This window comes from Falco cherrug, chromosome 1 (assembly GCF_023634085.1).
Source record: "Falco cherrug isolate bFalChe1 chromosome 1, bFalChe1.pri, whole genome shotgun sequence".
Lineage (NCBI taxonomy): Eukaryota > Metazoa > Chordata > Aves > Falconiformes > Falconidae > Falco > Falco cherrug.
Genome location: NC_073697.1, coordinates 109,229,417 through 109,364,598, shown reverse-complemented (window position 1 = coordinate 109,364,598; position 135,182 = coordinate 109,229,417). Strand labels below are relative to the sequence as shown.

At 43.5% G+C, this 135,182-nt stretch overlaps 5 protein-coding genes across 19 annotated transcripts; 2 read left to right on the top strand and 3 right to left on the bottom strand.

The window, feature by feature from the left end:
* Nucleotides 1-6,819: 6,819 nt before the first annotated feature.
* LOC102047179 (transient receptor potential cation channel subfamily V member 2) lies at nucleotides 6,820-55,819 on the bottom strand. 14 transcript variants are annotated; one of them, XR_008733546.1, is made up of 34 exons: nucleotides 55,716-55,818; nucleotides 55,094-55,179; nucleotides 54,663-54,728; nucleotides 53,083-53,310; nucleotides 52,142-52,403; nucleotides 51,752-51,913; nucleotides 51,366-51,483; nucleotides 50,136-50,431; nucleotides 49,337-49,470; nucleotides 48,855-49,007; nucleotides 48,036-48,176; nucleotides 47,284-47,582; nucleotides 46,670-46,846; nucleotides 46,086-46,244; nucleotides 45,863-45,958; nucleotides 45,318-45,388; nucleotides 44,537-44,702; nucleotides 43,717-43,783; nucleotides 43,330-43,637; nucleotides 42,811-42,929; nucleotides 41,913-42,007; nucleotides 41,001-41,134; nucleotides 37,216-40,620; nucleotides 36,231-36,460; nucleotides 28,439-28,694; nucleotides 27,748-27,898; nucleotides 26,943-27,091; nucleotides 25,683-26,460; nucleotides 25,037-25,177; nucleotides 23,368-23,498; nucleotides 19,785-19,920; nucleotides 18,000-18,077; nucleotides 17,290-17,397; nucleotides 6,820-8,034 (listed from the first exon to the last, which is right to left on the bottom strand). XR_008733546.1 is itself a non-coding variant. In XM_055718539.1 (23 exons), the coding sequence occupies exons 8-22, from the start codon at nucleotides 50,381-50,383 to the stop codon at nucleotides 41,004-41,006; spliced, it is 2,364 nt and encodes a 787-aa protein (XP_055574514.1). In that variant the 5' UTR covers nucleotides 50,384-50,431; nucleotides 51,366-51,483; nucleotides 51,752-51,913; nucleotides 52,142-52,403; nucleotides 53,083-53,310; nucleotides 54,663-54,728; nucleotides 55,094-55,179; nucleotides 55,716-55,818; the 3' UTR covers nucleotides 36,779-37,328; nucleotides 41,001-41,003. The 14 variants fall into 14 exon arrangements, 12 of the variants coding, with proteins under 12 accessions (XP_055574514.1, XP_055574522.1, XP_055574489.1 ...); XR_008733549.1 differs by having other exon boundaries at nucleotides 37,216-37,328; XM_055718539.1 differs by lacking the exons at nucleotides 6,820-8,034; nucleotides 17,290-17,397; nucleotides 18,000-18,077; ... (6 more) ...; nucleotides 28,439-28,694; nucleotides 36,231-36,460 and having other exon boundaries at nucleotides 36,779-37,328.
* Nucleotides 13,016-16,993, top strand: HASPIN (histone H3 associated protein kinase). Its single transcript, XM_027806322.2, has one exon. The coding sequence runs from the start codon at nucleotides 14,170-14,172 to the stop codon at nucleotides 16,657-16,659; it is 2,490 nt and encodes an 829-aa protein (XP_027662123.2). The 5' UTR covers nucleotides 13,016-14,169; the 3' UTR covers nucleotides 16,660-16,993.
* Nucleotides 55,820-59,082: 3,263 nt separating the features above from the next.
* Nucleotides 59,083-61,272, bottom strand: UBB (ubiquitin B). Its single transcript, XM_014280374.3, has 2 exons — nucleotides 61,146-61,272; nucleotides 59,083-60,544 (listed from the first exon to the last, which is right to left on the bottom strand). The coding sequence occupies exon 2, from the start codon at nucleotides 60,536-60,538 to the stop codon at nucleotides 59,393-59,395; it is 1,146 nt and encodes a 381-aa protein (XP_014135849.2). The 5' UTR covers nucleotides 60,539-60,544; nucleotides 61,146-61,272; the 3' UTR covers nucleotides 59,083-59,392.
* Nucleotides 61,273-68,280: 7,008 nt separating this feature from the next.
* CENPV (centromere protein V) lies at nucleotides 68,281-71,682 on the top strand. The gene is made up of 5 exons (XM_055718427.1): nucleotides 68,281-68,578; nucleotides 69,606-69,704; nucleotides 70,485-70,554; nucleotides 70,950-71,064; nucleotides 71,424-71,682. Exons 1-5 carry the CDS (start codon nucleotides 68,328-68,330, stop codon nucleotides 71,546-71,548), a joined length of 660 nt encoding a protein of 219 aa, XP_055574402.1. The 5' UTR covers nucleotides 68,281-68,327; the 3' UTR covers nucleotides 71,549-71,682.
* Nucleotides 71,683-72,831: 1,149 nt separating this feature from the next.
* PIGL (phosphatidylinositol glycan anchor biosynthesis class L) lies at nucleotides 72,832-134,856 on the bottom strand. Of its 2 annotated transcripts, none has more exons than XM_055718407.1 (7): nucleotides 134,515-134,837; nucleotides 129,924-130,023; nucleotides 94,749-94,839; nucleotides 88,225-88,292; nucleotides 80,120-80,151; nucleotides 74,543-74,676; nucleotides 72,832-73,417 (listed from the first exon to the last, which is right to left on the bottom strand). In XM_055718407.1, the coding sequence occupies exons 1-7, from the start codon at nucleotides 134,795-134,797 to the stop codon at nucleotides 73,319-73,321; spliced, it is 807 nt and encodes a 268-aa protein (XP_055574382.1). In that variant the 5' UTR covers nucleotides 134,798-134,837; the 3' UTR covers nucleotides 72,832-73,318. The 2 variants fall into 2 exon arrangements, with proteins under 2 accessions (XP_055574382.1, XP_055574389.1); XM_055718414.1 differs by lacking the exon at nucleotides 72,832-73,417 and adding an exon at nucleotides 80,866-80,959 and having other exon boundaries at nucleotides 134,515-134,856.
* Between the last annotated feature and the right edge of the window lie 326 nt (nucleotides 134,857-135,182).

Sequence of the window (135,182 nt, the reverse complement as noted above, 5' to 3'; positions counted from 1 at the left end):
TGTCTTCAGATTACATGGACTGCAGCTGTGATACAGGCTCAAACACAGGTCAAGAGAGTGGGTCACGCTATGGAGGCAGTGCAGAGGTGGTCCAGCACACGCACCTCTGCCCACGCAACTCTCTCGCCAGGGAGAATCATTCTCAAGACCTCGGGTTTTATGAAAATTGCTCCTTCATCCTCCTTAAATTCTGTTTTATGGATGTTTAAATGGATGGATCAGATCTAATGTGACAAGGTTGCTCAAAATCACAAGAGAATCACAAACAGTGTATTAACAAATGAAACACTATCCTCAAAATACCTCCTTTTGTCCCTCATCCCACAACCATCCCCAGAGTTTCCTTCTGCAAAGTGGAAAAAAACCCCATTTCTCCAGCAACTGCAAAAGTAGAACAGAAATCTGCCTGTGGCCTCCTTTTAACCCAGCAGCTGCTGCAGTGCCCAGCTCCAGCCCCACGGCTGGTGGCCGTTTCTGCACGTGGTTCTTCCACGCGGGGCCCCTGGTGTGACGGGCAGGCTGCTGAGCGAGCCCTCACCTCCCGTGCACCCCCCGTCTGCTCCACCGCTTGGACCCAAGATGTGGGAGCCCCTGGGGCTCAGGGTTAGCCCCAATCCTGCTCCCAAACTGTGCAGCCTGCCTTCAGCCTTAGCACAAGCCAAGGGCTGGTCTAGCTCACCTCTCCCACTGCCCTCAACCCTCCCTTACCCTATTTGTGTACCCAACGTGGGCAGCCCCTCTTTATCTCCCAAAACATGTTGGCTGCTCCCCAAGCCTGTCCTGGAGCCCTCCTTCTCACTCAAGCATCTGTTACTGATCCATTACTCCTTAAACGTATTTGTCCATTGTCCCCCACCACTGCCTCATCAGATGCCTACAGACCAGACAGTGGCTAATCCCAGTCTCGAAGATCCTCTGTGTGGAAGCCTGAAGCACAAATAAAAAGCTTTAAAACATATAATAACCAAAGCAGACAAAACCCTCCAGGAAAACATGCTGCTGCAGGGAGGAAGGAGACCATGGGGTCCATGAAACCAGAAACAAGTAAGGAAGAAGGTAGGCTCTGCCCATCTTCCCTTGCCACTGCCCAGACCCCAAAGCCAAGTGGTTTAGCGCTGGGGCTGGGCACGGGGAGACTGACCCAGCTCCAGGAACCAGAGCTCTATGGAGACAGGAGCATCCTAAAGGAGCCACCACCTGATCTTGTGCCCAAATTGCTCCTAGGTGAGACACTTTGCTAGGGTAAGCAGCTGGGTGACAGCTAAGCACCACTTCTGATGGTGGGTCTGGTCCCACCAGAACACCACCTGCATGCCCCAGCCCTGCTGGAACTGCGCCAGGGACAGGACCCAGCAGCGGGTATATCCCACATCCCAGGACTGCCTCCACCATTGCTCCCACCACACGAAGGACACCCAAGCTCACAAAGTATCAGCAGAGACAAATCAGCCCTTGGTGTCTGGAGACACCCCCACCTTCCTCATCTTTCTGGGTGACTGCACAGCCTAAAATCAGACCAAGACACTTGCCAGCAGTTAAACAGAATGTTACCTCCTGGCCTGGTTTTACCTGGTGGCACAGACACAGGGCTGCTGTGAGTTTTTGTAATTATTTTCCAGGTCAATTAATGTGAGAAAGGATTGACACAAGCTAGAAAAAAAACCCCGTTCCTTAAGAGTGAGAAATGTTCCTGCTATAGGTGTGACCTGAAGATGTCAGCCAGGTTTGATCACTTAAAAAAAAAAAAGATGTAAAACGTACTTTCCTTAGGGGTTTTTTGAGCCATCAAGTAGAATCACAGTTGCAATACTTGTTTTTGAATAAGAAGTTTCAATTTGTATCAAATGTACCTCAGAATATCCTGACTACTGCTCAGCACAGGCTAGATTTGTGCTGACAACACTGTTTCTGGCATGCCTTTACTGATATTGTTGTTACCACCTTCTGGTCCTCACCCCTTTATTTTTTTTCTTGCTGGAACTTGAGATTACTGGTGTGTTCCTGAGTGTCTGTGGGTTGTCCAAACATAAGCAGTTACATTCACGGGGATGGGGGTAAGTGGCTAACAAAATCTAATCATAATCAGTTAAAGACAAAAAACCAGTAGTTTCTCTTAGTCCTTCTCAAGGGACTGAGGCTGCATCTCTTCTGCAAGGTATCTTGAATTTCCCATGGGAAAAACAAATTCTGCTCCTTTCCCATGAGGGTTATTTGCTCAATCTGGAAATTCTCACAGGAAGGATTTCTCCTCCAGTACTGAAACTCTCCCTTTCTCTTCTTCTTATTCCTGGCATGTTACACCTACACTCAATTCCTCATGCCGTTTCCCATAATTGCCTTCTCATTATTCACACGTAGTCACAGAACACAGTCCCTGTCTGCCCAGACTGCTCTTCATCTACATTTCCATCCACCCGTCAGTAGCTCTTTGCTGTTAAGCTGCCCCACAGCTGAACTCAGCCCAGTCACGAGCCTCTAAATGCCACGCAAAGGGACTGTGGAAAAAAACCTTAGTCCCCTGCCCTGGCACAGTGGCATCTGAAACACAGCGAGGTCACATCTGTCTCTCTGCGGTATTGTAACACAGAAACATTTCAAGATCAGCCCAATACTATCTTTCAATTGCACCCAAAAGAGACCACGTGTTTTCCAAGCAATGACAGGCAGTTCTGGCCAGCACAGACGTGAACTCACAAGTGACTGCCCAAGGTGCCCGTTGTAGGCACTTGCCTTGTTTGCTTCCGGTTCCAAACAATCACCCCCGGGCATTAATTCTCCCAGTGATCCCCACCCCACCCTTTACTGAGCTACCCAGTGCGACAGAAGACATCCACTCCCTGAGACACGAGGGCTGACTCAACATGCTGAGGTATTTCTGAAGCACTGGAAATGCTCCTGCAGCAAATGCTTGAGTGATGCAGATGCATCATCTTATAGAAATAGGCACCAGACCAGCTACAGAAATAGAAAGGAGACAAGGAGCAGAGGATGTAAATAGGAGATAAACTATTTTGGCAAGGAAACGAACAGTGGAAATGGCAGAGGTCAGCTCTCCCTATCACTGTTTTTTCCTCACAATATTATACTTGTAGGTCAACATCTAAAAAAGAAAAAACAAGGTGAAGGAGCTGAACAGGTTAAGAGAGGAAGTTGCTTTTAAACCACATCTCATGCACAGAGAAACTCACGATGGATTTGGATGCAAGAACAAAGAAATAGGTGTGCAGCCTGCAGTGAGAAATGCTTTGTTCAGCTTCTTTTCTAATCTTCACTGTGACTTTGCGGTGTAAATAAGAAGTGGGTTGCCACTTGCCAATGAAAAACTGACAAAAATCAGCCTCAGTATTTGTCCTCCTAACTAATACCACTGCATACCCAGCCACAATGGAAATCTTCCTTGCAGAAGCTATTAGAAAAACATTCAGCCATTTTTGCCTAGAAAGGGAATCTGCAGAAAGAGTCTTTCTGTCATTATCCACAGGAGCATCCAAATCTGTCTGCAGAAGTGAGAAATGGAAGCGTGCTGAAGTTCCACCAGAATATATTCTCTCTTTGATTCAGCTCGTCATTTCCAAGAGTCATTTTCAGCTTTTGAATGCATTCCACGTTGCCCCCCCAAGTCTTGAATCTTCTATACAGTGTGCTGGAGGTCTCGTTATCATTAGCCAGAGTGTTTATCCACTTCTCTCCCCCAACCCAAGAAGGTAAAGTCCTTGAGGAAGACGACCAGAGAAGAAAGAAAAATACTGCACATCTAATGAAACAAATCCATCGTGCCCTTTCTGTGAGGGAGCTGGCACTGAATCAGATAACAGAAATTAAATAAAAATGCACATAAAACATTGCTAAGAGATCGAGTGCAATGATAGCTGGAACAGCAGCATTGCACAGTGCTGTACTGCAATGTTTTCACCTTCTAAAGCCAGCCGATAAAAGCATCATCGAGGATTAAGAGGAGAATGTTAAATCAAAGCCTGAAAGCTGAACGGTTTTAATAAAATGTGTATTCATATTAACCACTGACTCAAAGGTGAAACCCTGCTCTTGAATATACCTGACAAATCAGTCTTTTACTTCTTTACGAACATATGTCATTCCTGACCTGGAAAGGCATGAAACTGGTCCTGCCTTGATAGCTCTATCAGAGCTCACCTTGCTGCAAGTGCTAAGGAGGCACCTTCATTCCTTTTCTTCACCTTTGTCACACAAACAGTTAGAAAGTCCAGACTGAGACCTCCCCCCCTTCCTCCCTGGCATTGCCAGCTGGGAACTCTTTCCAGCCATAGGAAAAGATACATGCTGCTCAGGCTTGATCCCCAGAGGAAAAGGTTTCCTGAGCAGCACCCTCAGCCTGGACCTGACCTTGCCTCAGCTTTGCAGGCTGGTGATGCTCTAAGCCAATACGCGTTACCGCTGGCAAGAGGCTGATGTCTCCCAGCTGTGCTGCACATACTGGAGCTGGTTTAGCCAAGCTGGCAGAGAGTCGAAGCAACCTGCTTGCAGCAGTGCAGCTCCATTCCAGCTCATTTACCCTGTTACAAGAGACAGGAAATTTCTCTTTTGAGCAGCAATTCAATTAGCCTCCAAATAAAGCTTCCCCAACAGGCTCTCAAGCCCAGCAAAGCACTCCATGGCTCCTATCTGATGCTCTTATGTCAGCACCCTGCACTTAATAATGAAGAACTACTTAATGCCCTTTTCCTGATAAGCTTGCTCGAGCGTTGGACTTCCACTTCACTTTCTCCTGCTAACCACCAGGCCACTGCACTCCCACAGTTCGACGCATGAACTATCAGCTTCTGAACACGCAGAGGGAATTATAACTCAAGGCTTGTGAATTTTCCTGGCATGAGAGAATGATATAAGCAGCTGGTATCACCCCTGATTAAAATAGCATTGCAAAATGCATCCTGTCCTCCCCTTCAAGGACACAATTAAAAAGCGATCTCAGATACATCAGCCCTTGTCAGTCACTGCCTACCTTCACGCCTCCTACTCCTTGGTCATATCACTGCAAAAATAGCCAGGATCTAACAGGCCAAACTCACCTGCCAGAAGCTAATATCCAAACGTGGACTGATGGAGCCAAGCCTGACCCAGAGCTAAGACAGTTGATGGGGACAGATGATAAGCACCAGTCAATGGGTAGAGAACAACCCTGGGCTAGCAGCAGCATTGAGAGTCGTCCCTCCCCAGCAGAGCAAGACAAAGGTAGAATAACAAGTCCCTCCAGCCTAACAAGCGGTGTTGGGAGAACAGACCCGAATGGACAAGAGTTTAGGACATAATCCATACTGGTCTGTATTTCCTAGTGAAGAGCAGAGACACCCTGTCTCCCCCAGGAAGCTGTGGGTCTGCAGACACTCTGCCACCTTTGGTGATGCGTAAAGACCACGAATGACTCTTACAGCTCAGAGGCCTCTAGGACACCTGCAGCAGCTACTCTGTCTATGACACCTGGACACCAAAGAGCCTGCCAACACATTAGCCTGGCTGGGGTCAGGTGCTAAATGACTCGTTCAGAGTCATTAGACGAGTCTTTTGTCGTTCAGGGGGATGACATAGCTGTGCCGCTGCCAGAGTGCACAGAAGTCAGAGCCACACAGCAAGACCACAAATGTTGACAAGGCTTGTGCACAGGGGATTTTATTAAAAAATGCAGACTGCAAATAAATTTAGAAGCAGACACAGCAAGGCTGCCATGGAAACAGCACAAAACCCCAGCTGTGGTTGGATGACTGAGTCTTGGCAGTCTTGGCTAATCCCTTAAGTGCCATCCAATTACTGCAAATGTGTTTGGCACCTACTATAGGAATTGCAAAGAATTAAATGGTCGGATGGCACTCATCGGAAATTACAAGTCACAGAACCCTGTAATGCATTTAAGAAAAAAACATCTAAAAAGGAAAACAGCATTACCCACTTCAAGAGCTGACCTCCTTGAGAGTCACAGGGGACAAGAAAAGGGATCCAAGTAATGAGGAAACTTAATTCAGAGAAAAAAACAGAAAAAAAGGAGAGAAAGAGGGAGAATACTAAGACTGGCTGAAGGAGCTGAGTTTGTTTAGCCTTGAGAAAACTCTCATTGCAACTCCTTATTCTTAGCACGGCTTCCACAATTAACACTTCTTCCCTTAGGAAAGTAATGAAAAGACCACAAACAGCTTTTGTGTGCCCAGACTTACCAAGTATGATCTGACTGTAGAGACCTCCAGCTGCTTCAGAACAGGCAGGACTTCAGTGTGAGACAGAGAAGGTCTGGGAGGGAGGACGGGCAGAAAGACCACAACTGCTGGTATATTCCAGTCCCTTTACTGACAGTTGTCCACCCATGGTCGCTCAGTGCGAGACCTGTCTAGAGCACTGGAAAAAGCAGACAACACATTTCCTGCCCCTAAAAAGATCCAGCAGGCCCTAAAACTTAAAAATAAATTAGTGAATGAAAAAGGAACCTTTGAAAAAGCTATTCCTCATGATGCCACCACCTCAGTCACTACCCTGCACAGCTGCTCCTCTGGAGCAGCTTTTTTTCTTTCTTGCCTGAAGCTCTTCAAAGGGATGCTCTTCATCAGCCCAGCATATTCTGCTTCCCCTGTACTTCATTTCTTCCACACAGCGACAGGCTAAGAAGAACAACTTTGTAACAGCTCTGCCAAAATCCAGACTGAGCAACTGGGAACAGCCCCAGTGACCTGCTATGCTACCTGGGGAAGGGTACAGCAAAATGCCTAAAACTGCCTTCAGCCAGCAAGTGCAATACAGTCAGGCTTCTCTTGCAAAAATGTATTTTTGAAGAAGATGCAATTAAAAACGTTTAAAAAAAAAAAGAGGATTTACACAAAGGGGGGTGACAGTAAAGTGATTCAGATCAGAAAAAGCACATTTTTTTCCCAACCAAATAGTACAGAGTTGTCATGACAAAAGACCTGGTTCAGGCAGGAATACCCTTTCTGAGCTCTCATCTGCAAAGTCTCATTTCCTCAACCCCTGGCACTTGTAAGCAGATTTGGAGTGACTTGCTCTCTGTAGCTCCAAGGAATCCTACAACCAGTTGAGAACGGAGAAAGAAATTCGAGCCAGAATGGCTGCAGCTACTGACAACTGGATGCCAGTGTGGGATCTCTGCATCTCTCTCTCTCACACTGCTGACAGTCACACAAGGGCCCTATATTACTCAAAACAATGTCGCACCGTAGCACCTCTTACTTTTGCCCTAGGCAGGCTGCCCAGTGTGCCTAGCACCTTTAACTTCTGGCTGTCCGGCAGCCAAATTTAGAGCTAGGACACACCCAGGCTTGCACAGCCTGCAGGGTGCCCAGCCCAGCAGGAGGTGATCTCTGTAACAGCCCTGAAAAGATGCATTACCGCTACCTGGGTACCAGGCAGAAATTTTACAAGGAAACTTCCATAAAGGCCACGGTTTGTCTGTTAACTTTAGTTTTCCATCAGGCAATACTGGTTAAGCCAAAGGAGACAGGAACTGCTTTGTCTTCTTAAGGTCTGACTGAAAAATATCTTTGTTTTACCTACTGCTGTGTGTAAAGATGTATTTGATTTGTGGAGTTTATGGTTAACCAAACAGAGCAGAAATAAAAAATCTACACAATTAGGGATAGAGAAAGCCAAAGAGAGGATTAGTACCAACTCTCTGTACTTCTCCTTTGGAAACAGCAGACACCTGGGGGGGGCCTGAGACCATTTCATTGCTCAGGAAAGAAAACACCTGGTACTGGCTAAAGCCAGCCACAGGCTCTGGCTAGGCACCTTCTTTCCCCTGATCCTGTAAATTGTAGTTCCTGATAATCTGCAGCTGATAAACTGAGATTGTTCACAACTCACCCTACTTTGTGGTACACATCGAGCAGGGAGGATGGCAGCACTGTAGCTCGCTGTTCTGCTCTGCCCTTGCTCCAGGTGTGGTGAACCATGCTTGCTTGGGCAAGCATCTCCTGATAAAGGAGGAGTCTGTCTGAGTAGGCAATGAGGTCTGTGAGACAAGTTTTCATTTGTGACCAAATCAGGATTTGAAAGCAACTGAAAATGAGAAATTAGAAATAAGATTGTGAGGTACAAAAGCTAATCTTTTTCATAATGTTCAAATGTTCTGCAAAGCACTTCAAAACAAGACTTGAGAGGTTACACCACAATGCTGAGAATAGCTCAAAATGTAAGACTGAAGTTTTACAACAGTAAGTGGAAGATTTCCTTCAGTGTGCATTTGAAAATACCACTTTCATATTAAAAGAAATCTTAAAAAATCATAAAAACATCTACCAAAAAGATTTCTGTTTTATTATGTGTGCATTAATGATACCCATTTTCCCAAGGAGCAGAATAATGAAGTCCACCAACACAGCTTCCTACAACAGGCAAAGCATCAAACACTTAATCTTGCAGGAAGACAAGAGTAAACTGGAACAGAATCAAAGCCAACTTTGCATATGCTAAAGCCCAGCTATTTCTTCTTGTTTAGCTTTTAGCTGAGAAAACGATCTAGCTTGAGCTAGCGTTCAACCTTTGAACTACGTTAGACGCACCACCAACCTATCTGTGCAGGTACTTTCAAATACGGTACAAATTTTTTTTTTTCATTGCATGCCCAGTCAAAGGAGTTATAAATTTAATGAGTCTTCTTTACAAGTTTACAGTGATTGCAGTAATCATCAGTGACTATCTTTCAGGCTAAGGAAAAGCATGTTTTCACTAGGGAAAGAGAAGGAATATTCTGAGAGGACAGGAAGCCTCTGTGTTAGCCTCAAGTGCCAGATACACAGTTCAATACAGAACTCTAAAAACTCTTCTGATATGCAGTAGCAAATATCCTCCCTTGGTTTTTACCCTCTAGACAAAAACCTGGCTTCACTAAATTCAATAGCAGAACAGATAGTTGCTTCAAAAGGTCCAGAATTTAACTCTGGGAACTTGACTGGTTCTCTAGATTCAGCAAAACCTTCTGGATTTCTCCCTTGTTCCTGCCCCAAGTGAAGGACCAAGCTGCTCACACAATGCTCTGGTACCTCAGCGTTGGATTCTCTTCTTTCAGGGCCAGGCACAGTTCCTTGGTGAAGGCGATTTTTCCAGTTGTTGGAGGAAAATGGCAGATCAGTGCTACTGTAGGCTGTACACCTCAGCTTTGTCCCCTGTATAGCCCCAGACCAGGACTGCAAGTGCGATCAGTAAATAGATGCTGGACAATGAAAGTTTAATATTAGTAAGACTGTACCTGACAGTTCAAAGAAGTTTCTAAGAACAGAAGACCCTAACCTCTAGGAGGCTGAGACGGTGGAGATTGTCTATTGTGATTACTCAGAACTGACATATGCAGAACCTGAAGCGATCATCCTTGAAAGAAAAAGTAAAATGGCAAAGTGGTCAAGATATAGAACAACTTGTGAAAACGACTGTCAAGATAATGACTAATAAAAGACTTGTTTGAAACCAATAGATTAGGTAATGCTTTGTAGAGACTATAAATGTAGAGCTAAAAATCCTGTAACCTTGTCACTCTCTGCGGAGGTGACCCAACGCTGCTGTACCGATTAAAACTGCAAACCTAGAGTAACCCACAAGAGTTTGAGTCTCTTCTTTTACAGTTTTGGCACCCCAGATGGGACTCTAGGTCATGATGGGGAAGGAAGGATTGCGAGGATCCTTGCTTAACATCCTACAAAAGACGCCAGCAACAGAGTTGGTGAGTTCGAGTCTCCCCACCAACAGAATTAGTGAGTTCAAGTCTCCCCGGCAACAGAATTGATGAGTTCAAGTCTCCCTTTTCTTGTATTTTGTACGGTATTAAGGCAATTAGATACCTCAGAGTACCCATCATGATTAAACTTGCAACATGGGAGGTTATCCATCAATTCCAAAAGGATCTCCTCTGGCAGAATTATTATGTAATTGGAACAAACTATCTGGTACAGCAGGGTTGACGAAATCAAAGGTTATTACCTTGTGTCAAGATGATTGGCTGTTTTTGATGAGAGTAAAAGGGGCTGGACCCCAAGAAGTGTGGCCACCTGAAGGAACTTTTGATGAAGTCAGAATAAGGTGTTTGAGATTATATTAGAGGACAGGAATCCTCAACAAATGAATTATTTGCTTTTATGGTTAGAATGGGCTGATTTAAGAAAAAGGCTGGCCTTTAGGAAACCTATGAAAAGGGAGGAATTATTAGCATTTTTAGAGAAAAACCAGAAGTATGGTGAGAGTTTAAGTCTCTTAGAGAAAAACCAGATTTTTGGATATGCTATGCATATGATAAAGAGTTCGAGTCTCTTGAAGCTGGACAATTTCCTATGGTAGTCGAGTTTCACTCCAATCCAAGGGCAGGTCCCAATTCTGGTCCAGACGTATCACCTGTTGTTGCAGTCTCTATTCACCACCAACCCTGGAAACCAGGTGATCTAATGTTGTGGCAAGAGAAAATGCCATGCTTGAGAAATAATGCTGAAAAATGTGCAAAATTTTTATCTGGCATAATCCGAGATTATAAACCTAATTGGGAAGACATGCAAACCTTGTTGCAGGAACTTTTCACTAATGAAGAGCGAGAGCGAATTATGCAAAAGGATAGAGAAATGAGTCAAAACACCCCAGGTAGGCCGATATGGCCTCTGAATGATCCAAATTGGCAGATACATACTCAAGATGGATTGCAGGCTTGGCGAACCGCAACTACTTTATAATAGAAGCGATACGCCAATGTGAGGAAAGAATTACTAATTGGGCTAGGTGGTATACTGTGTTAGATCTAACAGGAGCATTCTTTTCCATTCTCATTGACCCAGAAAGTCAAAACTTGTTTGCATTTACTTGGGAAGGTCGCCAGTACACCTGGACTCGCCTTCCACAGGGATTTACCGCTTCACCAACTTTGTTTTCTCAGATCCTTAAGCAGAATCTTAAGAAGAACCTTAAGAAGACTTGGAACTACCAGCCAAATCAATATTGATTTAGTATGTTGATGATTTACTTATCGTTAGCCTGACTTATGAAGATTGTGTAAAGGACACTGAATATGTTTGTAACAAACTTTTTGAAAAAGGACATAAAACATCCCTTTCTAAATTGCAGTTTTGTGAGCCTGAAGTTAAATATTTAGGGTTTATCTTAGCAGGGGGAACTAGGAAGTTAGATCCAAGTAGAGTACAAGCAATACAAGAAATAGCAAGACCACTCACCAAGAAACAAATGAGAGCCTTTTTAGGTCAAGCAGTGTTTTGTAGACCTTGGATTTTGGGATTTTCTGAAATTACCAAACCATTAGTGGAGACCACCAAGGATGCGCACCCGGAACCGGTACCCTGGACTGAAGAACTAGAAACGGCATTCATGAATGTTAAAACTGCATTGGTAAATGCACCAGCTTTAGGACTTCCAGATTAGGAAAAACCATTTAAACTTTATGTTACAGAAGCCAAAGGAATAGCTAAAGGAGTACTGGTACAAAACCAAGGACCTTATGAGAGACCAATAGCTTATTATTCACTCACTTTAGACCCTGTTATCAGAGGATCTCCGCACTGTCTGCAGTCTGTAGCCACAGCCGCTGAACTAGTAGAAAAATCGAAAAACATCGTCTTAGGTCACCGTCTTACTGTTGCTGTCCCACATGAGGTGGAGATGCTGTTAACAAGATATGCAGAAAAAGCACTCTCTGCACAAAGGACACATCGATACGAGATCATCTTGTTATTAACAGAAAATGTCAAACTTGAAAGATCAAAGACTTTGAATCCTGCCACCTTATTACCTGTGAGTGAACCAGAAAGAGCACATGATTGTATTGCAGTGATCAAAACTGTAAGTAAAACCAGAGAGGACTTAAAAGATACACCTTTAACTGCACCTGATGTAAACCTCTTTACTGATGGCTCATCTTATTATCTAGATGGAAAAAGGTTCACAGGTTTTGTGGTAGCAACTGAAAACCTTGTGCTGTTTGCCGAACCATTGTCTCCAACTTTAGGGGCACAGGCAGCAGAATTAATTGCTTTGACTCGAGCAGCCCTATATGCTAAAGGACGACGAGTTAATATTTATACGGATTCAAAATATGCCTTTGGAATCTGTCACGCTGTGGGAGCCCTGTGGAAAGAAAGAGGATTTTTAACATCTGCAGGTAAAACAATTGCTCATGGTCATCTAATTAATGATTTGCTTTTAGCTATACAGGAACCCGAAGAAATTGCAGTTGTTTATATACCTGCACACACTAGACGAACCAATCAACTTGCTGCAGGAAATGCACTTGCTGATGCCACAGCCCGAGCGGCCGCAATCAAAAATCAACTGACCCCTGACATGGTGGTTGCTAATTTCTTTTCTATTCCAAATCCTGTTACCCTATATAATGATTTTAAAGACTGTGGTAAAAACTCTGTTAAAAGAAATTGTTCCTCGATATGGAATCCCTGAAGTAATTGATTCACACAGAGGACCTCACTTTACAGCTGCGATCTTGCTTCAGGTTTATGTAACTTTAGATATTAAAGGTCAGTTTCATACTCCTTATCATCCTCCATCCTCTGGACAAGTAGAAAGGATGAATCAAACCATTAAGGAATGTCTAGCAGAAGTTTGTGCTAGCACTGGTCTTAAGTGGCCAGAGGCTTTAAACCTAGTTTTATGAGATTTGAGAACAATTCCAAAACAACCACATGGACTGAGTCCTGCAGAGATTTTATTTGGACGAATTTTAGCAGCACCAGGTTTATCTATTTCAGCAAAAACTGCATTATTAGATGGGGATGAGAATGTCATTCAGTATTTGTTATATTTGTAAGATTTTTTGATCCAATTCAGAAATACATTTATTGATATCAAGGGGTTAGTCTTGAAGTATAATTTCATAATTATAAAGTAGGAGATGAAGTGTTTGTGAAATCGTTTAAACGTGAAAACAAAATGGTGCCAAAATGGGAACAATGTTGTATGTCTTGTGTGTCTCATATACCGACATATCCCTACTGTATTTGTTAATATAGTATCTAAAAAGAAAACGGGGGACTGTTGGAGGAAAATGGCAGATCAGTGCTACTGTAGGCTGTACACCTCAGCTTTGTCCCCTGTATAGCCCCAGACCAGGACTGCAAGTGCGATCAGTAAATAGATGCTGGACAATGAAAGTTTAATATTAGTAAGACTGTACCTGACAGTTCAAAGAAGTTTCTAAGAACAGAAGACCCTAACCTCTAGGAGGCTGAGACGGTGGAGATTGTCTATTGTGATTACTCAGAACTGACATATGCAGAACCTGAAGCGATCATCCTTGAAAGAAAAAGTAAAATGGCAAAGTGGTCAAGATATAGAACAACTTGTGAAAACGACTGTCAAGATAATGACTAATAAAAGACTTGTTTGAAACCAATAGATGAGGTAATGCTTTGTAGAGACTATAAATGTAGAGCTAAAAATCCTGTAACCTTGTCACTCTCTGCGGAGGTGACCCAACGCTGCTGTACCGATTAAAACTGCAAACCTAGAGTAACCCACAAGAGTTTGAGTCTCTTCTTTCACACCAGTGACCAGCAGAGCAGTTCTACTTTTTAAGAACTATGGTAAAAGAAACACAAGGAACGCAATATCCATTGCTTTTCAGGGAAAAAAAAGGGCTGCAACAGTGTCTTGTGTGTACGACCTTACAGGTTAACTATTGCTGATAAGAAGACGGATGCTGGCAGCGCTCCAAGTATCAGGTCAGTTTCTGGAGGGAGGAAGAGGATGGGGCTCCCGTGAGCGGCTCTGCCCTGGGGGTCAGCAAACGGCCCCGCGGGTAGGAAAGCGGCATCTGGGCTACGCTGCCGGGGACACCGCCAGAGCCGGCAGCGGCTTGGAGCGAACGAAGGCAGCGCAGCGCCGCCCTCCGCGCACACGCGGTGCGAGCGGCTCGAAGGCGGCCCCGCTGCCACGGCGGCGGTACCACGGCGGCGGTGCCCGCCAGCTCGGCCGGAGCCGCCACGAGCGCCCCGCAAGGCAACGGGGCACGGGTGCCCGGCCAGCACACGGGTCCGCGGGTTTACGCCGGCACCGGCGGTAGACCACTCGGGGCCGGGGCCGGGGCGGGGCCGCGCCCTCCTCTCGTGCCGCCCCGCCCGGCTCTCGCGAGACGTCGTTTGAAAAGGCGGCGGGCAGCCGTTACCAGCCTGGCCCGATCCAGCCGCCGCCGCGATGCCGCTCCAGCCGCGCCTGCTGCGCACCTACTCGCGGCGCGGGCGCCTCCGCCTGCTGCCGCTGCCCGAGCGGTGGCTCTCGCCGCTTCAGGACCGCAAAGCCATCTTCGGCTCCATCTCGGCCGACTCCAGCGCCGCCTCGGCCGACTCCGGCGCCGTCTCCAGCGCCGTCTCCAGCGCCGTCTCCGCCCACTCGGACGACCCCGACTTCTTGTCGCCCGGCAAATGCTCCCGACAGCCGCGGGGTAAGCGTCCCGCCCGGCGCTGGCGCCTGCGGACGCGCGGCGGCGGCGCGGCGGCGGCGGAGGAGGAGGAGAAGAAGGAGAACCGGCTGGGGGGGCCGCCCGCGCCCGCCCGCTCGCCGTCCTCCTCCCCGTCCCCGTCCCGCTCCCCCTGCGGCGCCGCCCGCCGCCGCCAGGGGCCGCCCTGCGGGGCGCGGCGCCCCCTGCTGTGCAGCACCCCGCAGTGGCCGCGCTGCCGCGCCCGGCCCCGCTCCCCCAGCCCGCTGGGCACCACCCCGCGGGGCGGCCCGGGGCTCTGCTCCCCACCGCCCTGGCAGCGGCCCGCCTCGCCCGAGTCATCCCGGGAAGAGTGGGAGCAGCTCCCGGCCGTGCCCAGCGCGGGCGGCCTGGGGCGGGGCGGGGAGCCGCTCCCGCCGCTGGGGTCCGGCGAGGCCCTAAGGGTGCTGGCACAGGGGCCCTGCCCGGGGCCGAACCCCCCGAAACCCGCCGCCAGCCAGCCGCGGGGCGCTGCGCCGGGGGCCGGGGGCTCTGGCCCGCCGCCCTGCCCTCACCTGAGGGGGGTCTCGGGGGAAGGGAGCCCGTGCTGCCACGGAAAAAACCCTGTGCGGACCCCGCTGACACCAGTGGTGGTCTTGGACCCTCAAGAAGTGTTGGTGTGGCTGGCAAACGTGAAACATGCCGGAGAGGCAGACGCCCAACCTGCCTGCCAGCAGCCGGGGTCCCCTTTGGGCTGCCAAGGGGTCTTGGCGAACAAATGTAAAAGCACCAAAGCTGTTCCTGGGGAGAGCAGTTCCTGCAAGAGAGCCTGCATCAGTGGCTTCAGTACCAGCCGCTGGGGGAAGCTCATGAGGCCCCAGCCAAAAAGGCACAAAACCAAGAGGCAGCCACCACCGAACTACTTTTTCAGACCACAGATGAGGCAAAAAGGAATGAAGAAGGGTGCCCTGGAGCTGTCCGCAGATGTAAGAGACTATGACTGTTCGCTCCTCAGTAGCTCCCATTCCTGGGGTAGAGTGCAAGCATCTCTGTCCTTCCACAAGAAGAAGAAAGTTACCACAAACGAGAGTTCCTGCTACAGCATCCTTTGTACCCCTCCTGTGAAATCCCAGGTTTCCAGCCACCAAGCAGTCCTATCTGCTGGCATGCCTCAGTGCTGCACTTGGTCTTCCATGAGCCTCCTAGCTCCCAGGTATTCCTGTTCTGTCCTGGAGCCAATGCTTACGGATGCAGAGAAGGTGTTCAGGGAATGCCACCAGGAGGGGCCTATTGCTTTTGAGGAATGCATTTTTTTAGATAAGATGAAAGGCTGCAAGAAAATTGGAGAAGGTGTGTTTGGAGAGGTCTTCCAGATTGACAGTGAGAGGGGACCTGTGGCCTTAAAAATAATTCCCATTGAGGGGACTGGAAAAGTAAATGGCGAAGCTCAAAAGAGCTTTGGAGAGATTCTGCCCGAGATAATAATTTCAAAAGAACTCAGTCTTTTGTCTGAGGAGTCTGCGAATAGGACTGTGGGGTTCATCAGCTTGTACTCTGTGCACTGCATTCAAGGGGCCTATCCTAAGTATCTCCTGGAAGCCTGGGACAAATACCACCAAGTAACGGGCTCAGAAAATGATCGGCCAGACATTTTTGGGGATAAGCAGCTCTTCATGGTTCTGGAGTTCGAATTTGGAGGCAGTGACTTGGAGAATATGAGAAACCACTTCAGTTCAGTGGCATCGGCAAAAAGCATTTTGCACCAGGTCACTGCTTCCCTGGCTGTGGCAGAACAAGAACTGCACTTTGAGCACAGAGACTTGCACTGGGGGAATGTGTTGGTGAAGAAAACGGACGTAAAAGAGGTTACTTATGTGTTGAATGGGACAACGCACACGATCCCCACAGCAAGGATTCATGTCAACATCATAGATTACACCTTGTCTCGGCTGGAGAAGGATGGCTTAACTGTGTTTTGTGACCTTTCCACTGATGAAGCATTGTTTCAAGGCACAGGGGACTACCAGTTTGATATCTATAGGCAAATGAAAGCGGAGAACTCTGGCTGCTGGACTGACTATCATCCACACAGCAACGTCCTCTGGTTGCACTACTTGTCAGTTAAACTTTTGAATGACATGAGATACAAGAAAAAGGAATCAACTCCTGCCATGAGGAAAATAAAGCAGCAGCTTGTTAAGTTCCACAAAGAAGTACTGACCTTCGCGTCTGCCAGTGAAGTTTTACAGAACAGCAGCCTCTTCCAGTGACCGAGGCAGTGCAATGTTTCCAAGAACTAAGTACTGATACTGTTTTTAGCGTATGATCTTTTTAAATGTTGGTATGATGAAGTGGTGTTATGATTGGTTAGCACTGTGTATAACATGATACCAAAAATGTCTAAAAAAAAAAAACAACCCCAAAAAACAAAACAAACCCCAGAAAAGTCATCTGCTTTTTTTCAGGGGGTGATGGGGGGCAGGGGGAGAAAACAGAGTTGAATGTTTGAGAAGGGGGAAAAAAGATTTCTTCAAGCTCAATTAAATGTTTTGAATTCCACAGATATTTTATTAACTTAAATTATTAAATGTTCTTTTTTTACTATATTGTTTTTCTTGAAGTACTTTTTTAAAAGAAAAAAGCCCCACGATTCTGGACAGTAAGGACAAAGGTAAATATTGTTAACCCAGCTGGGGACAGAGAGGGGGGGAAAACCCACCTTTTGACTTAGTTTTAAAACTGAATTTTTGTTTGGCAAAATTTGTTCCTGGAATGAAGCTACAAAATAGAAATGGGAAAAGTTTCTGCTGTTAAACACTAATCTGCAATGTTATGGTTTTTTGTCTCTTAAGGACCAGTGAAGAGTTATTTGATTATGCAAAAAATATAAGAAAAAGTACCTGTGTTCCTGATGCATTTTTGACTGTTCTCATGTTGTGACCTTGGATACTGATAGGAATCCAAATCTGTAACTTGATGGTAGCATTAAAGCAATTTTCTTCATGCATCTGCAGAAGAAAATGCACAAGATAATAAGTGTTCTTTAGTCCTGATTGTAGACGGGTCAGGTGACCTAAATTTGAAGCTATACTTATATTAAACCTGAATTCTTTGTTTTCAGGAAGTCCTTTGCTATCATTCACATACGTTAAAAGAAACTGGTCTAAAGAGAACAATAAATCAAACTAAGTGAAAAGTGAATTAGATAATTCAAAATTACTACATCCAGTGACCTAGATGCATTAAGTAATTAAGAGGTAGCATCATCAGATTTGTTTTAACTGGAATGCTGTCTATGCAGTCTGTCTATATATGTGTGTATATATGCAGTCTTAGCAATTAGATGCATCTTTAAACTATCTTGAAGTCTACTTTTTACAAGCTAAGCAGTTAGAGACCCTAGGTACCCCTCTGCCTACTATATGATTTTATTGTTCCATCTTCTAGAGTCTTTACTTGTGCTGCCTAGTAGCACAGAAAGTGACTTGACAATCAGCAGTGCTTGAAATTATTTAGATGGAAATTGAGAAGATGCTTGGTAAGATTCCAATATAATCTTTTTCCCTCTAATGGACTCAAGTAATGCAATATTATTTAATATTCTTAAAACTTGGTAAGGACTGCAGTGAATGCATCTCTGACATCAAGGATGTGTTCTTCAGTCAGAATGGCGGTATTTTTATTTATGCTTTAAAAAAAAATATGGATGAAACCACATCATTATCTGCCTGCCTTGGTCCTCTATTTCTATGGTTTGAGAACTAATATTGGCTGTACAAGAGGGGTGGAAACAGAGTGGTGGTAATTAATGAAAGGAGAGGTGCCAGCCCACTCGGTGACATGGTACACTGGTGTTGGAGTAGCCCTTTATTACTACGGGCCTTGAAAGCTGCCATTGCCTTGAAAAGTTTCCCCACAAACCAATGCTAATTTGTGAATATGCAGTATTGCTTTCATTAATCAAAACTCAAAGCTTCTACCCCCCACAAAAGTGGACATTAAATTCATATAGAAACCTTTGATTAAACTGTGCTTGCAAGGAAGTGTAGCTGCCAGAGATGAGTTCTCATCTCTTTTTTTAAGATGCTCTCTGTTCAAAAAAAAAAATGCTGTGTACCAATCAGTCCCATGAATTCTAATGGGAGGAAGGTGACAAGAAAAGAATCTGAATGGTAACTTCCTCCCATTAGAAAGCCCCTAATCAAGAAAAATGCCCCGAACATGTTGTCATTCCCATCATTTCAAGTGAAAGCTTTACTCGGAAGAGAACTGGATTATATATTTTAATCATCTGTTCTCTCTGCTAAGGAAGGATGCCAGAACCCAGTTTGCCATTTCAGAAAACACAAGCTTTTAAATAGGTACTACACTTAAATTAGGACCTTACAGGATGCTCCATCTTTTACTGAAATAATGAAGTATTAGCAAAGCTAAAATTATCGTAAGGGAAGGAAAGATTTTTTCACATGGATCCAAATGCTTTAGAAGGTTGAGAAGAACAAGTATAGTTTTATGTAACCAGTGACTGATAAATAGTATGGACACAAAGTAGGAATTCTGATATTTTCTTTCTAGTTCATAGTGCGTTTTGTGGTGATAACAGCAGTATTCACTTGGTGATACTAACGGTGATTACAAACTTATTTTGGAATATGCTTTCATCTAATTGCCAAATCACTGAAAATTTTGCCTGTTTTGAGGGAAGAGAAAGACATAGTAAAGTATCGATTACCCTGTAAATACTCTTTAACAAACCAGGGTACTGTTAAAACATGATGGGTAATGTATTTTCTGCTCATTGTTCCTTTCTGGAGAAATTGGACATTAAGTGCTGGAATATGAAAATTATCTCTTGCCTCGGGGAAAATGCATGCCAGCCATTAAGCTGAATTAGAAAGAATAGCGACTCTGCCCTGATTGTAGATAGAGGATGCAAAGTATACTACTCAAAGTATCATTTAGAGATTGGGAAAAAGTGAAAATAAGGACCCCTTCCTTACAGTTGTCTTTTTGAATACTGGATGCTGAATTCTGCAGTTGCAGGGTAAGTGCAGAAATTAATGGTATTGGTTGGCCACAGTGAATAGCAGGAGAGGATAGCTGCCAACAGAACAGGAATGCTCTTTAATGTTGAGTAAAAACAGACTGGGAAATTCAACTCTGTCTGTCTCTGCTCCCATAAAATGAATTAGGTACAAATAGCCCAATAAAAGCCTGGGAGTCTTAAATCAGATAAATCCAGTATTCGGGCTCTAGTTTTAACAACTGAAATGCTCCTTTCCTTCCCTGGCCCTTACTTCCAAGATTTATTTAGGTAGTAAATTAATAGGAGCCTGCACTGGGTTTTCTTTCAGCAGTCAGCTGCTAGCTGTGAAAAGCTGTTCTACAATCTTACCTCACTGGTCACCTTCTTAAAATGTAGGGCTTTAGGATAGTTCAAGACCATAGTTGTCACGTATGTGTCATCTCCACTGTTCATCAGTGAAACACTCATGGTCACTTCTTCAGTGTGGCCCACCACCAGTTCCTTTCTAGAACCAGACAGAAAAATGAGAAGGGTGAGATGTTACTTCTGAGGGCTGTTATTTACTGAGAGGCCCGAAGCGTTCTGGTAATCATTCCCTCCAAATGCTTTCACACACAGGATAATGCAATAGCCCAATTAATTATTCAATATTCTTCAGGGTGTGTAGGAAAATGCTGCTTAATATCAAAGGCAGTCATCTCCAAACTTTATGTAACATTTTATCATTTCTGTTTTACATCAAGATAGACTTTAAACATTGTTCTGTTTGATTAGCTTTTCAGTGACTCTCCAGGGTAAATTTTTACAATGAAGTGATGCCTACAGTTTTATCGAAGGCTATGCAAACTGAGCAAGCCTTTGCTGTAGTGCTGTGCTGTGCATCAGCCTAAAACAAAATCACACTGTCACAATTAAATGCAGAATTATGATTTTAGGATTATTATAGTTGTTTAGACCTTGGTCTTTCCTCTGAGGCTTCCTAGAATAGCCCAGCAATGCCCACGGAGGCATACGGTTACAGCTTGTGTGAATGTTAAGTTATGGAAAGTAATGCAAACAAAAGGATAGCGAATCTCGCCTGAGAATTTGAAGAAAACTTCTTATACACAAAGATGACATTTCATATGAATGTTAAATCCAAAATCTGGATAATGCAACTACTATGACTCACTGAATCTGACTTGTCAAAGTTAAATGAGCAGTACAGACAGTCCTGTTGTTGCAGTCCTTCTTGTAAGGCAACTGAAAGCAAACACTAATCAAGTCAGATTTTAACAGTCTTAATTTTTTTAAGGCAGCAGATTCAGAATATCTTTACATATATACGTACATTCTCTGAAAACCAACAGTCCTATGACCTCAGTTAAGGAGAAGTTGGAAATAAAAGACCCTCTAGGGCTAAGTCAGTCCTAATTGATTATGATTTTCAATTCAACTCCCAGGAGAAGGTCTATTAGTAATAACATGAAAAGTCTTCACTGGGGACAAGGTCTTGTTAAAGAAATGCCAGTTGTTTACCCCTGGATTGCCACAGGACCATAATATTCATTTCTTTTCCAGAGATGTTATGTTTTTCTTGAATAAATATGTTCATATACTGTGCCAGCTTATAGGCACACATTTTGTAGAGACAAAGTTACTCCCTTTAGCAATAGTTTTATTCACAAATAAAAATCTACTGTCTGTGCTCAAGTTTCTGGAGAAGTTCAATGATGATTAATAATTAGATGTTGGGTGGGTGCATAAGTACTAGGCAATGCTGACCAGTGCTCAAGAATCTCATGAATTATTCTTAGGAAATGAATGTACTATCAACATCATCATCCCTGAGAGTACTGCGTCTATGGTAATTGGTGTTCATTATTACTCCGTGCTAAATGTTGTCCTAACTTCTCTGTCCTATGCTTTATGGACAGCTAATTAAATATTGAATTGTGGCAAAGACTCCTATTAAGCAGCAAAAAGCTGCCTTTTTACAGAGCTTTATGGAATTCTTTCAGAAGCTGATTTGGATTTCAGACTAACTGTGAAAAAGATCTGGATTAGCTTGTAGGAATCTTGTTACTAAACTGCAAGAGACAGGAGATTGAACTTAACCTTTGAGCTTATTAGAAGTTTGCAGCCTCCCAAATATTGCTTTGAAACACACAACTACAACTAAAAAATATATACATTGTTTTAATTATTTTTAAAATTACTTTTTTAGAAAGCTGTATAGTTGTTACTATCAAACACACCATTCAAATAAGTCTTAATATAAGCTCCAGTGGAACGCTCAATATCTGAAAAACACTTCACAAAACACACAAACCATCTGCCTTCTTCACAGGTAGCATCATAAATCTAAGGCTGGACCTTAGAGATGAGGTTCTCTTAATAAGGGTTGAGTATCTGTTTGGGGAAGACCTGGGCCTAAAGTCTTCCTAGAATATAGCACTGGTCACTAGAAAGGGAGCAGAGGGCAGATGATGACATGCAAAGGGTAAGGAAACCACATCCACATTCTTTATTTTTAGGTTTTACGAGTAAAAGTGTTGCATCCTGGAAAAAAAAAGAAAGCTCTTTGCTAGTGTTTTGTTTTGTTACCAGAAAACGTGTTTGATGGCTGGTATCGATCCAGCACAGGAACAGCAAATGCCATGTTACCATTTTTCTTATAAAGCGCATGTTTAACTCTCAGAAAAACAGTCAAAGTCACATGGCTACAAGCAAAGAGGAACGAGAAGTTGAGAAAATATCTGGGCATTAAAATGTCTTCACACTTGTCATTTCTGTTCCAGCTTCTGTCACCTGGCATATTTAGGAACCTTCTGGTTCAAATGTTTTCTTTGGGCAGCTGTGTTTAACAGCCATCAGTGGACCATAAGCTTGTCAAATGGTTTTTTTGGATCATTTTATATATTTGGCTCCCACGACATCCCCTGGATAATGTGTTCAGTGATTCAGTCACGCATTGTGAAAAACAGTTTCCTTATGTTCGCAAGTTTCTGAGGACAGCATAGGGCTATAGATTTCAAGCTGATCACAATTCCCATTTATTATTTTGTTGAGACACTAGTAAAGCTGAGATTTTATCGCAACATAATTATGCTGTAACAATGCTGTTATTTTGGGAAATTGGGATTCTCCCTGGGTTGTATCTTGTGCTGGTGAGAGAGTGGACAACTGGTCTTGAGCTAGTCAGTGAAGAACAGATAAGGAGCAGAATCAAATATAAAAAAATTCTTAACTGAAACATTACAGGAAAAATGTTTTAAGAAAGCCTGGCAGTAAGGATAAGAACTGCTCAGTATTTCCATGGTATTTCACCTGTACCAGGCTGGCCTATTTACAGAAGTTCCAGTTTCTGCTGGGAACGTTCAGAACACACAAAATCCCAAGAGTCTGAAGGAACAGACAGCCAAAATACACCAATATGGTTAGAGTTTCAGAATTAAACATGGTGTTTATGTTTCCATTAGATAAACACATTATCTAGAAGTTCAAATTCTCTCTTTATCTACAGTTTGTTTTCAAATACAAAATGCAGGAATGAAATCAAATCTGTCTGCCATGTCTTAGCCTTTTTGAACTGCATGGGGCACTCAGCTACCAGATGACTGACTGAAAATGAGGTATGAGATGTAAAAAAATCATTTTTTTTGTCTGAATGACCTACATTATCGGTGCTGAATTGGAGACATCAAGGTTGCCTTAGACCTAGATCTATGTTAATTAGTTCATGTTCACTATCTCATACTTGTTCAAAGCCTTGGCCACACAAAGGCAAAAGCCTTTGCAAATTGAATGAAAGGCTTTACCTTTTATATAATTTCTAGTATTCAGAAAAGGTTTTTTATGTCCCTTTAATGCTGAATTAAAAATAGAATCATTACACAGATTGGAACACAGATTATATATTTGTCTTTGAAGCATTTCCCCAGCTCACTAAAAAATAGCATTTATTACCTACCAGAGCATGATCATGTTCTCCAGTGATCTTACTGTAATATCTTGGAGACGATCGTTAGTCAAATCAAAGCCATCATCAATGGATTGTCCAAAATACTGGTGTCCTGAAGAAATTTCAGAGGCTTTTACTCTCTAAAAAAGGGGGGAACATTAACAAATGTAAGTCAGGATCTCTCTCCTGTCCTTGGGAGAATACACTTCTTTTCATGAGGTTGCTGTGAGGATAATTTTGTAACACTCCTGAGATGCCAAATACTGACTTAATTTCCTGCAATGGCCAGGCAGGCTTGAAAAAGGCTACGCTGTTCTACAGGCAGCACCCGAATCCAGCTCCTTTGCCTAAGCAGACAGGTGAACGGTTACAGTTAGAAGCAGCCCTGCTGCAGAAACCCATGGAGTCACATAAACCATCTGACATCTGCAAATTTCTCACCCATCAACGTAAATGAAATGTGGAAGTCCTCCCTCCCAGCCTCTTGCTATAAAAATACAAGCTTTTCCCTCTCAAGGTGTACTGGAGCCAATTCCCAACAAGACACGTACTTGAGAAAAAGAGCTCTTGATCTGGTCTTTATCACCATTAAAGATGTAAATGTTGCCAAAAAAGGAACTGTTTGAAAACTGATCTTTGAGGGGGTCTCCTACTGCAATATCCTCATATCCATCCCTATTGATGTCTCCAATACTGGCCACAGTAAACCCAATCCTTGCAAAAGGAGAGGTCACCTGCACATTTAAGTGTCCTTTCAAGGTGAACGAACCAGTCGGAAAAACAACCAAGAAGGAAATCCATTTACAGCAAATGTAGCATGAGCAGCTCTTACATTAACGGGGAAAAAATAATCTCAGTGCACACTTATAATGCTTAAAGGTGAACAAAAAAGCCCTAAACAATAAGAAGTTCAAGATACCAGCTGACTCTTGGAACAAAAGCTTAATCCTTTTGCACTGAGAGCATGCAAATTCTCACCCAGAAGCAGCGTCTCTGGACAGCCCTGTGCAAGCGGACACATTGAAGCACTGTCTTTTCTTAAATCTAGCAGATGGAGTCGATCCCCAGCTTGTTTCTCCACAGAAGCCATCCCATCTCCCCCACCCTATCACAGAAGTAAGCCACAAGAGGGTGCACATTATTTGAATTCTAACAGGCGCGCGGACTGTTGTTTTCTGCTTTCACCATCCTGTACGTGCCCTGAGCAAATTTTAGCAGTGCACCGGAGAGGGGCTTCTCCTGATGCAATTAACTTATACCCTGTATATTGTGTAGCAGATCCTGTAGCTTGGCCCACAAAACATTTTGTTTTCTACAAGTCCCGAGAAGCAAAGTTTTAGCAGCTACCCACGTACATGTTTATCGCAAGCACTGTAAAGAACACTGCTTGGCAGGGCAAGGTCTGCACCAACAAATTGCCTATGTACAGGTAAAAGTCATGATTTTATCCCACTGGGATAAGAGTATACCTTAGGCAGACAATGCTTGTATTTCTTCAGTTACTTCTCTTTTATATTCTAATGAATAAGACAGGGCTGCTGGCTTCAGCCTGCGGTCCTCTGCCATACAGGGAGAGCACATACAGTGAGAGCACGAAGGAGGAATGTTTTATTTGTCATTGCTTAGGCATGGTTGGAAAATCCCCAACATGGAGTGTTTACGCTACCAGTGTTTTTACTTCTGTCTCCAGGCGATAGACGTAAACCCTTCCTTCTTCCCCTCAAATGTGATAAAATGGAGCTCTGGCAAGGAGCAGATCTGTTACCCCATCATGGTTCACATCAAATGGGCAGAGCTCAGATCCATAATAAGATCCAACCTGCGCTCCAGAAAAAGACAAGCACTCTTTCACTGGAATTCTCTATATATAGCTTTGTAGAATTAATGGCCTTTGCAGCAGTAAGGCAATTTTTAGAACAAAACATCACATATCTACTTATATGTGGATCGTTTCCTATTATTTATTTTATTACAGCCATCCTCAGGGACAGATCCTGTAACCAGTTTAGCAGTAACAAAATCATTATTCAACAATTTGACAGAGGAAAAAGAGTACCACAGTTGATGACCTCTTTCCCCATGAACCATGAGAACGGAACATAAATATAGTACACCCTGTTTAGCTAATGTTTTTTTCATCTTTTTCCAAAGTTAATGATTCCTCTGATGTTCCCAAAGCATTATGGAGTGAACAAAGACTGTGTAATCCACATCTGGCTAAATCCAAGAGTGTCTGGAGAAGAAAGCACAGCCGCTGTTGGAGCAAGCAAGATGCGTGCAGCCCACCTGATGCCCACTGACCTCGCTGCCCTTGGGCGCAGTACCTGTTCTCCTTGCAGGGTTTGTTTTAAACAGCCGTCCTGAAACGCCAACACCTTCCCTCTCATGATGCTGTGGAGCTCCAGCCACGTACAAGGGTCCATATTCTGTGTGTACCACTGCCACACTACCCTGGTGCATCCACACAAGAGGCAAAACCAGCATATACTATCAGTACCATACTCTATGCCTGAAGGAAAAAGCCCGCAGGGTGTGGTCTGAGACACAGACTTACATATTCAGCGAGATCCAAGAGTTTACACCATGTCTAGTTATTGTGGCCCATGGTTTTGATTACAGAGCATCTCCTAAAAATATTGATTAGGAAATAGCAGGTAACTTTTCTGAGAAAAGCCAGCAAATCTGGGGTTCTCTTCTCTTAGCAGCTTCTAGGGTAACTGAATAAATTACTGCTCTGAAAAATACGCTTGAACTCTCGATGACTTTTCTTAGCATTTGTCACAGCTCCTGAGTGATTATCCAACATACATACTTTTTTCTTTTTAGTTATTATGTCTGCAGGCTGGAAGGTTTACAACTCTTCACAAAACTGAAGAAAACACTATGTTTAGAAAACAAAAAGTGATCTGTTACAGGGCTTCTGGAACACGGAAGTAATGGGAGAAGGATTATTTTGATCCAAACAGTCCACAGCACCTCATATTACCTGGTAAGACTTTTGGCCAAACTGTCAAAATCTTCATATGTGAACAGTGCAAACTAGTCACTTCTAACCTTCTGCAGCTCTTCTGGGACCCACTGGTTGCTTATGAACCCTCCAGTCTAGGGAGAAAAGCCATCAGACAGGGAGACTGAGCAGATTTCATACACAGGCCAAAACCCAACAAATTCCCAAATTTCCATTAAAAAGTTGAAAGCTCTGAAAAGGAAGGGAGTTTTCTGAAAGCTTGGTAAAGCAACCCTGATCCTAGATTCCCATAGAAAGCTCTTATTTGCAAAGCAAAAAATCATGAAAGTTCTAGAGCTACAAGACATATATGAAGTAAGCATCTTTGTTTCTAGGATATATTCCTTAACCTTCTTCAAAATAAACTCTCTGGCATCAAGAAGACGGAGGCCTGAGTGAATCAAAGGAGCCAGGGCATCTCAGATTGGACATCCTGCAAGACTAATGCATAACTCCTTTATTCTTCCACCCATTGCTAAAGCATAAGAGCAGACACATGGGATGGATGGAAACATCACTCCCCTATATATGTGCTTTTATGCAAAAAAGTGTGGCTTTGATGACACTTCCCACTCACCCCAGGTGCTCAGAGTTCAACCATAGGCATTTCCAGGGAATTCATCACATTTCTCCATCTGGTTTTCCAGAAACACTTGCGCAGATGCCTTGACAATGATTATCTTGTCATCAGACTGGCTGGAGTCATGGCTTTCAAAGACTTTATCCCTGTGGAACAGAAGGCCGGAGGTATTTCATGGGACAAGCCATGTCTGCAGAGCTAGAAATGTCAGTGGCAGTGGCAGGGTGCTCATGTTCATTTAGCTCTCAGCCCACAAGTGTACAGATGTGCAAGGCAAACGTGCAGAAGGATTTATGCTTTCCAGGGACACTGGCTGTCCACAACAGGTAGCTCTGACTTCATGAGCACTTTCACAAGTAGCATATGTGGCATTTTTACAGTGCAGGTCAGTATTGTTAAGAGTCATGCTACTGCGAAGAAAATGGAGCTGAGAGGGAAAGCATGACTCCCAGAGATGCAGCAGGTCAGTGAAAAAGATGGCAAAGGCATGGGGTCTACAAATGAACACATGCTTAAAGCAAGACTCAAGTGACTGAGTTTTCATTCTGAAGCCCCTGTGTCAGCCAGGAAGGATTTCACACTTTGCCTCTTGCCAGTTTCTCCTTGCAGACCTGATGGTCCCCCAGACTCATTCACAGGCCTCAGCTGGCAGAGCCTGTCACTAAGAGAAGCTTTGGAAAAGTGAGGGCTTTGAGACTGTGAGACAAGAGTAGAGAGGAGGTGCAGAAGTCTGGATTGATGCACATGAAACAAAAGGAATCACTTAAGTGTTCCTGGAGTTTCTCGAAATACATGAACTCACAATACACGTGCAGTGTGGCTGTGATGTCAGTCCGAGAGCTCTGCTGCTTGATGTTTCGGACTTTGAAGAAACCAGTTGGTCTGTTGCAGCTTTCTTGCAGGCTCAGCTCAGTTTGGATCCGTGCTCCATACTGCACCACAGCAAACGTGATCTGGAGAAAGCAGACAGCAAAGCCAGAGCTGGTTAGAGAAGATCTAAGGCAGGATCCCCAAGTCCCTCAAAGTGCCAAGTTTAGTCCCAAGTTTTATTGCACAAACACAGAAAGCATATATTGCAAATGATAGGTATATCAATTGTCTTTACCCCCCTGTCTCCATCACACATTTGTATTCTGGTGATCCGTTCTGGATCAGCTCCAGGAACTGACTTCATTTTCTTTGGCTCAAGACAACAATTTCTCTGTCTGAAGTTCCTGTATTTATCTATCTAGCTGGACCTTTTGTGACGACATGGCTCAGCCTCATTTTGTCCCCAGATTTATTTAAATCATTTAAAGTAATGGCTTATAAGCCCCATTTCTTATTTTTGTGTGTATTTTTCAAGATGCCTTGAAAGATTTGCCTGGTAAAATATCTAAGTGTGCTGCTGGCATGAAAACCCACTCCTAGCTTTTCCACTTCCGTCTTCAGCTACTCCTCCTTCTTGGCTCACTAACATCTAATTCTTGCATTAGAGTATGTAGAATTATTACCAGCATCACTGTGAAGTTTAAAAAAACAGTAATTATGTGAACCAGGAGACTCTCCGTTCTTCATTAGAGCTCTGATCCATCCTGCCTATCGGATTACGACACACCTTTGAGCATTTCTGCCACATTGACTTCATCAGGTCGAGGGCAGAGGTCTTGGCATTTTGGAAATCATCTGGCTTGGTGTTCTCTGATCCACCCAGAATGACAGCAAACTCTGTTCCCAGTTCTGTCAATGCAGTTAAACACAAAAGGACATCTGAAGGGAAACCCAAACAGTCTAACTTTTAGCAAGGGTTCACGAACATTGACATATTATTAAACAACCAAAAATTTGATTACAGCACCATCCAGCCTTTCCAAAAGCAGGTCTAGCTGGTGATGTGGTCTATGCGGTCTAGTGACAGGTTTTATTTTTAAAAAATGTCAGTTAATATCTGCAACAATGACTGCAATTTACCATTACAAATAACCCTCAAAACTGCAACCTCTTTCCTACCCAGCTCTCTCCCACCAGATGAATGCAAGCTGCTTCAGACTCAGCTGATACAGAAGGAAGCAATGCTTGCTCCTGCCCAGCACTTACTTTTGCACACGTGGTTGTTTCCCGTGCTGCCGAAGTGCTCACCACCAGCACTGCTGGTGGTGTCTGTGCTGACAGAGCTGCTGATGTTAGCAATCTTGTCTTTGCTGGTTTTACTTTGAATGCCATTTAACTTGGTCTCAGCTAAAGAATTCAAAAAGCAAGAAAAAAACACACTCTACTTTCTAATTTAACACACCTTAAACTCACGATCTGTTTCTATCCAGGTTCCCAAATTTGCAGAAGATCTGAGAATCAGACTATTAATAGCAGTTAGACAACTGAAGACAGAACAAGACCATCTAGGGGTCTAATTTAAACTTTTCAGCTTCTTTGCAGTGACAGCAAGAAGCAGAGCAAGGCTAGACAATCAGACCAGCTCTCTGCTCCCTTGATTAAATGCCCAATAGCTCAGTTAAGTTGGAAGGAACAGCTTTAAGTGGCCAGGCACTCTGAAAAATCCTAGTGGATGTTTGTCGCATCCATCCACTAAGAATGTCAATGCTTTTCTAAATTCTGGCTTAAGAGCTGGATTGTTTGGATGCATGGGATACCACAACAGAAAATCCCTGCTGCTGTGTCCTAATCTTCAAGGCTGAACCTTGTAAGCCTGTTGAAATCACTATAATACATGTTAAAATTCAGCTCTAGGTCTCTCCTAGTAGATAATGGACCTTGCTGGTTAGGGACTCAGAAGGCCCCTGCTGCTAGAGCAGAGCCTCGTGCTGTTATTTCTGTCTCTCTGCAAAGGCACAGTACTGGCGTCGTTCCTACACCCACTTGGGGAGGCTGAGGGAAGCTGTGCTGCGCAAGTTGGGGGTGAGCAGAGCACAGACTCCATTCATGTCCTCAGCAGTGGTGAAGGCTCCGCAGGCAAGCCTGGGGGCCGGGGCAGGAAAGGCTGACGAATGACAACAAAGCCATAGGCAGTGGATGACTGAAGGTACCACCTGGCAAACATTCAGCATCCCCTGCACAGCACTGAAAGCCTCGAGAGGGTAAAAAAGCACCTACCCTGTCACAGGTTACCCCAGACTCCAGCCCTGAGCTGAGGCAAAGGGAGGCGGGGGGGGGGAGCTAACCAGATTGAGGTGTTAGCCTCCAAATTGGTGCCTCTCCAAAGCCTCCTCTGCCAGCCCTCCCTTTTCCTGGGGGTGGGGGTGGCTGCAGTGAAGTACAAGGTCAACTTGGCTGCAGTGAAGTACAAGGTCCACAGCCGATGAGAAGGGCCCTTCTCAGTTTTCCGTCCTGGCTGGCAATACACCATCTGGCTTTCCAGCCAGCCAGCATCCAGCTAAGTGCTTTTAGCCTTTGTCCTTCTTTTATGTCTGCTCATTTGCATTTCCCAGCATAAGTACACAGCATTTTAGAAAAATACAGTCGTTCCCACGCCATGAATATTTTCAGTTCCTTACCGGGATCCAATCTGAATTCCTGTCAATAGCTATGCCACCATCCTGCATGTTTTTGGAGCCTTTAATCTTTCTTGAAATTGAATGAATGACTGAATGAACAAAGAAGCAGGAGAACAGATTTGAAATGAATACGGTATTTGTCAGCCTTGGGCAGACAGAATAAACACAGAGAAAGGTTACGACGACTGAGGTCAGCTATATCTGCTCTCCTAGAAGGAGGACTCAGAGTTAATGTTATTAGCAATACAGCAGTAATGAATACATTGGAAACAAAAAACTTTGCCCTGTATTTCAACAGAGTTTAGGTGAAGACTCAGGCTGCAGCAGAAGAGGTCTTGCAGCCTCCTGACACATCACTCCCAACCACTGGGAGAGCCCATGGATTTGCATTTCTCTCTGCCTGTTTAGGAGACTGGTTGGCAGAGTCCCTTGGGAGGCAGCTCTGAAGGACAAAGGAGTCCAGGCTGGACACTCTTCAGAAGGAAATCTCTTAAGGTGCAGGACTAGGCCATCCTCATGTGCTGAAAGATGAGCCAGCAGGGAAGAAGACCAGCCTGGCTAAACAGAGAGCTGGAACTCAGGGAAAAAAAGGAGAGTTTGTGACCTGTGGAAGAAGGGGAAGGCAACTAGGACTGCAGGGATGTCATGAGGTTGTGCAGGGAGAAAATCAGAAGAGCCAAAGCCCAGCTAGAACTTAATCTGGCTACTGCCATAAAAGACAATAAAAAATGTTTCTGTAAATATATTCACAACAAAAGGAAGGCTAAGGAGAATCTCCATCCTTTACTGGATGCAGGGGGAATCATCCAATTGGTTGTCAAGGGTTGTCAAGCACTGGGACAGGCTGACCAGGGCAGTGGTTGAGTCACCATCATGGGAGGTATATGAAAGCCATGTAAATGTGGCACTTGGGGACATGGTTTAGTGGTGGGCTTGGCTGTGCTGGGTTAACGGTTGGACATGATGATCTTGAAAGTCTTTTTCAACCTAAACAATTCTATGGTTCTATAGTTCTATGAAGTGCTGGTCTATGGGACTTAGCACTGTGCCCAGTTTCATCTGAAACACCCAGCCCCTGCACCCCCTCATGCCTATGGCAAAGCAAGTACTGGGGAGGGGAAGCAGGACTGTACCTTGCAGAGGTACCTCCTGGCGCTGGATCTCTTCCTGCAAAACAGTATACTTCCTCGGCCTGCCCAGCCCCATGTCTACTGAGGAAGTAGCCAAAATCCTGTGGAACAAGAAAAAAGGCAGGAAAGAGGGAAGGTGGCACAATCAGGCAGTCCTGTGGCAGTGCAGAGCACAAAACATTCATCTGTGTGCCAGGGTGGCCACCCATTATTCTGACAATGTCTCTTAATTAACTGGATACCAATGTGGTTTTGAGCTGTATCAGCCACTAAAAAGAAAACACTTATTTTCTCCTACAAATCATCATCCTTCCCATTATCTGGACTATGAATTCAGGAGAGCTATCAAAGATCAAGGAAGAGGTCTGGAAGTGCCCTTAAAATGCTGGAGATAAAGGGAAGCCAGAGGTGCAGTGACAAAGCCCAACCACCACACTAGGAAAAGGCAGCATTGCCATATGAAATGGAGATTGTTCTTGAGTCATCCAGTTTCTGCTTTGGGGGTAGGAAAGTGTCTTTACTCTGAAACTTAAAATCTGCCATCTGCTACACAGCCTGGGCGATCTGCTTGCCGTAATATAGGTTATCTCCATAGCAACCACTCGTGGTTGGCTTCCGTTCACCAGCCTAGCCATCAATTTCTCTTCCCCTACAGACCCCAGAGTCAGAGTTTCCAACACTTTATGGTCTTCAGACCAAGCTCACAACATAACTCTTGACAGCTGGTGGGTGCCGTGACTGCTGCAGCCCCAGAAATGATGCAGTATGCTGGGAAGTACTGCAAAAGCCCCGCTTGCTTCTGCCATTTGGTTAAATGGGCAGACATCCTTTCTGCACAGTGCCATGACTTAGCTGTGGGTGAGGGGAGAACCATCGTGAAGACTCACAGGCTGACAATGTACCCCTGACACCAATGAAGCTCTCACACAGCTCATCAGCCCCTGAGAACCAAGGCCCAATTCTGGGTTCCAGGCAGAGCAATCTGTGCTTATAGTTGTAGAAAGTGAGAAGCTACATGACCTCAGGCCACACCCATTCATAAACCCCTGGGAAGTCTAGGTATGCTTTTCTTTCTTCTGTTCCTTATTGTGTTCCCATCTGAGTGCTGAAGAACCATGGGCCACAACAAAGAGGCTGTGTGTGGTGCCGTCCACATCTTGCCAGTGTTGATATTAAAGATCGACAAGGACTCAACCACTGAAAACAAAAAGTGCAGACTGTGATCTGTAGAGTCATAGTTAACAGGCTCTTGAGCCAGCTGTCTCTGAACCCTGTCCACCATGACAGCAGAGGCAGCTGGGGGGGAAGGAGATACCAAGCTATGGAGATTTTGCTGATTTATCTTAACAGAGGATTTTCTTGCCCAGCCTGATGAAAAATAAAGCAATGCAAGTCCTGATGTTCTGTTATGGAAGTCCATCTTGGATATCACAAAATGTTCATACCAGTTGAAGTTCAGAAGCCTGCCTTTAGGCAGGGAAGGAGACAAAACTCCAGGGTTTGTGCAAGTGGCCAGCCACTTCAGGGTGGCACCAGTGGATTCACTTCTTGTAAAGTTGACAGTCAACAGACTGGGACACTGCAACCCATTAGATTAAAGAATAAGTAGTTTAGGTAGCAGCAGGGATTGTTCCCCGCAAGAACAGCATTGTCGTAAACCTGGTAAGAAGAGGAGAACATAGATTTTGTGGATGTTAAAAAAAAGCTCAAAGCTTGGCAGTGAGGGAGGAAATTGGTGCCAAATGTAATGGATACTCTGCTGAGGATGCAGCTCTGCTAAACGTCTAATAATGTCTGAAAATAGATCTAAAACTGCCATCAGAAAAAAACCCTTTTACTCATTATTCACAGAGCTGTAACTGAATTGGCATCCTAGAGGTAACTTCTTTTTTTCATGAATGCTTTTCCTGCTTGCAACGCAGCCCACAAAAAAAGGGGCTGATATTGGTGTTTCGACTGTAGAACTGTGGCAAGCCAACCCTTATTGCTGTTCACACTTCAGCTCTTGATTTCTCTAAGTGTGTTAATGCTTCAGTAAATGCACAGGCTGGGAAGATAAATATACTTGAATCTAAGTGACAGACTGAAAATGTCACAAAGTAGGATGCGTGAAAGGCAAGTAATAGATGCTGTAAATTGAAGCACTGAGCCGTACTGTATCACCAAACTTCTGTCAATCACACAACAACTTTGAAAACTTCACACTAATCTCAGGAACAAGCCCAAGTGACTCTGATCACAAACTCTGTCCCTGTTTGAAACTAGAAGAAAAGTACAACACCTGAATTTTACAAATAACTCCAGCCTATAATCCCATACTATAACTGTGGAAGCTGTAGATTGAGCCTGCTTATAAACAGGCAGTCTAGCATTTTTAATATAATCTCTGATGTACTAACAAGAGGTCAGATTCTGTCCTGGTATCCATCTAGAGTCTTTCCTGATTCTGATTTTACTCAGAGCTGAATCTGAGCTTATGCAATCAATTCCATGTAATTTCCTAGACTCACTATGAAAGCCTAAGTGAAAGTAGTAAATTCTGCAATTGGAGCGATGACATGAAATGTGCAAATAGTGTGAGCTTTTAATCTTTGCTTCTGCTTCCTGAGAAGTCCCACACTTGAGGCACACGGCATGCATCCCTTTCAGAGTGTAGGCGGACCATCCTGAACTACCACCTTGCTTTATAAATCCACTCTACCAGCTAAAATCCCCAAATTAACTCAGAGATGCTCCTAGGCATCTGTGTATGTCTCCACTGTAAGAGTATCAGCCTAACAATACCACACATTTATACAAAGTCTTCCAGCAAAGTTCCTTTAAAACAAAGCCAGAATTCCAGATATGCTGGAACAAGCTCCCTGGAAAGTGCAACTGCCTTTGAAGTAACAGACAATTTTCAAGCAGGCAACAAAAAAGAAAAAATTATGGCCAGGGAGCTGACCTCACTCTTGTGAATATTCCTGTGCTTGTATGGCATTTGGCTTAGGAACCAGAGCCGCCTCAGCTCAGCACTTCGTTCTGCTGCTGCTATCCTGCAAAGCTGAGTTCTTTGAACTTTTTGCTCCTGGTTCCCTGCTCACAGGGATTTCCAATGCAGATGACTTTAGCACTTTAGTTATTGAAATGAAGTGCACTGTACCTAAACTAGAAAAAAAAAAGGGTAGGTGTTGCAGATTAGCCAACTATACAGACAAACAATCTATAGAATTTAGATGCTTGGCACAGTTCTCTTAAATTCATTCCAAGAACGTAACTGAGACCCACCACGTCAAACAACTACATTTTTCTGCACTGCTGCTTTCATCAAGTAAAATCCACAAATGCAAAAAAAAAGGGTTGCTAGAGAAGAGCAACAGAAAACATCTGCAGAAGCACATATGGATAGAAGCCTTCACCAATGAGTCCAACTTAGTTTTGTATAAGCCAAATCAAAAAACGTCAAGATTTGAAAAAATATCAGTAACTTCTGTGGGCATATCCATTAAGGATTTATATGCTTACAAAGCTGGGAGTTTCCTAGCATAACAACAAACATGAGAACGAAGATATTCACAGAAATAATACATCATCATACAACATGTAGAAGTCAAACTCAAATAAGGAAAACCGTAGAGCATAGATCTTGATGTTAAATCAAAAATCACAGCAGAGCAAGCTACAGAGAACTTTGATGGGCATCTTATTAAAAGAATAAAATTAATAACATTTTTTTCCCAAACACACTGGAAGTAAAAAGCTTGTCAGGAAGTCTGTGAGGCTGACCAGGGCATGAAATGAATACTTAAAGGATAATATTCTTTCCATACAGATGGAGTAGGTATATACAGTACTGAGTCTTTTGAAAAGGGAACCAGACAAACAGAAATTCTATCGTGTAGAATCAAACCAGCATTTATTTGCAGAGTGGCTGGAAGAGGGGCCAGTAATATCCCCAGTGAGGTTGTCCATTGCTTGAGCTAATGGAGTAGCAGTGTAAGGCTGTTACCCTTTCTGGGGTAGCAGGTAAAGACTAATGCATGGCAGAATTGTCCCCACAAGGCTGCAGGACACAATGACATGGATACCAACTGACTCAGGAAATGTTCCTTCTAATTCATATGCTTTACTTTTACACCAGTTTACTCCCAGGTAAAGGTCTTCTGATTTTTCTTTTAAAAAATCCTACATGTTCTAGCACTCTTCTTAAGGAGGTCAACAAGCCAAAAACTTGCAGGAATGTATCTCTGAAAGCTCACACTGCTTAATCCAAGGTGTATCTAAAATGATGCTAGAAAGGGAAGAATATAAAAAAATCTCACCTACATTCTACTCTCACCTACTTAACTACAAGCAAACAGGCAAACAAATAAAAAATCAAATAAGGCCAAACAGGGCTTGTTAGCTTTGTATTTGAGAGTATAATTTCACCTGGCAGCCACTTTTCTCCCACTAAGGATGAACTATAAAACTCTGTCCACCCAAATGTATGAATTTCTCTGAAATAGTAGAAAAATACGTAGTAAACTAAGGACTTCCCATACAAGCCCAAACATCCTGAACTTTCTACAAAAGAATAATTTTATTGGTTCACATTATGGGACCCATCTGAGCCTCCAGAAATTACTTTGTTTCCAAACTAAGACTTTTATTTTCTAATATATGTAAAATAAATATATAAGACTCACTCATTAGGAAGAGTAGATACAAGAGCAATCTCACTGTTCCCAGCTTTAAGGTGAAGGAAGGACTGGAGGTACCAGGCAAAAGCTTCTCTCTTCTGATGATGATTTTCCAGATCTCCAGATCCAGGTTCTCAGATCTTTGCTGAGACAAAGTGACTGTTGTGGATTTCCTAACTGAGGTTTCAAGGTGTACGCTAGTGACATTTCAATAAATCTGCAGAGGCAAAGACCTACTAAAAGGTAAATTTATGTTACTGAAAGGTAATTTTTAGCAGTGTCTCCACTTCTATTCATCCACACCTTTAGTATACCTAGAATGACAGGATCTGTCTGGGAAAGGCACAAGGGTCTGTGTGTTTACTGTCCACTTTGTCCTTTGGTACTTGCTCTGTGGACATGCCACATCACATTGAAATGTGCAGACAGATTGATGAGTGAACTCACAGCAGGGATTTAAGAGAGATGTCAGCTCCCAGATGCCCCTCATGGTAATTTTTTAATACAAGAGGTTCCCCCACCCCAGCCCTCACACACACACGCACACACAGCACTTGGTGTTCCCTTTTTATTTTGTATATTATTGGTGTCAGAAACATTGACATTTTATGGCAGGATGCCCAGGGTTATGTCAAGCGATTCTGCATGTCTCTTCTCTCCTCTACCAACAATTCTTTGGTTTATGTTGATCCCTTGTTTCTCAGTACTGTTGACCCTCATCTGGACCAAACTAGCACACAATTACTCCCAAACAGCTCATACTATCAGAGTACTGTGTAGCAAGTATTATTCAGGTGCTATGTGTTGTTATTACAAGTGCTAAATGAGCTGAAATAGCAAATGCTGAGCAATCAGAAGAGTTAACTGCATAGCAAATGTTTTTGGAAGGTGCAGGGAGGGGGAGAAAGCTGTTCCAGAGATGCAGTTCTCTTTGCCCAGAAAGTGTAAATTTCCCAAGCATTCTCAGAAGAGTGCAACAAATCACACCCACTTTCTAGCTACTTCCAACTCTCTTCCTCTAAGGACTCCCTGTGTTTAACAACACTTGACAACCATCCTCACAGTCCAGAAATGCTGCAGCACTCCACATCTCACGAATCCAAACTGAAAAAAAAAAAATTACATCAAAAAAGGAAGTGAAGAAAACACTCTTTGCACTCAGATTTTAGTAACAGTTAGCTGCCAGCCATGAGGCAGCCACAGTCACGCCTTCCTGAAGCTCTGCCTGGTCCTGTCTGGCCTCAATTTATTCATGCTGCTGAAGCAGATATGAGGTTACAAAGTGGAACAGTTTTCTTTTAAAATGTCTTTTTTTCCTTTTTCCAATTTTTTTTTCATTTTAGTCTCAGAGCAACAAATGAAATTTCTTAAATTTAAATTCTTAAAGCAAAGAAGAACAAAACTGATAGCTACTCACAGGAACTGTCCAGCTGAGAAATCTGCCAGCTGCATCACCACAGAAATAGCTCTTTGCAGCTTATGTAGCCTTACATAAAGCATCTGTTCTTTGTCTGAGCTCTTTTGCTTGTCACATTTCAAAGACTCCTTTTGCTAGCTACAGAGGCAATGGAAAGTATGCTCAGTTGCAAGTGGAGTCAAAAAGAGATGAAGAGAGGGGGAATCAGCTGAGACACAGATACATCAAACCCATACTGGCTTCAGCTTCAGAGTATGTTTTGGAAAAAAGCAGGGGGGGGAACCAATAAAATAAAATATGCAAAGCATTTAGGAACAAGAAAGTCTTGCTTCCACCTATACTACTGAGGAAAACGGCCTTATGGGGAACTGGGAACCATACCAACCAAACATGAAGTGTCTTTTCAGAGAATTACAGATAAGCAGTGAGATAGATCATCGTGCAGTGGGAAGCATTTGGAGCCTAGCAGAGAAGCCACAGGGAACAATGACCAGGCAAAGTGCGCTCGAGTACAGAAGGAGGAAAAGTTTGGCAACAACAAGGTCTGCATCCATCTCCCTACCCTGCCAGGAGGCAAGCAACTTTGACCAAATCACACAGGGGAGGTTTTGAGCATCCATAACCCTGCATGGAAAGTAATGAGAGCTGCTGGTGTCCTTCCATCATGGCACGGCTGGCCCTTCAGTCTCCATGGCTCATACATACGGAACAGGCAGCAGGGGAACTGCAGCTGTTCCTTTGCTGGCGTTTGTGAAAGGTTTCTGGTTTCTCCGATGAGAGCCCTGCAAAGCCTCTCCATTTGCACAGGGATGGTTCACATGCAGGTGGGTTTATGTGTCACAAGAGGTAGAAGGGACAGGACAGTTCATCTGTTGATAACTTCTTGTGTAAATGACTGAAGTTTTTCCTGACAAAATATTATGATCTATTATGAGTGGATCTCAAAATCCTGTTGGGCCCTCAAAGCTCTGAACCAGCTTGTAAGTCCTTCCTCTTGCAAGGAACTGCAGACATCCCACAAAATAAATGCCAGACACCCTTCCTGTTTGTAATGTGACAAAAATGGGAAGTGGTTTAGACAGGGAAACCAAAGACAAACCTTGTGCATTAAGAATATGTAAAACTGGGAGACAGCCGATACTAATTTCAATAGGCTGACTCACCTCTCATTGGAGAGAGGTTGGAACTCCTCAAAAATATTTTTTTTTCCATACCACATCAAAGAACTGTACAACAGCCTGGGCACTGCTGAACCTTCTGACCAACCTGACATATCTGTTTGCTGCATGTGCCTGTCCCTCTCTTCTGTCCATCAGCCTCCATTCATGAGCTTGAGAGGGCTGGGACTGGTGGTCTGTGGCATGAATGTGAAGCACAAGGAACGCCAAGGCCCTCTTTCACAGCAGACACTAGATGTTTAAGAACATTTTTGATGCAGATCAAAAGATAAACTAACACCACAAGCTTAAGAAAGGGATTTAAAGAGAAGCAGGTTCAAGGAATAGCTGAAGAAGCAGGTTATCTTGAAAGTGAGCTGTCACAGCACACAGCTATCAAAAACACTACCAGTAAGCAAGATTTATCTTGTTATTTATTAAGACTCCATGCAGGGATAGCAGATCTGATTCTGCATTTCTTGAGAATTTCAAAATGTCCCTACCACGGCAAAGCACCAAGCACAGCAATAGATTACTATATGCCAGATGATTCTTTTGTGCAATACGAGCACCTTGCCAAATCTTGGGAACACTTAGGACAAAGCCATAGATGGAAAAAGCAGCCAAAGGCTTCACAAAGCAAGAAAACAGCAGAAGCTGGAGTGAGAAAAGTTAGGCTACGATTCAGAGACCCTGTGCAGTGAAGCTGCAGAGGGAACTGCCCAGCACAGGTGGAAGAACCCATTTGAAGTGACAGGGAATTAAGTTTTAAAAGCAACGCTTTTGCTGCCAGTCATGTGCATGTAGTAAGCAACAGGATTAAGATGACTGTCTCCAAAAGACAAACCTCCTAGCTTCACTTGCTCAGAGCAGAAAGGAGAAACAGGAGATCTTGAGTTGCATAGTTTATCTTACTGAGGGAAAGGTGTTACCAACGTTTGTAGCCTGCAGCTTTGTCATGGTTATCACTAGCCATTCCCTGAATGAAAAATGCATCCAATGCAACATCAGCTGTTACATTTTCAGATGTGGCTGCATAAACTGACATGAGGTCATGAAAAACAAGAGTTGACTTGCATGGCAGTGAGGCCAGCACAGTGCTGGGTGAAATGTAATCAAGGAATTTAATAAGGCCTTATAGTCCACACTGATCACATCTTCTCTTCCTTTTTGAGAGGATCTGAAGCTCTGAAAATACATCCAAGGATGAACACCTTCAATTAAGTAAACTTGCTACATTGACCATATACAGAAATACTACATGTTATTATTTTTAAATATAGGCTGAAAGTGAGACAGCTCATTTTTATCTCTTTTCCATGCTTTGTATCCTGCCTGAGGCAGTGTGCACATTACAAAAAGCAATGAGGTCCATTTACAGCAAGACAGGATACCACTAAGACTGACAGGAAATGTTAACTGCACAAGCATTTTGGCCCATCTGTCTCTTGGAAGCCACATGCAGGATTCTGCTCATGTTTTCTACACAAAGCAACCTGTGAAAGATAGATGTTTCAGAAATTCACCAGGTGAAATTACAGGTCCAGGAAATCCATATCGCTTTTGTGATCTTCAGCAAATGTGCACATAGTGCAAATGACTTCATTATAATACTGTAAAACGGGAATTCTGATGTGGGCTACACACCAAGCACTGTAGGTACTGATGCAAAGACTCAGTATGGCTCTTGATGACTGAAGACTGAGTATTTGTCCACTCATGTCTCACACCGACAGCGTTTTGTACAGAAGCCAACTCCATCCTTCACAACTTTTTATGCCCTTACAACACTCTTTATTCCAAAGCACTTCAGTGCAATCTCCTGTGATAAAAGAATAACAGGTGACCCATTCTTAGATAGGTCACTCCGTCCTTTGCTTCTCGGTGGCAAACAGCTTTATTTCTATACAGCTCAGAAAGCACTACCTTCCCAAAAACACTGCCCACTGCCCCTATGATCTTGCTCTCACTCTTGTACCTTTAGACACAGTAATAAGAAAGTGTCAGGCAGAGAAAGTTGAGTAAAAATAGTTTCTTCAGAGGAAATTAATGATTAAAGTGCATAAAAATATTTAAAGCCACAGACTGAACCACAGTCTTCAATGAAATGCACTTTAATACTGATAATGCTTTCAACTCTTCCAGCCGCTATAGGAAGAACTACTCCTTTGAAGATGGAAGCAAGATTGCAATCCAGAAAACCTGCTAAAGATTTCGGGTTTGTCCCTCTAGAGGCATCATCTCAGTTGCAGATAGCTGGGGCTGCAATAGCGACTGCTCCTCTGAAACAGCTGGTCTCAGTTGTTTCTGTGGCATCCGTTTCCATGATCGTGTCTCTACAGCAGGAGACATAAAGACAGCAGCCCTCTGTCAGCAGGAGGCTGACAAAGGGACACAGTTTTTAGAAGGGTGCAGGTTTAGGGAAAACCCAACATACACCAGATAGCATTTTAGGTGTTGCAACCTCCCCAGTCCTAGAAAACTGGCATCTAGGAAGAACCTACGCTGGCAGAGCAGGAGGCCGTGTTTAAATCTCGTGGAGCTTCTGCCCAAGCTCTGCCAGCCTGAACAAAGTATTTCTAGAGAAAGTAACAGCTCTCCATTTTCCACACAGAATTGCTTCCCAGGTGTAACAAGGGAAGCAAACGTAATTATCTTCAGCAGAATTAGACAAAGTTGCCAGTGTTGATGCCCTGATCTGTGCTCTAAAAGCCCTGTGATTTTAACACTTGCAGCATGAGTGGACCTAAAAATTTTACCTTTCCTAGAAAAAACACCATGCATTTGGGCTACAGAGCCAAAGGGAAGAACAGCCCTTCCTTTTCTCAGCAGCATTTCCTGGCCATTTCTACTAGAGGTAAGCAGGAACGGCATCTCCTCCTTTCTCATTATTTGTTCCCAAACTCTGACCAGGTCCATACCTGCTCTAATTCTTTCTTTTCTCAGCTCACAAGTGATGCTGCTACTATTGATGGATCCTGTGTGGGAGCCATTTCATGAACAAGCTGGCCTGCCTAAAATTTCTGCTACCAAAGACATAATAGCATGCCAAGAGTAGCTGCCGAGCAGGAAGCTAAAAGGATTCTAAAGACCTTTCTTCATGATGTAATTTACCTTCTGGATTTATTTCTGAATCACTGGTGTTTCCAGGATCTTCCTTAAGAACTCCCACGTCCTTTGCCCAATTTGTCCATTTTATTTCCTCTACTCTGGAGAGACAAAATGCAACAGACACTGATGCATGAAGCGCAGCATTTCAATCCAGACTTCATTGTCCTGCAAGCACAGAAACCCAGTTCCTCCTGCTAACACAATCCTAATGATGTGGCTGTAGCAACACCTTGCAGAGCTTTTCAAGTAAAGATCTTCTGCAGTCTAAGTTCCGTGACATATCTTCTCCCCTTGCATACTGTGTGCTGGTCTATGTTGTTTGTTTTAAAATATTAAGTTCCTCCCAGGGAACATACTTAAATCAAAGGAGGTTCCCAGGTTCCACTTTCTATACATGTCCTGTTACACCCTAGAGTTGACAGAAGTGCTGCCTGCAGTTGGGTTCTCTGGGTGAAAAAGGTTCACCTGCTCTCCCAGCCCCTCTATGGGAGGAAGAGAGCTCCCCTCTCATGTTGCACCCAAGCTGCATGTTCCTGAGCAAAGGGGCTACCAGCCTGCATCCCTCCCACCACAGCCTGCTCCGGGCACAGCTATACTTGCAGCAGCAAAGAAAGCATCATTGCAGACACCCTGCCACTATAACCACTTGCACTGATGTGGGTTAAACAGGACATCTTTTGGGGAGAGCACGTCTTGGTGACAATGCTGGCAGCTCGACTAGTTCTCAAATTTCCAGTACCACAATCCCCAACCAGTCTGCATGTACCCAGGAACATGCAGTTGAGTCACTCTGCTGAGTAAGTGCTGAAATTCCCTGTGGCAGTTCAGGGTTACCAGGTTACGAATCACAGGAACCCGTTCCTGGCCTGGAGTGTAAGGGGTAATGTTACATCTGTCTTACCTGAAACACCACCGCTCATCTTTCTTATTGAGGCCCACTGACATGAAGCAGCCAGATCTCCTCTTCCCACCTTGGCGCCACAGCCAGGCCTTCTCTATTTCTAGAATAGCTATAGCCCTCTGAAAGAAGAAGTCCATGTCAGAGAGAAGCCAGGGCATACAGAGCCAGCCCCTCTTTTTGATTAAATCCTCCCCAATCAGCAACTACTTTGACTTGGAAAATCACTTTGGAACCCAATCCCAAAGTGCTTCTTTGTTTAATAGTACCATTCAGTCAGTTATTCTCTCAAGTTACTTATGCACATGGATCTGGACTGGCTTGTAGCCATGCAAACAGCAAGAGTTTTAAATACATCTAAAAATAATGTTAGAATTTACCCTCAGAGTGGCACATTTATGTAAAAAAGAACTTTATAGCTGAGGCTTAGGACAAAGACAGGCACTGCCATCTCTGATTTTATGAGACTCAGGTAGGAGCTTGGGCCACGACCTAACAGCTGGGCAGCACACTGTGCCTCACCTGCAGCTTCCAGATGCTTTTGCTATAATCAGAAACATCTGTGACAGTCTTGCTCATGAGCGCAATCAGCATGTTGAGCAAAAGAATGTAAGTGAGGATCACAAAGAGAAGCAGCAGGAGCATGACGAAATATCTGAATCTGGCATGTTCCTGGAAATCCAGGTCACCCATCCCAATGGTGATCTTGAAGAGCTCCAGGGAGACGCTAAGCAGCCCACCGTACATAGCATGGGTCCCAGCGCTCTCCAGCTGAGCAAGAGACTTGTTCTGAGAGACCGAAGGAGCATCCCCCATCAGCGTAACCAGAGCTATGAGAAAAACAGAATTTGAATACTCAGAAAAATTGTTGCAGCCCAGCCTACAACATAATGCTGGGTAAGTCATTACCTGCAGCAAAGCCGAAGAGGAAGATCATATAAACCAAGAGGAAACGCAGGAGATCACTCAGGATAGTCTGAAACACAAATCAAGAGGAAGTGCCATTCTTTATCTCGCATGAATTCACCTGGATGATCTCCTGTTGTCACACATCATAAACCAACCCCCAGCAACAATACTGAAAGCAAGTTGGAAAATGCTTTTACCCAGTTTAAAAAACTACTAATACATGTTAAATCACTTCCTCGGGTAAGTAAAATCATTGGTAGCTTAATCTGACAGTACATGAACTTATTTGTTGTTATGTTTCTATGAATAGGTTCCTTGAAACATGTAAGTATCATGTCCGTTCCCCAGTACAGCTGCTTCCAAATTGTTTCAACACACACATCTCTTTGTTTTCCATTGCCATTGGGTGTCACACAAGTGGTGATCAGAATTCTTCCCTGGCACCTCATTTCACCTCTGCTTTGTCTTGTCTTTCTAGTCCCAGACTCTATGAACCTGGAAACATTTCTCAGCCCAAGCATAACAGTTCCAGGGAACTCACACTGGTTTTGACTGCTAGTTTGGAGGTTTTTTATGACAAACAGGTAAGTTCAGCTGCTGTCACTTCCTATATTCAAAGACAGCAAACTAATGGTTAGCCACAATTGTGCTTCCTTGAAGACACTGATCTAATCCACTCCTGCAATATCTTTACTTCCATAGTCAGTACATCAGTTCCATTTACAGTTTTCATGGTCCTCAGAGAAAAGTAATTGCAGGACTTCTATTTAGTTCCTCACACCCAAAAGCTCTTCATACAAAGTTTTTTCCAAGTACTGACCTTCTGTATCATGACACTGTAGATCCCAGTGCGTTGAAAGCCCCGAGTGTAATACAGCATGTTCATCCATCCCAAAAGCAGGGAGAACACCATCACCGCCACGTAGTTTTCTGAACTTGCACCATACAGAACTGCTGACAGCAACAATGAGAAGGCCTGGATGAAGCTGGAGAGAAACAGAATGAGTGACACACTGACTTACCTCAACAAAAAGGCCCATTTGCAGATCTTTTCTCTTTTGCAAGGAAAAGTAAACACATTTTCCAAGGCTACATGGAACATATGAAGTGGCAGTCAATCAGACACATAGTTTATATAAGCAAATCCTGTTATAACCAGATGCAGAAATTGTTACAGTTTTGTTATGAACTGGTTAATCTCACAGTATGGAAACTCTGAACTGCTTGATGTAACTCACACAACTGATACTAAATGGAAAAAAAATTTAACACTTATGAACACATGCACACATACATGCACATAGATGCATCTATACACATTTATCCTCAGAAAACTGAGAAGTTGTTTTCCTTTCAACCAATTTTGAGCCACAGTGACAGTATGATTAAGAACCTGAGCTCTTTTTCTAACTAGCATATGTTCTTAACTATGGAAAAACTGAGGGTCTGACCTTCACTGTGTTCTGCTACAAATCCTAGGACAGACCCTATCCAGCAAAGTCCACTACAACAAAGGGTTATGAGAAGATGCAGCAGGTAGAAGAAGCAAGAAAGCAATTTCACCCGTGCTTTCACTGTGCAAAAAACCTCAAGAGACATACATCAAGATCTCAATGCAGCTGTCAGAACACATAGTCTTCAGGGACTGGCGTCTCCTCCGCAAGTACAGACTCTATTAGAGAAAAATCAATGGCAGTCATTCATCAAAAAACCAGGGCATGCTAGAGAGTGATTCCTGCCCAGCATAGCTTATTGGTCAGGGGAAAGGTTTGCTCCATAAGCTCCTCTTCAGGCTTTCATTTTCAAGATCCCAAATTTCAGCTAGTCATCCTTCCAAGATAAAAAAAAAGGCCTTATTTATAAAGGACAAGGATAAACAAGGGCTGAATCATAGCTCAGCCCAATGTCTTTATTAATAGATTGCATTAAATGCCAAGGATGCGTTTTAGTACCATAAATCACAGAAGTCTCTCCTATTTGCTGTTGTGAACCCATTCTTCCTTTTGCCCAGCAGCCTGGTTCGTGCCATCCCTGTCACTGCTAGATCGTGCTGACAGGACTCCTTCCTGCCATCCACTCATGCACATCCTGAATAGTTTCCTTTTGTTTCTTTCTTACAATGAAACCAGACAAGAGATCCCCATACCTGAGCAAAGATTAGATAAATGCCTCCTAGCAAGATAATGATCAGTCCAGAGACCCACAAGAAGCCTCCAGCCGTGAACTCCATTGGAAATGAAGGCTGCAAGATAAAATCAAAAACCAAAACACTGAAGACAGGCAGAGGTAGTGATGATAACCACCCTGCACCTTTTAAAATCAGTTCCATCCATTCAGGCCTTTCCACATCAAAAGACGACTGGACCTACCTTTACCCGTAAGGGTTGATAGTATGCAATGGCTGTAAAGATGATCATGAATGACAAGTACGAGACAAAACTGAAGTAGAATCTCTTGGAAGCAAACGTTTCCCATTTTTGCTGAAGCAGTTTGTTCAGTGGCTCCAGAACCACCATCTTGTACCGCTTCTACAGAAAAACAACAAAAATGTACCCATGTACCAACAGGAATGTAAAATCACCAGAGCATCATCTTTTTCAGGGCTAGAGTTCAGTGGCTCCAACTAGGATATTGCTAAGGGTTTATTCAGTCAGGCCTTTCAGTATGAATGAAATCAACCATCCCACAAGAAGTAACTTCTGCTTGGCTTTGTCAAGGTATTTGGACACACCCAGGCTTAGGTCAACCAAAGGAGCAAAAATTTCTCTCATATTATAGATTATCAAAGGCATACCAAGCAGACTAAAAATAATAAAATATGCACATACTTCCATCATGCATCTCTTTTCCAGAAAAACAATCATGTGAAACACCACATTATCTTGACATGATGTGCGTAATTATAGAGCAGTACTATAGAAAGGCAGAAAAAATGTTGCTGTCTCACACTCACCGGTGTGTCACTGCTGTATGCCAGAATCTCTAGCACAGAGTTTTCCTCAAAGCTGTCTATAGACGACAAGTCATAGAGAGACACATGGATAGGTCCGTAGGTCCACTCAGTGAACTTGCGTGACAAGTGCCTGTACACTGGGTCTTTGATCTCTCTTTGGATGATGTGCTTGAAGATCTAAAGAGAAACCAGATATGTACCAGAAAAAAATGTATGTAACGAAGGTGTAAAATGAGACAAGCATACATACCCAAATCACCTTCAAATACAGGACACCTGGGCTTTCTGCGTTATACACTTTGATACAGCCAAACACCAGACCATCTGGCTAAAAGAAGGCAAACTAACTACATCTGTTATCAGATCTTCCAGGAGTAGAACCACTTTCGGTTCAGTCTGGCTGTGTTGGCTGGGACAGAGAGCAGGAGCAGCCGGCTGAGACTCTGTAGGACACTAACTGGAGTGGCCTGGTGGGGGCCTCCTTTATTGTCCTAGCAACTTATGGGTTGGGTGCAAGATGCCCCTACCTCAAATCCCACTGCTACATTAAGGGTGTAACTATGGTCTTCCTTGTTCCCTCAGCAACCCCCAGGATTCCCTCTAGTTGCCTTTACCTCCACTTTGCCTGTCTTGGCAGCGAGCTGCAGAGGATTTAATCCATCATAATTCACTATCTCCTCCAGTTTCCATGTTGGGTCAACCTTCACACCTGCCTTCAAGATCTCAACGTATGTTGTGCTCACAAACTTGGTGTTCTCTTCAGTGTCATCTGCAATCATCACCAGGGCATGGAGGACTGTGTTGCCCTGCGTATCCTGCTCCTGGAGCCTGGCTTTCTGGTGGGGATTGTTTAGAAGATATTCCACCACCTCGAGCTGGTTGGTACAAGCAGCCAAGGAGAGAGGGAGTTCACCTGAAGAGATTAGGACAGTATTTGGACAGGAAGCAGAAAGGGGTGAAAAAGAATTAAAAAAAAATAAAAGCAAAATATATTTAGCCTGTAGTTTTACCACTGGAGCACAGAACAAGTTCTTTCTCAGCGTCTCTAGTTTCACATAAGGTTTTGCAGTAAACAATACTCATTTCTGGAGGCAGTTGAAACACTTTCCCAGACTCCTAATTTTTCTAAACTAACCAAGTATTTCTCTCTGTCTGAAGCCCCTCAGATGGGATTAAATACATAAAACCAAAGCTGATGGCAAATGCTCACTGGACACCTCACTGTGAAAGGATTCTGCCATTCAAATAATTACAGGATGGTGGAGATGGCAACCCATGCACAGAGGGCAAAACCCAACTAAGAATTAGTGGCATCATATACAGTACAACAATAAAAAAAGTGAAGGCGTGTTCCACACTGACTCACCAAAATAAAAGTAAATTCCTTCCTTCTTCTTCTTGAAGAATTCACCATGGGCTCTGGCATGGACATCAGCTCCATTCTCTACTAGAAGTTTCACCAAATCTAGGTTCCTTTTCTCTATGGCAATATGTAGTGCTGTCTGGCCTAAGGAAACAGGCAAAACCTATCACTCAGTGTCACTATCAGAGGGAACAGGCAAAGGACTCTTTAGGGAAGCACTGTTTCAACAACTGCTGTACGCTCTGCATAGCAATGCTGCAGCCTCAGTGCTGGGCAGGGAGTGGGTAGCAACTGATGACTTTCAGCAGCGTTCATTGGAAAAGTACGTTGCAAACACGGAGTCAGAAGACAAGCCTCTAGACTACCAGAAATTCAACACAAGACCAGGCAATTGTTCCTGCCTGGCCCTAAGATCCCAAGCAGATATGAGAGGATAAAGACAGCCATACATGTACATGACTAGGCTGCGTGTCTGCTACTAAAAGAATAAGACAAACAGCAGAACTTACTCTTTAATAGTGATATATACTATTGCTTTTGCACTTTTAGATGTGCTTTTTAAGCTTTCCCAAGCAAACCTTCTCATATTCTTGGGTTATTGAACATGTATAACTTCTGTTTTATAAACCAAGAACAAATTTTCTGAGGTCTATAATTCAAGGCTGAAGAAGATGCAGTACCAGAATCAGAAATAAGAGGTGAGTAGGCTGTTAACTGTAACGGCACCAGAACTACCACTTCCCCTTGTTTTCCTGGTATCTGCACATCTCGCCCATCTAATGGAGAAGCTGCTTTGATACAGCATCAGAACAGAAACCTTACCTCTGTAGTAACAGTCAGAGCACGCCACATTGACAAGTGGCCTGGGATTCTGTGTCTTTTGGTCTATTTCCAGCAAAAGTGGGATTGTGTCATTCTTTCCATTTTTTAAGTTCAACAGAGCTTTCATCAAGCAGGTCTTCCCAGTCTTCGCATCTAGCAGAAAAAGAGTATTAAATGGGTTGCGGAAGTACTTTGCATACATCTATGTTACTTGATTCAGAACATAACTCTCACTGTAGAACCAAACACAATAATTATTTTAAAGGCCTTTCTCAGTATTTTTTGTCTGCAATAGAGGCAAAAGCCTTAGGATGCCATAACTAAGGGTATTCTCCATCCTCAGGTGGACATTAGGAAAATAAAATAATGGACAGAGGGCTGGAGAAAGCAAAGAACCATGAGCAAGTTCCCCTGCTTCCCTCCTACATGAACAAGCACCGCCTCTGCTAGCCCTGTTTATGGAGTACTGAGCAGGAAACTACCTGTGTATTCGGAGTTGGTGAGAAATTTGGAGGTCCTCCTCAAGTACTCAAGTAAACCATCCAGTGCCTCAGGGCTGCCCCTTGAGACTGCACTGAAGAGCCTGTCTCTGTCAAAGCGATTTGGGTCCTTTTGGCTACGGAAGAAATGCAGAGTTGTGTGTTAAGAATGTTAAGAAGTTCTGGAGTGTGAAAGACAAGAGTGTACAGTAAATTCTAGTGGGATGGTGTAAGAAAGGAGGGAGGCAGAAAAGTTTGTCAGAAAACCCAAGTATTTTATTTTTAAGTCAAGGGAAAAATAGAGGCACTTATTTCCCAGAATTCTCTTAAGTGGCTGCTCTTTCCATCAGCTGGAGTTCTTCCCAGATCCAGTCTGATGTGCAACCCTGGAACACGTCCAGAGTACAAAGACAGAGAAGCCCAAGATAGCTGCAGGACCAGAGTCAGTCCTATCACATGGTGTGAAGCACTCTGTGAGCTGCTTTACATCCCTCCCTGGCAAGAACAGTTCAGTTGTATAGGGCTCCATGCTAAGCTGCTTTGACACCCAACTTGGCTTATTTAGTGTTAGTTCAGATACACCCAAAAACGCAACACACATCATACACATACCTTCCAAGTAGAGAAGGAAAGGGCTAATACGTTCCTTTTCTGCTTTTAATTACCTCCTACCATATGCCTGTAATATTCCTACACTGCCACTTTTAGTTTAGACTTGGTAAAGTCTATAGGCCCCTACCAGCAGGGATCAGTACAGATCAACAGGGATCATACCCTTGTCAAAAACCCAACAGTTACTCACTTGCTGACGAGTCCTGGCCAATAGTTCAGATTAATCTTGACTTTAGGAGGAAAGTCACTGCTCTCCTTCTGATAAGGTGTCTCCAAGGGTCGTGGCTCGCCTTTCTTTCCATGTCCTGATCTTTCTTCCTTTTTACTAGATGCAGGTTTATCTTCCTGGATACTGTCATCTGTTTCTAGCAATCCCATCAACCTGTTCCTCTGACCTGGGCCTGGCTGCCCATTTGTGAAGTTATCCATTTCCAGCATAGATGGTCTTGCAGATCACCAAAGATGTTCCCCACCGGGAGACTAAACCTGCAAGGGAGAGGGAGAATAACACAATTTGTTCACAAAGCTAGAATGCTTTTGGTGCGGCACAAAGAGGTAAGCATGTTTGCAGGTCCAGCATTCCTACAGTTGACTATGGGTCCCTTGAAGGAGAGCTTGAGTTAATCTCTGCATAGTAGCAGCATCTGAATAAAGGATCAAGGCCATAAATAGGGTATCACTAGAGAAGAAGTTCAAAAGCAGTTCATGGAATACAGGCAACTTGTCTGCAGAACATCTGAACCCCCTTCGTGAGATGACCTCACCTGTTGGCAGCAGCACAGGTTCCTTACATAAAAGGCAAAGAAAGTGGATCTTTAGGAGACTATGATCATTGTTCTTGTCTCAGTGCAGCCAACACAGCTAGTCACCAAGTGGCCAAAAAGATAAGATAACTTTAGCCTTCTTTGGAACAGAGCAGTAAGTTTGTTCATGTTCTCTGTTGGTAAGCATTATGCTATTTCTACAGGGAAAACATACGCACAAATTATGTTCCCCTCACACATTCTCACATTTCACCCTGGGTTAAAGTGAGTGGGATCTCCCCAACATTTGGAGCTATTGGCTATCCATGCAAGACAGGCTTTGAACCTTCAGCTCCACAGCACAGGCAAACACACACCCCACCGCAGCTGCCATGTGGACACTCACAGCCCTCAGAGCCTGAACAGAGCACAGCTCTCCCAAGAGCACAGCTGGATCCAGATCTGCTGTACAGAGAGCATCAGTATTCATCAAAGCACCCAGCCAGCCCACTTCTCCCATCTAATACGTACTCCTTTTTTACTCTTTTGAGGCATCTCTTCATGTGTATCTGATGCATCTCAGATCCACACCCAATGCAAGCTAGCTGTAGTCAGCATATGACTGCAGATTCACACACAGTTTGTGAGGCAGCAAGAAAACATCCACAATTACCAACCTGAAGCAGAGTTTTTTGTAATAACTCCGTCTTTTTCACATGTACTCCCTCCAAATGGTTAACAGGTTTTCTCTGAAGAGAAATCTCCCTTGCTGGGACTACAGCCAGACTCCATAGCCTATACCAGCAAAGAGGTAAATTGACACAGCATAAACATTCTGGCTTAGACTAGGATGTGGAGAAACATAGTTTTAGGCAGGAAAGAGCCACAAAACATCTTTAGGCAGCTCACAGCAAGAAATCCAAGGGCTGATTTCAAGACAAACCATTATGATAATTCAGCCATTCAGTTTAGTCTGCACTCTAACGACAAACATTCCTCTGCACACACAGGCATACACCCTATAATCCCGTTTCAGGCTTATTTCCTCCCCCAAAACACTTACTGGCACATTTGCTGATCCTTTAGAGGGCTATTTGTACTTCCATAATAGTTTGCTTGTGCTTTTCTGTCTTCCTTTCCCCAAAATCATTTCTCAGCTGCAGTTTCCATCTCTCCACAGCGCTCGAGAGAGTTATTTATTGCCAGTCTTGTACAGACAGACTGTCTGGTTTAAAAGCAAGAGCAAAACGGTCCTATAAAAAATCACCCTATAATACATACATCCACTTTGTGCATCCCTAGGAAACACAGAATGCGCACTCTGTTTGCCAGCTCAACTTTCACTTCTCTACTCAAGAACTGAGTTGTTTGTTTCTGCAACTTTACCAAGCCGTTTTGAGTAGCACAGCACAAAAAAGCTCTGCTGTCAAAAGAGGAAGAGCACAGCACTTACCCCAAGTTGCTGCAAGCTCCACCCAAGAACTGATCTGACAAGGAGTCCCAACGGATCCCTCAGAGGGTAAATAATCTCTCAGTAGAAACCAAGCCAAATACCAACAAGTGTTAATAAGCATGAAAGCAGAACCCAAATTATTTACATCCATGGGTGAGAGACCTCTTCCTCTGCAGAGAAGACCACGCTCATATTAGCAGTCTATTAATGGCACAGCATAGAACTCCTGGTTGGTGGTGGTCCATGAGAGAATCCAGGCTTCCTGTGAGAAGGAATAACCACAGATTATTGTTATTTACTCAACTGTATAGCCTTTTGCAAACTGAAGAAGGGCTTGCACAGGAAATTACTAGATGGATTTCTCAATAAGAGAGAGCCAATGAGTGCAGTGCTCTTATATGGGAAAGCTGGCTGGCTACCGCAAATTCATAATGCTTAACCCCTGCCTGCAAGTATAGAGGCAACATCTCATGGCTTTCAATAACAGCCTGCTCAGATCTCAAGGGAGGCGGCTGATTTGACCCTGACAGTGCTACAGCCCGTGGTTTAGTGGTGAGGTTTGTCACAAGGCGCTCTCAGTTAGCCCCAGGACAAGCAAATATGCAGCGAAACAGCTGAGGTCGACTGTTTGTGTGGGAAGCCAGTTCTCTTCACACAACTTCACACACCCTAGTTACGAGGCAGTGCAAATTGTATGTGACAATAAACTAGCCAGAATGTTACCCCACAGTGTCAGCTGCTCATCACAAGCACAGGAGACTGCACAAAGCAGCCCCAGTTCCAAAAGACTTAAGCCACTGGTTACTTAATTTGCCACTAGTGTCCATTTCTTAATGGATTGGTTCTCCAAAGGAGCACTAGTCTTGGAGAGGCTACTTCTGGGAGCACGGAGTGGCCATCCCTACAACTGACGGCTGTTGAGACCACGCACACACACATACTGCTTCACTTATCACTCACAAAACAGGACCCAGGGGAAACAGAGGACATCAGCCCACACCAAGTGTCTTGTTTTTTCTCTCCCACTCCTAACAGAACTGAGGCCTGAGGAGGCAGTGTGATCATCATTATTTCACGCAGGAGGACATTCAGCACCCACAGCCTCAACAGTCTTCCCCAGCACAATGTTGCTGCAGAGTGATTCTCTCTCATCTGTACTCTGTAGAGGACTGACAATTTAACAAAGACATTTATGTGATCTACAGTTCATCTAGAGAATCTTACTAACTAACAAAATGGCAAAGAGCTCTTCTAGTCAACAGCTTGACAGCAGAGGCACATTCCATGAGAAATCTCAAATGTCTAGTTAACCATTAGTCCAAAAACATTGAGAAGGGGTGTCACATCATGACACACTGAACTCTGGCTGTGGCTTTCTTCTTCCAAAGCCATCACAAGCCAAAAGAGCCTAAAGCAATCCCCATCTGACAGGACTGCAGGATGATGTGAGACTTCCTGGAATGTCACCCATAGAAACATTCCCAGATGGCTTCTACTTTGAGTCAGATGCAGGCTGTGAGACGACCTTCCTATAAATACACCCATTAAATGGCAGGGTGTCTTTTCCTCTTTCATGGTTTTGCATGAGATCACAAGCTTATTTCTCAGATTCCTGTGTTTCAAAATTAAGCTGATCCAGGAAAAATGCAAAGCTGATTACTCTTTCCAGGCTTAATGACATATTAGGACCCATAGAATAGCCTATGAAGAACAAACATCTGCAGATAACATCTGCAAAACCAGATCTCATTTCTCCTGTCTCTCATTCCAGCCTTGCACTGATTTAGTTCAGTTTACTTGTGTTACTTTATTTACTGTGATATCAATATAGATTCAGGCCCAGGAGTTTAGCTCAGACTTAGGGGTTTAAATCCTCTTGGGCTTTCCCCCGAGCTTTCATGGGAGTCAGCCCACCATTCTAGCCAAGGAATGAAATGAGCCCACAAAAGTGCATCATAGCACAGTTCTTTCTGTGCATCTGGTTTTAATAGCTTACACAGAGGAAGGAGAATGTGCAGCTTGCTGGGAAAGGAATCACCGCCAGCTGAGAGGTCACCACAGCAAAACAGAAACATGGAGCTGCTGGGGGAACACAGCAACACTGGAATGCACACACACATGCGCACATGCTTTCGCAGAGAGTACACTACGGTAAACACTTGCACTTCCATTTCAGAGTAGGGAGAAGCAAGGCAGAAAAAAAATACAAGATCTGCCCAGACGTGCGCTTGCCAGGGACAGTGTTCCGAGGTCGGTAATAGGATTATGTCACTGCTGCACACTAGCCAGCTGAGCCGCTTATGATGCTTAACAAGCATCTTGCCACCAAAATTTAAAATCCTGATAGCTGTTAGGACTCAGGATAAAGCCATCCAAAGCAGCATGCAGGGAGAACAAAAGAAGCAATTTCATTTCACCTATCTGCCAGCCTGAATTTTCAAAAGCAACATGTGATCCTCTTGCCTTTTGAGGCTTTTATTTGGGGGAACAAGAAGGAATCCTGCAGTTGCTCAGTACTTACTTTACTGATGACAATGTGTCTGATGGCGTGAAGTTTATCCTGACAGGAAAGACATTCAGTGGAAACCTTAAGCATGGGAAGAGAGAAAGAAAACTCTTAACTACTAAGTGAAATTTTAAGTCAAATCAATGACTGTATTTTATTAATATTATAAAATATATCCATAATTATGATATAATTACAGATGATATACAAAGAAGCACAGTAATTCATGGCAGGAAAAGCAATGACCACAACCTGCTTAAACAGAAGGCAAAAGGAAGCATGAGGAAGATGGCATTCTGAGAAGATGGAAACAGGCACATTTCCTAAAAATATATATTCTCTGTTCACCTAAGTGCCCATTTTTACCAAATACTGAAAAATGTAATAGTCTTATGATTAATATCACATTTTGTGCATGCTGTAAATATAAGAACAAAGTCGCTTACATGGGTCTGTAATTTAATTACAGCATTGATCTGCAGCCGGTTTAAGGAGCAGCAGGTCAAAATCATCTTCACAGGAGAAGGGACGCCTGCAATAAAGCACACAAGGGTGGACCATTAAAATTCTCTCCAGAACAACAGATCAGCCAGTGCTTCATTCAAACCCCAAGAAAGCCACATGGTTAAGAAAAACCTGTTTCTTTTAATGATGTACTTTCACACTTGGGAAACAATCTAGTATTTTTGCAAGGCCAGACTTTTTTTCGTTTAACTGTTATGTGAAACCCACACTGAAGGGATGAATTTTAGCAGCTTCATCTGTTATAGTTACACAGATGGAATCTATACCTCTAGAGACACCAGCCACTACCCAATCTAAAATGCAAATATTCTTTAATACAATTCCTTGTCAGAACTTGTCTGACAGCCTGGGGATTCAATTAATTTACGTGACAGTATTTCTGTAACTACTGGTCTTACATCACAATATTTAAAGGCTCCTATCTATATACTTCTTAGGCCTTTGAAGGAACCATCCACTTCTCTTATTCCTTAAATGGAAGTATCTTACTACTTGATGTATCCCTTTCTGTAGGATTACAGCCTGAAGGAATACTCCACTGACAATCAAATAGCGGCAAAATACGAAATCCAAGAGTCATGGTCCAAAACAACACTTCTGTGGCGAAACAGTGACACCCACTGGCCTCTACGCATCTGATTTCCTGCTGCTTGTGAAAACAACCTGGATAGGAAATTCCTTGGGGGGGGGGGAAGAAAAAAAAAAAAAAAAAAAAGATTTGCAAGCATATACTTGTGAGAATTACAGCCATTCACTTACTCTGTATCAGAATAGTTAACAGAAACTTCTCTAATTTGAAAACTCAAGTTCCAAATAAGGCTGGTTTTGATGACGCAGCGAAGTTCCATAAAAATAAAATTGTGCAGCCAAGGATCTTTGAACAAAGCTGCTACACTACCCCTTTGGAACTGCAGACAAGACTGCAAAACCCCTGAGGTATTCCCAGTGTTTACCTGCCTTAACCCTCACTTTCCCTATATGATTACATTTTGGGGCAGCTGCTCTCTGAGCAAAATAATAAAAGCATCCAAATCCAGTATAACAGGGTTATCTCACTTGTCTTCTTAAAACAGAAGTATTTTATTAAAAGCACAGGAAACAAAAACCCCCAAATCTTGGATTTTTTAATTTTTAAGAGAGAACATGCTAGATAGCAACTGAAGCTATAAGAAAAAAACCAAAGGCCAGTCACAAAGCTCAGCTTGCAGCAGGATTAAAAGACGTTGTCAGAATCTGTCGTCAATGTGGGAGCATTAGGATTATTCTATTTCAGTAGCATATAGATTCCAGCTAAAGCCTATTACATTCTTATTTTAGTTATGAATAGTTGGCTCTCAGCAGATTGAACTGAGGTACTGCTACATCATAAGAAAAATAAATATACCTTAACAATATCAATCATTCATACTGCCTGATACCTCTCACTTTGCCTTTTGTTCACAACTAGTTCAGCACAAACAATGCATGTTATGCATATTTGTGTTTACATTTCCTTGTCATTTATATAATTTCCCTAATTCACCTCATTTAAGATAAATTGCAAAGATTTTTCTTTGTTAATGATGAAATGCCTTGCAGTCACCTCATCTGGCTACCCCCCATTAGGCGAGGGATCAGAAGCCTCAATAACACAGCTCCTGTAAGAGGGACCAGCCCAGCACCGTGCCCCCGCAGCCAGCCACCTGAGCTCTTCCCCCAGGTAAGTGCTGCAACACCGCAGGGCCTGGGGACGTCACTCCCTGGGCTTTGGCTTTAAGGATGTGCTGTTCTGTACTATTTCTAGTAAGCCAAACGTAGAGCTAATTAACTTTCAGCACGAGCCCCACCTAAGGAAATCTTCCTACAGGGCTGGGGAAAACAGCACACGGGCACAGTGAGGCTGCCTGGACTAGGCCTGAGCTGTACACACAATCACAAAACGCCTGAACGTTCCCCCCTCTGCCCACTGCTTATTCCCCCAGGTGCAACAGCAGAGCAAAGCAGGCTCCATGCATGGCTCCGCAAACGGCACCACCAGAGGCCATGGTTCACCAGGGGTTTGGCTCAGCCCGGGTAAAGCTCCAGTGAGCACACGCTGAGCAGCTGATGCGCACCCACCGGCCAGCTACACATCGCCCTGCCGGGGTCCCAATCGCCCTGCCGGGGTCCCCGTCCCGAAACCCCTCACACAGCTCTGTGCAACGCCAGCAGCAGCTGGCGCTGCCTAATGAGCCTGGGCACCACAGCGCAGGAGCAACACGTCTGCGATGGCTCTCCTCCCGTGACTAACCCGGGAGGAAGGCCACCTGCCATTCACAGGCTGGCGTCTAAACCAAAGCAGGCGCTACCTGCAGCCTGCGTTATCTGACCAGCGTCTGCAACCACGCAGCACAGCTCAATTATTACAGCTTGAGAAAGGACACCTCTTCATTATGAGCCAGACAAGATAAAGCAGCTAGTTTTACCATGGAGCAAATCTGTAGCAGAAAAAATAATGCAAATTCATTCAGTGCCACATCTCCAGACTACAGATGGCTCAGGGAGTTTATACACGACCGACCAGCATGGACCATACTATGACACCCAGGATCTGAGGATGGGTGGGGTTGGAAGGGACTCTGGAGGCAGTCCCACCCAGCCTCCTTACTCAACTGGGGCCACCTACAGCTGGCTGCCCAGACCCATGTCCAGATGGCTTTTGAGTATCCCCAAGAAAGGAGTCTCCACCTCTCTGGGCAAGCTGCCCAGGTGGCTAAACTGGAAAAAAAGCAAGACCTGGCTAAGCAGCTAAACTGCAAAAAGCATAGAGTGAAAAAGCCAAAGCAGCAATTGCAGAAAAACTCAATACAAGGAAACCATCTCTTTAGACAGGGAAGCAAGCCCTGCAGCTAAAAAAAAAAAAAAAAAAAAAACAAAACCAACAAAAAACCCCCATCCAAAACCCCAACAAAAACCACCCCAAAAAGAAAGCTATCAGTTACAACCATCAAAACCACATTGAACTTGGTTTCAATGTGCAGTTTTCTACAAAAAGAGTAGCATAACTTTTTGGCCACAATTGAAGCTGGGCTAAGAACGCACTGCCAGTGCAAGTGCATTCTTACCCCAGATAGGTTATGTTACATTGAAAGCTGAAAGAGGAACAAACTCAGATTGCAATGCTACAGTTGCCAGTATCTACCCAGATGGTGCAAAACACGTGGCTACCAGTGAAAAGCAAAGTGCACCAGCACAGTACACAGAGCATACAGGTGCCAAGACTGTTTTAAGTTAAGCAGCTGTCAAAATTCAACACATGAAGACTGACAGCCACAATCCTTACAACCCAGACGAGTTTCTGTGATGGTGCACACAATTACACCCACAAGACCCCACCACTCAGTTGAACTAAACCGTCCTAAGCCCATCTGTATGACTTTCCTTGCCCCACCCCATAAAAAAAAAAAAAAACCAAAAAATACTCAGTGAGAAGTCCCAAGCTTTTAGCATTAAAGAATCACATAAAATTTACTTAAACCAGAAGTTACAAGCCCTCACATACTGCCATTCACTACTTAAGGCAGTTTTCACCTGCCTCAATTCTGTGATTGAGACTTCCCCAGCTCACAGCTTCCACATCATTCTAAGTAGCTTCTTTTACTTTGAAGAGTCTGTTACTGGGGTGGACAAGTTTTTGTACCAAAACCCACCATTCATGTTTGCTTACCCCCCACCCGAGCATACCATGACTGGTAGCTTCACAGCAGTGTCAAGACTGTCACCCTTGGCTCAGGACTAGACTAAAATTAACACACCAACTGCAGCAACCCCCACCCTGCTGTACCGACACTTGGGCTCCTGTACTTGGTTTGTAGCTTTCCAGGACCTGTAACAGAACATACCTTCCTGGAAGCGAGCATTACAACTCTAGGAACAAGAAACAACATGGCAGTAGTGCTTGAATTAAGACTTTAATCCAGATCGGTTTCATCCACAAGATCCTCATTATACATGCAAAGAGACTTAAACTGCCATGGAAAAAAGCCAAAGAAAGCAAGTCATTTAATACACTGATTTTACTACCTTGAACCAAGACAAGACAAGTTGTAATGTGCAACAGAAAACTTTATTAGCATTTCAGACAGTTGTTCAGCAGTTACTTCAGCTTGCATTAACCTTGCTCATTTAACTTAAGACATGTAATAACTACAGTGCAAACACAAGTGCTACGGCAATCTTGTCAAGCAAGATGCACCATTAACTTAACAGCCACCCCTCAGGCGGAGCACAAGATGGAGGGTGGATTCCTTCTGGATGTTGTAGTCTGACAGGGTGCGCCCATCTTCCAGCTGCTTGCCAGCGAAGATCAGCCGCTGCTGGTCAGGGGGAATGCCTTCCTTGTCCTGGATCTTGGCCTTCACATTCTCAATGGTGTCACTGGGCTCGACCTCAAGGGTGATGGTCTTGCCAGTCAGGGTCTTCACAAAGATCTGCATGCCACCTCTCAGACGCAGCACAAGATGGAGGGTGGATTCTTTCTGGATGTTGTAGTCTGACAGGGTGCGCCCATCTTCCAGCTGCTTGCCAGCAAAGATCAGCCGCTGCTGGTCGGGGGGAATGCCTTCCTTGTCCTGGATCTTGGCCTTCACATTCTCAATGGTGTCACTGGGCTCGACCTCAAGGGTGATGGTCTTGCCAGTCAAGGTCTTCACAAAGATCTGCATGCCACCCCTCAGGCGCAGCACAAGATGGAGGGTGGATTCCTTCTGGATGTTGTAGTCTGACAGGGTGCGCCCATCTTCCAGCTGCTTGCCAGCAAAGATCAGCCGCTGCTGGTCGGGGGGAATGCCTTCCTTGTCCTGGATCTTGGCCTTCACATTCTCAATGGTGTCACTGGGCTCGACCTCAAGGGTGATGGTCTTGCCAGTCAGGGTCTTCACAAAGATCTGCATGCCACCTCTCAGACGCAGCACAAGATGGAGGGTGGATTCCTTCTGGATGTTGTAGTCTGACAGGGTGCGCCCATCTTCCAGCTGCTTGCCAGCAAAGATCAGCCTCTGTTGGTCGGGGGGAATGCCTTCCTTGTCCTGGATCTTGGCCTTCACATTCTCAATGGTGTCACTGGGCTCGACCTCAAGGGTGATGGTCTTGCCAGTCAAGGTCTTCACAAAGATCTGCATGCCACCCCTCAGGCGCAGCACAAGATGGAGGGTGGATTCTTTCTGGATGTTGTAGTCTGACAGGGTGCGCCCATCTTCCAGCTGCTTGCCAGCAAAGATCAGCCGCTGCTGGTCGGGGGGAATGCCTTCCTTGTCCTGGATCTTGGCCTTCACATTCTCAATGGTGTCACTGGGCTCGACCTCAAGGGTGATGGTCTTGCCAGTCAAGGTCTTCACAAAGATCTGCATGTTGAACTGCAAAACGTACAGAAATTTCAGCTTTAACTACTTAGTAAGATATAGTCTTTAACTACTTGTAAAAGACAACCGCCATTTCACGCTGTAACACCAGTTACTGTTTGTTTTATATTTATGAACATTTTCTATAAATATTCCCCGAATTTCGACTAATAAATATCTTCTCAGGTTCGGCATGCTGTGTTACTCTAGCGGAGTGCTCGCAGTACCTCTTGCCAGTGGCTCCCCAAGCCGGCGCAGCCCCCCCCCCCCCCCCCCGCGGCACAGGGACCGCCCGGCAGGCAGCTGCGCGGCGCCGCTCCCCCGGCAGTGACTCAGCAGCCCGCTTCCGGGCAAGGCGGCGCGGCCTCCGCCATCTTCACCTTTAGACTCTCTTCCTACTTCCCATGAAATAACGATTTTATTTGTCTTCTACCCCCCTCCTCACTCAGCGACACACTTCAGAGCACGACGAGACTCCGCACAACCCTTCTCCCCCCCCCCCCCCAAAAAAAAATATCACTGCCCCACAAGCACCCGTTTTATGCCTCCCTAGCCACACCAACACTCTCGTTCCTCCCCCTTCGAAACCCCGAAACAATCCCATCTCCCGACTCACGTCTCACGTCTCCGGCCCTGAACGATACCTCTCAGCACTCTCTACTTCGTCCCGTCGCAGCACGGATATGCGCTGTGACGCAGCGCCACCCTTATTTATACCGTTCCTGTCAGGGCCAATCTCCGCCCTCGTAAACTGACGTATCCATCCGCCTCCCAAAGTAGTCCCAAGTAAAAGACCACTGTTTTGCAAAATACTCGCCTTTCTTCTCCTGAAATCTTTCTGGAGGGGGCAAAGGGATCCTGGACTCCTAGTGCGGGGCCTCGGACCCTTAAAAATCTGGAAATTTCTGAGTGCGCGGATGAATCTGGAGGCGCGGTGAAGCGGTTACCAGAAAGAACGGGAAGCTCGGCAGAGATTGGCACAGCAGCCAAAGAGTGGGTGTTGATTGGTTGGTCCGGGGGCAAGCCAGAGAAGGGCGGGGGGGCGGCTGTAAGGAAAGCTCTGGAAGATTCGGGTGCTACTCAGAGCTGATTGGTGCGCGGTGAGGTCAGCCCTGTTGCTAGGAGGGAGCCGCCTTGGGGAGGCAGATTTTGGCGGGGAGGGGTGTGCGCGCATGCGGGCTGGGGCTGCCGCACTGCCCTGTGCGGTGAGGGAGCGGTGCCCGCGGGCATGGCGGCGGTCTCTTTTAGCCCCTTTTGCGGCCCCACACAACGCTTAGGGAAGAGCCTGGCCTGGCCTGGCGGCACAGTACCCCGGAGAACGAGAGGCAGCACTTGGTGCATGTGTTCTGTTGAACCACTGAGATCGCAGCGCATCTGCCTGACCCCCTCCCCTGGGTGGTGTGAGGTGATTCATGGCAGAGCCTGGAACAATCTGTAAGGCCAGGCCTGTCGCTGTGAGAAAAAGCCGGGAAAAGCTGAAGTGAGCTTAGCAAAACTAAAAAGATGTTACTTAGAAATGTGGCAAGTGTCAGTGACTCGTGGTGCGTCACGCTTGCTGCCAGTGAGCTTGCCCCTCATCACGCAGCCCATTTCCTGCAGCCCTTTGAACCCATTTCAGCCAGCTGACAAATTCTTTAACGTGAGGTTGCAAAACAGGCCCTGTAATGAAATGCTGACATCTGAAATTCAAATGGTTGTTTACTTGCCTTCAGAACAGGAAGCTTTGATCAGGTTATGGAGCAACTGCCATCTGTGAACTGATGAGGAAACATGCTTCGTATTAATTATGCTTCATCATACCTTTCGGAGTGGCTTTTAACTCATTTTACATCATACTATATCTGGAACACACAAAATCCAAACAGGTTTTTACGTGGCAGTGTTTTATCTGCAGCTAGCTCCTGGCTTCCCTGAAGATGAACTTGCTGTTAAATCCCCCACTCACAAAGCATAAGCACACAGGTAAAAGGCACGATTTGGCACAGAGCTACTCTATTTCCCCCTTAAAAAAAAAAACCAAACCCAATAAAAAAGCCCACCACCACATCCTTGTGCTTTCCTTTCTCCTAACAGGGCTTGTGTCTGCCAGTGCCTCCTGGTTTACAGTAAAAAAGGAAATAAATCATCCCAATGGTAATTATTCATGATGTAGAAACAGGAGGAGGGGAAAATGGTAACTGCAGAGTTCAGAGACAGCTCCATGGCAATAACCAACCTTGGAAATACTCTTCAGCTATATAAATTTAGGAAAAAGGCAGATTTAGGCAATAGCACATTTGTTTTCTTTATGCTGTCAGTGTTTCCAATAGGTTCATTTTGTTTGCATGGTGCAAGGGTGCCTAAATGTTTGCTCCAAGCCTGTATGTCCCAGGCACTGCTCCAGGAACAGTGTCCCCCAGCCAAACAATACCATGGAGTCCTGAGAGGAAGGCCATGAGTAAGTAATATTTAGAAATGTAAAAAGCCACATCTGTTAAACTGGAGATTAACCACAGGCTAATCTAAAGACTGGCTTGTGTTTGAGGACATCAGGCTTGTGTTAAGGATTTTAGTGTGCATGTCTTTGTTTTTTAATGTCCCTCTAGATGGGAGAAATTTCTGTTGTTGGTTTTTTTTTCTCCTCCTTTCCGTGTAAACCAGAAAACACAGGAGCCCTCGTTTTATTTTAAGGTATGGCTAAATCCCATGACTAATCTGCTTTCACTATTGTTGTTCAGTTTCTGTTAAGGTATTCAAATCAAGAGATCAGAATAAAGTCTCCACTGATGGGTCTACAATGGGTAGTTCTTTAAATACCTTGTTAATAATGGCTCCTGAAAAATTCATTCTTCAGGGAAATGATGTTATCCAAAGCAAGTGCAGACAGCAACATGCTGACATCGAATGCAGACTCCATTTTAAAAATAATTATGGATTAAATACATGAGTTCCATGCAAAAAAGCCTCATTATTTTCCTCAGTTATCCCTCTGTCAAAAGAGATAAACAAGAGTTAGGCTTTGTGCACACAACTCCAGAGCCTAGCAGAATTAAACTAATTTCTGTAGCCTTCGGGCAGGGTACTCCACACAGGCCACCATTAGCATTCTGAAGCCTTCACTGATTGGATTAATTTAATTCTCCTAAGTACTAATCTGCAATAGCCATCTACATGCCAGTACAGAACCCACTTCTCCTGTCCCAGGGTGGGCTGAATACACATAGCTTCTTAAATACCTCTTTTCCTGGCCCTTGGCTTTTTTCCCTGTGGTGAACTCATGCCCCAAATGTTACGTATTTCATACCTGCACAGATTTTGTATACTACTTCAATTATAATGATTATCAAGGTGAAAGGTACTTCTTTTTAAAGTCAGAATGCAGTGTTTATATATTGCAGGCCAGATTCTGCCGCATTTTCAAACATTACGTGGTACAGAACAATCTTCCAAGCTGGAGGTGATGGCCTTATGACTTCCTTTTACTGAATTTCAGCTTTACTTCAGAATTTCTGTAGAAAATATTTCACTACCTGAATTTGATACAGCGAAAGAAGATCTGTTTATTCTTAAATGGTGCAGGAACTATTTTGGTTGTACAAAGCAGATGTATTTAACATACACACAGTGGCAACTGTTCCTAGAGTAGCTTTTGGTGAATAGGGATCATCAAGCAGCTGACTGTGAACTGTATATAAATAAATGCAAAGCTGAAAAAACAAATCTGTAGCTTGTGACTGGCCTGACTGCACAGGTGGTTCCAGCCTTTGCCAGGGCATGGGGCCTGCAGTTGGGAATACATACTTCTTTCCAAGTGGTTTCAGAAGTAGGTCATTGGGCAGTAGTACAAAGCAACCTACTTTCAGAAGAGAAGAATCCCGTGTCCAAGAAATGTTTCTAACAAATCTGTACATTCTAGAACACAAGCTGGGTCTGTTTTTTAGGTATGTTAAGTCCTAGCAACAGTGTATCGTTTCTACATGAGCAATGTCAAATGGAGCAATCTGTTTATCTTTAGTTACAAGGGTTTAACTTGGGACAGCCAGCCAATCAGGCGATTTGAGTATGTGTACCAAGTTCAGTATGGTACCTTTGTTCAGATAAAAGCAGGGCTACTTGCCAGAGGGAAAAAACAATGTATATTCCTATCTCATAATATTACTCATAACTACCTCAGGACTCTCTGTATATGCCACAGGATAATTATATTTACCTATACACAGTTGTGGAGATAAATACTTTCTCCCCAAACCCGTGACATTGCACCAAGGCCCAGTCCCTGCTGAAGTTCCAGCCACAAGACAAACAGAGCTGTGGCATATTACTGCTTGTCCCTGTACTGCCAAGCTCAAGGGTTACAAAAATAGTCACAGTTCAAAGTACTGTGAGATAGACTGTCATATTATGAGATTACCAAAATAAGACAACTATCTGGGTTTTGTTTTTTAAGCCTTATGCTAAAAATACCTTAAACAAACAAAGTTTTTAATAAGCTACCAACTTCAGGAGCTGAAAGCATAAGAAAAACAAATAGGTATCCAGATTTGTAGTAAAAAGAAGAAAATAATACTCCTTTGCCTCGCTGTTTGTTTAAAGCATATTTTGACTTCGCAGAGCACATGGGATACAGCTTTAAGACCTGGGCTGCCATGATAAACAGGTTTGGGCATGTCTTTGTAGGTCTAAACGATCCAGAGGAACATGTGTCAATTCACTATGCTTCTGATGTAAGACTTCTAAGGGGCATTTTGTAAAGATGCCATCAGCCTAAAATCACAGGTTTGTGCCTGCGTGTTATGCCAGTGAAAGCAACAATTAACAGCTAGGTCTATTCTAAAAATTACTTGTCTGCATCTTTTCAGTCTGCCTCCAGCCTGTGAGTCTTTTGGATCTGATCCAAGCTGCACTGCAGTGAAGGAGCTCTCTTTGTTCACGTTCTCGCTGCTGCTGCGTCTGAACCGATTTAGTATGTGGTTTCTGGGGTGAGGTTTTTCAGCAGGATAGCAAAGAGGCACCCTGAAAAATAGAAAGACAGAAGAAAGAAGTCCTAAACTGTTGTTATTCATTATTATTACGTTTCAATAGAATCTCTCCAACAGCGAACAAAACCAAATACTGTCAAGGCCATCCATTGGCACAGAGGTGGTAGCTCCTGTATTTTGTTTTCAGATCCATCTCGGATCTCTTGGTGGTGAGGAGAATGTCCCAAACGCTTCCCCCTCCGCAACAGAAAGACTAAGATCCAAGCACTGACGTTTTTCTCCCCTGCTCAAGCCAGTAGTTTTAATTACCTCTGTTCTTTTAAGTGTGGTGTTGGCTATACACTCCTCCTAGTCCCCTGCTTCTTAGACGAAAAGCATCTACAGTTCCTAATTCCCTTTAACCCACAAAAGTGTAGCTGCTTTCAATGCTGCTTTTGTGATGAAAATGCCCTTACAGACAGAATCTCAATGCAGGCTGCAAGCCAGGTCTGCAGAGCTGAGTCATTGTTACACAAGCAGAGCTGAGATGGCACAGAAAAATATCTTTGTACTTTAACATTAAAACACGCCAGCTGTTGAACTTCAAATATCACAAGACACCTAAAGAGAACAGTGAGTGATTTACTGGACTTTTCCTCTTGTCCATCCCTTCGTCTTTCTGAATAGTTCTTCCTTCTCCATTTTGTCTCAGAAGCTTAGGAGCAAAAGCATTCTTCATCAAGCTACTGGCTTCTACTAAAGTTCTGCAAACATTGCATCAGATCTGGAAGTAATGTACCAGTGAAAGCTGTTAACTGTTTGGGCACTGGGAAATGCCCTGTGCCCACTGACAACACAGTACACAACCACTGACATTTAGGGCTTGAAAATCAGAATACCAGTGAAATTCATCATCAGCCAGAGATCCACTATGAAGCTCTTGACTTGATTATTTATGTGAGACCCAGTTTTGAGCTTTAAGAGTCCTCTGTAATAAGATATGAAACTAATGAAATAGGAGTAAGAATTTATTTACTATAGCCTTCTGAAAACAAAACTGCATTTTGTTCTTCCATTTTTGTCTTCCAGATCTTTATTCTGAAACGTCACAGGGAACAGAATTTAGCTTCTCAAAAAACTTTCCACATTTAAAATATGCTGAACTAATTTGGAGGGGCACAGAGAGAGATAGATTTGCAGATACTACATGGACTGCACACTCTCTTGTTTTTTGACTGGAAGTGCTTTTTGAGAGTGTACAAGTGCTAGTGTCTCCTGTCTGGCAGAGAGGAGGTCCTTTGTGTGAGCTGATCACTAACAAGCTCCTCAAATATGTTGTGGCTTTCAGTTCAGGGCAGTGAACTGCTTTTAGAAAAGGGCAGACCGTGTAAGCTGAAACCTGCCATACCCCACACCAAAGGCAAATGAATCCATGCTGCAAACTGCACAGGCTCAGTTTCAGTTTGTCGTCTCCAGTTTCACCTCAGCGACTTTTTCTCCCAAAATATAAAGTGACTAACATGAAATCTAGTGTGACTAAAGGTCTGGGAGTGGCTCAGATCAGGAGCTACAGATGAACATGCTGGCGTGGGTCACATACAATGTATTTAAATGGTTCCATTAGGATGAGTAACCAGTACAGAGGTTCGTAGGAGGAATAACAGGAAATTGCAAGTCGGTGCCCTTTGCTATCATCAGAGAAGAGAGGTGCTGAGCCACAGGATTGTTATGCGAGTCCCGGTATGTGCCATCTCAGGAAGCAGCCTACACACTGTAGTCGCATGTTTTTAAAGCTGTTTTCCAGACCAGAGAATGCTAAGAGCTGTTCCATTCATCATTGTCCAGTTGCTTTGCCATATTCCTGGCTGAGACATGTACCTTTGGTGCCTCTTTTCCCCCACAACACTGTCAGCTCACTTGTTTCCATCTTTCCCTGTTCCCCTTTTTGAAAAGAGCAAGACATTAAGTCCTACTGAAAACACACATTCCCCATTATAAATCAAACAAAATATATTTCCAGTCCTGCAATACTGAGCACAACGATTCATCCGTGGCATGACTCTCCCCCCTGCCAAATGTGACTTGGACATGTACAAGTGTTGTACTTCTCCCCTGCATTGAATAGTTTTACTTGAGAAACAGCACTGTCTTTCAGATGTTCAAGAATAACCATGTCTAAGGTATTTACCGCTAGAGGAGTGCTTTCACATTTTACTAAGGGTGGGGTTTTTTTTGGTGTTTGCTTTGTTTCTAAATGTATGCGCTATCTTGTTTTCCTTTTTAAGACTCTGGTGATGGGATTTGTGAGCAGTTGTCTGGTGGGAATGGCGTTGGAAGCCGTTTCTCTGTGAGGCTGTTGTAAGGATTTCAAGCCTCAGAAGGGCCAAATACGCTGCTGCAGGTGCATCCTGACACGCTGCAGTGCTGCTGCTTTGTTTCTAAACGAGGGTGGGTGCACGGCAGAGATGCGACACGATATACTTTTAACAGCACCTCAGTTCTGCAAAGCACCTCGACATCCTTGAGCACGTGAGGCATCGTACGTTTATAATTAAAGGAAACCCCCATGCTCGTGCTTGTGGGTACCTGGCATTTCTGCCGTTACAAGCGATTTTACAGGGGAGAGGCGAGCCTGCTTCTCTCGGGGTAAGGCGGCTAGCAGCGTGGGGCGGGATTCTCCCGTGATTCCCCGTTCCTGCCCGCACCCGCTGCCCACCGCCCCGCCGCCGCCCCCATCCCGGCCAGCAGCCGCGGCGCCGCCGCTGACACGGCCCCGGCGCCCCCCCCCGCGCTGGCGCTGCGTGGTGCCGCGGCACTACGGCGCCCCCTGGCGGGCACGGCGCACCGGCGCTCGGCGGCGCATGGGGCGAGCCACGGCGGGCAGCGCACGGCGGCCCCGGCGGGGCAGCGCGGCCGCCAGCTCCCCCACGGGCGGGAGCCGCCGGGGGCGAGGGAAGGCGGCGGGCAGACCCCCCGGCGGCCCGGGGGCGCAGGCACAGTCCCCCGGCCCCGGCGCCTTCGATCTGGGGGCGCAGAGCGGGCGCTGGGCCGCCTTCCAGGAGCGGCACCGGCTGAGCTGCGAGGAGGCGGCGCGGCTGCTGCTGGACGCCTAGTGAGTACGGGGCTGGGACGGCGCTGCCCGCAGCTGCCCGGCTGGGCCGCCCGGCCCGGCGGCTCCTTCCCCGGCATCCTCGTTCTCCCGGCAGCGTCGGCACAGCAGGCGCCACGGGCTGCAGGAGAGCTGCAGGGCCTGGGGTGGGGGGCGCACGCACCACCGAGACAGCGGCTTTTCATGCTAAAGCTTCTCGTGTTCTAGGGCTTGCCCCTCAAAAACGCCCTTGGGGCCGCCGTGCGGGATCGGCGAGGCTCAGCTCCGCAATCTCCACCCAGTCCCCGGGCTTCCTCCTGAGCACAGCACAGCACCGCACCGCTGGGCTGCGATCAGTAACTGTCTGGGGGAGTGAAAACAAAAAAGTTTTTCCTTTGCATTTTGCGGTTGACCTCGTGGGGTGATGCTGCCCAGTTGCTGTGGAGGCGGCCTGGGGGAGAGGGAGAAGCACAAGCTCAGAAATCCCTCAATCCTGAAGTTCCTCTGCAGTTACAATACAAAATAAAATGCGTTTCAAATAATATGTAGAATCCACTTCTCTCAGCTTTTCCCAACTTTTAAATGGAGGAGTATTAGTAGTGCTGGAGCAGTTGTAGGAAAATTGTGGGAAAATTCAGTTCCCAGTTCCAAGAGGGTCATCTTGTGATAATACCACTTGTTTTCTGTAGGGTTGTGCACGGCTAATGCCTGGGTCAGCATTTGGACCCGGACTGTGGCAGGGAGCGTATGTTTTGTATTGCATGCGGAATGTACTTTACTTAACTGTTGCTCTTCATTTCTTCCTTCTCACCATTTTAATTAAACCATAGAAGCAATTGCTGCAGAGGACAAAAGCCATTCTCTACCTCATTCTGGCACTTTTTATTAAAATACATCTGAGCGGGTATGTTTTCTGGGGTTCTGCAATTGCTCAAAGCATAACTGAATAATGTAGTTTACGGCCTTATGTTATCTTGGCCCCCAAAACAAAGAAAAAAAAGAAAAAAAAGAAGAAATATGATCACAAAACCTCTCTTGTTTCTCTCTCCAGTGAATACAGAGGTTTGGTCAAACACACAGGAGGCTGTCACTGTGGAGCCGTCCGCTTTGAGGTCTGGGCTTCAGCAGATCTGCATGTTTTTAACTGCAAGTGAGTGGAGTTCTTTGTTCCCTATTCTTATAGATGAATATAAGCTCGTACGCTTTTCCAATCCATACCTTAGAGGTAAAGAAGATGACGTAACTGCAGAACATCCTCTGAGCTGTTCCATAGGGCATAGTCCTAATTATGTTCTAATCTAGTATGTGATCAGTGCTGGTGATTCAGGTACCGATTCTCCAGGCAGGAGTTCAGGTCTCACATCCATGCTCACGCAGTAAATGTCAGGAGAGATCCAATGAATACAGGTGCTCAGCCATCTGCTTTATTTTTCCTCCAAGTGCAGTGTGCTCAAAGCACACCAATCCTTTTTTGGTCTTCTCTGACCACATGTACTTCAGACTACAACATGGTCTGATGTCATTAGTGATCCCCCTTTGCCTGCAACTAGTTTGCTTTTACTTTCTTGTTTGCAAGGTAGTTAAGCTGGCAAAATTGACAAAGTCTGGTCTGAAAGATTAAATGGATTTCTCAGGGCTAAAGTTTGTCCTGTTAGTCTGTTGAATATATGAAGAAAGAATGTCATGGTGTGTTTGGTGTGGGAGAATACCTTATTGGTGTACCTGTGTAGGGTCAGTCTGTTCTATGGGTGTGCTTACCCAAACATGACTGATGCCATGAGTCCAATTCTGCCACTTACCTCTGTGATGCTAACCAGGAGCCATTTTAGCTGTCAGTGGAATTTCTGTTGTCAAGAAGTCCATGCTAGATCTGATTGCTGTACTACAACTTGTCTGCTGTTTCTAGAAAGGTCTGCTTTTTCTTTTACAGTTGCAGCATTTGCACAAAGAAACAGAACCGACACTTCATTGTCCCAGCGTCGCGTTTCAAGCTGCTGAAGGTAGAGCAAGAATGCAGTAAGAGCATGGCCATGAACACGAGCCATATAATCCAGTGTTATCCTCAAACATGCAAGTGGCAGCCAGTTTTCTATCCTGTTTGTCTATGGCTGCTTGGGGGAAATGGCTGAATTTTATGCCATCTGGTGTGGGTGTGTTAGTGCATCTTACTTGCTGAGCCTGACATTAGAGCTCTTGCAGTTGTCACGTTTGACTGTTATGGACACATGTATATACAAAGCACAGTGGTTCAGAAAAGGAGCATGAATGCAGAACTATCTCAAGTAAAGACATGAAGGTGGTATTTAAAATTTTACATTATTTAGCTACAGGCCCATAGAAAGTAACTAATACATATATTAATGTGGAAAACTTACATTGCTTTTCATTTGCTTAGGGTGCTGATAATTTGACAACATACACCTTCAACACACATTGTGCCCAGCACACATTCTGCAAGACCTGTGGTGTACAGAGCTTTTATACTCCTCGTTCTAATCCAGATGGTTATGGTAGGTAGAAAGAGTAAGCTGTGGTAACCAAAGTTAACCACCAAGCAAACCTTGGATAAAGACTCCATTGGATGCTAACATGACAGCAGTGAGCAGCCTGTATCTTAAGAGTTTGTCCCTAAAGTGCTAAACATGTGGAACTGCAGTTTGAACCTGCAGCTCCTCCATAACAAACAGTCTTACCCTATGACATGTGGGTTTCTGCCCATGACTGCTTTCTCATCTAGGCGTCTCAGCCTTACAGCCATAGCTGGGCTGAGCATTTACTGTTCCTCGAGATGCTCCATCCACAGTGGTGCAGGCATCTCCCATGCTTTATCTCTGACAAGCAGGTTTCTATGTATTCTGTCTTTCTTCAGGAATAGCTCCCCATTGTCTGGATGATGGCACTGTGCAGAGCATTATCACAGAGGATATCAATGGCAAGGAATGGGAGAAGGCAGTGAAGGAACATAAGACCATCAAAGACATGTCAAAACCCTGACACACCCCTCCAGCAGCTGAACATGGAGCAGTAGTCTGGGCCTCCCTGGATGACGATTGGCAAAATCAATCTCTACACATTACTGTTCTCTGTTCTCTGTTTCTTAAATAAATCTTTCTATGCTGCCTGTCCCATTAATTTGTGACTTTCAGTTTTCAAACTACCTCTGTTCCACAAACTACCCCAGGACTGCTGTTCTGATACTCTGTCCTTAGCTGAGCTCAAGTACCAACACACCCCGCCCCCATCCCCCCCCCCCCCCCCCCCAACTAATCTTTGCTTGTATGAATATTCCCTGTGTTTCAACTCTGGCTTATAAAAATGTGCTGTATGTAAGATAATCTTTTGCATAGGACACAATACTAACTTACAGTTTTTTCTCCATTGACTTCAATTAATTGACCATGGATTTAAAGCCAAATGGGATTTGAAAGAGCTTAGCAGGCTCAAGTTCGGTAAAGCATAGGCTCAAGTTCAGTGAAGTGTAGGCTCAGGTTCAGTAAAGTATTTACACAGGTGCTTTGCTGCATGCAGGAGAGGGGCCACTGAAGTTATTGATGTGATTAAGTACTGTTTTGCCTAAGCCTGGACCTACTCACAGTCTTAAGGCTGAGTAGGCATATGCTTAGGCACTGACTCATGGCCAGGGAGCAGAGTTCAACACCGTTGTACTCTTACAACAAGGGGGACGTACTTCAGTACAACCAGGAGTTCATTTGTTGTCTTGAGGACAAGAATGTGCTTAGGGCAACAGATCGAGATCTGGCAATTTGGGCTCTGATCTTGACTATGCAATCACTGTGTAGATCCAGGAAAGGTGCCTCCTGTAGATGTCAGCCCACATGAATGAGTGCAAAGGCCTACAGAAATGTTGAGTATTGCTGACTTTGCTCCACCATGACCCCAGAGAAACCCAAATCACTAGTAAAATCTCTGTATAGGCTAAGAAATGAAACCACTGAAAGCTGCCTCACTTACCTTTTAATATAAAGGGAGAGGATCTTTAACTCTTGCACTTTTTTTTTACATAGGCGGAACAGCTTTTGCAACATCTCTTACCATTTTTATCTCCACATGTGTTCTATAAAAGACCTGGTTACAGCCTGGGTCTCTTGCACCTCATTCTTACATCCTGTTTTGACTCTTGTGAGCTGATCTCGAGCCCCATGTTCTGAAGCAAAAAGAAATGCTCATGTTTCATGAGGGACACTGTGAAGCTGGAGCTTGCGACATGTATATGAAAGAAGCAGTAGTAGCAGCAAAGATCAGTGCAATCAGAGAAATTTGTATGATTTCTGATGTTTTATTCGTAAGCTTTGGCTTTTCAAAGTTCTGACTAAGACAGGTCTTGTGGTTCTGGTTTTATCTGTGGAGATAGCATGATCTTTGATTTTACAAAAGCAGCAAGAGATAGTTGGCAAGCAGTCCTCACGGCTATATCCTCTTGGGGAAAAATAGTTTGTGCCATTATCTTCTCCAGTGCAGAATATTCCTGCATTTAACTCCTAATTAGGTAATTTCTTACCCTATTTAAGCTTCTACAGTGAGAAAATAGAGTAGCTGTTAAACCCTGTTCATCTCAATATATCAGGAAACAAGATATTCAGAAGGAAGTTCATACAGCCTGTTTTTTGTAGTCTGAAAGAGTGCTACACAAAGAGAATTCTGTCCTCTTGAGCATGTAATGGGTGAATTTTCTTTAGTCCTGGGCCAGGCTTTGCCATTTTTTCACTCATTCTTCTACTCCTGAAGTTGTGAGCGATGTCCCTTCTACAGAAGGCGGAGTGAATTGACCATCATATAACGTGAGAAAAGCATATAGATGTGGCGAAACCAGAGGAGCTGGCTGCGATGACACTGCATGGCTCTCTAGAAGGAAAAATAGTTGAAAAAGCATTACAAGAACCTTCCACACCTAATTTGGGGGCAGTTTCCTAGACCTCCTGTGAAGTTCACTGCCAGTTTGTATGACAGCCTGTTTTCAGTGAGCAGGGAAGAAGCAGGGGGAGGTTGAAGGCTGCCTGCTTTATGGGGCCAAAGGGCAGGGAAAGGCCTGTCTGCCCCTGTGTCGCTGGTGGTGTGCTGCCTAGTGTTCAGAGGGGTCCTGCTAGAAAGGACATTATCAGCTGCAGGTTGGTGCTGTGACAGTTTCTTTGTCACATGTAACTCCTCCTCCATACGTGACCTCACGCCTGGGTGTTCACATGCTAGGGAAGCAGAAACCTGATAGGTGTGCATCTGAGAACACTTTGCATGCTGCTTCCCATCATATATTGCCAACTGAAACAATCTATTTATAGTGCACCAGCTTAAAAAGCTCAGATTTCAGAGACAAAAAATACAACGGAATAACACCACCTTTATCAGAACAGTTTCTATATGAAACTCTTACCATTTAGCAGCCTCAAAAGCAGGAAAGTTCCGTCATTTGTGGATTAACAAGACTGTTTGCTGGGCAAATGTTTTCATGTTACGGAAGGAGATCAAATCAGATTCTGATATAGGGAACTTTGGACTAAATATGAGATATCATTCAGCAAAACAGTTAAAAAAAAACCCCACAGTAGAGAAGGGAACTTGTAGAGAGCTTTGGACTGCAGGTTCACAAGCTGTCTCCATCTTCAGTTAGAGCTAGGGCACTGTTCCTGGCATGCAGTCAAGCCATGTTTTGACAGGCCACTCACATGCTCAGAATATTATGTTAGATCCAGTCTCCTCTGAAATACATCGTACATCCAGGACACAGTGTGTGTCTACTGAAGATCTTTGAGCTGCAGGTACGCTCAGCTCTGTTTTGCTGGCCACACAGCACATGAAGCAACCTGCCTCATCCGTTTATGTTTTAAAAATCCTCAAACATAATTCATCAGTGACATTTATAATCTATGTATATAATTATTTATCAGGTTCTCTGTGGATATGACACTTCTGACTCAAATCTTCACAATGACGACGAGCTATTCAAACAGGTTAAGCTCGTACCGCACATCTCACCCTGGCTCGTTCAGTCTCCTCCTCTGTGAGTACGAAGAGCACATCTCTGGGCAGGAGGCAGGAAAAGGGTACATCCAGGATGGAGATGTACTTCCTGAAGAGATTTACTGATTCAAGCACGAGCACATGGCACCCTAGACAGAGAAAGAGGATAAATATTTCAAAACCACAGTATTCATGTAAGGTACCTATCTCTCCAGGCACAGCAGGTCTTTGCAGGCTCCCCTGTCTTGCTGGCCATGGGGCTCCTTTTTGTGCAAAAGGGGAGCAACTTCTGCTCATGCTTCTACCAGGATCTCTTTGTGCCCAGTGCCTGTGTATGACTGTACTGGTCCTTGTTCTCTATGTGGTGTGTGGAAAGCAAAGCTAGCTCCAAATACCAGAGGGTTTGGGATTTTTTTTGCTTATAATTTAAATTATTCCTATGTAGTTAGACTCAAAGGGAAAAGCACAGATGACTCTCTTAATGCTGGCACTGTATCATATAATGGAAATTTAAAACAGCAGTCTCTGATTCAGCTACAAAAATGAAATTGCCTCTTTCTACTCCAATTCTTAGCTACAGAAAAAAATATTCACAAGATTCAGGAATGGCTGTATCAAATATTAACTCAGGCAGCAGTTACACTTTAACAGTGTTCCAGAATTCATTGCTTAGATGTTTGTGATGAAGCAGATGAAGGTAACATATAAAGTCTCTCCTGGTGTGGAATTTTTTTTCTGTTTAAAGAGCCCCTTGAACTCAAAAGTTAATTGCTATTTTTTTTACCATGGCTAAATTGTCTTCACTAATGAGTTCAGAGCTACTGATGGTCCCATTAAGAGCCTGTAGCTCTCAAGGGAGCTGCTTTGGGATTTCTTAGGGCTTGGAAGCTGCTGTGATTATGCTCCACACTTCAGACATTGTATTAAAGTTCGACAGAAGAGGCCAAAGTCACAGTTTACACAGGTGGTCACATACGCAATTAGATTTGCAACAAGATTTTCTTCAGTGTACCCTTAAGCAGTGAAATTATACAAAGGAGACAAAGAACAATGCTGAATTGCTACAGAGCTGCCTCATGGACCATTTTAGTGTGTGAAGCCGGTACTCACGTCTAATGCTGCTTAAGTTGTTATGTCCTGGGCACAAAGCAAACTGGTGATGCTCAAACACCTCTTGGCCCTAAAAGGTAGGCAGGACTTGTGTACTAAGAGAAAAAATTCTCCAGGACAGGGGCAGAAGCAAACATTTTTTTCCTAAAGGAATAACTACATGAGGTGGGTTTCAGTGAGAGAAATGATGATGCCTCCGCTAGGAGCCTTCTGTGCAGATCTGCTAATGCTTGGGAACCTCATCCCACAAGGAACTGAACAGTCAACCTGCTGCTAACTTCCCTACTAGGGACATTTGGTAAATCCTTCAGTCTAGCCTCTACCAAGCATGAGATAGGAAAGCAAAACCTGTTGCTCTTACGGTGAATGAATTTCCTGGAGACACAAGGGAAGAAGCTCCCCCAGATCTCCAAGGTAGAGCATGGTACATAAGACACCCCACCAGCACCATTCCTTCCCCAGCCAGAGGTCTGTGACACATTGAACTCAGGAGCAAACAGCTTGTGTGGGACGATCCTCCACAAATCCTCTCTCAAGTGATCTGTGTCCCTTGCCTCTTCCCAGTGATGCTAACTCATTTCACTGTGAAGAAAGATCTTGCTTTTATTCCAGCCAAAGCCTGCAATGCCAGGACACGGCAGCCCTGATGGACCCCCTCCAGCACATCTCCAGGATCTTTCAATTAATTTTTCGTCTCTCTCCTTCAAGAGAAGAGAAGGATGTAAAATTTGTTCCAACTTTTCAATGGCCTGTTCCACTCTCAAAGGCAAAACCATTAACTCTTTATTTTAGTATCACAGAGGGCTCCAGGACCGTGCTCCCCCTTCCAGTCCTCTTTCTGTTTTGATCCTGGGACATAACTCCCCAGCAGGGTGGACAGAGCATTCAAAGGAGTTATTTTCTCCTGCTGTGGGCAGCAATGGGCAGGGGTAGAGGCCTCAAGGGAAATCACTGGCACTTCCATCCATCCAAAGGCTGACACGAGTCTGTGCTGTGCCAGGAACGGGAAGGAAAGCTCTCCTGAACCTCCTGGCCATTCGCTCCGGGCCTGCCAGGAGGTGGCGGTGTCCGCCAGCTGCAGAGGGGGCCGGACCCGCAGCCCCTTCCCTGCGGGCAGTGCTGCCCTGGCTGCCCAGGTTAGGATCACTTTGGGCACCCCTCAGCATTGAAGGCTCTCCTGTATTAACTCCGTCAGTACCACGGCCCTACTCCCGCCCTACTACAGCCTCAGCCATCCAACCCTCGCCAGGTCACCGTGCCCGTCCCTGCAGAGCAGCAGCTGTGCAATGCCATCTGGAAGGACCGATGGCTCTGCCAAGCTCCCTGCAGCAGGTCCCTCGGATGTGCGGGACTGCAGGCAGCTGTGTGACCAGCATGGCCTGGGCCACTTCCCGACTGCGAGCCCGAGCCCCGGGCTTGCTCACGGTCCACCTGGACAAATGACAGAGTAGTTACTGTTTAGCTGCCATTACAGCTTGCTATTGCAAAGGATGCTCTACAGCAACAAGTGTCTCGCAGTTACACACAGGAGTGCCCTGACAGTTCTTTTACTCCCACTGAAGACATTCCTTGTTTCCATGTAGCAAACTTGGAAGCAAACTTGTGATGTGCATGAGCAGGGGAACCACTCTTCCCCCCTTTTCTCTGCAGAGATCCTCTGGGCTGCTCAGCAAGCCCAATCCATTGGCGGGTAGTTTCAGATAAAAGAATTAGTATGGTGCTGCACTATGGCAACAGCAGAGGAAAAGAGCAGGTATGGATCCCCTTGCTCTTGTAGTCAGCATCTGCCCCGACCACCTGCTTGCTTTTCAGTGCTTACTGGGGAGGACAGGGCTAGAGCAAACATGGGACAACGGGTCTTTCCTTTCCTGGATAGTTGTTAACAGACCCTAGCAATGCCTACTCTAAACGATGGGAAGAGAGGCTTGGTGTAGGGTTACCCACCACTGATGTCTGAAACCTAGGCTGCTCTGTTAACAAAATGTGCTCTACCTTTCCTCATAATTTTTTCCCCTAAGAAATATTAATTCATGCAGCAGTTACACCCTTTTGTTCCCCAAAGCTCAGCAATAAGGGCTCACACTAACTAAGTTATTTCAGTATTGAGCAGTCTGACCTCCTGGGCCCCACCGGTCAAATCAGGCGAAGCAACGGCATTCAAGCCTCACAAAATGAAGGGCACTGTAAGAGTCTTCTGTGTTAGTGACACGACAAGGATCTCTACATGCTGACAGCAAAGGCTGCTCCACATGGGAACGTGAGATGAAATGAAGGAGGGAAGGAATGTACAGTCCAGGGAGAGATGGAAAAGGGTTCAGAGAAACAGGCTGCTCCCTGCCAAGCAGGGTAAGAGTAGTGCTGCCATTGATGAGTCCACTCCTGTGACACCAGCAGGTGAAGCTTTTCAGAGCCTGTTGGGACTGTGACCTGGGCAGGATGGGATTAACAGTGTAATACAACCTCCCTAGGCTGGCAGAAAGGGCAAGATCAATATAGCTAGTGGATTAGGCCTAGAATAGAAGTGCGTGAAGCCTGCAGCCTGTTCGGCTTGGCTTTCCTCTTCCAAATCACTTATGCAGCAAGTATGTTTAGAACGAGAAGATTCTTAGCAGACCTATGTGTGCTAAGGGCTTGCACTGCTCCTGACAGACATTAGTACACCAGTTCTTTTGGAAAAGCACTGGTTGTAGCTGGATGGGGCCAGTAGTAGGGGTGGATGCATATCCAGCAGCTGTCTCAGCTTCTTGAAACAAGCCTATGTGCTTGAGCCTGGGCTGGAGAACTTGATTACAGATTATAAAAAGCCTGTTGTGTTTATGCTGGCTAAAGGCATTAGAAAGCAAAGCAGGATATTTAGGGTGCTCATTTGCATATCACTGAGGCAATGCAAGGCTTAGCTGGCTTTTGCATTTGCAGAGAGATTTTCTGTGGATTCCCTGATCACATGGGCTTACAGAGGTTCACCCACAAATAGTTCCCTCTTACCAACAGGAGAGCAGCACATTTCCATGGCCTCAACATGCCTTTCAGCTCTATCCAGATAGCCTCAATCCCAGCACCACTCTTGTTTCATTAAGCCCCTCTGATGCACAGCCCTGCATGCCTGCCAGATCAAATTATAAATACTGGGAATTTCAATGAGACTGGAACTATATTTGGAAGGGCTTAGCGTAAGCAGCAGCATGGGAGCTCCCCGTTCCTTTGGTGTTTGTAGGTCATGTCAGATGTGATGTAATCAGAGCAGCAAGGCTTTCACAAAGCTTCAGGAGTCTCTTGGTGCTGCTAGAGAAATGGAAATGTTGTCTATACATGGGTCTGTTTCAAACCTGAACCAATCTGAGGCATGGCCCATATTCAGGACCATAGTATATCTAACAAACCTGCACAAACAGCACATGAGGGTGGTTCATCTAGATAAGGCCTGACATCTTGCAGTGACATCTGCCACTGCAGTTCCTTGTTCTTTCTCTGTACTGCACACACCACACACAGAGCTCTTTGCTGCATCCCAAAGCTGAACAAAGCAAAGGTCCTAGGGAAGAAGTTGGCATTAATACTCCTCTTTCGTAGGTGGGAGTCAGAACTCAGTTAAAGGGCATTCTTCCATCTTGGCTCATGCTCTCTTCATCAGATCTTGCTCTGCAACTTGGTGCTAGAAGGGTATTAAAATTGATTTGCTGTGACACATTTAAATCCTACAATGATTCAGGGATTAGCATTAAAGAAACACAGTCTGGGTAACTGCTGAGGGAGCAGGAGGTTGACTGGGTGGGCCTGGTTGAGATGCCTTGCCATGCTCTGTCCTAACAACTGACAGCTTTGTGCTTAAACTAGTTCCATAAAGTTGTCCTTGAGTCAGGCACTGTTTGCTAGAGATAAAGAGTTGCAGATCTACTCTGGGACAGCAGCTAGAAAAGGGGGTCAGGAGCAACCTGCTTTTCTACTTTGCTTCTTCCTTTTCTCTACTTGTATAGAGAGTTTCTCAGATACTTGCTCACCCGTAAAGGTGATAGAAGCCACTCCAACATTTATTGTGCCAGTGCAAATTTCAGACACCTTTCCCATACTGACCACGTTCTGAAGGAAACTTACGTAGGTACATGCAACCATTTTTGGCTGAGCTAGTAATGATTTCTAAGGCCCCTGTCACACAACAACAACAAAAAAGGTGGCTTGTAAGTTGTGACCAAAAACTCAGGGACTGAGCTGGGAGACCTGGAAGTAGCAATCCTATTCATGCAAGACAGCAAAAGGTGCAGACCAGACACTGAATCACATGACTGAGACAGGACAACTCCAAAGGACTGGAAAGTGACTGTAGCTGGTAAAAAACTGCAGGGAGATAAAAGGGCAAGGAAGAGTTCAGCTGCCGGTTTCATTTGCATTGCAAATAGAAATTGAGTTGGGCAGATGAAACCCTGGGCAGAACATTCATGCAAACTATCGCCTAATGCCTGCAGGATCATGGATAACATGACATACCTTCAGGTAACCTCCGCTCTGAATGCAGGTTCCTGTGAATGAAGAGATACATGGGGGTAAATAATGAAGTTAATTCAAATCCTGATTTTACAGGTATAAACCTTGTATGCTAAATCAACCTCTTCTCTTAATATACACATTTACAATGGCTGATCTTATAAGAAAATTCAGGAGCCAACAGTGGATGCACACGTCAGGCAGTGGTAAGCCTTATTCCCCACACAATTCTGCCATTACTTTCCTCATCCTGGCTGCTGGAACACAGCACAAATAAGCTCCATAAATCCAACTTGCCCTCAAACTTCTCATATTGCACTAAGGGAAACTGCAAGAGGCTGCCAAAGGCTATTCACCTTTGAGAGTCCTGACTCTTTACAGCCTTCTGTCTGCTGACCAGGGGATATTGCCTCAGCAGCAGCTCCTGTTTGAGGACCAGCTTCTTTCTTTCTAACCCATGCTGGCACTGGCTTAGAAAGAAGCTGCTTTGACTTTTGCTCACTAAGACTTTGATCTCTTCCTGACTTTGTCCTGGTAAGTCTCTGTAGCAAAAACGCGTCCCTTTGAAACAGAACGAGGGGACCAGCGCAGGAAATGTGAACGTGGTGGTACTTCCATCAAGAATTGTAAGCAAATGACCCCGATATGGTGAAGGCATCATAGGGTACGAGCTTAAATTCCTTTTTAATTCTCTTGGTTTTCCTGCTCTAGCCTGCCGTTCATGGCTTCAGAGCACTTATGCACATCACCATTTGCATCGCCTCCAGATTTGGCCCACTGTAGGGAGGGGAGGAAGCAGGTCTCCAGCAGGTGGCACTCAGGGCTGTCCCATACCCAGCATTGCTGTCCATGAGAAAAAAAATATCCAAACAATGGAACATTTGCCAAAAGGAGAAAGGAAATAAAAAAAAGTTATTTAACCCTGTGTAATATTTAAAGAGATTGTTATCATCTCATAGTGGTGTATTTAATGAAGGACAATGTGACAGTTCATGTGTAAATCAACCAGGATGAAATATGCATTATATGTAAACTGTTATGTTTCTCCAGTCACTTTCAAACTAGGATTATCTCTAGCTATTGGTTAAGTTCAAGGAAAAGGATTAGCTACACAGGTGTAGACAAAATAGGAAGCACGGAGTAATGAATACCCAAAGCAATTCAAAGCAAAAGTCAAGCCAGAAATGCAGGTCATGGCAGAACTCAAACAGCAACCAGAAGACATATGCCTTAACTAGATTCTTCTGCCAATGGTCTCCTCTTCTCCAGAGCCAAAGATCTGCAAGCAATACCATTTTCTACTAAACAATGGCCTTACAATACTGACTTGGCCACCTTCTACCCTGCTACTCAAGTCCCACTGTTTTGACAAAGATTGTTAAATGTTGCCTTGTAAACATCACCAGCAACTTTTCAGGGGCAGTGGGGAGGAGGAAGATTTAAGTATCTCCATTAATGTTTGCTCTGCTCTTCTGCCAGTGGTTTCTTCCCCCACAACTAGAATCTGGCCACCCAAAGAAGTGATTCAGCACTTGGTAAAGCTAGCAGGGTGGGAACTTTTTAAAACAAGCTTGGAGAGATAAAACAGTGGTTGTGAAATTTGGCTAACTATCCAAAGTCCTAGCGTCTGCTCTGGGTGTGCTGCTCTGCCACGGAGGGACCTTCAAAGCTCTAACTGACAGCAAATTGAAGGATGTGAAGAGCTGCTCCAAGAGGGAACTAGTAATAACCATTCCTGGCCACTAGAAACAGAAGCAAGGAGAGATCCAGTTTGTATGGAAATGTTTCAGCAAGAGCAGAGAGCATCTTCAGCAGGGAAGGAAAGTTTGATTCAGCAGCAAATTAAGGAGTTTGTGCTTGTATAAAGGTTCAGGAAGATAGAAACTATTTTGGTTACTGAAAGGTCCTCCAAGGCTGCTGCCAGGCAGACCTGTCACTGATCTGGAAGAACAGGCATGAAGAAACGGATTCTCTCCTCATCCTTTTTTGTCCTGAGCCAAATGCTTCAGTACTCAGCACGGCTCAGTGCAGAGCTATGGGAACGGGCTCCACCCAGCTGTAACGCTGCAGAGGAGTTGCAGCCTTGCTTTGTATTTCTCAGGCAAGAGATGGCAATGAACTGTGGTTGCAGAGAGAGAGAAAGAAACACAGAACTCTACCTCCTGCACACGTTCATAAAACTAGCCAATCCTCTCCCAAATCACTCTTCTCACTCCCATCTCCACCCTGCTGGAGCTGCCTCTGTGGGACACTTCCAAGTAGGGGAGAGGTTGCGGCTCTCTGTTGTTGCCATTTTGGGAATGTTGTTTTATAGATTGGACTTGCTGTGGTTTGGGTGAAATGAAAGAGTTTGGCATAAAATCTCAAAAAGTCAAACAAACAGGCTCTTTTTCAGGAGCTTTTTCCACGTGTTTTTTTCCAGAGAGACTTTTTATAAATTCTTTTTAAACACAAAGTGATTTAAGGTGTCTTGTTCCTACCCACCCACCAAGTGTCAGAGGCCAGCCGATTACAGGGCACCTCTCAATGCACCCTCTTTATTATGCCCGTGGTAGGTTCAGATCCACATTTGAAGGAAAGTGAGACCCTCTGCAATGAAGAACTTGAAAAGGCTGTGAGATATCTGAAGGCACCCACCATTTCTGCACTGCAAGGACTCAGCACCAGCTCTTACTTCAAGGACCAGCTGCTTTGAAAGCTATTGCTGTCTGTAGCTATCAGCTACCTCTGCTCAGCAGAAAACCTAAAATGGTCCAATAACCCTTACCCTGCAAACTGCAGGACTGAGCTCGCTCCCAAGTTCCCTGTCTTTACTTAGTCTTCCTTAGGAAAAGATGTCAGCAAAGCCAATGGACGAGCTCCTAAGAGGCAACGACCACTGGTATCTTCCCCCGAATGGCAAGAAGGACTAAGTCAGGACAGAGCTGAAACCGGTCTTGGGGAAAACAGAACTCCTCTGGGGTAGAAGCAGGACTGACACCCTGGTGGGTGGATTACAGTTTTGATGATGTACTGTTTGATGAGAAATTGTTCACTGAAATCAATGACTTCACTCTCCAAATAATATCCCGTGCCAAAGGCAAAACCCTTCACTGAACTGACTGTGCTGGCTGTTGTACAGCACTGGGGAAATACAGTTTTTAAGAGCATGGCAAAGAATGGATGTCTTAAAGATGCATTGGGGCTCCATTTAGGATCCTAACCTCTAATCTGCCCAATTAATCTGATGAAACAGATGTGAAGGAGGAAGAACAGCCAGTCTCCTAGGAATCACAGAGACATTAGAAGGATATACTTGCCAGATGTTGAATGTTTGTTATCTGGAATGCCTCCTCCCTCCCTAACCGGACTTTCTGGTTCCATTTCCATGCACCCTGAACTACACCATGCAGCAACACGCAGTTTTGAAAACACTATTCAGGCACTCAGTACTCACTTGCATTGCAGTGGCAAAAGATGGTTCTGCCAGTCAGAAAAAAAGGTGGTGATTCAGAGATCTTCCAGTTGACAGAGCTGCTTTGCAGCTCTGTGCTTTGGTCCCTGCACTGTCTGGGAGAGGAATGTGCAGTGTCACTGCTCCAGTCACACTGCTAGCAGCCTAATGACGCTGGGAAGGACATTCCTTGAGGCTGTTTCTTTGGAAAAAAACTGCTTTAGGGGGGAATCCCTGCAATGCTGGTGCCCTGTGCTCCACTTTATCCTAATGGCTCTCACTAGTATCAGGGAAGGGCACTGGGATGAATTAACTTAGTCAAATTAAGGCAGGCGGGAGCAGGGGTGAAGGAAGGAGATAAAATCTAGGACAACATACCCAGCCGTGGGATATGTGCCAGGCCTGGGGGAGAGTCCTCTGAGGGGAAGGAACAGTCTCAAAGGGTAAACAGAGGAGGACAATCCTGTCTTGACCTTATGGGGGCAGTCTGGGTGCAATCACAGTCACCACTCATAAGTTCCCCCTGGGATATTTAAGATGAGGAAAACAAAACAGCAGAAGTGAGCTGGACTGTAAAAGGACAGGCTGAAACATAAGATACTGGAACCTGTTATTTCTTCAACGCTCTTCTTTATTTTGCAGGGAACCTAGAAGTCCAGCAGGGGCTAAGTAATCCCAAACATACACACCAATGACACAAGAAATCCTGTTCCGAGATGGAGCAAATAATAACCAGTTTTGAAAAAAGGATTTTCTGGGAAAAGGCAAGGGAAATACAAAACAGCACCCTGCTTTAAAAATATAAATGAGATGTCACTCATTTGAAATGCACGGGCTACAACTGCTGAAAAGGAGTGAGAGATCAGAGTCCCATTCCAGCCCCACACAGTAAGAAGACATCAAATAAAAAATGGTACATGAGATACCATTCACTATCACCAAGCTAATCACACAAAATCTAGCCTCCTCCCTGCTCAACATGCCCTTAAAGACCTAGCCTTGGAAATTCAATACTAGCAGAACTGTGCCTTGTTGGGATGTAATGCAGTTGGTGGTTTTTGAGAACTGTACCCACTGAGTTTGTGGGACAATGCATTGTTCATTGTTTCGATATAGTTAATTGAAACTGGCATTTAATCAGCTCTCCTTTTTCAAGGAGCCTCAGTGCAACCCTTCTGCACAACACTATGTCCCACAGCATTCATAAATGGGGCATCCAATAGTCAGGCTGTGACATGTAAGTGCAACAAGGCATTGGTGGCACTCAAGCTGCATCATAATGGACTCAAGAGTGATAAAGCACCAAGATCCCAAATATTACCTCTGCACAGTCTCATTTACAACCTACCACTGAGCTGGTGAGTGTTAAGAAACATCCTGCAGGACTAAGAGGTGTTTTTCCAAATGGAATTGACGAGAATATGCTCAGCTAATGATTCTTTGATGTAGCTTCTTATATGGCATCACTGATACAAGTTTTATGGATGCAGTTGCTATAACAACGTAATGCACAGTGGTTAAATATAGCAGCTCCTATTTTCCACTCAGTTTGCTCTGCCCTAAGCAGACAAGGACTATTCTTTTCTGTTCTAGCTGGGATGAAATGGATTTGATAGCTTACTAAAGAAAAGAAGTGGTACAGTCCTTCCTCCCCCGCACAAAGACCATTCCTCTCTACCCTAAGCAAGCAAGCAAACAACAAAACCAACCGCCCCTCATTTGCTAGGCTACTGGGCAAGAGGGCTTGTTTAAAATTAAAATGTACAATGACTCATGCAAAACTAAACCACCTCAATATTACATGTGACCTCAGTGCAAACACTGTCATTTTGAAGCGCAGGAAAGAGAAGTTCTCAAATATTCCTGTCACGTAGTATTTACCATGCCTATTTCTGTAGCACCTAGTGACCAGCCAAATGCTGAGAGGGGAGTAAAGTGACCTCAATGTCACTCAAGATCTGCTCTTCCTCCTGATGTGTGTAAAGGATCCAGCCTCTCTTGGTCACAGGGAAAGTTCCTATTCTGGGGGATAAGAGAATGATGTTGCCAAATCAAGGTGACAGGGAAAGAAGCAGAGCTACAGAGGACTGCTTCCAAATCTCCCTTCTCTTCTACAGTGGGATTTTCTTGGGTTTGGGTTGGGTTTTTTTTTTCAGTCTGGAAGCCAGAACTGAAATACTCCCAGGGGAGACTGAAATCAAATAGCAATTTGTGTTCCTCTCCCATCCTGTTTTTTCTTATTTTTCCCTTGCAGAAGAACAAATCCACCCTCAAACCTTGGCATTTCACAGTTCCTCCCAGATCTGAAGCCTAGACACAAAGCAGCAGCTGGGCTCCCTGCAAGCTGTCAGGAGGAAGGCTGCTGCAAGGGGAAGGGCACATTTCTTCTGAATAGTTCCTGCTCCTTTGAACATAACCTCTGTTCCAGACACTAGAAAGAATATTTATGCCCTTAGCAGATAATACTGAGCATCTGCTCAGCTATGACCATTTCCTGAACTGTTTTGTTCCTTGAAGCTCTTCAGTAATTTGTACATCCTGAAGCAAAAAGTTGTGGGATGGGTCACACAGCCTGTTCTACCCCTGCTTTTGCAGAAAATAATCTCTTAGGTAGTGGGCACAAGTCTGTCTCCCACAGGCTGGGAGCACCCAAAAGAGCTGAGGATCACTGCACCAGCCCTCTGCTTCATCCTTTCCACTTACAGCCACACTGGAGGCAGAACCCTGCAGACCTTGTTTCAAGATGGTTAATAAACACATTGCACATGATACCTGGAGGGAAGGGTTCATTTGCCTTTTTCTTGCCATGCAGCACTGGGGCCCCTGGGGCAGCAACCACTGTTTTGCAAAGCTCTGCTGGCAGGGATGGGACGTGAGAAGCCTCAGCATACGCTCCTAGCGTTGCCTGTACTAGCCGATATGTGAGAACTCATCAGGGCACTGAAAATCAGGAGAGATACAGTCACGCTCTACTTCCTCCATGGCACAAACTGAAAAATAATGAGGACAAGCAAGCCACTAAAAATAAACTTAACCTTTCAGCCGCCACAGCATCACTCCTGCCACATGCAGATGACTGGGCCACCATGCTTATTTCTGCTGATTCAGGACTGGAAGAGAGACAAGACGTAAACCAGCCCTTAGTTAATGAGACCTGCTTATACTCTGGTATCCCTATCAGCATGTATCTCATCAGGCCAAGACAATGTTCTGCTGTAGGCTAAGGACTAATGCAAAGGTCTGAGTTCAAGGGGCTTGCAGATAACCAATACTTCCTAGTAAGGTACTCCAAGACAAGAAGAGGGTTAACATCCCCACTGCACACACAGGAAATCTAAAGCACCGAGGTGGGAAAGTGATGTCTGCACAGCCACAAAATGAGACAACAGTAGAGTTGTGATCAAAATAGAGTTTTCCTTAACTTCTTCATACATAATTCAGCTGCTAGCTTGGTTCTCCCTGTACCTTTTCAGGATGTAGGGAGACACCTAACAATCTGCCCTCCATTCCTATTTGCAGGACATACAGTGGCTGACTGAGCAAACAGAGGTCCAGGCAGCTGGAAGCTCTAGTCCCTCTGTGCCAATGGTGTGAGCATCAGTCATCAACCTCTGTTCCTCACTCACTCCTCAAATAACACTGTGCAGTGGAAATAACACTGGAAAGCATCTCCCCACTTAGCCCAAACAAACATACTGTTGGCTTTCGCTCCACCCCCTTTCTTTCTGTTAGACTATTTCAGAAGTTGCTGGGAAAAGCCATGATCCCCTCTAACACTGACTTCCAGCCATCAGAGAGCATCAAAGCCTTTCAACATCTTCCCAGAGATGCTCAGTATGTCACAGCACAGCTTCCATGGCACTGCAGCTTTCTCTAGGCAAGTGAGAAAGGCAAACCACTGTGATGCTGCTAGCAAGGAGAGTCAGAGAATTGCACAAATGATTCAGAAAACAAATGGGTGCTAAAAATACAAGATATACTTGCAAAGAATTCTTCTCATGCCTGGAAAAGGCAGGGGCAGCTCTGGAGGAGAGATCTCTAGGACACAATGAGGTCTGAATGTACAGAGGATTAAAATAAAATACAGTACCTGTCCTGCCAGCAAAATTTGGGTGATTTTAATACAAGACATTTTTGTCTAGAAACCTTCCTACATCACAGCACAGAGGTTCTCAGAACGTAAAGAATAAAGAGGGGAAGGAAGAAATTGACTTAGGAAGAGTGGTAAATAGGGACAGCTCCAGCGACAGAGCAATGTCCTTTGGTCAGAGAGGTAAATTCAGGTACCTGGAGAGGATGGCAACATCCTCTGGAACAATGGTGCAGAACTTTTCAAAACCCAACTACCACCAGCTCAGGCATCAGCTATTCACACACTCTCCTCAAACCAGAAGTGCAAAGTGATCTGTTGCATATTCTACTGGGATCAAGGACAGGAAGAGTAAAGAGGGCCCAGTTAAAGGGAGACCAGCAAAGCACCAGCAGATGGAATAACAAAGGATGCTGTACGTCATTTACAGAGCTGTGAGAGTTTCTCCAAACAGTACTGAGTCCCACAGCCTGGCACTCAGCAGTGAAGTAAATACTGCTTTTAGTTTTCTGCTTACAAACGAACATCACGTTCACCCTGTAACACCACAGTGAGGCATTCAATGAAAAGTGCACAACACTGTACCTTAAAGCAGTGTAAAGAGAAATGTGGTTAGCGTGACCACTCACTCCTCCCGCATCAAAGGTTACCACCTGCAATAAGACCACAAAACAATCATCATTTTGAAGAAGGAGATTGTGCAGTTACCAACTTTGACATCTAACACACCACTGTCTCAGCCCATTGAATCTAAAGAGTTGTTCTTGTGTTGCACAATGAGGCCTTGTGTGTGAACTCATGCTACAGGAACACAACTAAACAAACAAGACACTCTGGAACTCGATGACTACACAATGTAACAGCTTGAACAACAGAAACATGACAAATAGCATGTTCCTGCTGGCAGGATGCACTTGTTACTTATTACAGGGCCAAAAGGTTACTTTCAAAGTGGTCTGTTGCAAACTTGCTCCTGACCCAAGAGGTCCAGCTCTATGAATCAGTCACTCCTGGGTGGATTACAGGGTGAAACTATAGTTTCTTGTGCTGTGAATTAGGACATACTGCTTTAACAAGCAACACAATCACATCCTACTATCCTGACTGTAATGAGGCTTCATCACAGGATAACATAGTGATAAATAATCTGGTATGAGAATAAGCCTTTTTAAAGAATCAGCTGACTGCACTTTTTGTACAACCAAGTCAGGCTTTCTGCTGAATGAGAAGATCATATTGTTTATTGCTTCTCTGCAGGGAGAAATGGGAACTTCATAATGCAGAAGTAATGTGTGAACACAGCACTAACAAGACACTGTCCAAAGCACAGAATACCCTTGGCTCCCTGCCCTCAGACCTACCAATGATGTGTCAGGGGTGAAGCATCCACCTTAGGAGCTCACTCGGCACAGTACTGTGAGGTGGGTACTTAAAGGCTCCAGCTTCCAACTTAGAAGACAAACTGGCCATGCAAAGTGTTGAGCAGACAGGGTATGTGTGCTGGTAGGCTTTCCAGATCGTAAAAATGACAGTCCTTGGACAGTCTAAAGTTAGGTATTTGCTCTGGGAGAGGCCAGCAGCAGAGCTCTCCACAGCTCCCTTCTCTATGACCAGGAAGAAATCATAACCTCCCCACACTTCAATCAATGTCTGCTTCCTTGCCAGCTTGTTCTCTCTTCAGGGAAGGAAATCCTACTGCCTTGCTTACTCACCACAGCTCCCTTCTCAAAATGTATTTTATATGCAGGGCCTGAAGTACTGGGTTAAAGATCAAGGGAAGATCCAAAGCCGCTCTGCAACTCGCTACTCCACCCTCCAACAGGAGAGGCCCTCTCAAACACAGGGGTTATTGTGTAAAGAGGGAGAGGAAACACAGACAGTGATAAGAAATACTTAAAAACCCACAAACTCCAGACAAGCCTGCTTATAAACCCATCTACCCATTACAAGTCCAGAGTTAGACTTCCCAGTTTGCCCAGTGGCTCCCTAAGGATATCAGCTTTTTGAGTAGCTCATTTGGGAAAGACGTTAAATTCTGCAGAGCTCAGGGAATGAGCACAGCACCCTGTATTTTGCAGATAAGAAAAAGCATGCTCTGAAGCCACTCCTACCTAGAGTGGCACTTTCCTAAGATGACAACATATCACACTCACTGTGGCAGAATAAATTCCTATGCAGGTGAATAACCCTGTGAGTCTGCTAAGGGCTGGACTTGCACTAAACCTCTTTACTAAACAGGGTCAGAGAGAGGGTTTGTCTTTTCTGCTTGGTCATTTACTTTCATGTAACCTGTGCAAATATAACATTTTAAAGACTACTACTCTGCTGTCAAATGCCGTTGAAATTAGCCAATGGACTCTGAAGTCTTTTGAAACATGCATGTGCACACACATATAAATACAATTGCATTATTCTTGTTTCCTTAGGAAACCAAGCTAAAAACCGAAGGCAAGCCAAACCACACGTTTTTCCTTCTATGGAGGGTACAAGAGAACAAATCAGAAGACTGAGATAAGAGACTATAGTGAGCAGACTAAATAAGCTAATCATTGTTCTGACAAAACTGGCTCAGGCCAACTGTGGGAGCACATGGCTGGATTAGGAAATATTCTTGACATGGAAATTATGTGTTCAGAAACACCTTAGGAGGTTTTTCTTCTTGGCATCTGTTTTGAAATAGGAGCTGCTGTTCTTAGTGCTGCTGGGCTTACGTAACATCTGAACTAGCTAAAAAGATTACATGGAGTTAATTTTCAGTTGATGTTGTCTAATTTACTGTTAGGACATTTGCACCTGAATTGCCTGTGTCTTCAAATACACAAATTTGTAAGTACAATTCCCTAGGTATCTGCATACTGACCTGGCCATGGTGGCATTCACTTTATCTGCAAAGAGAACACCTTTGAAACATCTGCTCTTCACCTTTAGAGAGCCCTCTCAGCACAGAGGCTGCCTCTGAGACCGCAGTGATGTCCTGCCTATCCAGTGTGTAGTTGCTAGGTCTGCTGTCTAAACAGGGCACCGATTCTACAGAATCACTGCGGTGCTTGTGACTTAAAGCAGGCAGCAATCACATGTAAATATATTCCTCTGGCTTCAGGGATACATTTCATCGATAACCAATCTGAATTTCTTTCCCACATGCTGAAAATACTTTCACATGGGAGCATTTGCTTCTTCCACATGGTGCAGCTAGCTGGTGTGCTTGCTTTTAACGCATAACCTGAACCAGGCTGATGATGAAATCAAACAAACAATCAGTGCAGGATGAGAAAACCTGAACATCTTGAAACTGTCTGGGTTAAAAACAGGCTTAGCCAGTTCTAGGAGCAAAAGGCTGGGATAGGAAATATACTTGATGTGGAAATTATTGCTCAATGAAATCTTTAGGGCAAGAGGGAGTTCCCTCCCCACACCTGTTCTGAAATGGGAGCCGCTGCTGTTGGTGTTGCTGGGTTTTCTTCTGGGTGACCTTGGTATTCAGGAAATGGAGCTTTCACTAGTGGAAGCCAGAGCAACAGCCAAGACAAACAGGTCCAGAAATCCCTTCCGGAGGGGGGAGAGCACAGAGGAAATTGCTCAATTACTAGCAGAAGAGAAAACTCCTGAGAGGTCTGGAGTCCATGGCCCCTCTACACAGCATGTGCATTGGAGGAAAAAAAGACTCAAAGCTGTGGGTTTCCCTCACTCTTCCTGGTGTCATTCAGTGCTTCAAAGCAAGCACACATCTGCTCAAGTAGACTGGTGGGGATAGAAATGTCTCCTTCCTTTTAAAGAAGGGCCATCCCATAAAACGCCATAGCAAGCAACTTCGTTTCTAATGGCCTTCCTCTAAGCATCATTTCACAGGCCTGTCTTACACTTGCAGAAGCCAGTGATATTCAAACTCTCTTTGAGTCTCTTGTGTGTTTGGAGATGTCTCTTGTTGCTACTAAAGCAGAGAAGCTAAACATTTAAAAGAATGGACAATTGGGCGAAAATGGAAAAATCTAATTGTGATCAACACCCCAGTGTCCACTTGGTTTGAGCTGCAAATGTGTAACCCAAGGGTGTGCCACCTCTTAGAATGAAAGGGCCCAGGGGCCTCCCACTCACATACCCCAAAGCACACCTGAGGAGACCGCAACATAAGTAAGGAAGGTAGGAAAAGGGATGCCATAGTCTGTCCCAGCTCTGTTGCCTCCTCTAGCAAACTCCACATGCTGCGCTCCAAATCTGGTGTTCTGCAAAAGCACTTAAAATCCTCTACAAACATCACACATTCAAATGCTCTGGATTTTTAGGAGTGTAAGGGATGAGATCCAAAACATGAGCTGAACTCACCCTCTCAAATATAAGCTCCAACCTGAATGCCATTTGTGGAAGGATCTGGCTTTCTATGCTGATTTGGAGCTGACCCAAGACAATGGGACTCTTCAACAACAGTTGTATAGATGATGTTTTCATCACTCCATAGCAGAAAGCAGCTTGTAAGAACATGGTATTGCTGAATTCTGGTCTTGGCACTGTGTTTTCCCAAAACAGTCTGAATGTCACCTCCCAATCCAAGATCTGCTATCACCAAACCTTAGATCCTGAAGTGTAGGATTTCATAATCTAGAGCCGGCCTGGGGCTCACAATACTACGTAACTTATTTTTTTACAGGCCGAATACTTTCTAACATGGATTGAGACAGACTAGCCTTGGCTGCCTTTCCCAGCAATACTGGCTTTTGCTTATAAATTCAGCAGGCAGGAAATAATTTCCAGTCTATAAATTAGTTTTGGCTTTGAGTACACTGATCGTTAATTTCTGCGTCTGCACTATTTAATGTAGACCTTGGATGAAATATGTCCCTGTAGCTCTCAAAAAGATTGAGTTACTCACGAACTTCCAGGGCAATTGAGGAAATGAGTAACCATGCAATGGAACAAAACTACGCATACCATGGTGTGCCTCCTTGCCTTGCAAGCTTTACTTTCAGGCATGGTGGAATTGCAGCTTGCTTCTCCACTGCCAGATGACACATACATTCAGTAAATAAAATATATCGTTGTCTATGCTATGACTATGGGGAGAATTGGGGAAAGTTGTCCCACTGGGATAGCTAAACCAATACATGTCCTCCCATCACATTAACTCCATTGAGTTAAGTCTCCTGCGTTTGAAACCCTGTTAGCTTATGTTTTGACAAGGCTCTTTTAAAAGGTTAAGCCACTTCTATCAATTTCACCACTCCTGTCAGTTTACTTTTCAAGGCAAGGCCATTATCTCAGGACAGCAGAGATGCTCTAAGAGTGTCTAATGGATAGCAAGCTCTGAAGTTTTAAAATGCAGTGTGTTCAGCAAAGGTAATTTAGGTGCCTGCATTGCTGTTCTTGGCAAACTAGGTCTGCTCAAATGAATGGTATTATAGCAAACATCTGAAACCCATGTGATTACTTGGGACATTTAAAATAATGTAAGTTTACCGAGCAGTTCATTACTACCATCCCTGAGAAGGTGCTTCAGTTGCCTTTAGTACTGTTTTGCTACAGTAATTTGTCCTCCCTGCTGCTCAGGGAAGTGCTGAGGGGAAACACAGTGGGCCCTGCCACAGTGTTCCTTATTATTACCACTACACCCGGCACCCGCAGCACAGCGGGGAGAGTTCTAGTGCCTGTGCATGTTTCTTGCTTTGAAAACCCCACACTTTATTTTTCAGCTCATGCTATGTTAGTGGCAGACTCCTGCCTCCTCCAGCACAAACACCTTGAGTTTAATTTTCTCTGAGGCAAAGACCTAATCCTTTCTAATCATCTAGAGGAGTTCCAGGGTTTTGAGAATTTCTACTGGGCTTCTGGTGCACTTGCCCTAGTGCCCATGAGAGTCACAAACATGCAATACAAATCCTCTTGTGCTTGGAGCTTTCAGAATAGATTAAAACATATCTATTCATGGGGCCAAAAGGCACAAAAAGAGTCCAGGAAAACTGTATTTGTCTCTGTGCACAGCAATGAATTTCATGGAAAATTAGCCTCAGAATCAATACAAAGTTGGATGCATGATGCTGGTTTTTCTGTGCTCATGGGGCTTTCATGCTACAGGAGATGTGGTTTCTTGTTTTGTGAATTGCTGAAAGGCTTTAAGAGTTTTGTGATTTTGCTGCTCATCAGTGTGTGACAGTGACATGCCTGATCACAGCAAGGTTCAACAGAAAAGAACAGAACACAACCTTTTCCATGCTTAGGCCTTTATTCCTATTCTGTGGGAAAGAAACCCCAAATGATACCAGTGCTAGGAAATCTCACCGGTTTAATATTCTTCAATCACGACCTATAACCCTGCTAATCTAGCTCTGTAACAGAGGCCTGCCAACGTACTTCAAATCTAAGCCTAAATGTAAGCCTAAACCCCAGAAGGGCTCTCTTCATCAACGAAACCTAGCAACAGGGACAAAATGGTTGCTTTAAAATGTAGAAAACATTTGAGGAGTTAGTAAAGCAAAATTCCTCCACTGTCCATTTTCCACTAGGAAGCAAAGAAAGATCTCAAGAGAGAAAAGATACAGCCAAACTACATCATCATCCTTTTCCATCTTTTTCAGTGGAGCAATTCTATTTGTTCTGAACTTTTAGCAATTGTCTGAAGTGTTTGAAAAAGAATCAGAATGACCATGTCTTACTTGTCAAGACATAAGAGCTGTACAAATACTCACAAAAAGTCTTAAACTACAAAATGCAAAATTGCTCTCAGGTATCATTTTAGACCTGAAATCAGCTGGTCTCATTCAGAGGGTCTTCTACAATTAATGAACCCCAAGATCTACTACAGTGAAACTTAAGAGTTCCAACAGAGTTTGCAGTTTTTAACCAATTTGAAGCTTTTACTTCAGTGAAGGCTGGTGACACTACAACCCAGAAGTGGCTTCATAAGATCTAGCTAGAGAAATGGATAAACTTTATAAAGCAAATATTTCAAAATGACTAAATATACTCTCCCCCTGTCCTCGGATATTTCACAGAGATCCGGAAGCAAAATCCTAACTTTAAAGACTTCAAAGAAAGCTTTCAGAGGGAAGGAAAAGGCCTAGAACACTAGCCCAAAAGTAACATGGAAATTGCCTATGCTGTAGAAAGTGTCACATTACCAGGTTGATGTTATTGGCTTCTATATGCTTTAGCACAAAGGCAGAGAGGAGCTGTGCGTCCCATTCAACAGCAGGATTATCCAGAAGATCCCTGAAAATGAGAAGTGCAATTAGTCACTTCACTGCTGAGAACTTTGTAAAGACCACGCTAGAGAAGAGGTATCTTCTTATCAGAGAATGAAATAAAGATAAATTTATTTACCATCTAAAACCACTGAACCTTACTTAAGAGTCTTACAAGCTTGTATATTGGAGGGTTGAAAGAGAAACAGCAGTTCCAACACCTCTTCATAGATTTGCCAAAGTCTCCCTTTCTTCTTACCATTAATGCAGACTTGCTGACTGCTTTTCTTCAAGCACATCTATTTTGTTCTGTGATTCTTGTTCTCTAATAATCCTGATCAAATTTCTTTCTCTCTTTATTTAAACCCCCTTTTAAAACACATTTTTCTGAAAGACTTTCCAATCATAAATTACTGGTGAATTAAATACAAAAAGTAACAAGCAAACTCACTCTCATTTATACAGGAATAACACATTAACCTCAACCAGTGGACAACACTCATAATTACATTGCATGGATTTGACAGTAGTTCTTCATCTGTTTATTTTAAGCCTTGCATACCAACTGGGTATGCAAAGCATACTGTGACCGAATACTCTGCCTCTGTATTTTAGATTGCAGGCTTCTAGGGGCGGGGACCATGAGCCAAATGCAAAATAACACCAGACAGCCAAGAGAATGATAACATATTTACACAACTGAGAGCTGAATTTGACCCCCCAGTCATTATGTTTGAATGATGCCAAGAAAACATTGCTTGCAAAGTTAAAAAGGTTATTAGTAACAATAGGATAACACACAGCTGTTAAAGACCAATAATGACATGTTAAACTTGTCTTTTTCTCAGACCTTTTTCCTCCTCTGACCGTCTGATAATTGCTGTGAGGCTGTTTAGCACAGAAGTGACTACACAGCCTTCTCACAGACCCATGGGTTTGGATCTGAGTTGATCCAGCTGTTTGCTGCAGAGAGCAGGGGTGCTACCTCGCAACACTCTTCAGGCCCTGCTGACTCCCCAGACAGCAAAGACTGTAACATCTGCAACAGAACAACAGGAAAACGTCTCCTTGGCACATTCCAAAGTAAAGCTCAGCCTAGGTCTTCATCAGATGTCTTCTGGCCACAAATTTTCCCACTGCTGTCAACAGTAGTAACAGTAGTAGAAGGAAGAGCCTAAAGTACACACTGACCATTAGCATTTTATCCATCGTGTTACATACTCCTGTTCAGCACAGGCCAAAACAATGTACTATTAGAAACCCCAGCAACAAGGGAAGGCGTTTCTACATTAGCGTACACGTTCTAGCTGTGGTCCCTGTAGTGGTATTACCAACAACAGAAATTCTTTTTGTTGTTTGCAATTCCCTCTTGTACAGACAGCATCTTTGCCTGATGTGTACAAAACATTCAAATTTCCGCATAGGAAAGATTTTTCAGTACATCTGGTGGCTGTCTCATCAACTTAACAAACCTGCAGCTCATCTGCTCAAGACAAAAACTTTCAGATACCATGTTTGAAGTGGCCCTGTTGACCCTGAAGGTATTACAAGTCCCACTATGTCACAGCAAGCTTTAAATGGAGCACATTTAAAAAATATGCTTCAACTAAAACATCCCCAGCAACATGCATACTGAGCAGAGTCTAAGTGCAAGTCTAACAGTGCTTCAGTTGTTTGAACGGTACCTCTGAGGTTATGTCAAGACTTAATCTGATTAATATTAAGTAGTAAATTAGTCAAAAAGAGATTCTTCACTGGCCACTTACAATGCAAATATCATTCCCCTTTTTGGACAGGGGTTAAATGAAGCTGTGGAGGAAGTGAAGAGTCTCATTAAAACAGGAGGGGTGCTCCAACAGTGAGAAGTTAGGAAAAAAAAAAAAAAAAAGCAGGGCTTGGAATTTATGATGTCCAGGAGGCTTTGGTATCATAGCCACTGCATCAGCTTTATTGGGCTGTCTCCAAAAAGGCTGCCGGGTAGTGGAGCAGGTTTTAACTAGTTTAGACAGATAAAGATCACCCTGGTCCAATGGAAATGAACAGCTGGAGGCAAGGGTTTAGAATCCCTGGAAACAAAACAATCTGAAGGCATGAGCAAATTAACTCCATGAACACTGAACTGATTAAGCTGGAATATTATGCAAAAAATTCTGCTTCTACCCACTTACAGCTGCTCATGGAGAGACCGCTCACTCCCAGTAAGGAAAAGGAATTCTTTTTCTTACATAGTATCTGTCAGGATTTGTCAGGCACCAAAGACAGAGAAGCTTATCTTGCCAAGCAAGACACGCATGTACATAAGCACATTTATAACTCATTAATAGCCATGATGGCCCACTGAAGCGTTCTTAGCTCATTCTGCAAACATGCAAAGCAACACACAACTTAAATGACATGCCCAAAGTCACTCAGAGAAGTCAGTAGCAGGACTGGCAATACATTAATCTAGATTTCTCCTGGAAATTACTTTTTTAATTTTTTTTGGTAAGAGTTTGCATAATATTTTGAAAAGCCAAACATTCGAGCATTCCCATGATAGTAGGGACCCAAGAGAAAGCATGAGACTGATAACTTTCTGCCTGTGCTCTGGATATCAATAATTGGGTATGGATAAGAATGAAAAGGCGACTAAAGAAAACCAAGTTCATATACACCATAGAGAAATACACACAAGATACATTCTTACAGGAGGTCTCTAAATGCCCTAGGAACTTCGTAGGAGCGTATAGACTTTGAAAACTGCTGTAGTTCACAAAATCATATATTTGGTACAAAAAAAATTTCCTAATATCATAAATCAGTCCTCACCAAACCTGAGAAATCCACTGGCTTGCTGCGCTATTGAAATAAGTTGCATTCATTGTGTTTTTACTTTCAGGACTTCATACCAGAAACATTCAGCATTTAAATGGTTAACTCCACAGTGCCTTTCTGGCTAAGGCTGATAATGCCTCCCAGCTCAAGGTCGAAGGGCTGGAATAAAGGACTATAAAGGAGTGAAAATTAGCACATTCCCTGGAGCAGACTGGAACAGGGACCCCTCACCCACTCTCCCTGTCTTCTGCCCCAGAGAGCTCCTTGTTGCTGCTGTCAGTCACTGCCACAGATCAGGATATAAATCCTGCGCTTGAGGCCTCCCAGGTCATGCTGCTGGGGGGTGCTGGTGGGAAGGGTTGAGGAGTTTGGTCACTTGGCCTCACTTCCACCGAACTAGAACTATTACAGTCTGGAACTGATGTTTGTGGGCATTCCACATAACTGATACTGAATGCTGCCTGGATGCAGGCCTTGTTGACCTGGGAAAAATAGGGAGATGCATAAAAGACAAAAAAAATATTTTTAATGGAATAATGCTCCAGAAATGTTTTCCCAGCTATTTTCAGTGAAAGCCATGCTGTGCACTGTACAGGGAATTTACAGCTGTGCCAAGGGATCTACAGACTGAAGAGAGAGAGAAATGGAGAATTATGGTGTTGCAGTTGCTGCAGTACAGAGTAGTGCCTGTCTCTGCTCACTGATTTCCAATGAACTGGTTATGGGAAACATGTTCCGAAAAGAAAAACCTGTACTTTTCAATTTATCCATCCCTTGTTGGTAGTGAGAACCAGACAGGACCCCTGGTTTTCTCCTTATCACCTCCATGCTTTCCTCCTTGCCAAGCTGAGCAGACAGAGCAGACACTGGCTCCTGCAGCTCCCCTTCCCAAGGTTTGCATAGGAAGAATACCGTGGATGTCCCGGATATCCTGGCCCAGGCACCAGAGAGCTACAAGGGGGCCACAGAAAATCACATCAGCATGTTAAACCAAAATTCAACCTTGAGCAGATCTTGCCCAGTAGTCTTACAGCTGGCTGAATGAAAGAAATGTTAAAAATCACTGCCTGATGCCAGCTCCTCTCCAGGCCCCCTCTTGCCTGCTGTGGGCTGTGGAGCGTAGCTCCTCTTGTGCCTCAGCCTTGGCCATTAAAACACTGTGCATGTTGCCAGTTATACTAGGGTCATCTTTCTAGGAACATTTGTGCTCAAGATGGATAGATTCCTGTCATTTGGAAGGTCTCTGTTGGCCAAGACAGAGATTTAAAAAACTTCACAGATACATATTGCCAAGTTACACCCTTCTTACACGATATACTGCTCAATCCTTGGCCAATTTTCCACTGCTCATCTTCCACAGATCTTTTAGCAACAGCCAGTGCATTTATATGGACAATCTTCCTTCAAAGCCTTCCATGGAATTTATTCTGCTCATGAACAAAGTTCTCATGACTGCTCTAAAGGTTAAACTAAACAGTTAGTCTACATGATGTCTACATGGCTTAACCAACAGCAATTGGGCCGTCCTATATGAAACACTTGCAGTTAGAATAACCTTGAGATCTGTCCTTCCTGAAACGTGTTGAATCGGAGAGTCCTCAGGCCCCTGGAAGCACTATGAAGCAGTGCCTCTTGTTATGTGAGTTACCCCGACGGGACTGGCAAGCACCCCTTCTGCCTTGACATGAAGCCTTTACAGGTGGCAAATAGGGAAGGGAGCGGAGTGACAATATGGTTCCTTCTAGAAGATGTTTAGGTCTCCATCAATATATTCTGAGACACCAGAGCAAAATTCTCAAGATACTCATGTGATTTTTCTACTACATAACCAAAAGGTTCAAGATGAAAAAGCTTTCCCATTTCTTATTGCCTTTTTATCCTGCAGCATAACCTTAATCAATCCAAGGCTAGGGACCAGGAAACATTTTTGCATATTTTTTCCTCCTTATCCCTCCTCTCCCCAATGAATGATTCTACATTAAATCATCACAAAGGTCGGTAGATTGATGGTGGATTACATAGGAAACAGGTGAACTGCTGCGCACTAAGTTCCCAGCTGAGAACAATGACCGCAATGTGTTTGTTGGAACAAAGGATGCCCTTTGTATAAAGTTAACTGTATGAAATGAACATCTGGGCAACTGAAACTGGATCAAAAAGCAAAAGATCCCACAGAACAAAATGACGTGAGTGCACAATTAGTGAAAAAGCCATGTGATGACTAGCGGCAATCAGTGACCTTTATATCATAGCATAACACTAATTGAAAAAACTGTGTAAACAGAAATTATTTCATGGTCTCTAAAGTAAAGCAGAGAATTTTTATTTTTGAGATTATGCTAAGATAAGACAGGCTAGCCCTAGATCTTAAAGCAGAGCCTCTAAATCCTTACATTCATAACTACTCATAAATTTCTCTTCCTATAATGGCCAATTACAGACAGGAGGGAAATGTTAATGTTAGGTTGCATGTACATCTCTGATTCAATTGAAAAAAAACCATTTAGACAAACGATCAGCATCTTGCAACATCATGTAATACAGGGAACAGATGCTGTGTGCTTATTGGAATGTGACAATCTACAATTTAGGAGATAAATGGACTAAAGTAGGATGTTAACTGTCACATGAAAAGCCACCTACTACAGAGAAGCTGAAATTTTTACACCAGCAGCTTCCTCCCTCTCCTGATAGTAAAGAAACCTAAATTATTCTGAGATTTGTATTTGCAGACAGAGATTTGTATATGCAGACAGAAACATCAGAATCTTAGGTTTTGGTGTAGGTAGAGGATAAAGGAAGTGGTGAAAATGTTGACTGGAATAGCAGAAATAAAATACACTTCAAATATTTCACAAATTAAAAAAAAAAAACAGAATGGACATAATCCTTTTTCCCCATCCTTTACTTTTGTAATGTGTAAGTCTGGACCTGCTTTTTACAAATTTCAAAGGTAAATTAAGTAAGTTTAGATGCCAGGTAAGTGTTGACATCACTAATGTGGCCATACAAGGCAGAAGTCATGTGTAAAGGGACAGAACACACAGACAGCACTCCGTTCAGCTTGCTCAAAAGTCCAGGCAAGCTGTGCATCCTTCTTCACTGAGCTATGCAGAAACATCGTGCACCTCCGACAGATAATATTCCAAGTACCTCCATAACTCCCCAAAGGTAAATGGTAATTAGTTCTCTAGGGAACAAACTTTTTGACTTGGGCGTGATCATGTGTTTCTGTTTGAGAAGTAAGTATCCTTTGGGTTTAAATTCAAAGGAATTATTACAGAACACAGGGCTTGTTGTTTGCAAAGACCTATCCAAATGTCCCTGTATTCATTCATTTTTTTTTAATAAATTATTGATGATTTCTCAGCAGAGATTGATGTCTATTCACAGAGATGACACAATTGCTTATCATAATTTGAAATCTGGTATTCATTTGACGTCTGTGCCTCAGAGCCTTGTTGATAAATTACAGCACAAAGCTCTGTAGGAACAAGTTCATATTCAATGCCTTTAAACAAAAACAATTGATGGTACCTTTCAAGAACAGAAATACATAGAAACCACAGCAGCTAAAGCTAGTTTTAAAAAGTAACTTTTAAAAACTAGTTTGGAAAGGCCATCAGGCCCTGCTGCGTATGACAGGAAACAAAATTCAGCTCAACTAATTCTGAATGGATTGCTCTGATTTAGTCACAGCTTTCTTATCATCCACTCTTCACACCAGTGAAATGGAAATAATTGTATGTTCACACCTATGTAAAGAAGTTTGAGATCCTTCTAAGAAAAGTGCTATTCCAGATTCTCTGATTTCCAGACCAAAATCTAAACCACACATCTTGGCAATCCAGGGTACTGGGAACTCCACAAACATGTCCTTTACTCCTGCATTGTCTTCCCATGGAATAGAGTTCAACATCTTATTCCTGACTTGAAGGTCTGGCCCAAAATATCTAAAAGACTGCGTAAAGCTCCAACATGATGAATACAGTGAACAGTTCTGCCCATATGGTGCAGAGGAACTCTGCCACAAGGGTAACGTCTTCTCAGGCAGTTAGGACTTCCTTAGGGACTGGTGCCAAACAGTGAATGGACTCCCAAACCACTTTGCTTTCAGCTGCAAATAGCAGGAATACTCCCTGGAACACACCCTTTTTAGCAGAAACACAGCAATATTTGAAGTTTTAAATGCCCCAGACTCTCCAGAGCACATAAGAAAGCTGAGACGTCAAGGCCAAATGCTACTCTAATAATGGAGACCCTGTTTGCCAAACCACATGACAGGGTTTTAGGTGCATCACCTACTGGGCACCTTGCTTTGGTCACTTGGTGGGCAAGATGTCACCGTGCAACACTGCAGCTAAGGAACACGGTTTCTAGAAGAGCCACACTAGTGGAGAACAGTATTTCTGGCATATGTCTACAACTCCTCATCTGATCCTTGATCTCACACAGCAAATCTCAAGTGGCAAACATGCACTTAGTACACATCGCTGCCCCAGCACTATGCTGCAACCATGCAACCTGCAAGAGGAGAAACAAGACCTGGGAGTCTCACATGCAAGTGAGACTCATGTTATTACTGTGCTGTGCATGTTACTGTGCTGTAACACGCTCAGGAACTAGTGTGAAGAACACATCAGAACCTGTGTAGTCATCATCACTGCTTGATTAACCACACAAGGCAATGAGCACCGAACACCTCGCTGCCATGCACAGCTCTGAACTCAGCTGCCAGAGGAAGGAGGGGCCTCTAGTTCATTCACTTCAACGTACACTGAGAAGTCCTACCTTCAATTTAAGTGGAAGTCTGCAACGGGTAGTTTGCAAGAACCATGCAGTGTATCTGAATCACCGGTGTAACTGGTAGTAACAAAAATTAAGTTCAAGTCCCTAAGGAGAATTCTTTAAAAAATAAAGCAGTTCTCCCCCTTAACTTTCACCCTTAAGTTGGGTGCTGTGTTTTATGCTACTTTTTACTCCCAAGTTTCATTCATGTTTGAGCTGCATTCATTTTGCACATATTCCACATGCCAAGCCAAGGCCAGTTACAGCCCTTTGTCCCCAACAGCCATTATGTGCCCAGAATATATTACGTGCCCATCGACTGAGTGGGGCCCACAGATTCCACACCAGTGACACATTTTCAACCAGCCATCATTTAGCCTGTTTCTAGCACAACCAGCAGTTTCCAGCACTACATGTTGCCAGTAACAACTTGTCAAGTGCTGGGCAAGAAGCTTCCCTTTCATTTTATAGAACCTGGACTTCTGTGTGATCTGTTGGGGGCCATTAACAGAGTTCACTGAAAAGATCAGAGGCCAGACTCAGTAGTCTCACGAGATTTGGGGGTGCCATGCTGAATTATGAGTCAGCAGTTCCTCCTCTGGGTCACTGAAATGTGGTTTGGGCAGCAGACAATAGTGCAGTGTGAAATGAAGTCAATTCTGCTCACATCTTGGAGAGGTATGCAGGAAAGCAGACCAGTAAAGTCCCTACCTAGTTCAGGAAAATAAGAACTCACCAACCTTTTTCTGAGGATCTGTTGGCAAAGTGCATTTCCAGTATTTGTCCCAAACGACTGACAAATAACAGATCTACTAGCAACATCTGGCAATCTCATCTGTAGACCTCAAATAAAAGAAACGTCTTCAAACACACAACTGATGGCGATCTTAGAGCACAACTGCTGAGCAAAGGTATATATGCAGTAATGCTTCAGTTCAGCACCTTCCCAAGGTCAAGAAGATGTTTGATGGAAATGCTCAGTGGAAAGCTTGAACAGTGCACGTGGACTACAGCAGTTGGTGGCTTTTGGGAATTTGGCTCCACGTTCCTAGAACAATCTGCTCTTGTCTATGTCAGCCCCTGGAGGGCGGAATAAACTGACGTGAAATCAGAAAAGGTGGGCTCTCCTCTAGTAACACCTAGCTCCCCAGGCTCAATTGCTTACCACTTCTGGATGTCTCTGGCCACTCTGATATTTCTGACAATAACTGGGGAAGAACATATACCCCATTTCTCCAAAAGCACCATCTGTACTATAAGGAGTGAGCATCATTATGCCTATATGAAATGACTGGGCAGTTCCCAGAACAGCTCATAGCAGTGCTCGCTTCCTCATTATTATTATTGGCTTTGCCATGTTGCCTAGGAATTTGTCTGGGGCCTAAGCTGTTCTGAGTGAGAACAAAAAGCCCAGCAATTCCACAATCAAAATTTATGTTTTAAAACTGAAATATAAATCACCAGAAAAACCAGGACTCTGAGGAGCAGACCGCAGGACTTCACTCCTCCCTTACTAATTTCTTTTGTTTTGTAAAATGCTTTGAAAAAAAAGAGCAGAGAAGCAGGTCAGAGTTTGGGACAGGGTACATTAGCACATGCACCAAGAAGCCACTCCCAACTAACATGAGTCCTGGCACCACTATTTCAAGAGGACTTCCAGTTTCAAACTGCTGGGCAGGAGGTCTCATTCTGGCTGAAGAGCAGTAAGTGCACAGGTGGAAGGGGAACGCAGTGTGTTCCTCGTAGTTTTTACTACAGTACTGGCACATGAAGTTCCTGACACACATCATAACATGTCCAGGACTCCACAGTGGAAAGGGTACAAACCCAAGCAGATGGAACAGCAACTCTCCCACAGCAGCCAGCATAATCCTTCAGAGGCAAATGACTGAAATACCACAACCTGTATATGCCAAATAAACCTAGTACCACTGCATCACAACCTTAATTTTACATCTGTTTGCTCTTGGAATGATAAATACGCCACACTATATAGTCAAAAACAGCAGTTCTGATTCTGGCCCAGGTGAGTCATACAGAACTTTGCCACTGATTTCGTGGCATGGGCCAGACCCTCAAAGACAAAGAGAGCCAAAAGCATAATCGCTCCTAGCAAAGAGATAAACCTTGATTTATTCCCCGTAACCAATAAACTGCAGTCAGAAACCTCAGGAGAAAGCTTGTAGCCAAATCAATCCCTCAGCCATTTTAATGAATCATCAAGGAAGAGAAAGCACAGAATAGTCACTTCATGGACATTTATTTCTCATGCCAAAACTTATGTAAATGCAGATGCAACTTCAGCAGAGATCTCAAGAGGATGATGGCCTGATTCCAAGCGCAGCTTCCCAAGTCACAACATTCCAGCTTCCCTGTAACAATTCCATCCAGAAAGAGGTTTCCTGACTCCTCAGCCTCCCACAACCACCCACCTCCTGCAATCCATTTGATCAATGCAATGATATAGGAGCATTACTTCTTAAAGTCATGGTGTACCCACCCTTTATAACACTGAGATTCTGATACCCTGAGCTCTCTAGCTGGGTGCAAATTTTATTACTACCATCATTCATGGATCAAGAAGTTAAACACCTATCTTAACTGTGAGCTTGATCTCACAAATTTTACTGACATGCAAAGTTTCTGTACATGCAAACAATTCTCTTGCAGGCACTGTCTTGCCAGCCCCCAATTACATGATTACATAAGCAAGCTCTAGGCCAGGCCCCGCTCTCTGCAGCCGGTGAAAACCTGCACCAGCTTCCACAGCAGCCCAGCCAGGAACTACGCTGGGCACTCAGTTTGCAACAGCTAAGCAGGACTCATCAACAATGAACAAAAGGAGTACAAACTCAATGACCTTCATCGTTTAGTCTTCCTCTTCTCTTCGCTCAGATTTAATGTGAGGTTTACGTGAGGGTTTTGCTATAGCAACAGCTGGGGTGATCGGCAGTAACCCTGCTGCTGCCTGCTCAGCCGGTGCTGCCGCAGGGCCGTGATGCAGCCACTGAACTTTGGCCCACTAGTGAGCCCCCCACTAGCCCAGCAGCACAGCCAGCCTGTTTACACTACTCACATGACGGGCGAGAGGGAGGCTCCTGGCAGCCACCAGCACCCAGCCGGATTTCTAGGACCAGGCCAAGATCACCAAAGGCTGGAAACTATTAACTCTTGTGAGCCAGGGCCTCACACTCCAGCAGCTGCCTGCAACAGCCCAGGAGAAAGACCACTGTGCAGTGTGGGCAGTGCTTTGCCTGCCTGACACCACTGCAGGAAACCAAGGGGGATTAAGACATTCAGCGAGGTGGGGGGTTAAGGAAACCAGTAAGTTTTAAAGAAGGGAGCAGTACGGTTTTTTTTTTCTTAATGAGTGGCAGATGAGTGAGGATGATGAACTGTGAACATAGCTGCGTGCTATGGACTGCACGTACCTGGTTACATGAGAGTGCACAGAACTCCTCCAGCAGCACAGAACTGTGCTGGCGCAGCATCCCAGTCCTGGCTCTGGAGCACCTTAAAAGTACCAGGGACGCAGGGAGTACTTCAGAGACAGGGAAGCTGTGCTCTGCAAGTGCCTTGTTAAAATGGTTATTTAATCTTATAGCACAATCCCATAAGAAAAAGCTGTAGATTACCAACCTGCAGTCATGCCATTACTGTTTGAACTACTACTACTACTTCAGCACTTTTACAGCATTTATTTCCACAGATTTAACAGATGTTCATTAACCAACCCCCTTTGAGGCTGGTATGGGGAAGTAGGCAAGTAATAACCTCCACATTTTATAATAAGAGAATTAAGAGCTCAGGTAATTCTCCCTAGAGAGCCTGAGGCAACAGAGCTGATTCACGGGCAGAGCCTGGAACAGAGCCTGCCAGCTCCCAGCTTGCAGCAGGGCCACAGCCCAGCACTGCATCACCCACACTCACTCCAGGAATACATTTTATTACCTGGGGCAAATAACAATCCATTTTTCAACAGGCCTCTTAGAGGTGCTCTGTAAAGCCTCATGTATTCCTGGGTACTTGGATTGAGCAGAAAACATTAACAGTTGCAAATTATCCACCATTACAACAACATCATAGGAGCTGCTTAATAGTATCTCCCAAAACCTGTCAATGGCCGAAGGGTTGACCTCTGCATCACCTAATTGTGCTCTGGACTGCGCTGGTATGACACAGCCCTGGATGACTGTTTCCATCAATATTCTTGGCTGCTCTTCCTTATGTATTTGTAACTTAGGAGAAGTCTACATAAAATCATGTCTTGCCCTACAATATTGCATTCCCCAGTAAAACATTATTGTTCCCAGTATGAGGTTGTGTGGATTTCTTTTCTTTGCTGTGATGACAAGTTCATTCTAACAAGAATGGACCCTGCAGATGCAGCACTGAAAACCAGGTATGTCTTGATATGGGAACTCCCTTTGACAGTTTCATCCACAGCTATACCTACATCCAAAGATATATGTTTCATTTTTTTAAAAAAATGAAAGGAATTTTGTTAGATCTGGCTAAAAAACTAAGCACTGAAAAAGTTTGAATGAAATCGGTGCCTTGGTCTCATTTTTGCATAAACAGGATCACTGTAATAAACTGTTTTCTGCCCCTTACAAGTTAGACCAGCTGAAGTCTCTGATACTCGTGCATGAGCTCCATGTAGTTACTCCCACTGAAGCCTCACTCTCTCAGCGCAGATTCTGCAAACCCCTTACCTCTCTCTGCCACAGATCACACCTATGTCTGCCAATGTTTTATCTTGCAATATTATACAATATCTTTTCCAAGGCAAATGATAAACCAGCCTTGCCAGCCCATCTTGTGGCTACTTACAAGAGTAAGAGAAATGCTGAGTATTTGGCTTATGAAAGAGAAATACAGGAAGAAAATATATTATAACAATGCTACTGTTTAAATAAGAGAGACCATAATTTATTACAGATGTGACCATTCCTTCCAAAATGAAGGGTTTAAATCTTGCTGATGCTAGGTAATGACATGAAGTAGAATGGCTTAATGAAGAATGCATCCAACTTAAATTGTGAATTGCCCCTTTTTATCCCCTGCCATTTTGTACCCCAAAATAAGCACAAATTTTGCTTCTTACAAGCACTGTTTGCCAGACCTGTTTTCAGAAGATTTAAAAACTGATTTACCAGAAAATATTCATCCTTCATCTAAAAACACCCAACACATATCCTTAATGAAATTCAGTTAAATATTAACAATTAAAGAAGAAAAAAAAGCATATAACTCAGACAAGATTTGTTAAGCTTACACTCACAAAACCTATAAAGAATGTAGAATGTATGTGCATGAAGGGAAGGCTATGTAATGAATTGAATTATTTCAATGCAAATAGTAATTGCAGAGAAATAGACTGCAACTCTGAAATGAGAATGAATGGAAATAACTGTATAAGGAGTACCTGCATACGTACAATGAGACACTTAATATGTGACTTGTTAGAAGAAGGTGCATGACTTGGCATGGAACTGTAATCAAACGGTTTTTGTTTAATGCTTCAGCTGGTACAGAAGGATCAGGTAACAAAATATTCATCCCAAATCCCATTCAGTTTCTAAAAAAGTATTTCAGTTACCTGCTCTGCAGTAAACTTATTTTTTTTTCCTTTTAACCAAAACTGATTGAAGAAGCTACAGGAGGCAAAAGACGCTCAACAAAGCATTCATTTCCCTTGTTCCTGATCTCTCATGCAATAAAACTGAGATTATGGCTCATGAAACACCATCCACATTTGTAAAATCTAGTGTACGTTAGGAAAAAAGGTGAATATATGACAAGTGAAAATTTACCCTTCCTATTTGCTTCATCAAGTTCTGTTTCCTCATTTTTAAAAAGTTGGTATTGCATCACCAAAACAGCTACATTTCCTACAGAACAAATTATCTAAAGTGCTCAAAATTGGCTTCAGTACCTCCACCAAGAGCAACAGTAAAACTCCATGAGCAAACTAGTAAATCCCATCCCACTACTTTGACATATTACTTTGAGTATCTTTTACACTGTTTACTCATTACAATGAAAATACCTATAAATTTTTTTAACAATTTGTCAGCATTACTTACATCCTAACAGAGTATCTCACACTGTTCATAGCTGCTCTGTGCTGGGAATCCTGGATTGCTGGCATTCTCTGTTGGTGGGTTGGGTTCTCTTAAACAAAATTCCTACTTGGTGGTGGGGTTGTGTTAAATGTACTCCCAACCAGCAAGTGTCCCTTCAAGAAATTTATTCTTTTTAATAGTTTGCTCCAATCTGAAGTACCACACCCACCAACTTCTAATTCAAGTTTACACTGGAACTGAAAAACTTTGTAATTCCATGTATACTGATTGAACTAAAGCCCAGGGGAATAAAATCATTTAGCTTTCACATGAACTCAAAAGAAGAAAGGCTTCTTCGGCAATGTAATTACAGAGCACAAATCTTCTAAGAGGAAATTAACTACAAGGATTTATATGATTAGACTTTTTTTCCCCCTTTCCTTTTTAATAATAGCTACGGCTCTCCTTCACTCAACCCTTCCAGTGTAACAGGATATAATAAGGAAATTCTTAGCAGGCAGGAACTGGGACTGTTACAGACAGATGTTTCAATGGGACACTGCTATGGTGTGAAATGTGTCAGTGGGTTTTTTTTACAAGGCCCACTATCCCCACCATCCTTCTTTTAACCTACCTGCAAGCCCTACCATCTTCCTGTAACTGATTAAAGTAGTAAGTAGTGCATGTAGGCCCTTACTAGTGCTTTCTTTTTCTGGCACGTTAGAGAGATTATGGCCAAGAACATACTGTGCTGTTTGGAACCTTTATGTGTTTCCATCCAGTCCAGTTTTGAGTGTCCCATCCATCTTGGCTGCTGCTGCTCAGGAGACCTGAACAACCTATCAGCAATATCAAGAGCTTGTTTGTACAAAGAACTGAGGTTCTGTTCCATCACATCACTTTTCCAACATCCAGACAAAGCTGGAGTAGGGAACTGTGAGCCATTTCATGCTGCTGTATTCAAATGCTGGCAACGCTGGGTTGTGGCAGTTAATACTCAAGGTCAGTGACTAGTTTACTTAGTTGTCTCGGTAACATTGTGGTTGACCAGATCAGTGTGACTAAATCATCATAACTAGAAGAAAAAAACCGCAACAAGTGGTGGAGCTAATTAATGTAGGCTCCTTCACTAAATGGACTTTCTCCAACTTGTGTGTCTCATGTTCACAACCTTTGGCCTGCCTAAGCTTTCAAACAATTGTGACTGTGTAGATTCCTGTGACAACCAAGTAACTTACAGCCATTTACAATGTACTGTGTACCATTGATACGTATATATTTATTACCTATGCACCCCCTATTGTTCACAAGAAGCAGCCAGGTGATAAACACCTATTTACACTGTGTCAAAACTCTAGGATCTCTACTGATGGTCTGTTAGTTACCAGGTACAATATAACAGGCACATGTTTTACCTATTAAGTGTGTTTAAACCTGTTTTCCTTAAAGCTTGTCTTTCTCTCTGCAGAATAATGCAGCTGTGGAAATCATCTGAGACACTAAAACAAATGCCCCCCCCCCCCCCCCCCCCGCCAATGTAATCATAAGAGAGCATGAAGAAGGGCGTTTTCAGCATGAACCTTGACAGCACAATCTGCTTCTGTTTAAGTGTGACTTGTTCTCCTAGGAGAAGCAGTATGACAGAATGCTTTGTAAAAGATCTGTATTTATATGCGTGGATGTCTGTACTAAATGTTGCTCCTTGTTCATATAATAATTACACTGAATGCTCAGTGGAGATGTTTTCTAAATTGAAATAAATAGAATCAATACAGACTTGAGTTAACTGCACTGTCACACTGCATGAATAAAACACATGGATGGATCCTCTTGGCTAGTATTCAAAAGGGATTTGGTCACTGCTATTGCTATGCAAACTGCATTTTAAATGGTGTGCTAGCCATTTAAAAATCCCATTTCTGTCTAACTTATCTACTATCGTTACCATCAACTCCTAGAAGTTAATGCATCAGATAGAAGGAGTTGCATATTTACCTCTGTTACACAGCACAGAGGAAGAAAAAGAAATATTTCATAATATACACAGCTGTAAAACCATAACACTGGATAGGGATCTAGGGAATAGATATATATAATTACTGAACATATTTTTACCAGTTAACTTCAAATTATCTGCATTTCTTGTATGAATTTCCTCTTCTTCATCTGCACTTATCTTCATCTTGCCTGATGAACTGCTACAGTAAGACTCCTAGACCTTCATTTGGTTTTGCAGTTTATACATCCTTTAGAGAATCTACAAAACGACTGCAAAACTTCTAAACATGGTCACTTCCTTTATCATCCCAAACAGACAAAGGTTGTTTCAGTTCACTGCTAAGGCACTGAAGCATGTAGAGGTCTTATCTGATTACAGAGAGCCTATAACGCCCTGAGGCAGTAGAGACTGTCAACACAGCTGTCCCTGTGTGCCATGACAAATGTTCTGCTGGGCAATCCCTGAAACAAAATGGAAACACATCTTCTGAAATGGATTAGGGGTAAGGGCAAGGACCATAAATAGGCCAGGCAGCCAGGAAAATTTAGAAGGTATTATTAAAGGAGTTTCTATAAAGCTGTTAGAAAGTACTTTGAGCCTGGTGCTGTTTTGCAAGTCTAAGTATTCTTAAGTATTTTATTTCTCATCACCTGTTGCTAGCAGAGGTATATCTAAATTAACATCTTCTGAGCCTGTCTTGCTTTAGACACAGAAGACCACACAGAATATGCAAAAAGGCTCGCAAAGGGAGGTGCAGAGATCTGCACGCTAATGGCATAATTAGCTCTTGCAAGAAAAGCAGTCTTGCTGCATCAGCACAGAGCAGCTCTCACCCTCATCCATCCAGCTGAAAGGCAGGGCTAATTTATCTGGGTGCAGGGCTGTGCTAACCCAGCAATACTTCTCTGGGGACCCTCATGAGTTATCCCTGCACAGCAATGCACATACGCCTCCTTCTCAGCTCAGGGAGGACAATCCTTTCAGAATTTCTTGCTGGCTCTGCTGAATAAAAGATAAATAGAGAATGCTTTAATAAAAATGTGTCACTCCCGTCAAATCTTTCATCGAGAGATCTCCAAGTCTTCTCTAACCATGTGACCCAGCAGCCACCTTGGCCTCCCTTTGAGGTATAACAGACATTATGTACATTGTTGTATGGGGATAATGTGACACGGAGAGGACAGGAAATCCTGGTGCTGCTGCAGTCAATGGCAAAAATTGCGTTCCTTACTGGAGATCTGTTTAGGGACTTGTCTCTCTGCACACACTCTGCAGCAGAATCAAGCTGGAGCAATCCTGTCTCCCAGTCTTTGTAACCACCGACCAAGACTATCTCCTGAACTTAAATTCTGAGGGTTAAATATTCCCAAATAAATTACTGTCAATGCAGATCACTTTACGGCCAAACTAGTCTGGGGTACATTGTTTAAACATTAAGTTCTGCATGTTTACTTCTCTAATACCTTTTTTTTCTTTTTTTATTAATTTTCTGGTCATCTGTGGCTTAGAAAATGATTGATTCAGTAGATATCTACTCCCACATCTGGGCTTTCTTTAAACAAAGTCACAAAAATGATGAATCTCCTCCTACGTAATACTTTATTGCTTCCTATGTCCTATGCTTTTGGTGTTTTAATCATAACTAGAGGCTCACACACTCACATCTCAGCATGTTCGCTACACTAGATAAGCCAAAAAAACATTTTAAGTTGAAGACTTGCCCAGACATCTATTATTTCACCACAAAAATCTGAAATTTTCTTTTGCTCTGAGTCACTGGCAAAAAATTTACTTCATGGAACATTTGAAGAGGGGTGGTAAAAAAAATAAAAGAACAGCCACGTAAATCAGGATCTCTAAAAGCACTGGCAGGGAGCATTTCCATTCCTGTGCCTAGCCTCTCTCAATTAGGCTGCTCAAATGGCCAGTGATTACTTCTGACATTGCCACAGCGACTGCTTACAGGCAAACTCAAGCAACGACGTGGTAAAGGCCCCACAACAATGATCCCTGGCAGTGATGTACTTTTCACTTACCCAGAAATCACAAATGCTGGGATCAATCCAGCAGTACATCAACTGCAAAATTCCTACCTACCTCTGCCTTCAGTGCAGGGCAGTTGACTTCAACCCACCCATTTTAACTAAGTGATTTAGTTATTTCTAAAACAACTCTACAGCCAAGCACAGAATTTAATTTTCACAGTTTATTGTATTAAGAAGCATGCAGTGAAGTATTCTTCCCCACTAAAATTTTTATTCATGGTTTGCACAGTTTTGAGCTGAGATGGAAACTGGAGCTTAAAATTGTTAAAACAGGTTTTTTTAATTGTTTTCTAGCAACTGGGTAAATTACATTAGAAATTCTAGAAATGTATGGGAAAGCTTTCCAAAACACGGTATTGAAAACTAACAGATCCAGTAAACAAAGTCAATATTAACTGTAGTTAAGGAGACTAAAGCAGTTGGATTTGGATCATGTGTGCTCTTCTTCAAGCATCTTAAAAATTAGTAGAACAGACTTTCACATCTATTTTTATTCACTGACCACAAGACGAAAAAAAGCTTTCCTCCTTCAGTTTTGAATGAGTTTCTCAACTCTGACTTACCTAGTTTCTGAATTATGTAAAATAAGACAACTAAAATGGAGTCATTCACTCTAGCGCTTAGTCAGAGACCTCCATCAATTAAGCGGTTTTACTTTCTCTTAAACATTGGCAACAAAAAGCATACTGCCTGCCTCTTTAATTTCATGTAAGTTATCTTAGTAGACTACTTGAAGCTTAGTTCTTAGTACAGATGGTCATAAATGCACATTAAATAACAATGTTTTATTTTAAACCATTTAATTTAACATAATAAAATATTAATAATTGCTATAAATTTTTATCCATCCTGCTCCAGTAGCTTTTGGTTTTGCAGCGGAAAATCAGGTTTGCCAGCTAATTAATTCTTACGATTGATTGTAGTTATTATCATTGTCACAGATTTTTAGAGCCAACAGGGACCATTGTGGTCATTACTCTCATACAACATACTCAGCAGACTCATCCAACAAATCTCTTCCTCATGGAGATCCTCCTGTGTCACTATCAAGTCATCTCATGGATAAAGCAAATAGCACGAGCACCTTAAACACCTGTTATTAGGCTTGTTTTCCACACCTTTATCATTCTGATGACAGTTTCCCAAGTATTATCCAAATGTTAATATTCTTTTGGAAATGGAGATTTAATACCAAGATACTGAACTAAAACAAGAGACATTCAAACAACACGTGAAGAGGCAGTGACATCCCCTTACTCCTACCCATTACTCCCTTGCTCACATAGTCCCATACACATACTGTGCGATAGCTACAGCACTGGGAGCTGATGTTTAACTGGCTATCTGCAATTACTCTCTTACAGCTTCTTAGTTTCGCTTCATACATCTGGGAATACTTCAATGACTAATTTTTAGCAAAGAACAAACTACTTTGTATTTGAATATAAATGGCTATATACATTTGTCAAAATAGCTACTTTCCCACAATAGTTCTTGCTATATAGAATTCACTAGGTTGCTAACAGGTTCCCACTTTCAAAAACTGGAAAATACACACAGGTGAAGAAATTTGTTCAAGTGACACAGCAGTATTCAATGAACTATGCTTGGTTTAAAACAAAAGAACCTCCTTTCCACATGCAGGTTACCAAACACACTGCCTCAAGCAAATGAGTTGTAATAATCACTTCAACCCCTTCACCTGTTTAAGTGCAGATGAAGAAGAGGAAACAGCACATTGGACTGGTACCTGCTGCAGCCACAATGTTCATTTTACTAGTACAATAAATAACTGATACCCTTAGCGTTTGCCCTCAGGTTCTGCTGAGAGGGGCAAAAAGAGCCATTGGTCATTACCTTTCCACTACTGAACCAAACCATGCAGACTCACTCAGATGGATTCAGTATTTGCCCTTGAACTGGTGTGGGCTGCATTTGGCACTCTGCTTTTAAATCAATACATAACCCAGGCGTAATCTTATCTGGCAGGAACAGGGATATTGGGGGGGAGGGGGAAGAACACAGCCTCTAGAGGTGAGGAGAGCTCTTCTAAATGTTAATGGGTTAAGAATAGAAAGGTCAAATGCCTGCCTTATCAGAAGGCCTCATGTGCAAACAGGCACCAAGGCACAGCAATCAGAGGACAAAATGGGCATAAATGTCAGGAGTTAGTTACTGTAGCTGTAAACACCAAAAGAGAATGGTGGAACTGGGAAACCTCCCAAGACACTTCTGGTTAATACAGGTCACTGGGAAAGTCCAAGAGATTACTTGAATGTTATTGCTGCTGTGGAGCCAGAGATCACATGTGAGCTGTGCGAAGGCCCCAGCAAGGGGACTGTGGAAGAACACTGCGAGTGTCAACAGAATGAGCTGCTGTAGGAGTAGGTATGGAACATGTTATATATCAAATATCCTGCGCTGGCAGAGCACTGCTCCAGATTGCTCCTGCAAGAGCACATCCGTTCTCCTAGAATAAGGATACATGAGGATGGAGACAAAAAGTCCTTCCTTGCTGTTGCAGTTTGAGTCCAAATCAGTTATTCTCACATGGGGCACCAACTGTCACAGCACAAGCAAAACTAGCAAGTAGCAGAAAGCTTTACCATTGGTCAAATTCTACTGTCCATGCTCTTTCTCCATCCTCCAGAGGACCAACCACACTCCTCCTGGTCTCTGCTACATCCAGGTTCTTCCTTCTCCAGGCTCTTCCCTCATCCAGCCTCTCCTTCCCCTACACTACTCAGTGCTAACCACTTTGTGGGAACGAGCTACAGCTGCACATCATCCATGCCAATCAACCCACTGCCTCTGAAGCAAGGCCACAGCTGTGTATTATCAGTGTCAATCAACCCACTGCCTTCATTCCTCTACACCTTACCTCTTTGTAGATACAGAGGGCCCTAAACATAGCAGAAGCTGGATGATGACCCTGTATAGAGGGTCTTCAACTCTGTTCTACAGTACCTCTTTGAGCATAATGCATAAAGGATTGGGATGGAATAAAGGGACAAGGCAGGACAGAAACAAAAATCTCCCTTAAATACTAATACAGTTTTAGCCCTCTTCTAATTAATCTTCTTATTGGCATCCAAGGAAAGAGGCCAAAAGTGTATGACAATGGACAGTAATCTTGCAGATACAAGCAATCAATTTGAAGCAACAACAAAGTGTACTTGACATGTAATGGTGTGTAGAGTTACTCTGTTGTGAGTAATATTGCATAGGACCTATGTCTACTGTTTACCAGTGCTTCCAGCCTGGCACCTTTTGCCTGCAATAATTTGTCAATAAAATCAATCAACCAACCAATTCCCACCCTCAGAAAAGATCAGCAGTGAGCAGCCATGTTTAAGATTGCTGCTCCCTCTCTCCTGGTACAGGGATTGCCCAGGAGATGGCTACCTGAGTTTGGGAAACAAATACAGGATAGCTACCTGGCACAGTTCCCTCCTTACTGCAAAACAAAGAGCACTATTCTTGTCAGCCTGTTCCCAGCTGTAAACAACTATCAAAGGATAGGGTTAATTACTGGTTAAAACACTAAGAAGGAATAATAACTACAAATAAAGTAAGACTAAATATATTTTATCCCGCAAAAGGGATAAACAGGGTTTGTGCTTATAGCTCAGAGATCACATTCTAACCATTAAATCGCTATTCTAATTGGTAAAGACAGGGTTACATTTACAAACAAAAAAGGAATGCACCCGTATAAAGCCACTGCTCTCTGAAAGACTATTTTAGTTTAGTGCCTTCATGTTTGTTCCACAAAGTGACTCCTCTGCAGTTAACTGGACTGGCCTCTAGCCCCTGCCATAGGGGAGAACATCATAACCTACTTAAATTTGCAGGCTGCATCCTTTATGCAGGAGAGCTCCCAAATGGGCACAAATGGCTTATTTCTTACACCAGCATTACTCGGCATCTGCTTATCCCAGTCTTCTGCAAGCATCTGTTCATTCACTGACATACGTGCACTGCTCTTCTGCATTACCAACCTCATTTTCAGCCTAGAAACTCTTGAGTTCATTCATTTGAAAGAGCACAAATATACAGCAGCAGACATTTTTTATACACATGGCATTACTGAGTGCTATTAACAGTCACTGTTTCAGCCCAGAAGCTACCGCATTTTCAGTGACAGCTCTGATATGCTAGTGATTTGTGATGTTTTCTGAACTATTCTGGGGAATAAAAAGCCTTTCTAAAAATGTAGGATTGTACCATTTTTATTCACAGTAAGAATGACCAAACCTATTTATCCTATGAGTTGCATTCCAAAAGCTTCACATGGCTGACAGGCTCAAGAGATACAATATACATTATGGAGAGCCACTAGAGCAGAGAGAATCTTTTCTCATCTCTCAAGATAAGAGTTTAATTCAACTTAGGTCAATTTAGGGAGTAAGGAATACAACCCAAATCTTCCAGCAACATAGTGATATTTTCTGAGTTGCTACAAATTTGAACGAAATAATTCATCATCACTGAATAAAGCTATGGAGATTCTCCTACAACCCCTCCTGTTTCATTATGTAGAAGGCAATTTTCAAAATGCTGCCTCAGCTCAGATGCTTATTGCGTGTACGTGTCTGCCTGCTACATGTTCTCCCTATGCCTCTCATTCTGACATGCGCTGACACTTTCTTGGCTCTCAGTCAGAGATGCCAACAGCGTAAGAGCACAAGGGTATTACAGAAATACCAACTTTCTTCATCCCCATTTAACATGTTCATATTTCAAAAGATAATGATATGAGCACATTTATTGCAGCTGAAACTGTTTAAAGATTCAAAGGCACTGGACAACTAAATGTACAGCCTAACACAACATTAAAAGCAAGTTCAGGAAAGACCATATGCAATTTTCTGACCTGTATTATTTCTATGCTGTCATCATTTTGAGGCATTTGATATGCTGCTCTTTGGTTCAAACCCAAGAATGGCATTTGAATTTTTACCATAATAAACCTTCTCAACAGACTTTGCATTTTCGTTATGCTGTCCGTGTAAGCCACAAGGGTATTTTTCCTCCCATAATGTCCAATCTGCAGGGAATGGTTGTGAAACTCCATTATTTCCAGGAATTGCTGGCAACCTACTGCTGTCTGTTCTCAGTATTGCCTGTATTTTCCTTGTTCAGCTTTAAAAGCCAAACTTGGTTTGCAAAAATGTCTGGCTTTCTCAATGCCAGAACTGAATAAAGACTAGAACAGGACTGAATTAGATGGTTTTATTATGCTGAAAAGCCGTTAACTCACATTAAAGTCTGTAAAACAACAAGAGTATAAAACTGGAAATAGATGCTCAGCCTTAAATCCTATTACTCAGAAATTTTCCTAGATGTTATCTATAGCCTTTCTCAGCTCCATCACCCTTACCTGATCCCTACAATCAAAACAAAGCAGATTTTTTTTAAAAGTTATAACTACTTGGATTTTCACTGTTCAGTACAGTCAAAATAATCTGTAAAGAAAGGCAGCCTGAATTCTCCAACATGCCTGAAGTCTGCCACAATTTGGTCTTCAACAAGCAGAGGTAAAGAACACAGACGTTTACTCTCAGTTGCCCAGGAAAAGCATACACCGCAGGGTATATGGTCAAGAAAGCTGGAAGATATGAAAAAAAGTCTTGAATTATTCAAATCTTTCATCAGTCATGATGTCCAAAAGTTGTAACTGAAAGCTGCCCATCTAAAGGTTATCTGCAGGACCACACTATGATCTCAGCCACACACAGCAGCAGCTTCAAAGAAAGCAAGGGAATTACTCCCAATTTACTTTGGCAGAACCAAGATCAGAATCTGACCACAGTCAAACAAAAACCAAACAATGCTACAGGCTATAAGAACAATCATCAGTAGATGGGGTGTAAAAACAATGAGGATCTCTCTGATTCTGATGCACTTCAGTGACTGAAAAGATTCCAGCCCTATTGTTCCTCCTGTCCAAAATATCTTGGACTCCATTCCGTGTTCCAGAGGCACTCCTGACAGACTGCTCTAAAAACATATCTAACAAACTCACAACTGCCTGAGCTTCTTCAGCTAAATACTGTCTTGCATTCAATTTGGGAAAGCCATAATGTATAGAGCGACGTCTGAGGCCTGCTTTCTGGGAAGAGGAAATCGACCATACACAATGTCAACTGAGTTCATTCCTAAATGCAAACCACATTGGGTTGTCGAGCAGGATAATAAAAACCTGCTGACCTAGTTTCCTGCAGAACAAAATCCTCTGTCTTCCCTCCTGCTGTGCCAAACCTAAATCAGATCTCCTTCTTTGGAGAAAGAAATTAACCCTATGACTATCAAGCAAAACTCTAATAATGATCCTTAACATTTACACAGCATTTCACACCATAAGAATAGTATGTAAACAGTAATAGGTCTATCTGCAAAGCTCTGCAACAAGGCAAGATTATTAAAGGATGAATGTAAAACACAGAGACGGTCAGAGACCTTAGCAGAGTTCAGCAAAGAACTTAATATTTCTCTTCCTTCAAAAGGATTTTGAAGAGTAAAGCTCTGTGCTCTAACCACTTTGCTTGGTAAACCCTTCTACGTTTGCTCTATGCAAATATAAAACTTCCATTCATGATGTGGCAAAAAAATAACAGCATAGCTCAGCATTTTGAAAAACTGCATCAAACCGCTCAAGAAAGGACTATTGTTCTTCCCAAATTTTGCGATGTCAACTTACAAGTCCATTTCTGCTAGATGAGAGCTGATTGTATTTGCTCCAAGTGTTTGGTGAAAGCATTCACTTTTAAAGGCTTCACTTCCCCAGTGATGCAATGTTTCATTTGTAGGGATGCCTGGGGGAACTTCAGAATGGACAGAGAATGCAAAAAATAACAGGGCATGTCACAACAAACTCAGCCAAGAAAATACAAATGGAATTCTCTGGCTGTAGGATGCTTCAAAAGGCAGCCCTGGATCATGCTGCTGCAGAGCAGCACCCCACTGCAGTCAGCTAGAAGCATTTGGGGAGCCTCAGATTCCAGACCGCTGAGAACACCTTTGCTGGTTCACACTGACACTGTCAGCTGGAGGAGCTTTCAATCATCTGAAAGACAGAGTTTTATACATGGAAAAAGTGGCAATAACAAATGGTGTGCCTAACTGCGATATAGCTTTACAAACAGGTTTTTACCATGATGTGGCCAAAGTGCAACCTGCAAGTGAAACTGCTAACAGGGTGCAGTACTACAGCCAGAGCTTTCACCGTCACACTAAGAAAGAAGACCCTGCAATAAATACAGTTTCATCAAGCACTGCTCCCTTAGGAACTGAGACAGCTTTCCCCTACATCCAGACAGTACCCCAGGACCTGAAACCTCTCTATCACCACATGCTCCATTGGCATCTGTCTCTCAAGGTACAACACCCAAGTTCCTGACAAGCTACCAAACAGAAACCTCTGTATGGCAAAGTTTGAGAGCCTCTGCGACACAAAGCAGCCTAGTTTACTAACGTACCATTGGAGAAAAGACTGAAACAGGAAAGTGATAACTAATAGGTATGCTAGCAGTGCCATTTCACCTGTGAAGTTACTGTCTCTGTCACTTTGTCAAACTGCAGGGAAGCTGTTAAGAGTACAGGCTTACAGAGCAAAGACAGCACTTAACATACCATACCCTTCAGGGAGTTTGAAAGTGAAGAACAAAGAACCTGGATTAGATAGCACTGCAAAGGTTGTCACAATTATGTCTGTTCTCTGGATGCTGCATCTTCACAGCTAAACTCCATGAAAACTTCTGCTCCGGCTTTGAAATGAGGAAGACAAAAAGTCTTGAGTTCTCACAGGCTTATTACTAACATTGGTCAGGGTTAGAAATGTGATGATGGAAAAAGAGCATCTTATTCATCGTATCTGGTCCCTGAGGGGTTGTGACTTGTATACGCTTATTTTATTGACACAAACAAGTTTTAACTTCTATTGTCTTACAGAGGAAGAGCAGGCTGAATTCAATTCTGGCTCACACATCATCTGCGATTGTAGCCAAATCCCAGCCACACAACTTTTATTACTGGGAGGATGTCAGAGGCAAAAGACACAGCTGGATATTCAGATCCCAGACTGAGCTGTGCTGGCAGTTAGGCAAACCAGCTTTTGATTTGTATGTAAACAGAGCCAATCTGAACTGGAAGGTCATTAAGAGAAAACACATTTTACACAACATTGTACAGTTGCTTTTCCAACTTTCCCCATACTAACATTTTTTTAAACAAGACTTTGTCTTCTCTTGTTGACTGTTTCAATGACAATTTCTGATCTTACTGAAGTCAATGGCCAACCCTCACTGATTTTGATCGGACCAGAAAGTGGTTCTGAGGACAGAATGGCATCCAAAATTCTACTGCTCCGTTCTACCACTTATGTAGAAGAATTGGGTTGATGTAGACCTAAAACATATGTTGTATAAAAACACAGAATTTGTACATCTACATCCTCACAAAAATCCCAATGAGCCTTTACAGTGTCTGCAGTCCAAACATTGCTATCCCTATAACAAATAAAACACTTCACTCAACATGAAAGTAACGAAGCCCCTTTTATTACTCAGGAGTGATGTCCACAAAGAAATTTTTTCTTCTATCCTGACACTGTTGTCTTCTGTAAAAGAGCCAGAAAGGTCCCCACTGAATGCCCTGCAATTATATTTAGGGGGAGGCAAAATTATTGGGAATTTCCTTTACTCCATGGTCCTGTCCCAAAGGCCCCAAGGACACCGTACTTCTGTAGCTCATCAACTCAACCCTTTGAGCCTGCCATAGAAGGCGATGCTTTCCACTCATCCCTCAGGCACTGTATGCACTGCTTCCTCTGTTCTCTTACTAGCTGCCAGCATAGGAGAAGCCTTCTGACTTCAATGGGAATTTGGAAAACAAACCCAAGAAATTAGGATTATATTGCTGGCATTCAGCAAGACAGCGTATCGTGGCATTTGAAGCAGTCTGACAGCCTTTGACACTATGCCTTGTAACTAGAAACATTCCCTTAACAAGCCTAATAAAGGCCTTGCTCCCAATGCTCAAATATTGATTATTTCATACATTTTCTAGTGACTGACCGAACTAGCAGTTAGATGAGGGGAACAGGAATAAACCGACAACTAATTTTAATGTCATGAGGCCCCTAGACACACTGAAACTTCTTGTCTCCCAGACACTGAGGCAACTTGGGGGAAATTACTGCAATTACCTTCAACTGATGTGGGAGTACAGGTACACACTACCTACAGGAGCTACTTAGTGCACCTAGGATCCTGTCCTTTAGGAAAAATGGGAGTTGATGTAACTGCACTTCTGTAGCTGAATCCCCTAGGGGAGTTTGACTGAGAGGCTGCAAACTTCCTTCCTCTGTTTTCCAACACAGTAATTACGTGACATATAGAAAATGCAAGTCCATTGCAGATGCAACTGACTGATGTTTCCAAACCATGTCACAGCCTCAGATCTCACAGCTTTATTTTAACTGAGGCACTCAACATTTTGTACTGTAGCTACAATTAAAATAAGATTATGAGAACACACAAAGAAACCACACAGTTCTTGTGAACAAGGCGTTAACGCCCAATCCATTATTGTGAGAAGGCTTTTAAGAGTGTTCCCAGTAGAAACAAAAATATATTTTCCCTGAGTAAGCCCGAATGCAGAGATTCAAAAGCTTGAGCTGGATCCCTGCTACTTTTTTTTTTGTTTTCTTCCTCCTCTGTGATTAACTTAACTGTGATTATCTGAGGTAACTGTTACTCTTTAAGGAAACGAGTTTACCATTTTCTCTTCTGACAGAAGACCTCAATCTGCCTATAATTAACAGCAAGGCATTTGCAGCTGCAGGTTTAAGATGACTAACAGAGATGTAACTGGGCTATCAAAGCAGGGAACCTTCTGGGGCAAAGGGCAAACGCCTGTCATTCTCCATTAGTTCCTCAGGGTGTCTATTGGCAAAACGCACTGTATTGTTCCACTGTCGAACGAGCAAAATAAATAGGTTGTTATAGTTTGTCATGTTTAAAAGGGGAATCTCGGGTATAACTGTTGAAAATAGCTTTAATCTAATGACCGTATCTTTCTATAACTTATTAGCATCGTGAAGAAATTCCACTCAAAATAATTTTAATATGAAACCCTGAATCTTATACTGGAAACCCAAAGACACTTCCTTCTGCAAGGACACAAGTGGTCTAGTTACTGCATCGCTCCAGTCAACGTATCTGTTTGTGTTACCAGGAGACGGCAGAGCTGGGGCATGAACAATCTGCAAATTCAGGAGGGGCCATTGAAGCTTTCTTTGCTCCAAAGATGCCTGTCTTTAACGTATGTGGGGTACTTTTAAAGGCCATTAATGAAAGAATAGTAAAAGGCATTTCTGAAGGTATGAGCTAAGAAAGAACAAAAAAAAAAAAATCGGACTTCTAGTGGATTTCCCTGTTCTAGTGCATTTCCCTGTCTTCAGCCCTAGCCAGTTTTCCCAGACTCCTGAGCACAGCCTTATTTCTTTTCTTACTATCAGTTTACCAGTGCTGATGTTTTTTAAGTTGAATCAAACTTGCATCAGATTCTGGGAATGGCTGGGACCCCTATCCTCGACTTTCATGTTTTGAGAACAGTATTTCATAGTTTTTATTCTGCTAAAATAATCTTGAGCATTAAAAGTATAAATCTCAATGCTTAGTATTTTAACTTGATTTCCATAAAGACATTTTGTCCTTTAGCAGCACTCCTTCACTTCCCCCTGCATTTATTCAGAGCCCTTGGCTTTTCTGGCCAGACTCTTGCTCTTAATCAAACCCTGCTGTGACTTCACTGACATGGTTTGACAGGTCTCTGTTGACATCTGAAGGAGAATCCTTGAATGTTTTGAAAAGGACCACTGCTCATTGCTCTACAGAGGTAATCTGGGGGACATGCGCCTTTAGCACTGAAAGGATTATTTTCCCTTTTGCCACAGACCTTCCCCCTTTTTGTACAGCAAGGAAATTAATTATGCTAGAAAGCTGAGTAAGGACCTGGTTCACAGAAGCCCCAGGGAAGCAAAAGGGCAGATTTCCTTATTACAGAAAATATCTAACTTAGGACAAAATAGCTAAATCTAACTTACTGCAACACAAGCCTTTGTTTCAGAAAGCAGCTTTCCTGGAGGGCTGAGAGACATCTCAATCCCCAGAAGAGTTTCCTCTTAAATTATTCCATAGAGCAACACTTATAAAAGCAGAAGCTGGAAGGCAGACTTTGATATAATCCTTTTTATAAAGTGCTCTGATGTCCTAAAGTATCAGCATGAGCTGCCATGTGGTAAGCATTTTGGAAAAATTATCTGTTTATTTAGAAATGTAAATAACAATAGGTGGCCAAATATTTTATTGTCTTCTCAGAAAGAAAACAATTTAGATTTCAAGAATTATACTAAACAGAAGTGAAATCTGGCTACAGTGATTACACAAACATCAAGATACCTACCTGACTGACAAAGGCTTCATGCCTTCTTGTAGTATTAAAGCATGTTAGTATTCAGGATGATTATGAGTATGTTTGACTGATTCAAAAGATGTAGGTTGATTTCCCCATAATACACACTGGATATGTGACCAATTTACATATAAGATTTTCTGGTCCCACAGATGCCATTCTTAATTAAAGAAAATTCTGCAAAAAATAAAGGCCTTTACAGCATTGCTGGGATAAGTAACATCAAGAGAATCCCCTCGCTCACTACTGAAATATGCAGCTCTTCTACAATAAAGCATGCAGCAATTTTAGTCAGCACATAGATCAGCTCTTTAGAAGTAGCAATAAAATAAAATGTCAAATTATAATATCATGAGGAACTTAGGAAGACAAAATGCTAACTAATTACCACAATTATTTCAGCAGAATTAAAGCTATTAAATATCGACTCCAAAATATGAAATATGATAACAGGGGAAGAAGAAACATTGGGGAATAGTATCACCTTTCTGATCAGAAACACTTAAGTAAGATAAATACATCTAAAACAAATCCCATTCAGAAGATGACACAGGTCTGCAAACGAGTGAGTCAGAAACTGGGATGAAATCACTGACAGCTTTGCCACCAGACCTGACTGAGACCAGGATTTTATCTCTGCACTTCTGGTGACCTCAGTTTTCGGGCAAGCTTTCTTAATTGCAGTACATATTCTCACTCTACAGTTTGGATCTTGAGCCTTCATGCACTCAGCACCCTGCATTTAAATCAATAAAGACATCAATGAACCACCTAAGTACAGTAAAACCCAACTGGATCAATGGGATATACTACTCAACTGTCTGTCTGTATACTTCTAAGTTTTTTATAAAAACATTAGAATTCCCAGTTACATATTTCTTTCTCTGAAGAGTCTGAGTGTTTTTATATCTTTCTGATTGTCACAATCAGACACACGCAGTACTTATTTAAGGATATATTTTCCCATGACCTCAGAGATTCACTCTTCTGACACAGGGAGCTCATGGAAGGAAGTTCATTAGCAGTTAAACAGAGGAAGTGCAATAAAGACTATCTACCTCGTAGGGGAAAAAATGCAATCCCAACAGCAAAGAATTATTATACAGGAAAAAAAAAAAGAATTTGTGCCTTTCTGCAGTCTCATAAAAAAACCTGCAGAGAGCCTGTGATTCTGCATGGGCAGATGTCCTCTCTCCTGTGCATTGTATAATCAGAGCCCTTTTGGACTTAAGTGAAATAATAATAATAAAAAAGAGAATGGAGTGCAATTTCCATGGAAACTTGGAAACAGATGTAACATTATTTGCAGTAAGCCTTTGTACTGTGAACGGAAAATTTTCTAGTTTACATGAATCTCTGCTATTATTTTCTTTGCAGTACAAACTTGGGCCAAATATTTTCTGTCATATTAAAGATGCAAATACTCGGGTTTACTTTCTGTCCAGTACAATTACGCACAAAAGCTTCAGAAGCTGCAGTGAAACACCTGATACCTATCTTTCCATGAACCCAAAACAGATATCAGAAAAAAAAAAAAGAATAATTTTGGCTTCTTTTTTGCTTGTTCTCTTCAAGTGAAAACAGCTTAGAAAACACCTCCTGTTTATGTGTAATATTACAGGCCAGTAGACAGCCAGAGAGCATTGGCAGATGTGCCTAATGTTAATGGGAGCTTAACTATCTCCTAATATTAGATCAATTAGTTACTCACTCCTGGTTTTCCATTTACCATGAAAGACAGCTTTCTAGCTCAGGAGTATGCACTCACAGATTAATTACTTCAGATAGCTTTCTCACAGATTAATTACTTTCAGATAGCTTTCTCAGATACAAGTAAGTTCCCAACAAAGTACATTTAGAAGTCCAAAACCATGGCAATGACTTGTGACCTGATAACTGGTTTTGGAGACTAGAGCACTTTCACCTCACTGTGTTCTCAAGACCAGACAGAGCAACAACCAAGAAAAAGTGTAGCAGTGCCACATCAAAGACCCGCACCCAAAGCAGTCCTTATATGAACACTTTCTCTTCACCTTATTACTGAAGCATTTTTTTCTGCATATTCTGAAGAGCAGGGAAGAAAAAGCATCCCTGTGTTTCATGATCATGCAGGACCCCCTTTTTACTTGTTCACAAGCTCTCCTCCTTGCTAAGCTGAACTTTCTATTTGCCACACACCTCCAGTGCAAATCAGTTACTCAGACTTGTTCTTCTCAAGATGGAGTTCTGCCCTGCTCAGCAAGTACTCGTTTCCTTTAAGTTGATTATTTGCCCACACATTACCAGAGCAATTCAAACTTTAAGCTAAATCTGGCAGCAAAGTCTAACATACACTTAAAGAACAATAGAACTTTTGGTGAAAACTTATGTCCTTTTTTGTTTGTTCCTATTTTTTATAAATTAGACCCTTCTGCCACCACAAAAATGTCCAGCATCTGATTTATCTACTATTTTAGACATGTCATTGTAGCAAGCTTTTCAGTTGAGTTGGTCTGTGTTTGCATTAGAGGTATCTATACCACTCATATTTTAGCTACGCTCATTTTACCTTCACTGCAGATCTGTAGAACTATACCAGTCTTTGCAAAAATTAAGCTGGGATCATGGCACAGTAAGATAAAGCAAATGATATCTCATTTTTACAGCTACAAGAAAGTCCACTGTTGCGGCACCTAAGAAGATGTACCAAAAAGCACAGAGTTTACATTACCATTTATATAATTAATGAAGTGACTTTTTATCTTACATGAGTTTCAGACCTCATTCTCTTGCTACTCCTCCCTCTCCCAGAAGCAGGCATAATTGTGACAGTACAGAAATTAACTTTGAACAATGCAAGTCCTAGTTTTGAGCTGGGCTGCTCCACGTGTTAAGCCTAGTGTGGGAACGGTAACAAAAGTGGACTGTAAAACCTTTCTCCCTTAAAAGCAGCTGTTAGTTGGTGTAGTGTTGGAGCTATGATAATTACATGCCAGTTCAGGGGACAACCCTGCAAATCTTGTGCCTGACCTGTACTATTCACAGATAGGAAGAGACCAACGATATAATCTAAACCAGTCTGGAACAGGCTGTCTGTATGCCCATCTGCTCACCTACAGTAACTGGATGCTGCATGGTCCTGCATGCCCCTTTTCACTCCTAGACATGCCTCTAGAAAAAAAAACTTTTCTGTAGACCTCAAAGCTCTAGGGCTGAAATGCGGGTACAGTTGGGACCATATTTGTGCAGAAGATTTGAGTTGTCTTTAACTGAGGTAACAAACACAGTGACAACATCAAACACCTGCCGGAGAATCAGCGCAAAGAAGTTGTCTGATTAAGAGACTGAACGAGACCTGCCCTAGGAATCCTGGCTATACTTGAGACAGTCATTGTTTAAGGCAAGGGACTGCTTCATAAGGATTTGGTCTTTAACACAGATTTCATCATAGGCTGACCGACTGAAGCTTTCTCTTTACAAATTCACACATAATTCAAAATGTCACGTTGATTTGATACCTGCCTGGCCAAGCGAGATGACAGAGCAAGTCAATCACCTTGCTCTTCAGATGTGTTTCCCCTTTTACATCTTGAAAATTCTACTCACTGACTTGCCGATCATGCGAAGAAAGAGGAAGCAGCATGACTCAGCTCCACACTACAATGGCTGGAGCAGATCCAGACCTAGCAATCCTTTGGGCTTTCCTTACCAAAATACAAATCTGCAGCTCGGATAATGTAAAGCATCCAGTATTTGTGTAAGAAATGTTAGATGGGCAGCATGCCAGCAGCAGTCCTTAAGCAATGTGCTAGTTCTTTATACTGATGGAAAATTATCTTCTAAAGAGTTAGGAAGGGAACAAAAAAAGCCAAAGGGCTGTGATCTTAAACAGTGCCTATGGAAGACAAAATGCTAAAGAGCAACACCCTCCTTGACTGTACTCCATAGACATGGATTTACATGTAAATCTAGCAGTAGATAACTTATTAATTTAGCAAGCTTCACAACATGCCATACTGGGAAATATTTCTGTATAATCTGTAAATTGCAGAAGTCATAACAGAGGCCTAGGAAAACTACTGACCTTAAGGAATCCTGGAACGCTGAGTAAGTTTCAAGACCCCTGAGTTCCAGTGCTTTGTCTAAACTGCTGGAAAATAGTACTCTAAAAACTAGCTAATCTAAAAACCCAGTGTCACCTAGAAATTATTCCTGATCCTCTACCATTTTGCTAACACCTGATCCACATATGTTTTTCATGAAGAGCACCCACACGGCAAGTTATACAACTTGAAGGTTATTTCACAGCAATACAACCTCAGAGATAAAGATCTCAAATGTAAACCTGTTTCTTAGAACAACGTTCCACATTCTGGTCCATGCTCAGAAGTTCTGGGCAATGGGAAGGATCTGTCTTTTCAGGCATTCACTGAGGGAAATCACGTATCAGTCACTACTTACATAAATACGTGTAATACCATTAATAAAAGTAATAAAGAGGCATGATCCAAGCTATTTCTCTGAAATGGCCCTTGCCTTCCTACAGAGCAAACCAGAGCATTACTTGCAAAATCAGTCCTCTGGACTGTGTGTCTGTGATTATGACGGAGACGTACCAGGTAACTCGCATCACATACTAACCAACCTCACACTGCATCGGAGGATGAGAGGCCAGTAGGCTTCTAGGCTCTCTGCTAATTTCAAAAGATGGTTCATTGAGCAGACTTCATGCTTAGCAAAGCTTAGCAGCTTTTTTCCTTATCCCTTCCCAAAACGTTTTGGGCACTGTCATATGATTGTACTACAAAACTTGAAGTTATCCAAACCCAGTTCATGAGAAGTGAACGGAAACATCTCTTTTCATTCCAAAGGAAAAACAACTCCTATGCTGTTTTCGTAAGTGAGCTGAAAACTTGGAGAGAAACCTAAAGCTAAAAAAAGCAAAGAACTCCAGAAGATTCATATTCTGGAGTGTGGTTTCTGTTGCCTTAGCTCAAGGGGAAATATGTTCATGGGAAAAGAGCCTGCCTGGAGCCAGATTTTTGTCAACTCTGGCTTTTCTAGTTGGTGTGGCTTTAGATCAATATGTTGCTATTAAAATTATTTCTTCATGAACAAAAATATTCTTTATGGATTGTATGATAGTTGTTCACAATCGAAACAACCACTTGTACCATCTTTCCTAGCAGTCAGTATCTAGTTCAGCTCCTATCAACCCTAGACAGACAGCGATCAGACAATTTAAGAGGCCTTTACAATGTTAGCTCTGAGTTTCACTGATTCAAAGTGTTAAATCAATCACCTTCCCAGAAAAGTTCCTGAACGAATCCCAAAACAAAGAATGTCAGCTTTAGCACCTATGTTTGTATCTACACACAACTAAAGAAAACAACATCACACCTTAGAAAAACGATGTTGTTGTATGGCTTAATTTGAAAGAATCTTACTGCCATGTTATTATGGACTGTCTTTAATATCACTTTAAAAAAGTGATAAAATTCACTTTTGTCTTTAGCCAGGACTAAACCAGATTATAAATATACTAGAATTCCACACTAACGCTGTGAAGACTAGCATACAGACAAACCAGCCACAGGCAATTCAGAGAATTTGTAATTGTCTGTATAACACTGCAACAAGCGTAACAAAATGTGATCATGCTGCCCAAATACACTGTGCCAGACTCCAACAAGTATGGTTATTGTAATTATAGATGCTATATCAACAGCGTTTAACCTAGGGATTATGATTCCCATCATACATGTGAATTGTCTCCTGCATTAATTACATTTATGTTAACAAAAATACCTAATATGATCTTTTTTTGAGATTCCTCAAGACTTTTTAGACTAATACAGTAAGCTTGCATTGAACTTTAAAGTGAACTTCGCCCCCTCTTTAAAACTTCAATGAAACCATGTTTTAAATGGAAACCAGTTACCTGTGATCAATGATTGTTACATCGGAAGCAGGAATCCCCAGAAGAAAACAACTCTGTTCCAGTTCTTTCTTACGAATCTCTCCTTGATTGTAATAATTTCCTGAAAATAGCAAACACAGTAACACTGTCTTACAACCTGACTTCTTTCTCAAAGCAGTAAGCATGAGCACCACACCTTAAATAAAGGAACAGATATATTGCAGGGGACAAACTTCATAGTTTTTACCTGAGCAACACCCAGCTTAGCTGAGGCTAAAATGCTGAGGCAAAGTTCTGCCCACCTTGACTACATTCCTCATATTTATTTATGCACCGAGTGTGGCTTGCAAGCCATTCTGGAGTTTATTTGGCAAAGGCACCAGAAATGAGATCAGTGGTCCAACAGTCCAGTATCCTCATCCTAAGAGTTAAAGTTAAATGATTCTGCCAAAGACATAAGAGATCTTCCAAACAACAATTCTGGAATAATCTGCTTGGGAAACTGCTTCCAACAACATGTTTGATTAGCAAATGTCTTATTCCTTAAAACATCAACATATCTAGATCTTCTGAGTTTTTTGTTTGGGCTTTTTGTTTTATTTTGGTATATGCCTAATCCACTTCTGAACATTGTTAAATTTTTGGCAAGATTTAGTATCTTTTTTCATGAACTCCACAGGCTGACTGCACTTTGTGGGGAAAGAAAAGGAGGCTTCTAATATGCATATACATGGACTAACTGCTTACACATTATCTGAATGGAAGGCACCAATATACTACAAAACAATTGAGCAAGATCTTTCCATAAACACAGGAGAAACCGCCTTTGCAGTGAGGTGACTAAAAGTCATTACCACTGGCAAATTTCCAGGTTGTCTCTGTAAAAGAGGTTAGTGGGATCGTAGTCCACTTGTTTAAAAATAAGTACTCACAACAAATCAGTAATAATTAATCTCCTTAGAACGGCCAAAGAGTCACTCCTCCTTCACTATTAGACATGATACTGTGAACTCCCTCCTGTACTCTTAACAGCATAGGCCCACAAAGCCAAGCTCAACAGCAAGTCCGAAGTACTTGGGACAGAATTGTTGAGATAACACACAGAAAGCCTGTCCCACGGCACATACTATACGCAATTAAAGTTTATAGTATGGTCTGGGCTGCTTCTAATGAGTGCATCTGCCTTATAACACTAGGATACTGCAATAAAATACAGTGATGGCACTAGGATTTGAAGAAATGAGGAATTCAGTCATAACAATCTCTGGTTTAAGACAAAGATTTTTCAGAAGTGTCCATCATTCACAGAGGAAATTCAGACAGAAACAAGTATAGCAAGCTTCACACAACTTACAGAACCAAAAGAAGATTAGAAACCTAATTTAGATAAGGCATTTGGGAAAAGTTAGACTGAGACCAACAACTAGCAGGGAAGCAGGATTCATTATCTTTAAACACTGCCTCCTTCTTCAGTGAATTATTTTCTCATCTTGCCCAGACATTCCCATATTTTTTCTTGGCATCAGCCATGCAAAGTCCATGCCAGAGCTGTGACGGCCCCTTCCAGAATGTTGCCCTGTGCAGGGCAGTACTTGCAACCCAATTTTAACTTTGAAGTAATAAAATGAAAAAAAATACAGCTGAGTATTAATGTATGATTCAAGTCTGTAGTCAGCTGTATTGAATTACACTGGAACTTTTTTATTGTTGTGCGTGTGAGTCATCTAAATCTAGCATTTCTCTCAAGCAGTGTTGCAATCTGAGCCATCCCTAGCAAGCTTTGTAAATTTTTCAAAGAGGAAGAAGAGTAACTAGAAAAAACCCACTCTTCCTGCAGACTGTGAGTAAATGGTTTTAGGAGTCTATGACAATGATTAGATGTGGGTTTGCTGAGGAACGTCAGCTTGGTAGTCTGCATCTCAGTTGTAAATTCCAGCTTAAGCAAAATTAATTTAAGTGTGCACTTTCACTAGATGGATTAAATTGAGTACAGTGGGACTCACTTTAGACTGTTTTTTTGCAAGGCCATTAACAACACTAGTGTTTTAAGATAACATACTTTGTGCTGCAATGCAGTGTGATAGCTGACTGCAGGTGATGTTTTATCCAAATAGTACCACTGTTCTCAACATACCAAACTTCTGCCGAACTCAAAGGAATAGACCCATGTTCCACAGCTTGAGAAACTTGTCAGGACATCAGGAATGTATAAATGCTAACAAGAAAAAATGGGAAGCTATTGAGAGCAAAACAGCTGAATAGCTGATGCTGCTGGACCTCATCCATGGAGCACTCAATAGAGAGGCAGCTACTACAGAGAGCAAAGCACATACTGAGGTATTATGTCAGTCAAAGATTATTCAGTGCATAAAAGACTGGGGTTTTTTTCACAGTGCTGTAATTCCAATTCATTTCTAAGTTATTTTGATTGACATTTGAAAACTGCAAGTACGATGGTTTCTAAGACAATTTCATCTCAGTGTTACAATTTGCAGAGTCTTTGATCAACTCATTTGTCATCATCAATCACACAAACAATGACAGGATGAACCATGTGAATCACCCAAAAGACTAGTAAGAGGCACAGAAAAATGTATGGGTGATTACCATGCTCAGTGAATATATGCTCCTATATGGGCCGCTAGTTCCGTTACAAAGACATGCAAGGGCATACATAGAAGGCAGTGTCAAACAATGTTTCACGTCACTAGATCAGGAATAAAGAAAATTTAACAAAACAAACAGAAACACAACACTTATTTGGAAAGTTCTCTAACAGCAGGAGTGTATTAGTCCCCAAAACTGAAATGGCAGAGTTGCACTTCAGTAATCTCTCCATAGCTGTGAAAAAGCCAGATGGAATCCACAGACCTTTGTTCCTCAGCAAAGACAACTGAAAGCTTTGCACTAAATCTTGAATGGGAGGTATAGAGCGATCAGTAAAGCCATTACACCACTGGACTTCAACAATAGTTTAATCCCAGTCTTCTCACCTATATGGTCTGTTATGACAGAAAGCTTTCAAAACAAAACCAGAAAAGTTGGCAATGAACTAGCTGGAGCTTTCAAAAACACAGAGAGCCCTTTTCCAAATGTAAGTAGCCATCAGTGTAAGATGTAAATGTTTGTAGTCTGAAGTACTCCTCTCAACAAATATAAATAATCTTTAGTTTTCACCCCAGGCTCATGAATTCTGGTATAGCAATATGGTCTGAAAGATTGATTAAAATGAGGTTAGTTGGTATGCACAAAAAACCTGACCAATGTAATAACTGATTAGGTATCAGTTCTGCAGAAAAAAATAACCTGGAGCTTTGGTACATCACGAGAAGCACACAGGAGTGTCACGTGCTATGAAAAATTTTTGTCCTGGGCAAACTGTGGAGCCTGTAAGAATGTTTTCATTCTATTCAGCCCCAGAAAGGCCTCAGCGGGAGTACTGCTTCCAGTTTTTGGTAACTGCACTTCAAAAAAGATATGAATCAACTGGAAGAGTCCAAAGGAGACTGATGAGAATGATCAGAGAAAACATGATTTATAAGGAAAGACTGCAAGAAACAGGGTTGTTTAGTCTGGAGAAGATAAGACAAGAGGCAGATAACGGCCTTAAAATATGTAGGAGGCTCTACAGAGATACTGTGATTTCCATGTTCATGGCAGAGAGGAAAAATAAACAAACAAGCTTAAATTACACGAATTATTCAGGAAAAAGTGATGTGAAGAAAAGCTCAGCCAGCACTGACCCAGACCACACAGGCTGAGGAACCTCCCCGGAAGTTCTGAAGAACAAACTAGACATCTGTCTGCAGCAAATGGCAACACATTGATTCTGCCTTCAGGTTGACTGACCAACAATGCAACCTCGGGTTCCCTTCAGGCCTATTTTTCTGAGATTGGGTTGTCATGCAACTGTTATTTTTAGATGTGTTTCAGCAAATGTATCATTATGACTTTAAAACTGCATCATCCAAGCAAGTCCTCTCTCTACCATACAATGGAATTACAAGGAGATGCCAAAAGGTTGTGCTAAGCAGCGCCTTTGTACAACTTACAGACACTTCAGCACAGTGTGAAAGTACGTCAGTGCTGCAACCGGAGATCAGATTATGAAACCTCTAGCACAAGGTTCAGATGCAGAGGGAGATTTTGCTACCGGGTGCAGTTGCGGAAACGCTGCAGAAAGTAAGTTTGACCAAAGCCACCAGTGCATGGCAGCTCTCTGGGCTGCGCAGGATATGATGAGGGTGCACTAGGACACCAAACCGCAGATGGATGGCAAGGCGGCTCCTCCGCGGTGCCACACTATCATGGCAGCACAGGCCCAGAGAGCCATGAGGCTCAGCACGGCAGTGTGTGGCATCACGGTGACATCACACGTGGTATCGCAGCCCAGTGGGGTTGCCTCACGCTACCAGCACCGCTTGCTGCTCCAAAGCACTGACATGTCATCACAGCCTGGGGCTTACGTCACATCACGAGGCCACGGATGGGATGACATCATGGCGGCTTTCCCATGACATCACGGGCGGGAAGCGCGGCCCCTACGGGCAGTCGCGGCGGCACCTCGGGGGTGGGTGCCCCGCCGCTCCCAGCGCATCCGCCCCCCCCTCACCTGCGGAGCAGCACAGCACCGCGGCGCGGCCGCCGGCCCTGCCCAAGCCGAGCACCGTGGGGGCGAAGAACATGGCTTCGTCATCAGGGTGCGCCGTCACCAGCAACGCGCGGACGCCATCCGCCCGCGCCGCCGCCGCCCTTCCCCTCGGGGAGGCGCGAGCCCCGCCGGTCGCGTAATGGCGCCGTAAGCGTCGCGCGCCACCGAGCAGCAGCGCGAGCAGCAACAGCAGCAGCAGCAGCAGCGCCGCCGCCGCCCCCCAGCCCCACGGCCCCGCTGCCATAGCGACCGCGTCGCGCTGCTCCGGCAGGAAACGGCAGGGGCAGCGGAAAGCTTCCGGGGCACGCAGACTATTCCCCCCCCCCCCCCCCGATACACACACACCTCCCTTTTCTACCCCGCCTCGGGGCGGGGCCGCTGCCTCTGAAACGTGCCCCGGCTCGTCCCGTGCAGGGCTGCCTCCGGAGGAGGGGCGCACCGGGGGGCCTCCCGCCGCGCTGCCCTCGCCGGGCCTGGCAGGGTCCCAGCGGGAGAGCGGAGACCCGCCGACGGCGTCTGAACAGGGGCCCTGCCCGTGGGGGGAGCCGTCGTTGCCCGGGCCCTGCAGCACACCAGCTGACCCTGCTGATACGTCAAGAAATAATAACTTCATAGTGATAAAAGTTGAG

Bases quoted from the DNA above. Each gene is read 5' to 3' on its own strand.
- HASPIN (XM_027806322.2), top strand. From the start codon at position 14,170: ATGCCGCTCCAGCCGCGCCTGCTGCGCACCTACTCGCGGCGCGGGCGC.
- LOC102047179 (XM_055718539.1), bottom strand. From the start codon at position 50,383: ATGCTGGAAATGGATAACTTCACAAATGGGCAGCCAGGCCCAGGTCAG. The intron at 46,847-47,283 runs GTAAAGGCAACT...GTTTCTCTTTAG, and splicing joins CCAAGACAGGCAAAGTGGAG to ATCTTCAAGCACATCATCCA. The intron at 42,008-42,810 runs GTAAGACAGATG...TTGTCTCTCCAG, and splicing joins GATGAGCGGTGGTGTTTCAG to AGTAGAGGAAATAAAATGGA.
- UBB (XM_014280374.3), bottom strand. From the start codon at position 60,538: ATGCAGATCTTTGTGAAGACCTTGACTGGCAAGACCATCACCCTTGAG.
- CENPV (XM_055718427.1), top strand. From the start codon at position 68,328: ATGGGGCGAGCCACGGCGGGCAGCGCACGGCGGCCCCGGCGGGGCAGC. The intron at 69,705-70,484 runs GTGAGTGGAGTT...TTTCTTTTACAG, and splicing joins CTGCATGTTTTTAACTGCAA to TTGCAGCATTTGCACAAAGA. The intron at 71,065-71,423 runs GTAGGTAGAAAG...GTCTTTCTTCAG, and splicing joins TTCTAATCCAGATGGTTATG to GAATAGCTCCCCATTGTCTG.
- PIGL (XM_055718407.1), bottom strand. From the start codon at position 134,797: ATGGCAGCGGGGCCGTGGGGCTGGGGGGCGGCGGCGGCGCTGCTGCTG. The intron at 80,152-88,224 runs GTACAGTGTTGT...CTTCATTCACAG, and splicing joins TCTCTTTACACTGCTTTAAG to GAACCTGCATTCAGAGCGGA. The intron at 74,677-80,119 runs GTATGTCATGTT...TTCTCTGTCTAG, and splicing joins AGAGCGGAGGTTACCTGAAG to GGTGCCATGTGCTCGTGCTT.